General features: G+C 43.8%; 8 protein-coding genes across 13 annotated transcripts in view; 2 read left to right on the forward strand and 6 right to left on the reverse strand.

Annotated features, from left to right (window-relative positions):
* Positions 1-28,414: 28,414 nt before the first annotated feature.
* Positions 28,415-33,535, reverse strand: LOC114102037 (tubulin gamma-1 chain). Its single transcript, XM_027947292.2, has 11 exons — positions 33,405-33,535; positions 32,971-33,083; positions 32,606-32,773; positions 31,284-31,352; positions 30,933-31,012; positions 30,387-30,513; positions 30,052-30,138; positions 29,791-29,940; positions 29,230-29,382; positions 28,986-29,147; positions 28,415-28,809 (listed from the first exon to the last, which is right to left on the reverse strand). The coding sequence occupies exons 1-11, from the start codon at positions 33,451-33,453 to the stop codon at positions 28,612-28,614; spliced, it is 1,356 nt and encodes a 451-aa protein (XP_027803093.1). The 5' UTR covers positions 33,454-33,535; the 3' UTR covers positions 28,415-28,611.
* Positions 33,536-33,757: 222 nt separating this feature from the next.
* Retreg3 (reticulophagy regulator family member 3) lies at positions 33,758-56,037 on the forward strand. Its single transcript, XM_027947074.2, has 9 exons — positions 33,758-34,058; positions 45,489-45,595; positions 48,805-48,835; positions 49,771-49,897; positions 50,650-50,734; positions 51,854-51,991; positions 53,017-53,099; positions 53,735-53,867; positions 54,287-56,037. The coding sequence occupies exons 1-9, from the start codon at positions 33,820-33,822 to the stop codon at positions 54,742-54,744; spliced, it is 1,401 nt and encodes a 466-aa protein (XP_027802875.1). The 5' UTR covers positions 33,758-33,819; the 3' UTR covers positions 54,745-56,037.
* A 1,092-nt stretch (positions 56,038-57,129) lies between these two features.
* Positions 57,130-62,316, forward strand: Psmc3ip (PSMC3 interacting protein). The gene is made up of 9 exons (XM_027947078.3): positions 57,130-57,331; positions 57,512-57,778; positions 57,870-57,970; positions 58,125-58,214; positions 59,998-60,109; positions 60,831-60,976; positions 61,089-61,142; positions 61,507-61,566; positions 61,645-62,316. Exons 2-9 carry the CDS (start codon positions 57,745-57,747, stop codon positions 61,699-61,701), a joined length of 654 nt encoding a protein of 217 aa, XP_027802879.1. The 5' UTR covers positions 57,130-57,331; positions 57,512-57,744; the 3' UTR covers positions 61,702-62,316.
* Positions 61,952-66,573, reverse strand: Mlx (MAX dimerization protein MLX). 2 transcript variants are annotated; one of them, XM_027947076.3, is made up of 8 exons: positions 66,479-66,572; positions 66,091-66,127; positions 65,539-65,628; positions 65,155-65,261; positions 64,780-64,879; positions 64,501-64,600; positions 63,928-64,129; positions 61,952-63,015 (listed from the first exon to the last, which is right to left on the reverse strand). In XM_027947076.3, exons 1-8 carry the CDS (start codon positions 66,518-66,520, stop codon positions 62,959-62,961), a joined length of 735 nt encoding a protein of 244 aa, XP_027802877.1. In that variant the 5' UTR covers positions 66,521-66,572; the 3' UTR covers positions 61,952-62,958. The 2 variants fall into 2 exon arrangements, with proteins under 2 accessions (XP_027802877.1, XP_027802878.1); XM_027947077.3 differs by lacking the exon at positions 65,539-65,628 and having other exon boundaries at positions 66,479-66,573.
* Positions 66,574-67,409: 836 nt separating this feature from the next.
* Positions 67,410-71,550, reverse strand: Coasy (Coenzyme A synthase). Of its 3 annotated transcripts, none has more exons than XM_071602968.1 (10): positions 71,444-71,549; positions 70,734-71,114; positions 69,491-69,705; positions 69,124-69,255; positions 68,801-68,990; positions 68,652-68,716; positions 68,415-68,499; positions 68,145-68,242; positions 67,892-68,038; positions 67,410-67,794 (listed from the first exon to the last, which is right to left on the reverse strand). In XM_071602968.1, the coding sequence occupies exons 1-10, from the start codon at positions 71,532-71,534 to the stop codon at positions 67,732-67,734; spliced, it is 1,467 nt and encodes a 488-aa protein (XP_071459069.1). In that variant the 5' UTR covers positions 71,535-71,549; the 3' UTR covers positions 67,410-67,731. The 3 variants fall into 3 exon arrangements, with proteins under 3 accessions (XP_071459069.1, XP_027803073.2, XP_027803075.2); XM_027947272.2 differs by having other exon boundaries at positions 70,404-71,114; XM_027947274.2 differs by lacking the exons at positions 67,410-67,794; positions 68,145-68,242 and having other exon boundaries at positions 67,887-68,107; positions 70,404-71,114; positions 71,444-71,550.
* A 4,415-nt stretch (positions 71,551-75,965) lies between these two features.
* Positions 75,966-78,120, reverse strand: Hsd17b1 (hydroxysteroid 17-beta dehydrogenase 1). Of its 2 annotated transcripts, XM_027947276.3 has the most exons (6): positions 77,607-78,120; positions 77,358-77,525; positions 77,038-77,217; positions 76,853-76,946; positions 76,275-76,449; positions 75,966-76,204 (listed from the first exon to the last, which is right to left on the reverse strand). In XM_027947276.3, the coding sequence occupies exons 1-6, from the start codon at positions 77,701-77,703 to the stop codon at positions 75,986-75,988; spliced, it is 933 nt and encodes a 310-aa protein (XP_027803077.1). In that variant the 5' UTR covers positions 77,704-78,120; the 3' UTR covers positions 75,966-75,985. The 2 variants fall into 2 exon arrangements, with proteins under 2 accessions (XP_027803077.1, XP_027803076.1); XM_027947275.3 differs by having other exon boundaries at positions 77,358-78,120.
* A 98-nt stretch (positions 78,121-78,218) lies between these two features.
* Naglu (N-acetyl-alpha-glucosaminidase) lies at positions 78,219-84,845 on the reverse strand. Its single transcript, XM_027947271.3, has 6 exons — positions 84,421-84,845; positions 83,440-83,587; positions 82,695-82,841; positions 82,328-82,413; positions 81,090-81,346; positions 78,219-79,661 (listed from the first exon to the last, which is right to left on the reverse strand). The coding sequence occupies exons 1-6, from the start codon at positions 84,801-84,803 to the stop codon at positions 78,451-78,453; spliced, it is 2,232 nt and encodes a 743-aa protein (XP_027803072.2). The 5' UTR covers positions 84,804-84,845; the 3' UTR covers positions 78,219-78,450.
* A 9,807-nt stretch (positions 84,846-94,652) lies between these two features.
* The window catches only part of Atp6v0a1 (ATPase H+ transporting V0 subunit a1), a 57,966-nt gene continuing 12,659 nt past the window's right edge, over positions 94,653-139,959 (reverse strand). The window contains exons 4-21 of one of the 2 annotated variants that reach the window (XM_027947298.2): positions 139,424-139,521; positions 138,603-138,731; positions 132,211-132,293; positions 131,735-131,861; positions 129,106-129,188; positions 127,704-127,797; positions 124,786-124,998; positions 123,724-123,874; positions 121,645-121,784; positions 121,183-121,340; positions 120,652-120,742; positions 117,782-117,900; positions 116,083-116,299; positions 115,601-115,708; positions 110,370-110,477; positions 103,762-103,879; positions 103,226-103,397; positions 94,653-96,251 (exon numbers count right to left, since the gene is read on the reverse strand). In XM_027947298.2, the coding sequence (XP_027803099.1) occupies positions 96,158-96,251; positions 103,226-103,397; positions 103,762-103,879; positions 110,370-110,477; positions 115,601-115,708; positions 116,083-116,299; positions 117,782-117,900; positions 120,652-120,742; positions 121,183-121,340; positions 121,645-121,784; positions 123,724-123,874; positions 124,786-124,998; positions 127,704-127,797; positions 129,106-129,188; positions 131,735-131,861; positions 132,211-132,293; positions 138,603-138,731; positions 139,424-139,521 (2,303 nt within the window). In that variant the 3' untranslated portion in view covers positions 94,653-96,157. Of the gene's footprint in view, positions 96,252-103,225; positions 103,398-103,761; positions 103,880-110,369; positions 110,478-115,600; positions 115,709-116,082; positions 116,300-117,781; positions 117,901-120,651; positions 120,743-121,182; positions 121,341-121,644; positions 121,785-123,723; positions 123,875-124,785; positions 124,999-127,703; positions 127,798-129,105; positions 129,189-131,734; positions 131,862-132,210; positions 132,315-138,602; positions 138,732-139,423; positions 139,522-139,959 lie in introns of both variants that reach the window. The other variant, XM_027947297.2, reaches the window with a different exon arrangement.

Consider the following 139,959-nt stretch of genomic DNA (forward strand, 5'->3'; position numbering starts at 1 on the left):
GTCAGCCATTCTTTTCTTTTGAATGGGTTTGTGTGTGGCTCTAGGGGTTGAACTTAGGGCCTCATACATGCTAAACATGTGCTTTACCACTGAATTATATCCAGTCCTGCTTCATTCCTTTTAACTGTTTTATAGTATATTATTGGATGAGTGAAACCAATTTATTCTTCCATAAGCAAAGGAATTGTCTGTTAGTGAATGCCTCTACAGGGGATTGTGAGCTTCAGCTGTACTAGGCTTTGCACATTTTCTCCTAGGGGTTCTGATTAGCAATAGACTTCTGATTCCCTTTACTCGTATCTACATTTGGGTTACTAGATGACAATTTTTTTTTTTCAATTTCATGGATCTGGGTGGGATTTCATGGTTGAAATTTCCAGTTATGATCACAAGTAAAACTGATTCACTTTTCTTTTGTTACTGACTGGGGATTCTTCTGTGAATTACCTGTTGATATCCTTGGCTCAGGGCTGGGTGTCGCTCAATGGTAATGCCTGTGTTTAGTAAACCCAAGGCCCTGTATCCAATTCTTTGCATCAAAAAACAACAACCACCAAAAAAAACCCCACAAAAGCTCACATAATCTTTGCCCATTTTGGGGGGGTGGGGGGATGGGAGTAAGGGTTATTTATTTTAGACATTTTAAGATATTCTGCACTTATTTTCATTGTAGTCTATGGCTTGCCTTTACATGTTGCACATTGTGTTTTTCATCATAGACAAGATTTCAATTTTTTTTTTCCCCCCAGTGCTGGGGATCAAACCCAGGGCCTTGGACATGAAAAGCAAGTGCTCTGCCACCGAGGTATAGCCCCAGCACATGATTTTAATTTTAATATACATAAAGTTATCCATCTTTGCCTTTATGTTTTGCACATAAAGCTTCTCTAAAGAGCTCTTCCCCTCTCTCAATATTATACAGCTATCCTTCTATGTTTTCTTCCCAAATCTCCATAATAGCTTTGCTTGTTCCCTGTAGGTCTTTAGTTCATCTGGAATTTATTTGGAGGCCTGCTGTGAGATAGGGATCTACTTTATTTTTTCCATATGGATGGCCAATTGTCTCCCAACCAATTATTGAGGAGTCAGTGCAGCCTCCACCACCCCCAGGAACATTCCATGTCTCTGCTCCAACGTGGGCCGGCTTCTGGCCTCTCTTCTGCGCCCTCGGTCTGTCTGGCTGTCCTTGTCTGGCGAGCTTTCTCTGGGAGACGCTGCAGAACTGGCGAAAGCACTACGGCCAAGAGTCATGCTCAGACAAGGCTTTTTGTTTTCATTTCTTTCTCTTTTTAAAAGAGAACTCAGGCCGCCTTCCAGGCCCTGGTGCTCAGAATTGTCTAGGCTTCTTTAAAAGGCTCTCTGGCTCTCCCCACGGCTGTCCCCTCCCAGGCCTCAGCTTTTTGTCTCCTCTCACCCCACCTGGCCTCCAGGCTCCTCTTCCTGCTCTGACCAGGAAGATCTGAAGCATCCCCCAAGAGGTCCCTGTGGCGTGGCCTTTTCAGGGAGAGACTGGATGCTCCCTTTGAAGTTGAAGGGTGGGGTCAGAGCTCCTTCCTTAGCCTTGAGGCTCCCTTCCCCCATGGAGCTGCTCCCTAAGGGCAGCCTACCTTCAGAGGCTTTGCCAGGATCTCTCCTCTGCCCAGGTGACTTCCGAGATGAGAGTACACTGGTCTCCTCACCATGGGAGTCTCCTAGGGCTCATTTTACTGCCTGTAAAATAATAAGCTATAAGCAGTTTATAAAGGCTTGGGAACACTAGAGTTAAATTTCACCCTTTCTTGTGATTAACAACAGTTCCTTACTCCAACTTCTGGTCTGCCAGAAGTGGGAACATTTTCTGCAAATCCTCATTTATAGGGAAGCAGGTTAGAACGTGTGGACTTATCAGAGTTGGAGAAGTTTTAGTTTAAGTTTTCTCCAAGAAGCTACCTCTGGCAAGCTGGAGGCGCCTCTCCTCACAGCCTCATAGAAATGGGCTGAAAACTGAGAGGGTTATGTGCATTAGCAGAACTGACCGTAAAACCTCCCAATTATTAGCAGGATAAGCTTTCTCCATTTATTCTGAGAACTGACCAATCGATATCAGTTAAATGAGATGATGTATGAGCACTTAGCACATGTCCGACTCATAGTAAACCCTCAACAAACATTAGTTGCTGTTATTATTGTCACAAGACGCAATTAGAACTAAAGGATAGCTTGGTTGCTGCTACAGATGAAAGATCTTATTTGGGTAAAAATAAAATGGTTACTTTAAATAAATTTTATTTAAAATCCAGATATTTATGATCCTACAGACTTGGTTTCAGATCTAACGTCTATTGAGGTTGACCAGAAATCCCAGGTTCTTGGTCCTTTTCATGGGTTTTGGACCCAGAGTCTCAAGCTCATTTACCCATGGCTTGATTGTTGAGTGTTGACTTTAATTTACTTGGCTCCAAGTTTTCTGATCCAGGTTATGATAATGTACTGGAATGTGGTGTTCCTTTGTCTGAGGGCTTGGTCTACCTTTGATAATAAATGTAGCATTTGCAAACTAACAAGTGTATTACATGTCCGGAGGCTTTATTGGACATCTCAGGTTGACTAAAATATGTTTTTGGATGCACCTTAATTTCTGGCCTTTCCCAGACACCTGGCCTGCAATATGTCGGGAGCTCAGGTATCTTGCAGAGGTGAAGAAGTGAAGTTGTTTCTCAGGGATTGGGCGGAACTTGATAAGTGGTGTGCTTATCAAGCAAAAACAGCTAATTAAAGCTGCTGCTAGTTTTGAGACTGGGATCCTGTGACCCAGGGAGTTTAACTTCCAAAATTAAAGGAAAGGAAAAATTAAAACAATGGAGGCAAAGAGCCCAAGTTCTTTATGCAAATGGAGTTGTGCTAAATTCATATTTTAGTTAGGAAGTGAACAAAATAAGCTGTTTTTTTTTTTCTGCACTGTTTTTTCAAGGAATGAGGAAAAGGAAATAAGTTGAAAAGTAATCTTGTTTGTGGATCATTTGCTCAGTCTTTTTTTTTCTTTTTAATTGATGCATATTAATTATACAGAATGGTGAATTTCATTGTGGCAAATTCATACATGCTTATAATGTAGTTTGATCAAAGTCATTCCTGTTACCATCCCTTAACCTTCCATCTCTTTTCCCCTCTTTCATTCATTTATTATGCACCTATATTATGTGGGCCACACTATTTTGAGCTGGGAAAATAGAGATAGCAAACTAAAATGCTCATGGTCTCATGGAGGAAATAAATGTGCATTAAGGTTAGCACTAAGTGCAGAATAGGGGACTGAACTGGTGAGCTTGCCTTTCCTCTTGTGTTCCTGTTCCACCCAAGCATTCATGTTTGGGAGATCTTTCTGCAATGCAAGTCTGATTCTGGCCCAGCCCTGGAAGATCCTTCAGTGCCTTCTTATTCCAAGGAGCACATCTGGGACTGGTCCCTGCCAACTCCTCTAGTTCACTACTTGACACTTTCCATGTTCATCCTAAACTCAACATGCCATCTCCCACATTTAGCTTGCACACAGCTCCCCCAAAACATGATGCATACTTACACACCTTCTTTTCCACATGCAATCATGACATTATGCATATGGCTCTGTAACTTGTTTTTGTCCCCTACCATATGCTATGCCAGTGATAGCTCTACTTTTTCTTTCTTTTTCCCTTTCCCCTCCCCCCTCCCTCCCATTTTTTCCTGTTTGTTTCTTTCTCTTCTTTCTTTCTTTCTTTCCTTCCTTCTTTCTTTCTTTCTTCTTTCTTTCTTGTGCTGGGAATTGAACCCAGGGCCTTAAGCATGCTAGGCAAGTGTTCTAATATTTTTTAACAAATGGCTACTTTGATTTTCTTCATAGGGATGATGTGATATATTTGATTGCACCTTTACTAATGGGCACATAAACCTATAGGTTGTTTTTCACCATTATAAACACCAACTGCAGCAGATATCCTTGTGTGTGTATGTATATATATATATATATATATATATATATATATATATATATGCATGTCCTAGAATTTATGTAGGATAGATTCCTCAAAGTGGAATTGCTGGATCAAAACAAAAATTAAAAAGGTCTGGGGATACAGCTCAGTGGTAGAGAACCCCTGGGATCAATCCCCAGTACCACAAAAAAAGAAAAATAGTATACAGATGCAGCTTCTTTAGCACTGGAGATTATCAGTCTTTTAAATGTGTGTGTTCATCTTTTTGCCTTAAATTTGTATTTTTCTGATTAGTGAGACTGAACCTCTTTTTATATATATTTTTGCATTTATCATGACCTGTTTATTCCCTTTACCCATTTTTGTTCTGAGTGTTTTCTCCTTATTTCTGAGTGTTTTCTTCTTGTTGATTTGTATATTCCTCTGTTTTCTACACTTGGTGAACTCCTTTCAGGCCTTCCAGATCTGGGCAGGTGCCCCCTGCCTCCAAAAAATATCCTAAATCTTTGGCCTCTCCTTGTACCGTCTTTCCCCCCTTACCAAGTTCAGTCCCCTATTCTGCACTCAGTGCTAACCTTAATGCACATTTATTTCCTCCATGAGACCATGAGCATTTTAGTTTGTTATCTCTATTTTCCCAGCTCAAAATAGTGTGGCCCACATAATATAGGTGCATAATAAATGAATGAAAGAGGGGGAAAGAGATGGAAGGTTAAGGGATGGTAACAGGAATGACTTTGATCAAACTACATTATAAGCATGTATGAATTTGCCACAATGAAATTCACCATTCTGTATAATTAATATGCATCAATTAAAAAGAAAAAAAAAAAAGACTGAGCAAATGATCCACAAACAAGATTACTTTTCAACTTATTTCCTTTTCCTCATTCCTTGAAAAAACAGTGCAGAAAAAAAAAAACAGTTTATTTTGTTCACTTCCTAACTAAAATATGAAATGAAAAGGGCCCTTCCCCAGGACAAAGAGCATAAAGTGTCTACAATTACTGAATGAAAGAATCTACAGAGTTCAAGGTGGTTGACCAGGTAGTAGGAGTGGGGGAGAGGGGGAGTCTGAGCTGATTTCAATTTTGGTACACTGGGTGAAGGTAGGACCACTGACCGACACAGGGAATTTAGGAGGACAGTGTTTGCACAAGTTGACTTTGAAAGGCCTGAGACATGTCCAGTAGAGTTAGAAGGATCCAAATAGGCAACAGAGAACACACAATCCTCAGCTAAAGAATAAGATAAAGGCAGAGGCCCAGCACGGTGGCACATGCCTGTAATCCCAGCGGCTGGGGAGGCTGAGACAGAATGATCGGGAGTTCAAAGCCAGCCTCAGCAATGGTGAGGTGCTAGGCAACTCAGTGAGACCCTGTCTCTAAATAAAATACAATATAAGGCTGGGGATGTGGCTCAGTAGCAGAGTGTCCCTGAGTTCAATCCCCGGTACCAAAAAAAATATATAGGTAGAGAGCCATCTGCACCCAGGTTAAAGCCATAGGCATGAATAGAGTCTCCCAGGAAGAATGCATGGTGTGGGATGATCCTAGGTTGGAAGAGGACTGGAATAGAACCTGATATAATACTTAAGAGGAAAGAAATAAAACTATGCAAAAAATAAATAAATAAATAAATAAAGGAAGTTACAAAAAAGCAGGACACAGCGTGTATTAGTAATATTTGATTGCTTATCTTCTTCATGACTGACAGAGTCTTGTTTTGGTTTTTGTTTGTTTTTGTGTTTGTGTTTGTTTTTGTGGTACCAAGAACTGTACCCAGGGGCACTCTGCCACTGAGCTACATCCCCAGCCATTTTTATTTTTTTATTCTGAGACAGGATCTTGCTAAATTTCCTGGGCTAGCCTTGAACTTGTGATCCTCCTGCCTCAGCCTTCCAAGTTGCTGAGATTACAAATGTGGATCACCAGGCCAGGCAGAGCCCTGGTTTTGTTTTGCATTTCACACTTCATCCAAATTGTTCAGTGGTAAATCCTGATTAATGCAGGCCAATCATTATGGTATCACAATTTCCTTGTTAGGGACTGATTTGGGAAGGGACATATTATATAATTCAGGCCAGTGAGATGTGAAGAAAGACTTCTGGAGAAGAGCTCACTGGTTAAAAATAAAGATACTTCTGGGAAGAGACACAGTCTTCTTCAGCTGCTTGTTGTCATATTTGGATATGGCATCTTGAACTGCTTATATTTATCTTCTCCAGATAAAAAGAACCAATATGATACAGATATAGATGATATACATATAAGTGAGATAATATATAAATGTATACATATGAAAATAAATTTATAGAAATGAATTCACGGGTGACTTAGTTCATTTTCTGTTACTATAACAGAATACCTGAGACTGGATTATTTATAAAGAACACGGGTTTATTTGGGTTCACGTTCCAAAGGCTGGGAAGTCCAAGGGCATAGCAGCAAGGACATTATAACATGGTAGAAGGTGAAAGGGTCAGGGAGTACAAACCAAAAAGACAAAACATAAAGGACAACCTCACTTTATAACAACCCTTCCAATAAATCTATATTTATAATTTAGAAGGAGGACCATGAACTTTCTTTTTCTTTTTTTTTTTTTTTTTTTTTGAGAGAGAGAGAGAGAGAGAGAATTTTTTAATATTTATTTTTTAGTTTTCGGCAGACACAATATCTTTGTTTATATGTGATGCTGAGGTTCGAACCCGGGCCACACGCATGCCAGGCGAGCGTGCTACTGGTTGAGCCACATTCCCAGCCCAGGACCATGAACTTTCATGGTGGAAAAATATATCTTGTTTTTGTTTTTTTTTTTTTTACAGTACTGGGGATTGAACTCAGGAGTGCTCTACCACTGAGCTATATAACAAGTCTTTTTTTATTTATTTTGATTCTTGATTTTACTAAATTGCCCAGGCTGGACCAGGAAGTTTTATCTTCCTTCCTCTCAGCCTCCTCAGTAACTGGGATTACTGATGTGCATCATCACACCTGGCTACATCTTGATTTTTACTCCCCTCTTAACTAAAATTTAGCCTTTATTTTAGTTTTGAATGTAGGTATCACATTTTAGAAGTCTTAACCTTTATCTTTGTTACCTGTAGAAATTATAGTTATTTTAGTATATTACAGTTGATGTTGATGCTGCAAAATATTGCTTATAATTATTGCTACTTTGCAGATACAGGAATTATTAGATCCACTTCAAGATCTTGTACTGGGCTGGAGTTGTGGCTCAGTGGTAGAGCATTTGCCTAGCATGTGTGAGGCCCTGGGTTCGATTCTCAGCACCACATATAAATAAATGAATAAAATAAAGGTCCATCAACATCTAAAAAAATATTTTTTTTTAAATCTTGTACTTTTCTAGGCACTTTGGTGCACACCTGTGATCCCAGCATCTTGGAAAGCTGAGGCAGGAAGATAGAGAGTTCAAAGCCAGTCTCAGCAAGGACGAGGTGCTAAGCAACTCAGTGAGAACCTGTTTCTAAATAAAATACAAAATAAGACTGGAGATGTGGCTCAGTAGTTGAGTGCCTCTGAATTCAATCCCTGTCACAAAAAAAAAAAAAAATATTCCCACTTTTCTTTGGGGTGGGGATACTGAGGATTGAACCCAGGGAAGTTTTACCATCATTATACTTGGCATAAAATAAAATTTAAAAAGCACATTATCCACTAAACTGCCAAAGGTTATCTTTGGTTTGAAAAGGTTAAGAACCCATATTCTAAAGGAAAGGAGAGATGGGGGACTTGTACAGAAGAAATAGAAATATAGTGTCTGAAGAATCTGGCTTTTTAGAACATGGGAGAGGCTTCCATGTTGAAATACTACAGGGACGGAGAAGGGATTTGAGAGCTAAGGTTCCTGAGGAGGCTAGAACTATTGGGATGCAGGGCTCAGGTGGAGAGATTAACCACAGGAAGGAAACTTTTCCCACAATAAGAGGGAGGAAAGGATGAATGTGGATAAAAATAAATGTTTCAGTAGGGTAGGAATGGAGAGGGCAGGAAGTTGAGGGGGCTTCGGCCTGATGGCTTCTATTTTCACCGCCAAGTAGGAGTGAGTTATCTGCAGAGAGTGAGAAAGATAGGGGAGGTAGATGAAGGTAGGAAAGAGAAGAGAGAGCTGATAGGGATGGCCCAGAAAGTCTCCCAGTCCAGAGGGTGATGATGGTTAGAGACCACTGTGTTGTCATGGCCACTGTCTGCTTGGGCATGCACTGTATGGATGTGCGCTCAGCTGCCAAGTGTAGGAATGAGAGGGCAGAGAGTCAGCTAGAGCCAGGCCTGGGGTTTCACCAAGAGGATGAGGTGAAGATCAAAGAAATAAAGGAGGTATGGGTCAGGACATCCAGGCTGCATGGAGAAGAATGTAAAGCTAGGAAAGGGCTGAGAGCTTAGGAGAGTGAAATTGACATTGGAAAGAATAAAACAAAGAGAATAAGGAAATGAAGGTGTAGGAAGTGGTGGTACAAGAATGAGCCATCAAGGGGCTGGGGATGTAGCTCAGTCAGTAGAGTGCTTGCCTCACATGCCACAAGGTCCTTGGTTCAAACTCCAGCACCACAAAAATAAATAAATAAATAAATAAATAAATAAAAATAAATAAACCATCAAATATAAGGTTAAGGAGCAGTATGTGGAATGGTAAGTGCTGGGATCCAGCCATTGTGTGAGTAACTAAAGTAGAGAAGAGATAAAGGGTATTGACGGTGAGGTCAAGGAACAGCCTGTCCAGCCAGAACCATCCATATGGATATAGAAGCCCCTAGGATGAAGGCAAGACTTGGTGTGGAGAAGAAAGACAGGTGAATATGGAGGAATACAGGATATTTAGAAGTAGGTATATCATTGGAACAAGTAGTAGAGTGGTAGAGTTGGATAGCATGTGCTTCAAAGAGGGGGAGGGCTTTTCAACAAGGTAAAATAATAATGGTTTAAAAATAGCAATAAGGAAGCCAGGTGTGGTGACCCATACCTGTAATTCCAGTGACTCAGGTGCTAAGGTAGGAGGGTCCAAGTTCAGGGCAACTTAATGAGGCCCTAAGAAATTTAGAAAGACCCTATTTCAAAATAAAAAAGGCTGGGTATGTGGTTGAATAGTTAAGCTCCTGTGTTCAATCCCCAGTATGAGAGAGAGAGAGAGAGAGAGATGGAGAGAGAAACAGAGACAGAGAGACAGAGAGGGAAAGGGGAAGGGAGGCGGGAAGAGGAATAAAGAATGTCTACCACTCTGGGCTGAAGAGTGCAACCATATTCTTCTTGTATATCTAGGGCTTTAAAAAATAACTAGCCTTCCAAATGTTATTTGTTAATAATTTTAAGAGTTTTCAGTGCAAAGTAAGGGTGTTACAAGTGTATATGTATATAACTGTGTATTTATACAAGGGCATGCACAAGTGTTTCTGCTTTGTACATGTTTTCATTTATGTTCCTGCTTCTATTTGCACATGTATACCTATGCCTATGTGAGTAAAGCTATGTTTTCATGGAAGTGAACACATAAATATAAAGGTATCAATCAAAAAAAAAAAAAAAAAAAACTAGCCTTTATTTGAGAGGCCATAGAGAATTGCAGAATTTTGGATCTGAAATGATCTAGCATAGTGGTTTGCCACCCAAGAAAATAGTTCTTTCCATAACCCACCCCAATGAGAAGCCATTTGCAAACCAGCAGAGGCCTTTTGATTTTATCATGCTGATGAAGGTGGGTGGTACTGTCATTTGGTACTTAGAGGGTTGAGATGATAAAAGCCCTGTGTTACACAGGATGGCTCCACTCAGTGATGAATAAATAGTCTTACCCCAAATGCCAGTAGCACATGTCATACATTTTGTGGATAAGGAGACTGGGGTCTAAGAGACCTGAGATGTATACTTACTTTGGGGAGCTTCTGTTGTCTTGATAGTATATTAAAATTTACGTCTATGTCTGAGGTCACTGCGGCAGATGACATTGGTCAATCTAACCCCTTCTCCCTAGTCACCTCCAATGATTGGTCTACTATTGCCACAGTTCTAGCCAATGAGATATTAGGCAGAAATCATGGAGTGGTATTCCTGGATAAACACTTTCAAATAGGCAAGTGTAACGGAATGCTCCTTCCTTCTTTGATCTGCTCCCTTCTTTCTGTTTTGCACTTTCTTTAACAGCCATCATGTTCCCATGACTGACCACAAAAGTCACACTAGTAATGGTGGAGCAAAAGACAGAATGACCATATGTGAGTCAGCTTTCTGTCCCTATAAAAAATACTTGAGATAATTAACTTATTAAGTGAAAAGGCTTATTCTGGCTCACATTTTTTGGAATTCCAATCCTTGATCAATTGGCCCCATTGCTTTGGGCCTGTGGGAAGACAGCATTGGCAATAGTGGGTGGTAGAAGAAAACCACTCATGCCCAGGAAGCAAAACAAGAAGCTGCCAGGGTCCCATAATCCCTTTCAAAGACATGCAGCTAATTACCTTAGGACCTCCAACCAAGCCCCACTTCTTAAAGGCTCCACCATCTCATAACACTAAATAGAGTTTTAACACATGGGCTTAAACGCATGGACCTTTTCAGGGCATTCACGATTCAAACTATAGCAGACTCCATGTTCTTGCTGACTTCCTAAGAGGTACCTCAGCCTTGAACTACCTGTATCTGGACTTGTGAGGTAAGAAAAACAAACTACTGTGTGCTATTTGTTTAAGCTACTGTTAAGTGGATATTCTGTTCATTGCAGCTAAATGCGTTCCTACCTATTCAAGTCATAGGGCCAGTTAGTAACAGAGCTGAGACTAAATCCAGATTTTCACTCTCACAGCCTCACATGCTTTAAAAAAAAAGTTTATTTTTTAGTTATAGGTGGACACAAATCTTTATTTTTTTATGTGGTGCTGAGGATCGAATCCAGTGCCTCATGCATGCTAGGGGAGTGCTCTACCTCTGAGCCACAACCCCATCCCCAGGCATTTGTGTGTGTGTGTGTGTGTGTGTGTGTGTGTGTGTGTGTGGTGCTGGGGATTGAACCCACAACCTTGTACATGCAAGGCAAGCACTCTACCAACTGAACTATATTCCCAGCCCTCACATGCTTTTCTTGACAGTAGTGGTTCTCAAAGTGTGGCCCTAGGCAGGCAGCATAAGCCTCACTCGTTAGAAATGGAGAATTTCAGGGGCTGGGGTTGTAGCTTAGTGGTTGAGTGCATGCCTGGAATTCATGAGGCACTGGGTTCTATCCTCAGCACCACATAAAAAGTAAATAAGTTAAAAAAAAAAAAAAAGATATTGTGTCCACCTACAACTAAAAAGAAATTTAAAAAAAGAAAAATAGAAAGAAAGAGATGGAGAATTTCATACCTTACCCTAGACTTTTGAAATCAGGAAGGCCAGGGTGGAACCCAATAACCTGGTTTAAGGATACCCACAAGGGGCTGGGGATGTGGCTCAAGCGGTAGCACGCTTGCCTGGCATGCGTGCGGCCCGGGTTCGATCCTTAGCACCATATACAAACAAAGATGTTGTGTCTGCCGAAAACTGAAAAATAAATATTGAAATTAAAAAAAAAAAAAAAAAAAAAAGGATACCCACAAGTGATTCTCAAGCACCTGAAGATGAGAACCACTGTTCTATAGCCACCCTCCTCACTAGGGTTCTGGAGCACAGCAGTATCACCTGGGGGCTTATTGAAATTATCCCATTTTAGAGCCAGACACCATGGCACATATCCATAATCCTAGTGTCTCCAGAGACTGAGGTAGGAAGATCTCAAGTTTGAGGCCAATTTCAGCAATTTAGGAGACCTACTGCAATTTAGGGACACCCTGTCTCAAAAAAAAAAAAAAAAAAAAAAAATCCCATCTCAGGTCCCAACGCAGACCTACTGAATCTGAATCTGCATTTTTAGAAGATCCTTAGATTATTTGTGTGCACATTATAGTTAAAAGAAAAAGATTATTTAATATGCTTAACTGATTCTTTTTATTTCTCAGAATATGCTTGACTGAGTCTTTTATTTCTCTTATTGGAAGAAGAGTACTGGAAAGATAAAACTCACCAGGCTGAAATTATACATTCAGAATTCAGCTATGTATCTCACTCCCTATAGCAAAATCGAAACATTTTAAACTTAAAAAGATATAATCCTCATTGAACTTTCAAACATTCATTTTCTTTTTTTGGTACTGGGGATTGAACTCAGGAACGCTTTACCACTGAACCACATTCCCAGCCTTTTTAATTTTTTTATTTTGAGATAGGGTCTTGCTAAGTCACTTAGAGTCTCATTAAGTTGCTAAGGCTGGCTTCAAACTTATGATCCTCCTGCCTCAGCCTCCAGAGTTGCTGGGATTACAAGCATGCTCCACCAAGCCCAGAATAAAAAAATTTTTTTTTTAGAAAAGGTAACAAGAATAGTATAATTGTATCCTGTCTACTTCCCAACCGATGTTTAAATGAAAACCTTACCCCAAGTATAAATTTGAGAATATTCTTGGAAATAACTTGAATGCTAAGGTAAATTTGTATATGCCACCAGTGCCTTTGCAAAAGAAATAATTCTATATTTTTAAAATAAAGAAATTTAAATTCCCAGAGCCACACACAAAAATTGTGTTTTGATAGCTTTATATCCACTAGGGGTGCATTTAAGTTTTTTGAGCCCAGCTAGATTTGGTGGTACATGCCTGTAGTCTTAGCAATTTGGGAAGCTGAGACAGGAGAATTGCCGATTTGAGGCCAGCCTGTGCAAGTTAGGGAGACCCCGTCTCAAAATAAAAACTAAAAAAAGGCTGGGGAGGGCTGGGGTTGTGGCTCAGTGGTAGAGCACTTGCCTAGCACATGTGAGGCACTGAGTTCAATCCTCAGCACCACATTAAAAAATAAAATAAAATAGAGTTTAAAAAAAAAGAATTAGATAAAGGGCTGGGGACTGGGGACCTGACTCAGTGGTAGTAGAGCACCCTTGGGTTCAGTCCAATGTACTGGGGGAAAAAAAAAAAAAAAAAACTTTTGCCATGATTTTAGTTTCCTGTTCTTTGTTATTTGGTTTGTTAAATCAACTCCACAGAGTTCTAAGAATAGTTTTAGTAATTTAGCAATCTAACTGGAAATGGGAAGATTCGGCCTTTTTTTTTTAAGGGAGAGAGAGAGAGAGAGAGAAGAGAGAATTTTTTAATATTTATTTTTCAGTTTTCGGTGGACACAACATCTTTATTTTATTTTATGTGGTTCTGAGGATGAACCCAGTGCCCGCACATGCCAGGCAAGCACGTTACCGCTTGAGCCACATCCCCAGCCCCAAGATTCAGCCTTTTTAATACTTTTCAGGCCTCTGAAATCCTTTTAGCACTTTTTATTAATGCTTTTGGTTTGTTTGTTCTGGAACCTGGTTTCCCAGTCATGCCCTTCTTTGCCTCTCTAGCCTCTGACCTCTCTTGTCTAAGACTTTGGCTATTGACCTTGGAGCTCTACCAGGGTGTTTTGATAGCTTTATATCCACTAGAGAATAAATAGGGGTGCATTTTTCTGTGATTTTTCTGAAGATTCCCAAGTGAGAAGTATTAGGGTCCCCTCCTTTGCTTGTGTTCACCCCATCTGTAAATTAGTGATGAAACAAGCCAGCTAGTCAGTTTTCTGGGTCGACCAAGATTTAACAGGTTGAAACAATGCTCTGTGGTTGAATCACCCTGCACTCAAGAAGGAGCTGATAAATCAAAGAACCCTGGAAACAAACCTGTGTGCACTTTCCTGCTTCCTTTTGCCACTCTTCCTCCAAGGCTCAGGAGTGACACATGGCTTGGGGTGTTTTTCTCTTAGTCACATGTTAAAGCCAAGTGTTCTCAAGTGTTGGAATCAAAGTGATTTTAATCTTATCTTCTCTAATCTCAGTTGACATCTATGCAACATGGTCCCTCCTTCAGATCCTACTTAGAAGCGTTTGAAGGTAAAGAAAAAGCGTTTATACTCCGGTGGCCTTTGCTTTGCTAATGTAGAGATGAAGGAAGAAATAAAACTTGTTATTTATAAAATACATAATTGTTCACAGGAAATTCTAAGGCATATTTAAAAAGTTACAAAACTAATAAGTGAGTTTAGAAAGGTTATGGGATATAAGATCCACATGTATAAGTTAATTGCACTTTTTAATTTCTTGGTACTGGGGATTGAACCCAGAGGCACTTGACTACTGAGACATATCTCCAGGCCTTTCTATTATTATTTTTTTTTTTTATTTTAAGACAGGGCCTTGCTATGTGGCTTGGGGACTTGCTAATTTGCTGAGGTTGGCCTCAAACTTGCAATCCTCTTGCCTCAGCCTCCCAAGTTACTGTGATTACAATGTGTGCCACCACACCAGACTAAATTTTTTAATTTAAAAAGTGTAATGCCAGGAGCGGTGGCACACACCTGTAATCCCAGCAGTTCTGTAGGCTGAGACTAGGAGTATCTCGAGTTCAAAGCCAGCCTCAGCAACGGGGAGATGCAAAGCAACTTAGACCTTGTCTCTAAATAAAAATACAAAATAGGAATGGGGATGTGGTCAGTGGTCAAGTGCCCTTGAGTTCAATCCCTGGTACCCCCGCAAAAAATGTGTAATTGCTGGGTGCAGTGATGCATATCTATAATTCCAGCGATTTAGGAGCCGAAGGCAAGAGGATTGAAAGTTTGAGGCCAACCACAGCATTTAGTCGAACTGCATGTATACTTACATACAGTCACATTCAGATTGTGCTACCACTGAGGTTGTTTTTTTTTTTTTTGCACTGGCTCATTAGGTGGCTTAGGGCCTCATAAAGTTGCTGAGGCTGGCTTCGAACTCGCCATGCTCCTGCCTCAGCCTCCCAATTTTCTGAAATTACAGGTACATGCCCTAGCGACCCGCCATTGGATTATCTTCTAACACATAGAATTATATATTTTATATATATAAATACATACACACATATTTATGTACATATGTATGTACATATATATATAAATACATATATATATGTCATATATATAAAGACAAGAAAATGATTAGTGCTTTAATAGGGGAATATACATTTTATTTAGGTAAAATAATGACCTCTATCAAGTTTTAAATATTACAACATCAAAGTATATTTATTGTAATAAGTATAAAAAACATAAGTAAAAATATGTGGAAAAATGAAATAACAACTTGGGATGATTCATAGTGACCTTTAAGGAATTCATAACTGTGTTCCTGTCAGTACTTAAGGATTTAAATAGTATTAGTTTGTGCTTGAGTTAATCATAAACTACAGTTAGCAGACTTTAGTTCAATAGCATTTCAGGGTGAATATTGAGTTCCTGGCAATAACAGATAGATGAGACTGTATTTCTGGTTTTATTTTTTAAAAAAAACCCATGAGGGATTCATTTTGTGTGTCTGAGTTTGATCCTTCTCTACCCCCACTGCAAATGATGTGTTTGGCTTATCCATTGGTTAAGTATATGCATTGCTCAAGTTCATAATGTGTTTCTGACATTGAGTTTGAATTGGAAGAGATTTGGTTTTAACAAGTGTTATTTATGCTCCTTGGGGGATCATTAGAACTAGATAATGTAAAAAGTCTGAAAATCAGTCTCTGGCTTCTGTTCAACTTGAAAGAGAGGTGGTGATGCCTAATGGTACACTGCCAATGGTCAACTCCTCATCTGCACTTGTGGAGGGCTGGTGTTACACAGTTTTGCTGAAGCAGAATGTCCAAATGACCTCTGTGTCCTTTTGGAGTTCATCATGATTTTATAATGACAGACTCTTCTAGAAATTGCACCCTTTATTTTACAGACTTCATCCCCCTAATCAGGTGGAGTTGTTCCCCTCCCAGTTTTCCTCTAGTGTCTTGTCCAGCCTCCATCAGTGTCCTAATCACACAGGAACATGATGAGATATTTACATTAACACATAAACAACAGAGTGAGAAATTCTTCAGCTGGTCTGTATCTTGCTCATCTTTGTTGTCTTCAGCACTTAGCACTGTTCCTAGAACCTACTAGCTTCTCAATAAATATTTGTTGAGTGAAGGAATGATGAAACCAAAGCCCAGGGACAGGAAGTTATCTGCCCAAGATTCCAAGTCTAGTTAGTAACAACATTCTAGCCGAGCGCAGTGGTGCACACCTGTAATCACAGCAGCTCAAGAGGCTGAGGCAGGAGGATCTAGAGTTCAAAGCCAACATCAGCAAAAGCGAGGTGCTAAGCAACTCAGTGAGATCCTGTCTGTAAATAAAATTCAAAATCAGGGCTGGGGATGTGGTTCAGGGGTTGAGTGCCCCTGAGATCAATCCCCAGTACAACCAAAAAAAAAAAAAAAAAAAAACCCACAAAATTCTGAGAGGTAGGATATGACAACATTTTAATTAAATTGCATTCTTTGAAAATACATAGTTAAAGGGCTGGGGATGTGGCTCAAGCAGTAGCGCGCTCGCCTGGCATGCATGCGGCCCGGGTTCGATCCTCAGCACCACATACAAACAAAGATGTTGTGTCTGTCGAAAACTAAAAAATAAATATTAAAAAAAGAAAATACATAGTTAAGAGGCTAGAATTGGGGGCTGGTGTTCTGGCTCAGTGGTAGAGCATTTGCCTAGCATGTGTGAAGCACTAGGTTCAAGTCTCAGCACCACATATAAATAAATAAAATAAAGATCCATTGACAACTAAATAATATATTTTTTAAAAAAGAGACTAGAATTGGATTTGATCTTGGAATCAAATTTCTCTATCAGATTATTCATAGAATCAGAAATTTAAGTGATAGTCCACAACATCAAAAATAGACTATGGGGGGGCTGGGATTGTGGCTCAGTGGTAGAGCACTTGCCTAGCACTTGTGAGGCCCTGGGTTCAATCCTCAGCCCCACATAAAAATAAATTAATTAATTAAAAATAAAAATAGACTATGGGGTCTACCTTAAGAGTTTGAGGGGAGGGTTATTTGTTTCTTTGTTGTTTTCCCTTAGAGTTTTGCTTTTCTTGTTAATATTCTACTTGTAGGAATGGTAGGTAGGTTCATATTTGTGGGAGAAGTCACTTTGATTGGCTTTCCCATAGTTGGAAAAGCAAGAATGGAATAAGTCTCTATTCTAGGCAGAAAGATCTTTCCCCATCTCTGGAATCTATAGGCCCTTGCTTGTGTTCAAGGTAAATCTTTGTGAGAAATAACTACAGTAGATGCCACTTATCCATGGGAAATATCCTTCAAGAACCCCCCACAAATAGTACCAAACCCTAAATATACTATGTTTTTTTTTAGTATACATTACTTATAATAATTTAACTTATAAATTGAGTACAAAAGAGATTAACCACAATACCTAATCATAAAATAGAACAATTTGTTGGGGCTGGGGTTGTGGCTCAGCGGTAGAACGCTTGCCTAGCACGTGCAAAGCCCTGGGTTCCATCCTCAGCCCCACATAAACATAAATAAATAAAATAAAGGTATTGTGTCCAACTACAACTAAAAAATAAATATTAAAAAATAAGAAAATAGAAATTATAACAATAGACTGCAATAAAAGTTGTTTAAAATGAATGAATTGTTTATTTCTGGAATTTTCCACCCAATACTTTTGGACCACAGGTAACTGAAACACTGAAAGTGAATCCTCAGATAAAGAGGTACTGCTGTAATCCTTTTTGGCATAGGTTGGGGGAAGCTGGAGGTAACCCTCTGTGTGTGTAATGAGCCCTGAGGCTTGTGCCAGAATCAAGGCTGTTTTTCTTTTGCTGAGACAGAGAAGGTTGGAATAGGATATCAGCGTGAGAGAATACCTGTGGTTGTGGCCTTTGAGGAGGTCAGAGTGACCCAGGAAATGTAATCTGGCCAGTGGCCAGGTGGCAGTCATTACTGAGCTCCACAGTCTTCCCTGAAGATGTCTCCAGAAAATCCTATCCAGGAGTCCTTGAGATGCTTTTCTGTGGATAGCTGGAGTGTAAGAGACAGACACAGAGAAACAGATGAAAGGGAGAAGAAGAAAACACAAAAAAAGGTGTGGCCCAGCAGACCTAAAGGATATCCTTCACCTACTGTTTCAAGGTAACAAAATGAGCACCAGAGTCACCTACCTGGCTGGCACCAGTGGCCATAGGGAAAGGTGTGTAAGGTCTGGGCTAGCTGAATAGTGGGAGTGTACAGGTGCAGGTCAGCCTCAGAGTAGAGTCGTGATGAGCCTGCTACCTGAACTCAGTGGACATATGACAATGGCACCTGGCCTGGACCTCAGGGATTAGGTTGGCCAACATTTTTTTTCTCCCAGCCAGGGTCAAAACAATAACAACAACAAAAATTCTCTGCAGGCTTTATGCATATGGAGAGTAACTAAGGAAGAATTAGAATTAGGCTTTTAATCTTCTGTTACCAAGTGTTGCTTGGTTCGGTGGCACATGCGCTAAGGCAGGAGGATTGCAAGTTCAAAGACAACCTCAGCAACTTAGTGAGAACCTGTCTCAAAATAAGAAAGGCTGAGATGCAAAGCAGCTCTGGGTTCAATTCCAGGTACCAAAAAAAAAAGTGTCCTCATTTCCTACCAGCAGGAATTGTTACCATTGAGTTGGGATCTGAAGGAGAATGTTATAAGTCAAGAATGTCTTGAAATTGCTTGCAAATCCACGTGTATTTTTTTTCCCCCTGGGGAAAGGTCCATAGCAGAATCGTGATTCAGAAAAGGTCAAGAACTATTGGGGCCGTGTATGGTGGCACTTACTGTAACCCCAGCAGCTTGAGAGGCTGAGGCAGAAAGATGGAGAGTTCAAAGCCAGCCTCAGCAATTTAACAAGGCTTTCAGCAACTCAGTGAGACCCTGTCTCTAAATAAAAAATGAAAAGGGCTCAGTGGTTAAGTGCCCTGGGTTAATTCCCTGATACAAAAAAAAAAAAAAAAAAAGAACTATTGGGGTAAGGCAAGACAGAACACATGCATTTATAGAGATTTGTTGTTCAGATGACAGGACTTAAAATGAATGGAGTAAGGGAGTGTAATAATACTCAGCTGGTAGCCCAGGGACTGTGGATTAACAGCTGGTCACCCAATGACCGTGGTTACCTTAAGGCATACACACACATACGGATAATAGGTTGGGAAATTGCTGAATGAGTGAAATGCATACAGAGGAATAAACACCACATATCCAAAGGAACATAGTAGGAATAGAACAGTCACTGTACGGAGATCACTAAATACAATTGGATGCTAGGATGGACAGAGTATTCGATTATTCTCAGGCCTGATTCAGTAGATATTTCACAAGAGGGCTAGGTCTCAGGGATTTTCAGGGGCTATACTTGTCTTTAATTTAAGGTTGTCCCATTTCTGAGTGTGAGGCCCTCTTGAGTTGTATTGCCTATGGTAGTGCCTTAGAAACAAAAGCGTAGTCTTATTCTTCTTTGGTTCCTTGACCTAAACCTTATTTCATCCATCTCTGCTTCATCTTTTTCCTGACTCTTGGGGAACTGGTATTTTCTTATACTATCCTTATGACCAGTGCTCTGAAATTCATTCCCATCCTTGGGGTCCAAGCTAATGGGATGCTGGGGTAGAACGGTTTCCAGAACTGATTTTTTTTTTCTAGTACTGGAGATTGAACCCAGGGGTGCTTTACCACTGAGTGGCATTGCCAGCCCTTTTTATATTTTTTTAAGACAGGGTCTCACTAAGTTGTTTAGGGCCTCATTAAGTTTCTGAGGCTGGCCTTGAATTTGCAATCCTCCTGCTTCAGTCTCCTGAGTCACTGGGATTACAGGTGTGTGCCACTGCACCCAGTTCAGAAATGGAAATCTAAGTGGGCAAAAGAGAAAAGTTTCAGGACATTACTTTCTCAAAGTTCATAAATCTTAAAGAAGGAGAGACAGACAAGGAATGGGAGTTCTCAGGGAGAACTTTGAGTCAGAGGAAGGAAGACAGATCATTTTTAAGTCTTTAGTCAAGATCCACAGCTGTTTGATCCAATGTTTTCCTCACTGGTCCAGTTGTTAGTGGATAATCTGAGGACCTCTTTCCCTTCTTGCCCCCTTCTTCTGGCCTGCACTTGACCTTGGTTGTGTTCCTTTGCCATTGAAAAGTTGTCTTAGGGGGCTGGGGCTCAGTGGTAGGGTGCTCGCCTAGCACATGTGAGGCACTGGGTTCAAGCCTCAGCACCATGTAAAAATAAAATATTGTGTCTATCTACAACTAAAAAAAAAAAGAAAAGAAAAAGAAAAGTTGTCTTAGAGGAGCACATCAAGTTGGTGACTTTTATTCTGTGGGTGACTTTGCAGCTGTGCCAATTCTGACTGCCCTCTTTGCCCAACTGACTGCAGGTCATCATACCTTCCACTGATAATCTGCTTTGTGCAGCTGTCTACAGATCCAATTCGAGATCCATGACTATTATTTGATCTCATAGGAAGCAAAATACTTGTAGTCACTGGTTTATTTCTACTAGGGTAATAGCATCTTGTATAATGTATCCATTGGGAAAATTTCCAAAGAATCAAATATCAGAAATTCAACTACATCAAGACATTTGGTTCCTGAAACAATAAGCTATTCAGTGTAAGCATCTTGGGATATCTTTACTTATATCATTCACAGGAGGAATTTTTTTAAAAAATTCTAGTTGCAGAAATTACACATTTTTCCTCCTTTTCCAACTTCTCTCTGAAAACTGTCTAGTATTAAAGTCAGATTAAAGCTGGATGTACAGTTCAAGGCCTGAGTTTGATCCTTAGCAACACACATATACACACACACACACACACACACACACAAATCATAATATTCTTGAGCTATAGGTAAACATGATAAACATATGAATTTGTCCTGGGGGTATACATTTTTTTGATTGTGTGGCAAATCTTTTATTTTTTTTAAATTTTTTTGGTGGTAGATAGACACAATATCTTTATTTTATTTATTTATTTTTATGTGGTGCTGAGGATCAAACCCAGTGTCTCACACATGCTAGGCTAGCCCTCTACCACTGTGCCATAACCACAGCCCATTATGTGGCATCTCTAATGTTTTCTTTTTATGTGTGCCTATTTATTTATTTGTTTTATGGAATTGGCTTATGCAATTATGGAGTCAGGCAAGTCACAAGATCTGCAGAGTAATGTGGGAAGCTGTAAACCGGAAGAACTGATGGTATAATTCTAATCCAAATCAGAAGGCCTGAGGTCCAGGAAAGCCAATGGTATAATCCTCATTCAAAGATTGAAAAGCTCAAGACCAAGAAGAGCTGATATTTCAGTTCAAATTTGGGTTCACACTTTCAGAGATTTCAGTCCATGGTTGATTGTCTCTATGGCCAGATGAGAGAGAAGATCATGGCAGAAGTGTGTGGCGGAGGAAGCTGTGTGGCTCATGGCAACCAGCAAAGAGAGAGGGAGTAGAGGGAGAGAGCCTTTGAATGTTTTCTTGTTAAAGGAAAGGTGAGGAATAAAAAGTATGGCTTTGACATCATACTTCCATTTGTTCAACAAGTGTTTGTTGAATAGTTACAATGTACAGGTCCTGTGGTAGATACCAGTAAACAGAAATGAAAGACACTGTCACAGTCCATAAGAAACTCATAAACCAATGGGGAAATCCAGGAAGTGAATAATTTATTACAATATGGTGGGGGGGAGGGGTAATTGTCCTGAGAGTGGTCAACAGGTGCCAGTAGCCCTGAGAAGGTCACTGCTTCTTGCAGTGGAAAAGCAGTAGCCCTCATTTTTTTTTAATATTTATTTTTTAGTTGTAGTTGGACACAATACCTTTATTTTATTGATTTATATGTGGTGCTGAGGATCAAACCCAGGGTCTCCCATGTGCTAGGCGAGCGCTTTACTGCTAAGCCACAACCCCAGCCCAACCTTCATTGTTTTAGCCCTTCATTTTTATCAAGGAACAACAAAAAAAGATTTTCCACGTAGATAAGTCACTTGAAATGTTTTCCAGATAACTAGGCTTATCTGTCTAGGTCCCATGCTTTTAAACATTTAAGCATGATTTTCCCTGGGAATATTTGCAAAATGTCTTCTTGTCTCTTTTCTATTTCTTTTCCTCCCCTCTCAGTCTACCTCCCACCACCATGCACACACACTTTTGAGACAAGTTCTTGCTGTACTGTTCAGTCTGGTCTTGAACTCACAATCCTCCTGCCTTAGCCTCCTGAATACTTGGGATTATAGGCACATGCCACTACACCCAACTTTCCCCTTTTCTTAAATGCAAAATACTATATAAAATTAATTATTTTCCAATTGAATAAAGACATGTACCATGAACTCCAGCTCTTTTTTTTTTTTTTTTTTTTACTGGGCTGTACACAAGATCCTTTGAAGGCATGTTTGCCTCTAAACCAAATGGCCCTTATTGTTGTTTTCCAGTTTGGGAGGATTGAACCCAAGGCCTCACAGGTGCTGTGTAAGTGTTCTACCACTGAGCTACATCTCCAGCCCCACCACCTTATAGTTTTGTTTTGTTTTTTTTAATATTTACTTTTTAGGTTTAAGTGGACACAATATCTTTATTTTACATTTATGTGGTACTGAGGATCGAACCCAGTGCCTCATGCACACTATGCGAGCACTCTACCACTGAGCCACAACCCCATCCCCAACCTTATTGTTTTTTGTAATTTTTCTATCTCTTCTGTCCTCATCAGGATGAGAATGTTGATCTAACTGCTTTTTACTTTTAGGTCCTCTCCTTTCTCTTTTCAAATGTGTGTTGGTTTAGGAATTCATACATCTAAACAGGTTAGAATTTTGAGTAAGAAAAGGGTAAGTAGACTATGAATCAAAACTTGACAGGCACACACCTCTAATTCCAGCAGCTCTGAAGGTTAAAGCAGGAGAATCCAAAGTTCGAGGTCAGCCTCAGTAATTTAGTGAGGCTCTAAGTAATTTAGGGAAACCCTGTCTCTAAATAAATAAATAGAGCTCCTCAGCTCAGTGGAAAAATGCACCTGGATTCAATCCCCAGTACCAAATAAAACAAAACAAATTGCTGGGTGTGGTGGCCCTTGCCTCCAGGGCTGGGAGGCTGAGGCAGGAGAATCATAAATTCGAGGCTAGCCTCAGCAATTTAATGAGGCCCTAACTAACTTAATGAGATCCTAACTTAAAATAAAAAATAAAAAGGACTGGGGATGTAGCTCAGGGCCTCACTAAATTGCTGAGGCTGGCTTTGAACTGGGGATCCTCCTGCCTCAGCTTCCTGAGCTGCTGGGATTATAGGCATGCACCACTGCGCCCGGTTTTGGTATTAATATATAGTTCTAAAATTGAACCAAATATATCCATTTATTTTTTAATAACCTGAACTCTCATCTGTCATAGTTTGTAGATAAAGAGTAAAAATCTGTGTTAAATAAAAAAATGTATTGGTTTTCACCTCCAAGAAGTTAGGGTCCCTCTTCTTTTCTGTTATTGGCATATAGTTTTTATATCTTATTGTCATCATTCACTTGTGGGCTTTTATTTTATTATTTTTTTAACATGTGGTCTTACTATATTGCCCAGACTGACCTGGAATTCTTAGGCTCAAGGGATTCTCCAGTCTCAGCCTCTTGAGTATCTGGAACAAGAGGTATATGCCACTGTGCCAGGAGTTTGGTTTCCTTCCTTCCTTCCTTCCTTCCTTCCTTCCTTCCTTCCTTCCTTCCTTCCTCCCTCCCTCCCTCCCTCCCAAGGGCATTTACCAGTGAGCTACATCCTCTGGTTCTTTTTAAAAATTTTTATTTTATTTTATTGGTTTGTTTTAGTTACACACGACAATAGAATCCATTTTGACATAATTATACAAGCATGGAATATATCTTATTCTAATTCTGACCCCAGTACCTCTCTTTCCCCTAAAATTTCTTATTTTGAGACAGAGTCTCATTAAGTTGCCCAGACTGACCTTGAACTTGCAATCCTCCTCTCTAAACATCCTGAGTAGCTGGAAGGTGGCTCCTGGATCTCCATTTTAATAAATGCTTGCTCCATTCATGAACAAATGTCCACCAGGCCTTAATGCAACCCTGATCATTCAAACATACTGCTTTGAGATTTTCTTTCTTTTTTTTAATATTTATTTTTAAGTTTTAGGTGGACACAATATCTTTATTTTACATTTATGTGGTGCTGAGGATCAAACCCAGTGCCTCGTGCATGCTAGGTGAGCACTCTACCACTGAGCTAAAACCCCAGCCCCTGCTTTGAGATTTTCTAGTCATTCTCCGGGCTGTCCATTAATCTATGGTGACCAACTGTCTGAGTTCTCTTAGGATTGAAAGAATGTGGGAACTTTAGTTTTAAATTAAAGTTGGAGGGCTGGGGATGTGGCTCAAGCGGTAGCGCGCTCGCCCGGCATGTGGGCAGTCTGGGTTCGATCCTCAGCACCACATACAAACAAAGATGTTGTGTCTGCCGAAATCTAAAGAATAAATGTTAAAAAAAAAATAAATAAATAAATAAATAAATTAAAGTTGGAGAGGATTTTTGGGATTTTAAATTTTCAGTGCTAAACCAGGATGAGTTGGTCACCCTATTAATAATTCAGTGATGGATTTGAAGGTTGGAAGAAGTGTTGCCTACCTCTGGCTTCTGCAGCTATGGTCATGAATGTGATACTACCAGAATGAGATAGGAGGAGGGTATTTCCAGCTGGGTCTCTTGGAGGTATTAAGCCCTGACTGAGAAGGTCTGCAGCTTGCAAGAATCTTAAATCTATTCATGCAGCAGTAACCAGGCCCCAGGGAATCTAAAGTTTACAAGAGATGGATTAGTAAACCAGAGTGTCAGTTTAATATGTGTCTGTTACTTGTAGAAGTGGCTCCTTCCCTGTTTAAGATACTTGATAAAATGGAAAGGGAAAGTGTTGAAGCCAGGCATTACTGGAGGTTTGTATTGTATGTAGGATTTTAACTGACTTTCCATTGAGGACATCTAGAATAATTGCAATTGGTGGACACCATGGGTGAGGCCCAACAGACTCACCAACTATGTCCAGTGCCTGTGCCCACCATGAGCTCCCTGACACTGTGCTCATCTTTGCCTCATTTCAACACACTTTCCAGTTATGGTCCCTGAGTTTCAATTCATTTCACAACTATTTTGGGGTATGTACTTCCTGCTCTAGATCTCCATCTGATTCATGTTTGAGGGGACCCTGGGGTTATAGGACCCTGGAGTGTTTTGGGAACATTATCTTTAAAGTGGCTAATTTTCTCTTATTTGTTTAGTCAAAAAGATGTTCCTGTTCTAGGCTTTGGCATTCTGCTTTCTTTACAACATTTTCACAGTGGCTCTTGTCTCTAAACGGAGACAGTTACTTTTATGGTTTGCAAGCCCTCTGACCACAGGGACTTTTCACTACCAGCTCCACCTGCTGCCCTGATTCCCAGAGGCCTCCCTCCCTCTCCACCTGGCCTCCCTAATGCCCTCTGGTTGACATACTTTGGAGTTTGCTGCTGGCTAAGAACAGGGAGGGGCTGTCTTGGTGTGGGGTGATGGTGATCTGGAAATAGCCTTGGGGGAGGGGCTTGGCCTTGAGGCTGTGTTGAAGTGCTGTCTGTGCTCATAATACTTGGTACTCAGCAGCCAGAAAAAGAAGGCATCTTGGCAGACAGGCTGGCTTCTTGCTCTCAGGGTATTTATTTATCCACCTGAGCTAGTGACTGTACTGCTATCCAAAGGAAACGTTTTTACTCTGGGCTACCTAGGTGTTTCCTCCTGCCTTGGTCTCCACACTTGATTTAACTGGATCCTGCAAAGGAGGGCCCTGGGATTGCTTGTGGATTGGAGGTGAGCCAGCAGGCCACTCACTTACAGCAGCCTCGATACATTGGCAGGCACTCAGTATCAGCCACTTGTGCAGATGTTCCAAGTGAGGAAAGGTTGGTCATCAGGAGCAGAGGCAGTAAAAGGGTGGACTGAGGCAAGGCCCCCAGGAGTACCAGAAGTAGGAGGGGGAGCTGAGCAGGGACCAGGTATACTCTGATTTTCACTGAAGTTATCTTCCTTCCCACTGGGAGAGCAGGCAGCTGGTTAACACTGTCCAGTCTAGCTGTCCCTGAGTCATCCCCCTGAAAATCCTGACAACTGATAGTGACAGGCTGGCTGCTGCATAGTGGTGACAGGCTTGTGGCCTCCTTGCCTCTCATGAGACAGTCTGGATCATGGCTTCTGAATGCCTGTTCTTTCCCATCAGTCCTACATGGACCTCTTCATAGGGGTCTGGGTGATATATTGCTCTCCCACGCAGAGTTTTACTAAAGATAAACAGGTTTATGGGTAGAATGGTGTCACCAGGCCATAGCCCTGCTTCTCCTTTCCGCCCCCTACCCCTACTGTTTTTTCAGTACTGGGGATTAAACCCAGGGGCACTCTACCACTGAGCCCTTTTTGAGACAGAGTCTTGCTAAGTTGCTAAGGCCAGTGAATAAGCTTTCTAATATAAAAAAAGGAAAAAAAATCTTAATTTGCCCCAAGTTCCTTGGTTTTCTTCAGTCTTGAAAAATGGCAGAAAATGTACTGGGCCAGTGTTTCACTCTCATGCTATACTCTGCCAGCCCCCATCCTTCTGATCCCATAGGCCTACCCTCTAGCTTTGGCCCCAGACACCCTGAAGGCAGGTTCAGTTCACCAGTCTCCCTGCCCTGGGTGATGGACATTTTGCAATTAAAGTCTATATTCCCCACTTCAGAAATTAAACTTGCCCTCTCTGTACATGCATTCAAAGTCCTCACATCCTCTGACGACCATGGGCTTATTGAATGGCTTCAAAAGACCTGAGCTGGGTGTGGTGATGTATGCCTATAATATCAGTGACTACAGAGGCTGAGGCAGGAGAATCACAAGTTGAAGCCCAGCCTTAGTAACTTAGCAAGGCCCTAAGCAACTTGCTGAGACCCTATCTCAAAATTTTAAAAAAGGCAGTGAGGGGTGGCGGGGCAGGATGTGCCTATAGATGTGGATCAATGGTTAAGCACTCTTGGGTTCAATCCCCAGTACTGAAAAAAATTTAAAAAGATGTCAAGAGATTCTACAACAGCCTATAAGATACCACAAAAGGTAGCAGTGCAATGGTTAGAAACATAGATGCTAACTGGGCGTGGAGGCACATGCCTGTAACCCCAGTGACAGGAGACTAAGGCAGGAAGATTGCAAGTTCAAGGCCAGTCTTTACAACTTAGTGAGATTCTGTCTCAAAAAAAATTAAAAGGGCTGGGAATGTAGCTCAGTGGTAGAGCGCCCCTGTGTTCAGTCTTCAGTACTGCAATTAAAAAAAAAAAGATGCTGGTCAAACCAAGGTTTAAATCCAATTCTGCCATTTACTAGCTGGGTGACTTGAGAAATTGACCACTTTAGTTTCATTTTTATAAAATGAGATCAAGAATAATACCTAACACTTCATAGTGTTATGAGGATTAAACAAAATAATTACTTATGCTACATGTTCACTATTACTACAGTCCTCACCTGTGGGGTATATAAGAGTTAATGGGGGCTTAACAGTCCACCAAAAGTCTAGGGAGAACTGATTTTACCCTTTTGATTCTCATTTCCCTGCAATCTTCCACCAAAAGTGGAAGGCACTGGCCCTTTAAATAACTGGAGAAACCAGAAATTTGGGAGGCTGAGGCAGGAGAATCTCAAATTGGAGACCAGCCTCAGCAATTTAGCAAGGCCCCAAGCTACTCAGTGAAACAATGTCTCAAAATAAAAAATAAATCCCCAGTATGAAAAACAAAAAACAAAATTGGAAACAGCCTGAGAACAAAATTATGGAACTTACTTATGGAACCACTTTTGGTTCTACTTATAGTAGACACTTTGGATTTAGATTCTGGATTTTTTTGTTGTGGTACTGGGGTTGGAACCCTAGGATGCTCTACCACTGAGCTACTTCGCCAGTCCTTTCTTTTTTTTTAATTTTGGGATAGGATCTTGCTAGATTGTCTGCACTGGCCTCAAACTTGGGATACTCCTACTTCAGCCTTTTGAGTACCTAGGATTATAGTGCCACTGTGCCTGGCATGGACTTGATCTTTTGACTTTATGTTCCTGGGCTCCAGATGCCTAGACCAGTGGCTCTCCCAGACTGGCTCTGTGGCAATGCTTTGCTGGCAAGAAACAGAATGGCACTTAGGCTGACTCTTGCTTGCGTAGGGCCTAGTAGTAGGATGGTGGTCCCAGGCCTGTGGCTGTGATGATCTGAACACTCTGATGTGAGCATATAAACAAGGTGAAATATTCCACACTGGCTATAGTGGGAGGGAACTGCAACAAGTGTCAGGGAACCAGACCATATCTGTGGGTGTTCTTACCCTGGAAAGGAATTAAGTGGGTCAAACCCCACCTGTGCTCTCTAAAACTAGGATGAAGGAAAAGCCTGTTCTCTGAGTTGAAGATGCTAGAAGTGGGGGTAGGGGGGTGGGCTTCTCAGTGATGAACAGGCATCTCTCTTCCTCAGTGCTGAAGCCTTTGAAGAGACCAGTGACTTGATTTACATCCAGTGTTTTATTAAAGATAAATAGTCTCATAAGAGGAGAAGTAAACGTGTCCCCAGGCCAACAGAGAGTGCGTGTACTGTGTATATGGGATATTTATGAGGTCCCTGATCTGTGCTGAGGGGTGGTCAGTCAGGCAGGGCCTGGGCCAACCAGTAAGGCAGATGAGGGTCCCTGTCCTGGGGGACTCATTGTTCCTGGGTACCCCAGGAGATATAGTCTGGCCGTGTGGCTGCATGGTACTCATCGATGAGCTGCTGCACTATTTCTCTGGACGTGTCCATCTCATCAAAGTTGTCCTTGAAGATGTCCTCCTTGCGGAACTGCTCCATGAAGGCCTCCCGCTTCCGCAGTTTGTCAAACTGGCGACAGGTCCGCTCAAAGAGCTTGGGGCATGTAGAAAGCAGGAGTCACAAAGAAATTAAGGAGCATTATGGCCCAGAGAGCCAGGAAACCCAGGCTGAGTTATCCCCACAGCAAAATGCAGCAGCAGGGGGAGCAGGGATGCAGAGTGGAGAGGCACAGTCAGGAAACTGACTTGGAGAGAAATATGCAAACTCACCGAGGAGATACTGGTATGGTTGGCCATCATGAGCCCACTGACCCGGTGGGCTGAGGGCAGGTAGGGAGACTTCCTTGACAGGGCCACCTGGATGCTGGCTGGGCCCCAGGGGATGAAATTGGCCAACTTCCGTTCACGGATCCTCTGCAGGCTCTTGTGGACCTGCGGTGGGCATGGGAGCAGTGATGGTAGCCACTCCTCTACCCTGTGGGTTCAGGGGACAGGGTAAAGAGGCCTCACTTACCTGGGTGGGGTCCACCTCTCCCTGGATGATATTGAGGATGGCGATGTAGCAGTGGTTGGTCTGGCGGTCCCGGCCTGTGGACACCATCACGTTCTTGGGCTGCAGCAGCCGCCTCATGACATCCAGGACTGTGGTCTTCCTCACGCTGGCCACCTGAGGGGAAAGTGGGTCACAGGGACCAGGCTGGCACTTAAGACATAGTCCAAAAGAGGAGCCAACACATGTCCCCATCCAACTCAGGATACTGTGATATATCTGTGGACAATGTCTCTAGGTTCAGGTCTACCCCAAGACTCTGAGGCAGGAGTAGGCTCTTAGCAAACTCATGCCCCTGTGCATGAGCAGAAGCCAACCCCATTCATCCCCGTGCCTGCAGGAGCCAAGGCTGAGGGAAGGTGGACACAAGTCAGTAGGCAAGTGGCCTGCTTCCTGCCAGTCTCTGAGCAAGAGCCTTGTGGGGCTGCAAAGGATAGTTCTTGGGCAGAGGGGAGAAAATAAAGTCAAAGTCAGTGTCTCTGGGCCCAGGCCAACCATGCCCGGGACACTGAAGGCTGCTCTTACTGACTGGTCTGTAGTGAGGGGGGTATAACCGGTCATGAGGAAGTGGAGCCGTGGTGTGGGAATGAGCGAGGCGATGAGGCCGATGAGGTCGTTGTTCATGTAGCCGGGGTAGCGCAGGGTGGTGGTGCTGGCCGACATGATGGTGGACACCTGGGGATGGGGGTGTACATCATGGGTTTTGGCCCATGTGAGACCTCCCTTCCCAGATGGCCTTCCAGCAGTGAGGGTTTCTGGTCCAATGGAGTCTAGGATGGGGCTCACCAGCTGGTTGATCTGGGAGAAGGATGGGTTCTGGATGTGGAGGCGGTCTGTGGCAATCAGGTTCAAGGCTGTATTATCTAGCACCACCTGGGGGACAGAAGAGAGTGGCAGATTTTATGGAGGCAGGAATATAAGAAGCTCTGCCTGAGCCTAGGTTCTGAAGCTCTGAGTCTCATGGCTAGACTTTTCAAACTGGCGACAGGTGCTTTCTCACCCCAAAGGAACTTTCCCAGGCCTATGGTATAGGAGGGCCCTAAACAGACTTCCTGAATACATGAAAATGATTAAATAGACAGGGGCATCAGGAATGGGGACAGACAGAACCCCAGACTCACCACGCAGTCTGCGTTCTGGGTCAGCCTCTTGAGTGTGAGGAGTGAGTTGTATGGCTGGACCACTACATCACTCATTTCATCCTGATTGGGGAACACTGAGTATGTCTGCACCAGCTTCTTGGGGTACCTGGTAAGTTTGGGAGAAGAGGAAGAAAGCAACAGCTTAGAGGCTGGGTGAACATGGGCTTCCTCAGTTATTTGGAAACAGCTAAATCTAGATGGGGGAAATTATAGAGACCTGAGTTTTCAAAGTCCATATCCACAAAGGAGGAAGAGCCAATAGATATCCCAAAATCTAGGATTCCAACTCCAAACTTAGTGACATTCCCTGGACCTTCAATCAGAGGCCAGATTCTAGGCTCTGGTTCTGACCAATTGGAATGTGAAATGGTTCTCCATCACAACTTCACTTTCCCCATTATAGGAGGCAATAGAAGGGCTTTTTCCTTCTCATGTAAGTAGGGTGATATGTCTGCTGGGCCTCCCAGTCACTGAAGAAATCAACTTTAAGTTCATGTCTCTCCTAGCCCCCAAACAGAGACTTACCTGTCATTCAGTCGCTCTAAGAGGTAAGAGCCCAGGCCAGAGCCTGTCCCCCCAGCAATAGAGTGACAAAGCACAAAGCCCTGCATAAGAAATTGACAGTCAGTGTCTATGTATATAATAGCAGGATTTCAAACTAGACCCATCTCACAATTTTTTGGTCTCCTTGTCTTTCTTATGTTCTTCTTTCTCTTCCTGTCCCCTCACACATACAGCTTAGGAGACCCTACCTTGTCTTCAAAGATGCTAGTAGCAGTGCAAGGGGTAAATGGATTGATATCATGCCTAGATTCTACAGGGGTGTTGCCAAGTCTTCCACGTGTATAGCCCCACTAGCATTTCTGATATACTTACCTCTAGACTGTCACTGCCATCTGCCTCCCGGTCTATGATGTCAAAAATGTCCTCATGAATCTTCTCTCCCTGAACAGACATGGAGAGGATCAGTGTGGAACAAGACTATGAGACAAAAACTCTGAACTAAGAATACCTTTAATTTTCCTTATAGTACTGAAAGTCCTTTTGTGGAGCACAGCTGCTTTGCCTTTTATTTGCCGTGGTTATAAGCAAGCTTGGTACTAAGGATTGAACCTGGGGCCTCATGAATATTAGGCAAGTGTTCTATCATTGTATATTTAGTTCTATATATCTGAGTGACTCTGGACAGATTACTTAATCTTTTTATGCCTCAGTTTTCTCATCTGCATAATGAAGGTAATAACACACATCTATATTCCCTTATCTAAAATTCTTGGGGCCAGTTTTGTTTTGGAGCTCAAAAGAATTTAATTAATTGATACTGGGATTGAACCCAGAGGCATTTTATCACTGAGCTATATCCCCAGCCCTTTTTAATTAATTTTGTTTTGAGACAGGGTCTTGCTAAATTGCTCAGCCTAGCCTCAAACTTTCCCCCCCCCCTTTTTTTTTTTGCTACCAGGGATTGAACCCAGAGGTACTGAAACACTGAGTCATATCCCCAGCCCTTTTATATTTTATTTAGATATAGAGTTGCTTATGGCTTCACTAAGTTGCTGAGGCTAGCTTTGAACCCACTATCCTCCTGCTTAGCCTCCTAATAAACCACACCCGGCATGGCCTCAAACTTTCAATCTTCCTGCCTCAGGAAGACGGCAAGCCATCTGAGTAGCTGGGATTAACAGGAGTGTGCTCCTATGGCTGGCAACATATCAGATTTTAGGCAGTTTGAGACATATAATGTATATTAAATAAAACCTCATGGGGGTCTGAGGTGCATTAATCAAATACCTTAATATATCAGCAATGATAAGTTTGGGTAATGACATTAAGTTGGATATAAAATATAAAATATCCAGTCTCCACTGAAATTTGGTTTTACTGCTAAATACAACATGAAATGTTTTTTAGCTTCAGAACTTTTTGGAAGGGCAGGTAACAGATTGGTGACCTGTAGTATCTACCTCTAGGGTTGAGAGGTTTAAATAAGTTAAAATGTGTAAAGCACTTAGAATGGCCTGGTACACAACACTAGCTATTGTAGGTTCTTAACAATATTATAAATTTAACTCTAGGCAAGCACCACCTCTCGCTCTCCAGCATTCACATCACTGATCTGGTTTAATCTCTCTCTAGGAAGTCACAGGCCCTGTCCCCACACAGGGAGTTGTGGGCCCAGCCAGGGAATAGGAAATGACCTGGGAGAATCCACTCGCCCAGTTGTTGCCAGCTCCCCCTCCATGCTCCGATAGGTAGATGTTCTCTGGGTTGTAAAGCTTGGCATAGGAGGAGTTGAGGATGGAATGGATCACCCGGGGCTCCAGATCCAACAGCACTGCTCGCGGGATGTAATGTTCATCATCTGCCTATCAAGGGGAATCCAGGTTCAATCAGCTAGGTGGGCCAAGTCCTGAGTTCTCCCAATCACTGGCTCTGCTAATCCTCCCTCCTCAAGCCAGCCGCCCTGGCTATTCTGTCCACAGGGTTTCCCAGTACCAAGACACTGCCCTTCCCTTCAGGTCCCCTGGGCCACTGTTGGCGTTGACCAAGTCTCCAGGGGCACCTGGTAGAAAAAGACGTCCTTGCGGTCAGTGCCTTCGGTGGCGAACTCTTCCACGATGCCCTCAGGACTGATACCATGCTCGGCGCATAGTTGTTTCCAGAACTCGAACCCAACTGGGGGAGGAGGCAGGCGGGGTAAGAAAAAGGATATCTGGGTCTGGGCAAGATCCAATTAGCAGAAAGGGGACTGAGCTCGGGGGTTCAGGGATAAGAAGTGAAGGTTTAGGTCTCACTAGTGTGTGAGGAAAGGGCTGCATGCCAGTAACTGGGTAGGGGAGGGTCCCTTCGGGTTGGACAACTGGACACTGGGTCAGGGATGTCCCGCCTTTCGGACAACTACGATTCTAGGAAGGACCGATGGAGCCTAGGATCCCACAGTGAGATCCCATCGAATCTAAAGAACCTGGGTAGCCGAGGGGCCGGAGGTTCGCTCACTCTGATTGCCGCACTGGCCCAACTGTAGGGTGATGATTTCCCTCGGCATCGCTCCTCAGGCACCAGCGTTGCACCCGCTCCCGCCAGCAACGCCGCCGCTCGCCTGCCCGCTCGCCGCAAGACGCAGGCGCCAAACGACCCGCTCCACCCACGAACTTTCTCCTTTCCAATGAGAATTGAGTTCTGGAGATGGTATTTCCTTATTCATTTGGCTTCAGTGGTGTGGATTGCGCGTGCGTGGTTTCGGATCGGATTCGGCGCCTCGGCACAGGGGACGTACTTTGACGCATTCTTCGCCTTATTTTCTATGCGCATGCGCGCGGCGGCGAGAGGCTGGCTGATTACGCATCTGCGCAGTTGGTGTTATTGTGACTATCGAGCCGCGGCCCCGGATGTTGTGGCTGCCGGGGGGGAGATGGCGGAGGCTGAGGGGGTGGCCGCGACCCCAGGCCCAGTTTCAGGGTCGGCTTTCAGGGGTCGCCGAGCTATGTCAGACTCCTGGGAGCGCGACCAACAAGTTGAGGCGGCGCAGCGGGCCCTGGTGGAGGTCCTGGGGCCTTACGAGCCTCTGCTGAGCCGGGTGCAGGCAGCCCTGGTGTGGGAGCGGCCAGCCAGGAGCGCCCTGTGGTGCCTGGGGCTGAACGCGGCTTTCTGGTGAGAGAATTGGACCCTCAGAAATTCTCCAAGGCGCGAATTAGTCAGGTTTCTCTAGGGTTGTACCTCTCGCCTGCCCTATTTTCTTCGCTGCAATGGCTCCTTCCTGTACCTGCCTAATTTTGCCTCACCTCCTTCCACTCCATCTCGCCTCCAGGCTTTGGTACCCTAGTTCTTCCCAGGACCTTCTAGCTGTCTTCTCTGCTTTATATGCGCCTGCACTCGCCCCACACTTCTGGCAGGAGATCTTGAACCGCTCGCAGTGAGCGAGGGCTCTTCTTGTTAGCCAGGGAACGCTGTTTCTCTTTAACCTCTCTTCTCTTGCCTGCTCAAGTGTGGCTTGAAGATTCTCTCCAGAGATTTTCGTAGCTCTTATGAGAGTAGACGCTTAAGGTGTTAGCCATAGGTGTGATAAGAAAACAAGCTTGAGCGGTTAGCATGAATTAGCCTGTTACATATTCTCTCACCAGTGAAGAAGGTTGAAGTCTAAGCGTCAGTGTGAGTCTCCAAGAAAATTATAAGTTTTTAAGTAACAGTTATGAAATAGTGATTGTGAGATTTCAACCGTTTTAAAAGCACTTTGATTGCAACTCCTCCCTGTTCAAAAGAATTAGAAAGGCATCCTTAGCCACGGTTTATAAGCAAGGAAATTGACGTTGTCTAATAGTGTGAGTCTTCCTGAGCTTGACAAGTGACTCTATAAATATACTTTTAAGTGTGTGTATGTGTCATGCTCTGGCAAGATGGAATTGCTGCCCCTTTCCTAAATTGTCATAACCTAAAGTGGATTTAGGGCTTCATAGAATCTACCAAGCACACTTTGGGTTTATTATTAATTAGTGAAATATTATTGATGAAATTCCAAGGGAACTGACGTTTAGGGGGACTTCTACAGGGCTGAATGAAATAAAACTATCTTGTATGCCTCAAAACAATAACTTATGTTTAATTTTTTTTTGCTAGAAATATACTTCTTTTTAAAATTATTGGCTTTGAAATCAAAACATCCTCATCTGAAAAAGTTTTCAGTGAGCTGGAACAGAATAAATAGTTCCATTTTCTTTGGAAGCCTCAGTGTCCAACTACTAAGTCATTTCTTTCCAGTTTGAAGAGGACCTATGTTGAAGATGTCACAACAGTCTCTGGTATTTCTTGATTCCAGAGTCTTTAGTAAAGAAGGCAAAATTTTCCTACCACATACGTGACCCATTTTTGGTAATGCTTTTCTTTGACACCTAGGTACCAACTTTCTTCCCATTGCTCACTGTGAGAACCCTTAACCATAGCACCTCATTCAAGAGCATTTATCTAGTCAAAACTTCATTTCCCACAATAGGTTTAGTTCACCCTAGGAAGAAAGTTGGTCATCATTAAACCAGTTCATAGAATATGGGGGTGAGGTCTGTATATGAGGAGCTCCTTTAACCCAGACACATCTTTAAATGCCACAGTGAACTTAATTTGCTGGGCCCTAACAGTATTTACTTAAGTTTATTAAGATGCTATGCTTAGAATCTCAGTAAGAGCTCCTGTTTTGTACTCTGGGTCTCTTAAAGCTTTGTTGTATTTGGTCTTTATCTCTGGCATTTCCTGGTAGCTTGCCTTCTGTGTATCCAGAACAGTTACTCTTATTATATTCCCATCACACTCTAGGAAGGTGGGAGAAAGATATAGCAAAATGGAGGTGTGACTTGAGACTGAAAGAACAGTTGGGTATGCCATTTATAGTGAGTATGCATACATGTGAAGGATACACAGATAGTGTTAAGGTCCTAGAGACTACTGTAGCTGTCATAGAATTGTTTAGGGGAAATGAGCTTCCTTGGAAAGTATAGTTTGAAGTTTAAACTGAATGTTAGACTTTGCATACTAAAAAATAGTTTCATATTGAGTAAGAACGCTGACATTTCAGCTAGGAATGTGGAAAAGTGACTGTTTAGTTCTCAGACATTTTAAATGTTTAGGAAAAGAAGGAGGATCATTAACTTAGATCAGAAATACTTTGTTTTGTTCTGAATGATGGCACATCATTAACATTTTCTGCATTTTGAGGTATTAGGAAATTGGATAGGGGAACAAAATGTCATTAAAATTCAGGTAGATAGCTCTCAACTTTCAGTGTTCTGTATTCTCAGTTATGATTTTTCTGTACCTGTGACTATGCCTTTTTTTAATTAATTTTTTATTTGTTTTAATTAGTTATACATGACAGTAGAATGCACTTATATACTTTGATATATCATACATAGATAGGATATAATTTCTGAGTATATATATATATATATTGTAGAATCATATTGGTCATACAGTCACATATCTACATAAAGTCATAATGTCTCTTTCATTCTACTATCTTTCTTATCCCCACATCCCCTGCCTTCCTCGTGACTATGTCTTTTTACATCCTAAAAATAAATAGATTATTTTTTTTTTTTTGAGAGAGAGAGAATTTTAATATTTATTTTTTAGTTTTCGGCGGACACAACATGTTTATTTGTATGTGGTGTTGAGGATCGAACCCAGGCCGCACGCATGCCAGGCGAGCGTGCTACAGCTTGAGCCACATCCCCAGCCCAATAAATAGATTATTAAATAAAGTAAAACAGATTGATGTAGGTTCCTTGTTACCATAGTATTCTGAGGCTTTCAGTGTTTTTTTGTTTGTTTGTTATTTTTTTAGATTTCAGAACTGATATAGTGGCTGTATCAGAGATGTTCAATCCTAAATTACTTCTGGACACTGATCTGTTATCTATACAATAATAATAGAAATGTCAAGCCTTTCCCTCTAATAGCTTGTATTTTCGTTAGCCTCAGCTCCTTCTATTTCAAATGAGTGATATCAAATCAAATGAGTGATTTGAGGGAAGAATATGAGTATTTCCTGACAGCATCAAAAAAGAACAGGTTTAGGGGGCTGGGGATATAGCTCAGTCGGTAGAGTGCCTGCCTCACATGCACGAGGCTCTGGGTTCAATCCCCAGCACCACTACCAAAAAAAAAAAAAAAAGAATAGGTTAAAAACTTTTTGGTTTGCTTTTTAGGAGATAAGTGGGATGGTGGGTAAATAAGTACTGAAAATATATAGCAACTTCAAATCCCTCCTCTGACTTCCACAAAGAGCACACGGTTCGAGGAGGTCTGGATAACTGCAGACCTCCTTTCCAGTTTTTAACATTCTGTTAGAGTCTAGGTACTCTCTGAATTAGGGAGATTGATTAAGCTTAATCCACAAACTGTTTTCCTGTTGGGATTTGCTTTTGGTTTTTTGTCTGAGACAACCATATTATACTTGGGGGTCATTATGGAATCTCTTGTTTTCACAAATGAAAATAGATAAGTAGGGCTGGGTTTTTTATATATATATAAAATATTTTTATTTCATATAAAGTAAAAGTTAATGTTTGCCTTCTTCCCAAAACAATAAAAATATTTATGAGAAATGATTAAGAGTATAAAATAATTCTGATTTAAAAGGTTAGAATTTGAGTTAAAAATAATAGGATCAGGAAATGGAAGGGAGGGCCCATTTCAGTAGAGACATTTGTTATGTAGGGGGAAAAAATCTATTATCTAAACCAAATGTGGTGGTTGAGGCAAGAGGATTGAAATTTGAAGCTAGCTTAGGTAATTTGTCTTCTCCCAAAATAAATTTAAAAATTTTAAATGACCTGAGAAATGATGAAGAGTATAAAGCAATTATGATTTAAAAGGTTAAATAACCATGTGTGAGGCTCTTGAATTCTAGTCCTAGTACCATGAAAATAAATAAAATTTTCATGGGGCATGGTGGCACACACTAGTAATCCCATCTATTTTCAGCTACTTGGGAAACTGAGGCAGGAGCATCGAAGTTCCAGGCCAGCTTCTACAACTTACCAGGACCCTGTCTCAAAATAAAAAGTAGAAAAGGCTGAGGATGTAGCTCAGTGGAAGAGCACTTTCCTAGCATATGTAAGGCCCCAGATCTATCCTCAGTACTGCAGACAAAACAAAACGAAACAAAAAAGCTATTGAACTTTATATGAACTCAGTGCTTCTGGTGGTACTCTTTAGAGGGGGATTCTGTCTGCTTTTAGTAGCCAAGAGTCTCAAGAATGTTTTTGTTAACATTTCCTCTCTTCATTCAGTTTTTACATGTCCAAATTGTAACGTTGGGTGCTTTCTCTCCATTAATATATGGGTAGGTTATTGGCAGCTAGTTGGTTTCCTTTCTGTTTTTATGCAAGAAACAACTACCATTAGGTGACATAGATTAGATCATTTTTTTTCCTTTTAATTTTTCAGTGGCTGGCTCATAAACCAGACAGTCACAAGTGCTGTATACAAATGAGCTTACTGTCTCTATAGGATGGGATGCTTTGTTCTGAAGTGCCATTGAGACAAGCTTACTTTATAATAACAGAGAAACCTAGGAATAGTATCTTCTTTGGTTAAAAATAGTTGAGGGGCTGGGGTTGTGGCTCAGTGGTCTAGAGTGCTTGCGTAGTATGTGTGAAGCATTGGCTTGGATTCTTGGCACCGTAAATAAATAAATAAATAAATGTCTATCGACAACTAAAAAATGTTTAAAAAAGTAGTTGAGTAGTCATTATTTATTATTATAACAAAATTCTAACTTAACCTAATAATAAGGATCCACAGTTAATTGTTTATTTTTATAAATTTTTTAAGCTCTTTCTGGAGACCAGATTGCTATTCTAAGGGGCATTTTATTTAGACTGACAATTTAATTGGATTTTACCCCTGACAAAATGAAGGGACACAAAGGAAAAACTGTGAATAAAATTTCACTTTCATAGACATTAGAAAATTCAAATACAGTGACAATGAATTACTAATTTCTGCTTATTAAATTTTAAAAGAAGATAATATTTAATTCAGGGGAATATGTAGAAAAACAGATATATGACTAATAGCAACATAAATTGGAAAGCTTTTCTCTAAAGTAGTTTGGCAAGATATTTAAAATGTTCATACCTTTTCCAAAGGTGAGGGAAGTAGGAAATTATTGCTAATGGGCATGGATTTCTTTGGGGGCGAGGTAAATGCTCTAAAATTAGATAATGGTGATAGTTGCTCAGCTTTATGAAGATACTAAAAACCACGGAATCAGACAATTTGCAAGATTGAATTTTATGGTATACAAACCATATCTCAAAATAAGTTATTTTTAAAAATCGTTAATGCTAATGGGTATCGTGGCCCAGGCCTAAAATCCCAGTGATTTAGGAGGTTCAGGATGTTTCAAGTTTGAGGCCAGCCTGCGTAACTTAGTGAAACTGTCCCAAAATTAAAAATAATAATAATTTTAAAAGGGATTGTGCATGTAGCTCAGTGGTAAAACTCCTCTAAACCCAGTCACCTATTAGAGGAGGGGGAAGTTAATGCCTTTTGACCTAGTAGTCCACTTAAAATAGTTAATCATAAGTAAGGGCAGAGATTTATGTTTAGTGTTTGTACGGTTTAGTTTTTATTTATTACATCAAAATCGGGAATACTTTGATTAGAGAAAGGAGTTTTTTGTTTGTTTATATATATATTTTTTGAGATAGGGTCTTGCTAGTTGCCTAGGTTGGCCTCAAACTTGCAATCCTCCTGCCTCAGTTTCCCAGTTGCTGGGATTACAAGTATTTAGACAACATGTCTGGCTAATTAGAGAAAGTTTTAAAGGACTAATGGTGTATATGTATAATGTAATCATTTTAAAAGTTTTTGATATTTTTCTGGTGATATGGAAAAACCACGTCTATGTACTTCATTTATTTTTGGTAGTGCTGGGTCTATGTACCATTAAGTGAAAAAGAAGGTTGTTAAACCAAATATGTCATGTACTTTCATAGTATTTCAGTATTTTTTAAAAAATATTTTTTAGTTGTTGATGTACCTTTATTTTTTATTTATTTATATGTGGTGCTGAGGATCATGCTTCTCACATGCTAGGCAAGTGCTCTGCCACTGAGCCACAACACCAGCCCCTTCACAGTATTTTTATATGTGAATATAAAATACCAATTCTTTCTGTAAGTAATTTGTCCTGATTTCAACTTTTTTTATTCAATGGACTACACCCTAAACCTTAAAGCATTGGGAGCAATGGCAACTGTGCAGGTGCAAATCTCTCTAGATCAAAAAAGAATGGTTTCACATTGGTGTGTAACCATTGCCATGTGCTAAAAATCTTCCACATTAGTGGAAAAAAAATATTAAAATCAAGATTTCTCTTGGTTTCTAAAATAGATTTACATCTTTATTTCTAAAATAGATTTACATATTTTTTGAGAATAATCTTCATGTTTTATGGAATGTGTGGATGACAGATCATTTTGTAAACTTTTTTTTTTTTTGGCATGACTGGGAATTGAATCCAGAGCTTCCCACATGCTAGGCAGGCATTCTACCACTGAGCTACATTTCCAGTCCTTTTTATTTTATTTTGAGATAGTGTTTTGCTAAACTGCCCAAGCAGGCCTTGAACTTGTGATCCTCTTGTGTCAGTCTCCCTAGTAGCTGGGATTATAGGCTTGTGTCACTTCATCCAGCTTTAAAACTTTTATTAAGAATAATTTAAAACATATGTATAAGTAGACAGAATAATATATACCACCTTGTATTCAGCTTTAAGTTTTTTCAATTCATTGCCAATTTTGTATTTTTTTATTATAATTCTTTTCTACCTGTTTCTTTTTATTTTTTTATGTTTATTTACTTTTTATTTTATTTATTTCCTAGGGATTGATCCCAGGGTGCATTACCACTGAGCTACATCTCTAGCTCTTTTATTTTTTATTTTGAGATAGGATCTCACTAAGTTGCTTAGGCTTTCACTAAGATAACTGAGGCCAGTCCCAAACCAGTGATCCTCCTGTTTCAGCCTCTTGAATTGCTGGGTTTACTGTCATCTACCACCACACCTGGCTCCTCCTCATTGTTTTGAGGCAAATCCTGAATGTTATGTAATTAATCTTTAGATATTTCAGTATGTCTGAAAAATAGACTTAAAAAGTACCATTCATGTAAAATTCAGTCAGTGTTCAAATGACCAATTTTCTCATAAATGATACTTTGGCTTAAAAAAAACCAAAAAACACAACTTTCTGGGTTAAGAGTCACATGAAGTCCTCATATTGTGACTAGTCTTTGTTTTTTGTCATTTGCTGAAGAAGTCCTTTGGTCCTATAAAGTAAGAGACTAGATTTTACTGACTGCATCCCTGTGGCTTAACATGGCCCCTGTGTTCTATATTTCCTATAAAAAGGTAGTTGAATCTAGAGGCTTCATCAGATTCATGTTCACTTTTTTGGGGGGTGATGCTGGAGGGAAATTTTTTTTTTTTTTTGGTAAGACTATTTCATAGATAGGGATTTACTAATTTCATTTTTATTTTCTTTAATTACATTTTCTAAACTTTTCTCAATAAACATACTGTCTTTAGAAATAACACAAAACATGCCAGGTATAGTGGCAAACGCCTGTAATCCCAGTGGCTTGGATGGCTGAGGCAGGAGGATTGTGTGTTCAAAGCCAGCCTTGGCAAAAGCGAGGTGCTAAGCAACTCAGTGAGACCCTATCTCTAAATAAAGTACTTAATAGGGCGGGGGATATGGTTCCATGGTAGATTGCCCCTGAGTTCAATCCCCTGTTACCCAACCCCCAAAAAAAGAAATAACAAAAAATAAATACCATTAAGAAAAAATAGATTGTGAGCCCACAATGAGTGGAAGGAGTAACGGGGTATGACAGTCCCTAATTGAGTAATTCACACGTGAATACCCAGCATTGGCTATATTTATATTGTTAAGTTGGAAAGTATATTTACATTGTTTTTGCCAAGTTGGAAGGTTCTCCTGCTGATTAAAGTTGGACAGTATTTTGCATGTTGCCTTATCAAATTTCTGCACTGTTATATATGCTTGTGAATGATTGGCCTACAGAAATCAACATTGCAGGTCTAAACTAACCCAGAGGAACCCTCCCTTCTTTTACTACTTGAATCACTCTTTCTTCCCCCAACACTGGGGATTGACTCCAGGGCCTCACATATGCTAGGCAAGTATTCCTACCACTGAGTTAGGTCCCCAGTCCTTTTTCCTTCCTTCTTTTCATCCCTCCCACTTTACCTATTTCAGTCTCCTAAGTACCATATCTTCAGTTATGTCTTGCCCTTGTACATAGTTGCAGAATTGGTTGCTTTGAATTTTTACTTCTAACCTCCTAGTTTGCTTCTATAAAATTACAAGCATAATATGACCTCATTTTAACCCAATCCTGAGATATAATCAATCTGAGATTAATATTTTCTACATCTAGGAATTTTGCATTTAGGGCTGGAAGGAAAGAAAGAACAAACACTTATCCACAGGCCCCTGAGAGAATATTAATATTAATTATCTAGTTATCTTGGAAGGGTCAATTCTAGTTCTTTTTTTTTTTTTTTTTTTGGTAACAGGCATTGATCTCAGGGGCTCTTGACCACTGAGCCACAGGGTCTCACTGAGTTGCTTAGCACCTTGCTTTTTTCAGAGGCTGGCTTTGAACTTGGGATCCTCCTGTTTCAGTCTCCTGAGCCGCTGGGATTATAGGCATTCGCCACCACGCCGGGCCAATTCTATTTTGTGTGTGTGTGTGTGTGTGTGTGTGTGTGTGGTGGTGGTGCTGGGGATTGAACCCAGGGTCTGTGCTGTGAGGCAAGCACTCTACCAAGTGAGCTATATCCCCAGCCCCTAATTCTAGTTCTTTAAGGTAATCTTTTTATTGAATTTTGGTCTGTTTAAAAGAAGCTATTTTCCTAAGGAATGTTATTTTTTTAAACTTTTTTTAGTTATACATGGACACAATATCTTTATTTTCTTTATTCTATGTAGTGCCGGGAATTGAACCCAATGCCTCATGTGTGGAAGGCAAGTGCTCTGCCACTGAGCCAAAACCACAGCCCAGGAATATTATTTTATACCACACAGAAAAACTCTTCTTCCTCTGAAGTTCCTACAGTAGTTTGTTCAAGAAAAGGATATATCTAGGCCTAAAATTGACATTATGGACCAGGATTAATCTTGTTCAGGAAAATGCTCAATGCTCATAGCCTATGTGACCCAGAAAATACACCCTTTATGAGATTGGCTGTCACCTGTAGGATAAAACCCCAGTACACTTTGTCATAAAAGGCCCTTCATGACCTGACTCCTGCCTTTCCCCTTGTTCTGATCCCTACCCTCTGTGCTTTGTTCAGTCATACTGTTGGTAATTTCCTTAAATACATTTTGCTAGTTCAATCTTCTCCCATTCTGAATGTCCTTTCTTTCCCATATCATTTTGCCCTGTTTTCTTACCAGTCATCTTTTCCCAGCTTGGAAGCCAGGATGCAGTGGTGCACACCTATGATCCCAGCAACTTAGGGGCTGATGTAGAAGGATTAAAAGTTCAAAGTCAGGCGTAGCAACTTAATGAGACCATAAGCAACTTAGCAAGACCTGTCTCAAAATAAGAAGGGTTGAGAATGTAGCTAAGTAGTTAAGTACCCCTGGGTTCAATCCCCAGTCCTACCCCCTCACACCTCCACCCCCTGCAAAAAACATCCCAGCTTAGATATTGGTTCTTATTACCTTGTTATGTTATATTGTAAATACATGCAAATATACTTGAGAGTAAGGTTCAAGTTTTACTTTTCTTTAAGTGGACTGCTTACCACAAGGCCTTGGCAAATAGCACTCAATAAATGTTTGTTTAGTTGAATTGAAACATAGTTTATGTGACTAGTAAGTGGGGGCTATAACAGGCTACTAAAATAATTTAGATTGCTGGACATAGTGGCTTATGAGTATAATCTCAGCAACTCAGGAGGCTAAGGCCAATCTCGGCAATTTAGCAAGACCCTTAGCAAAAGGACTGGGGATGCAGTGCAGTGGTAAAGTACCCTTGGGTTCCATCCCCAACACCAAAGAATATAGTGTAGGTCTTAGAGACACAGTATTTTTATTGCTGTTATCTTTGGAAAAACCACCCTCTTTGGAAAAGTTTAGCATCTTTTCCTTATTCCAATTTCTATTTGTTAGTAATCATACTCAAGGAAGGGAAGATTGCAGACAGTCTGGATTGCCTTCCTGAAGAACTCCTTCAAGCAATCTGGAGAGAACAGTGGGTGCTAGAGTAAGAAATTCTAGAGCCTTTATCTTTGACCTTGTTAAATTTGCTTATTTGTTAGGATGATGCACTAGCTTTGGAGAGAAGAGTAATGCCTTCCGCAGTTCTAGAGGCTTATTTTTGCTAAGATGCTTTCATTTTATAATCTCATAGGTAATTACGGTACCATTTAAGTGGTGGGGTAGAAAAAATTGAAATAGGGTTGTCAATGGTGGCTAAATTCCTGGTTCTCCTTATTTCTTTTCTTCCCTCATTTTTGTATAATTTTAAATCCTTTTTTTTTTTTTTTGTACTGAGAATTGAACCCAGGGATGCTTAACCATTGAACTAAGTTCCTAACCCTTTTTTATTTTTATTTTGAGACAGGATCTCCTAAGTTGCTTAGGGTCTTGCCAAGTTGCTGAGGCTGGCCTCGAACTTGCCATCCTCCTACTTCAGCCTCCTGAATTGCTGGGATTACAGGTGTGTGCCACCATGCCTGGCTTAAATGCTGTTTTTTTTTTTTTTTAAGTATTTATTTTTTAGTTGTAGGTAGACCCAATACCTTTATTTTATTTTATGTGGTGCTTAGGATCAAACCCAGTGTGTCACGCATGCTGGGTGAGCGCCCTACCACTGAGCCACAACCCCAGCCCAAATGCTGTTTTTAAAGATTATTCAACTAACATGCTTTTATGTTTATTGAAAAAGAAAACCACAGGTGTTTATAGAGAAACAATTTAAAGTTCCTCTGCCAATCCCTGAATATTCACGTGTAATCATATATCCACTCAATCCCAGCAACTCAGGATGCTAAACCAGGAGGATTGCAAGTTCAAGGCCAGCCTCAGCCACTTAGCAAGACCCTGACTAAAAAAATACAAAGAATTGGGGATGTAATTTGCTGAAGTGCCCCTGGGTTCAAATGTCAGTACCAAAAAAGAAAAACCAAAAACCAACAACAAAAAAGAGGTTATTTGGGCTGGGGATATAGCTTAGTTGGTAGAGTGCTTGCCTCGCATGCACAAGACCATGGGTTTGATCCTCAGCACCACCACCAAAAAAAAAAAAAAAAGTTATTTGATTTACTCCTCTGCCTTTAGAGAAGCAAATTATATCTGTTCATAGGTAAGATAGCTGAGGTCCAGAATATTTTCCCAAGGTGTATAACTAGTTAGTGTCAGAACAGCAACAACAATAAAAACACTAGAACTCAAGGTCATTTACTACAAATCCTGTAGTGCATGTGTTTTATTTTCTGAAATTAATTTGTTAGTTAATGATCTTCCTCCTGTTTTTCCATCTCTGTAGGTTCTTTGCACTGACATCCCTACGTCTTGTATTTTTACTTGCATTTGGCTTGATGATCATTGTTTGTATTGATCAATGGAAGAACAAAATCTGGCCTGAGATAAAAGGTGAGTTTGGTAACATCTAGAAAAATCTCAACTGGAAATGGCCTTTTCTGTGATTTTTGCTTCTAGTTTTGGGTTTTTTTGAGGGGCATGTGGAGCTGAGGACCAACTTTTGAAGTCTGAATTATTGCTTTAGGAGACACTTGAAAGGCATGTTCCCCATCTATGGTTTCTTAAACCTGGGTTCTGCCTTTGCTGCTGTTATTAAGTTCAGGAAATACATATCTACCACCTGATATATTATTGTCTAAATAATTGGCCTGAGGAATAAGTAGTCTTTAAAGATTTAAAAAAATAAATCTCCTTATTGAATATACATCTTTACTGAGGCAGCATCAATTTATCCCTCAAGATTTCTTTTAAATTGCTTATTTGCAAGGCAATAAGATAGGAATTATGACTTACAGAAAGTACCTTACGATGGTTTGTTTTTTCAATAATTATACATAAACGTTATAATTATAGAATAATATCAAAGATGTCGCAATGCAGATTGATTGATATATTCATGTGTTTTTGCCCTAGCCAAGCCTTGAATGAAGAAAAACATTGGGCCAGCTGGAGAGAAAAGTGTGTTTCTAGACAGTCCAATAGCTTGGTTAATTTAGGAAACCGCAAGCTAGCCAGGCAAGGTGGCACATGCCTATAATCCCAGCAATTTGGGATGCTGAGGTGTGAGGTACTAGAATGGCAAATTAGAGGCCATCCTCTGCAATTTAGTGAGACCCTGTCTCAAAATAAAAAATGGGCTAGGGATATGTCTTAGTGGTAAAGCACCCCAGGTTCAATCCCCAGGACCAGGAAGCAGGGGGTGCAGGGGAGAATACGAAAACAAAATCATAAGCTGCAAAGTATGTCCTAAGAACAGAGAATTGAGCATTTGTCCCAGAGTGAAGAATGCATTAAAGGGAGTGCTAGGAGGTAAAATTCAAAGTACGCTGGAATTAGATTAGGATTTTTATTTTGGGGGTCATACTGGGGATTGAACCCATTGAAATACATCCCAGCCCTTTTTATTTTACTTTGAGACAGGGTCTCACTAAGTTGTCCAGGTTGACCTTGAACTTGAAATCTTCCTGCCTCAGCCACCATAGTTTCTGGGAATACAGGTGTGTGCCACCACCACACTTGGCTCCTCAGCCTTTTTTTTTTTGCAGGGCAGGGGTGGTACTGGGGATTGAACCCAGGGGTGCTTTATTACTGAGCTACATCCCCAGTCCCTTTTTTTTTTTTTTTGAGATAGAATTTTTAAATTTTTATTTTTCAGTTTTCAGTGATACAACATCTTTATTTTATTTTTATGTGGTGCTGAGAATCGAACCCAGCGCCCCGTGCATGCCAGGCGAGCACGTTACCGCTTGAGCCACATCCTCAACCCAAGTCCTTTTTATTTTTTATTTTGAGATAGGGTCTTTTAAGTTGTTTAGTTTCTTAATAACTTGTTGAGGCAGGCCTCAAACTTGTGTTCCTTTTGCCTCAGCCTCCCAAGTTGATAGAATTATAAGCTTGTATCACTGTACCCAACTCCTAGCCCTTTTAAAAATTATTTTGAGACAGTTTCTTATAAATTGCCCAGGCTGCTCTTGAATGTAATTGTCCTGTCTCAGCCTCTTGAGTAGGTGGGAGTCCAAGTTTGCACCACCATACCCAGTTAAGGATTAGATTATATAAGCCCTTAAAGTTAGGCTTAGAAGTTTAGATTTTATCCTATAGGTAGTGAGTGTCATTGAAGATTTTTTTGAGTTACAACTATATACTGAGGTGATAGTAAAGATTAATTTGATAGCATTTTAAAAGAGAGAAAAAGAAAGGAGAAGACCTATTAGGAGATTATAGCAGTGTCTTTGTGGGAAGTAGTCAGAAAGACGTCCATGAAAACAAATCATGGATGGCTTAGAGAGTTGTAAAGAAGGAAGATACATCAAGACTAATAAGTAGTCGGATATGGGTTAAAAGAGTAAGTGATAAACCGGGCGTGGTGATGCATGTCTGTAATCCCAGTGGTTTGGGAGGTTGAGGCAGGATTGCAAATTCAAGGCCAGACTCAGCAATTTAGTGAGGTTCTAAACAACTGGGTGAGACCCTGTCTCAAAAAATATAAAAAGGGCTGGAGATATGACTCAGTGATCCTGGGTTCAATCCCTAGTACCAAAAAGGAAATAGTGAGAAAAGCCAATTTTAGTGCCAGACATGGTGGCATACTCCTGTAATCCCAGGGAGGCTCAGGCAGGAGGATAGCAAGTTCAAGACCATCTTCTGCAACCTAGTGAGACTCTGTCTCAAAATTTAGAAAAAGGCCTGGGCATGTAGCTCAGAGGTAGAACACTCCTGGCTTCAATCCATAGTACCACCACCACCACAACAACAAATCCAACTTTGGCATTTTAAAAGTAGAAGAGTAGGAGAATGACACATTTGCAGATATTGCCAAAGGCATGCAGGGAAGTCTGTTTAGGTGGAGGTGTGAATGACGAAAATTGATAGTTTGGGGTTTTTTTGTTTTTTTCCCCTTCCCCTTAGCAAAGTTTATTGAAAAGAAAAAAGGGGAAGAAAATATCCTCAAGGGAGAGAGTGGATCTTCTCAGAGAGGAGAGTGACTTGATATAGGTTTTAGACATGTTAATGTTGAAGTGTTGGCAAGACATTCGAACTAAGTTATACAACTTTTAAATACATTCCCATCCTGTTTTATAGAGACTTTAAGGAATCGTGTAGTTTGTCTGCTGGTTTCATGACTAGTGAATGTCAAAAGACTTTACATCATTCGGGGTAAATAATGGGTGTCTCTTTGAAGAGAATAGATAGATTTCTAGGGTTGGAGTAGTTATAACATGCTTCTGTAGCCTGGCACACATTGATGTGTATGAGCAATCCAGACACACTCAAGATGGGATGGACCGTTTTTCTTGTGTAGGTAATTATAAAGGGTCTTTAGTGGTCCATTTGGACCATACTCCCTTTATCCCCACAAAATGAGCCAAGCATAAGCCTTATTTCCTTGTTTGAACAGGCATAGCAGTTACTCCCTTGTCCCACACTTGTTCTACAGCTCCCTAACTCTGGCAATATAACATGGTGTCTCCTTTTTATTGGTTATTACTGTTTTCTTTTCCCTGAACCCATTAAAACTTGAGCTGTCAGACCAACAGCCTAACATTTTCATGTTTAGTTTTCCCTACCAACTAATGCTGGTGTTTGTTTTAATATTGTAGTGCCAAGACCCGACGCATTAGACAATGAGAGGTATGGAACACTAATTAAATCCCTTTTTGTTGCTCTGATTTATTCTCTTGTAATATTCTGGTTACATGTTGTTAACCTCATGTTCTGGACACACAGTGTAACTGAGAAACCTAGTCTTTTCCAAATAATCATTTTAACAAATCCTAAAGTTTAGATAGCAATATGTTGAGATGGCCAATGTTTGCTGATCTTCATAAGAGAAGTTTCTGAAAAATCAGCATTACAGAGCCCCATAACCTAACATGCCAGGGAATTAGCTGTGATATGCAGCCCCAGTGTGAAAAATTAAAGGCAACTAACATCATTTGTCTCCTGGCTTTTATACCAGGTCATTTCGTGTTTTCTGTGACCTCTGGCTATTTAAAGTTCCTGGTCAGAAAACACATTGGTTCCTGGCATCAACAAGCCAATGCCAAAGATTCCTCTTGTGTCTTACAGCTCCTGCTTCATTTCTCAGTTCATCCACCCCATATGTTTTGTCCAAGGAATTTTCTCTGCTGTGGTTTATTTTGGTTTTGCTTTATTTATTTTGAGGGGCACGTCCACCATTGCCCTCCCTCTAGCAGCAGTGGTGTCAGTCAGACTGTGCTTTACTTGTGTCTCTGAATTGCAATCATAGTGAATTGCAATTATCTGAGTGTGGGGAAAAAAATGTTTCTAAGCACAAAGGGCCTTGGAGCTGGTGGCAGGTTTATACACGTGGATTGGGCCACTTGCTCATAGGGTGGAGTTGTCAGAACAAGTTTGCCCTCCTAGTCCCTAAATTCAAGTTTCAACCTGATGAGCCAAGAAGAAAGTCATGCTTCACCTCCAATGCACCTGGGACTAGCCACTCCCCATCCCCTGTTTAAACCGGAAGCACTGATTGCCTGCACAGCAAGATGGGGGGACCTTTAACACCCTCCTTTCACAGCTCCCCCTTCTCTCTCCCATAGCTGGGGCTTTGTGCACCCTCGGTTGCTCAGCGTGCCCGAGCTCTGCCACCATGTAGCTGAAGTCTGGGTTAGTGGGACCATTTTCATAAGGAATCTTTTGCTTTTCAAAAAGCAAAACCCAGGCAAGGTAAGATTCTCCCCTTTTTCACTTTCATCTGTAGCTTCTCAGTTCAATTTATGCTAAATTGAAACAGTTCCTTTACTGTATATCTTCATTCAATAAAGAAAAGACTGCTGTAGTTGTAGAAACAGGGAAGTTGTAGGATGGTACTTCTGACTGACATTAGGACTAAGGAAAGAGATTGATGACTTGGTTGGTGTGCTTGTCACCTAGAGTAGGCCATTTTCTTTTTTTTTTCTTTTTTTGCGGTGCTGGGGATCAAACCCCAGGCCTCATGCATGCTAGGCTAGGCAAGCACTTTACCACTGAGCTGCACTCCTAATCCCCATAGAGTAAGCTATTTTCTTGCCCTAAAACAGGAAAGAAAGCTTGCTTCTGTGCATTCTGTGTCATACTAAACATGTGGTAGGTTGTTGGGTTTTATTTATTTATTTATTTATTGTCTTCTGTTTTGTTATTTTGACTTAAAAATCCCACCCACCAGCACTTGCTTTCAGAGAGAATTTTTGGCTAAGTCCTATTCAAACCAGTTTCCCGGCATGAAAGGTATTGCTATATGGGGTTAGCCAAGTAAAAGGAGTTTGAATAGAAGGAAATATCCTTCTTTTCCTCCTGAACAGAATCATCTTTGGATGTAAGAGTAGCTACATCTTTTATTCTGACATGTCTATGTTTGGCTCTAGAACATAAAGCATCTTCAGTCACATTTCCTCTGTAATTCCCCATCCATACCGAATTTTATTTCTTAACCTTCCCAGTTCTGCTTGCTGAGCTGTGGGATACTGACATTTATGGCTGTCTTGGGTCGCTACATCCCTGGGCTTCTGCTATCCTACTTGATGCGTAAGTATGGTATATACCTCCCCTTTAAGCAGTACCTTGCTCATAGCTTTTGCAACCCACAGCTTACCCTGGATTGAGGGAGAGAGGTTTTATATCTTGGTTCTCTAGAAAGTGACCTTCCTGTATTTATATTGCCTGTTTAGTGTCATGAAAATGTCTTTTCACCTGTAGCAGGGTCTCCACATATAAAGTCATTTCATTTCTTTTCTTTGTGGTGCTGGGAATCAAACCCAGGGCCTCATACATTGCTGGGCAGGTGCTCTATCACTGAACTATAGCCTCAGCTCGTATCCATTTCTTACTAAGTCAGTTTTAGAAATTGATAAGGGTGTATGGATATGGTGGCATACTCCTATAATCTGAGTTACTCAGGAGGCTGAGGCAGGAGGATTGCAAGTTCAAGGCCAGTCTGGCAACTTAGCAAGACCCTGTCTCAAAATAAAAAGAGCAAGGCTCTACCACTGTAGCTCAATGGTAGAGTGCCCTTGGGTTCAACCCCCAGTATTGGGGGGAAAAAAATAATGAGGTTCCACTAACATATGTGAATATATGATACATCCTACTATAAAGGATTGTCTGTCCCTGTAAAGGAGGGAGTTTATAAAACATGATTCTTAGAGTTCCTCAATTAGGATCTGTTTACCCTGGACCACTCTTTTCCTCCTTAGAGTACATTTTATTTATATCAATTTAGTTGTTTCCTCTTGGTATGTATTCTGCTTAGAACTGAAAGAACTGAGTAGTTCCAGCTGTGGCTATTATACATCAGAACTTCACATGATTGATTATGTAGTTTCTGAGGCATTGTTACCATTTGGCCTTGTTTATGGCTCAGTAACACCCCTATGTAAGTGACCATACTACCAGGTTCTGTCCTTGGGCTGTCAGCAGTATACTGTGCTGTGCATAGCTCTGTACTAGACCTTGTGGGTGGCTACAGAAATCCCTGCCCTCAAACTTCCCACGGGAGACTCAAGAAGATGACCAGCAGAATTAAGCACATTTATTCCATACTAAATGTTCAAGCCCTAAGGACATAACAGACACAAAGAACAAGAGTTAGGATTTCTTCTAGTAGCCCTTTCTTCATTTTGCTACTGTTCCCACTCCTACTCTCAGTTGTCACTGTCATGATGTGGCCCCTTGCTGTGTACCATCGACTTTGGGATCGAGCCTATGTGCGGCTGAAGCCAGCTCTGCAGCGGCTGGATTTCAGTGTCCGTGGCTACATGATGTCCAAGCAGAGAGATAGACAATGTAAGTGTCATGGGGAGGTTTCTTTCCACTTGGGAAGTGTGGGGAAGAGAACGAAAAGCCCATAGGTCTGACATACGGGTTAGGTGGGAGAAGTGGGAGAAGCTAGAAATGGCTTGTGGGGGTGGAGAGTGGTAAATAAAATCAATATTCTATTCCAGGGAAATCTATGCAGGTTTGCCAGCTTTCCTCATTTGGAGTCCCAGACTTGCCCTTTAATCTGAGAAAAATTCTCACCAGTTGAATGAAAGAAATTTGAAGATGGCCCTAATATTATCTGCCATTTATGAAGCATTTCCCATGGCTATTCATGGCTCTTCATTCATCATTTTATTTAACCATTTACAACCTTGAGAAGTGGGTGTTCCATTTGAGGAAATTGAGGCTCACAGTTAGTAAATGTCAGTACAGGTCTTTCCAAATCAACCTGGCCTCTCATCACTACCAAAAGCTGCCTTTCAAATGAGATTAAAAACTGCCATCTTACAGGCTGGAGGTGTACCAGCTTGAGATCCATCCAAAACATTCGTGATAGAGTAGCAAACTTTTCATTCTCTTAGGTCTTGTCAGGTTGAGTGTTTCATTAAGCCCTGGCCTTCATAGAGCCCTACATGTGGTCATCAAGACCCAGCTTATCCTGGGCCAGCCAGTTGAATACTATCAGTCCTCAAAAGCCTAATTTAACCAAAGTTGGTATCTCCTTTTGCCCTCTATTATAGTGTCCACTTGCTACCTTAACATTAAGTCTGCCCTAGCTGATCCTGAGGTGTTTACCAGCCTTGTAGTAACTGACTAGAACAGAAACATGGGGGTTCGTAGAAGGAAGATGTTGGAAGAGAGATTTCTCTCCTGTGTTATCAACTCATCTTGCCACTTAGGCTCAGCAGCCTCACCCTCATTTACTGTTATATAGGCATAAGGGTCATATTCAGAGGATCTCTTTTATGTTCTGATTTTATGCCTTTTAAGTCCAAAGAGGGTTTTTTCCCCTCAAGTGAAGGCATCAAGGCTCTGCTCTTTCCACATAGTGCGTCGCAGAGCTCTATACCCAGAACGTACCATGGACAACCATAGTGACAGTGAAGAGGAGCTTGCTGCCTTCTGTCCTCAGGTAACTTGAATGTGGGAGTACTCCACTGGCCAGTTTTTTTTAGGTTCCCTTTTATACATCTGGCAGCTTACATTTAGGCAGTAACCAGATTTCAAGACCCCAGAATCCCCTTGCTCCTGAGAGCAGTGACAAGGAGTGAAATAAGTGTTACATTGGGACTTTGTATCCAGATTTCAACTTGGGCCTGGTGACCAGCACACTCCCTCCCACATCTCCTTTTGCCCTACCATCATGGAGAATTTCTGGAGCTGGTATGATCATTTTTTAAACACCTAGCCCACCTTTAGGTTCTGGCAGAATGTCTCTTCCCGGTCACCTGTGAAAAGTAATCTCATAGTCAGTTACATTTGTGTGTGTTGCGGGTGAGGGGGTGTCAGTTCTTAAGAATTTAAGTAGCTAATTGATTCCCAAGACTGCTTTTCTTTCTATGTTTAAGAGATGGACAATTAAGAGCATTTTCTTTGGGTGTGAATAACCTAAAAGGAGTCAAGATTTTGAATAAAGTCCCCATCTCTCCCTGGTTACACTGATGGCCTTGGGGGGTAGCCTCAAAATTAGTAGAGCTATAACTAGGAACTGCTTCTGATTCTAATGGCATTATCTCTTCAGATTTGTTGGTCTTTTCTTTTTCTAAGCTGGATGATTCTGCTGTTGCCAGGGAATTGGCTATCACTGACTCAGAACACTCAGATGCTGAGGTCTCCTGTACAGACAATGGCACATTCAATCTTTCCAGGGGCCAAACACCTCTAACAGAAGGTTCTGAAGGTGAGGAGAACCTCTGACCTGGGTTGATAGTGGCTCTGACTGTTGCTTCTCAGCTTCCCTGGACAGAGGGGATACAGGCACCCCCACACCACGCTTGTCTCCTATGCTGTGGCAGAGCAGCCTAAGGGGTGTGGGTGCATCCAGGATGGCACTGCTACTCTCATTGAAGCCCTCAGTCCCTTAGTAGACTTAGTCTCAACCTCATGGGCACAGGAGAGGAACAGGGGGCGGGAATTCTCTGGCTAGTAGCGATCATAACCATCTATGAGTAGAGAAGAGCTAACTAGTCCCATGGGTTTTGCTTCATCATGAGATACCCAGGGTGAGAAAAATATGGTTATGTGGCTTGACATTTTGTGAGTCTGGAGCACTGGAGGACCAGGTAGTTGCCGTGTCTAATATACCCTGTATTCTCTCAGACCTAGATGGTCATAGTGATCCAGAGGAATCCTTTGCCCGAGACCTTCCAGACTTCCCTTCCATTAATGTGGACCCTGCTGGCCTGGATGATGAGGATGATACCAGCATTGGGATGCCTAGCTTGATGTACCGTTCTGCACCAGGAGCTGAGGATCCCCAGGTTCTCCCTTCCAGCCGGGATGAGGCTGTACTGCCAGAGCTCCTGCTTGGTGCCCTGCCTGTAGGATCCAACCTCACCAGCAACCTTGCCAGCCTGGTCTCCCAGGGTATGATCCAGCTGGCCATGTCAGGAGCCTCCCAATCAGGCCCTTCTGGCCCACCTCCCCGGAGAGCAACAAGAGGCTTCCTCAGAGCCCCTAGTTCAGACCTGGACACTGATGCTGAGGGAGATGACTTTGAACTTCTGGACCAGTCAGAGCTGAATCAGCTGGACCCTGCCAGTTCTAGGAGCCAATGAGGAGACAGACTCCTTTTAGGGGGTCATTGTGGTTTAGGTTTTTTTTTTTTTTTCCCTCCACTTAGGGTGATGGGGCAGGGGAAGAACCCAGGTCCCATCTCCTGAATGATATTTGTATGCTGGGTGGCCTGACTGATGCTCAGAGGCCTGTTTAGAGAGGATACTCCTTCCCCTACTACCAGCTGGACATCCATTTCTGTGCTTAGGCATCGAACTAAGAGTGTGCTCTCCCAAAGGAGGCTTCTCTCCATCAGGATGGTACTTTGGGGAACAAAGTCAGGGATATTGATTCCTTTTTGAGAAGTGCTGCTGTTTGCTTTTAGGTCTGGGTGCTCAGGGGCCCTCAATGATAGAAGAGTCCCTTTCTTTCCTTCCCTTGCCTCCCTAAAACCCCCCCCAAAATCAGGCAGCAGCTGGAAGAGTTGTCATCTTCTGTCAGACCATGCTTTGATTTGTTTTTTCAAAGCACACTTGTCCTTTGGTTCTGCAAAGCAGACCTGTTCCCTCTTCCTTTAGCTTGTCCTCATTTCTTGAGGGCTGACTCCCAGTGTTCCAAAATAAGGCTTGTGAAATTTAAGAAATGTGAACATGATGTAGGGATGGGAGTCTTCTACATTACCTTGGGCCAATAGGGGTCAACTGGCTGGGAGGGTTTGTGAGCGCTTCTGTGTCTTGAGGTCTCACTGAATCTTCCGAAGCTATGTGGTTGTCTTTGGTGCTGCTAACCCCTGGCTCTATTTGACCAACAGTCTGAGCAGTGAGCAAAGCAATACCATACTCAATTATATGTTCTCTTCCTTCCTCTGCTCCTCCTCTGGAGAAGCAATAATTCCATGGGGGATGGCAAAGTAGCACTTTACAAATGGCTCTGTGGCATTCATCCTAGGAGTCACAGCTCTTCTTGCACCAGCTCCTTTACTGCTTTTATTTTCAATTGCTTTCCAATTTGGCAGGACTTTCTTTAAGGATGAGCCCAGATAGCAAGAATTATGTCCGTGCAGCAGAGACCCCTCTAAGGGTATCTGTTCTGCAACCCTTAGTAATATAATGCAAGACAAAAACCCAAAAATATTTGGTTCTAAACCTGTGCCAGCCTACTCCCTCTCTGCCTCCATAATCAGAGCTCAAGCCAAACTCTGCTATCCTCTTTCCCTCTTGTATTAATCCTTTGCCGATCCTCAGGGACTACTCCCCCGACACCCCCATTCTTGGGTGAGGATGTTGGACAGAGCCCATTTTCATGTGCTGCAGGTGGGAGTGTACTAACATGTTTGCTCTTGGTTGATGGACAAAGTACAGAGGCCAGGGAGTGAAAACGGTTAACAGTGAAAAGGGGAAGAGCTAGGTGCCTGTTTGATAGTCACTTATGTGTGAAGGTTAGGGGTAATGGCATTTCCTCACTTTAGGGTCTCAAACAATTTGGATGTCATTGCTCTTTCCAGAGTCCAGATGTCTTACAGATGAGCTCTGATGTGGAAAAAAAATGGGAGGTGTGGGAAAGGAGTGGGATTTTGTGGGTTTGCATGAGTGTGTAGCTTCAGGCCTTGGGAGTTGGCAAGAGGGAGGGAAGGAAGAAGAGCAAAACATTTGGAAAGTCTTTTACTGGGGGATCCTGCTCTGAATCTCCTTAAATCCTCCACTGTGAATTGAGGGAGGGTGGGTGGGTGGGTGAGTGCTGGGGAATAAATCTTGTATGAGAACAATCTCAGACTGATGTTGAGTGGTGTCCTTCCTTGATAGATTAGGTCTCCTCTTGCGAATCTGAGTTTTGGTTAATTTGAGGTGACAGCCTCAGAAGAGGAACCCCAGGTGTGAGGAACCCACCCATCCCTGTTTTTCCTTTGTGATGGCCAGAACAATCACCACAGTATGAGGCCACTTCCTCTCCTGGTAGAGCCCAGACATGAGTATAACTGACCTCCCGACTGGTATTTAGCTAGCAGTTCCATCATTTCTAATACCTAATTTTTGCCCCCTAAACATAGACAAGCACAAGTTTTAAATAAAGGCTAATAAAGTTTTGGGTAGAAAAAGGCTTCAAAAGTAGCATCATGCTCCTTTAGAATCTTTGAGCCTCAAGGACAGCTGCTCTTCGGCCTTCAGCTGACCTCAGAAACTAGAAAGACTTATTTCAGGCTCTGTCCTGCTGGCCACTGTGGTTCGGAGTGGAAAGCACCTGCCAGGTGTTGCCGTGAGACAGCTTGGGCTAACGCTTTTCTACAAGCTTTGTGGCTTAAGACTACTCCCCCACGCCCCCACCCAGGGCCCCTAGCCCTCCCTTTCCTCAGGTCTCAAACCATAGTAGGTGTCGAGCGCCCCCTGTGTGTGAAGCTCGGTAGCGAGCAAATAAGGAGTGTGGCTTGCTTTCTTTTAAAAAAAAAAAAAATTTATATTTATGTGGTGCTGAGGCTCGAACCCAGTGCTTCGTGCATGCTAGGTGAGCGCTCTACCACTGAACCCCAGCTCCAGCCCCCAGAGTGTGGTTTTTCAAAACTCCCCTCCTCCAAGTACCTATCGGTCTTATTTTTCAAGTGATAAAGCTGCCGAAAGTGCACTGGACCGTGGGATCAGAACACGTTCATTGAAGGTAACTAGCTCTGTGTGTGACCTTGAACTAGTCATTTGCCCAGTGCGGGAGTTGATCCCTGAAATTTCTTCCGGTTTCAACTCTGGGAACAGGAAGATCTCAAGGTCGCGAGTGCTCAGCTGCGGCTAGAAGTGGATCTCAAAAACTTGTAGGCGTTGTTTACTACAGCTTTCGTTTCAGGGTCGGGGGTGCCTGTCGCCGCCGCCTCACACCCGGGTCGTGGAAGGGTCAAGCTTTGGTGCGCAAGCTCCCGGCTGAACTGAACTACGGCGTCCGGGCTGGGCCGCGGAGTTCCGCGGAAATCCTTCCCCTTCAGCCAATCACTGCTTGAGGCCCTCCCGCGTTGCCGGAAAGAGCTGTAGCCCCGAGCAACTACGACGTCTGGCTTTCTGAATTTGGCGGCGGGAAAGGCCATGAGTAAAGCCCGGGCAGAAGCTGCGGCGGGAGGTAACGGAGGCGCTAGCACGATTCGGGAGGGGAGCGGGAGAGACCGGCCTAGTGACACGGTCTCGTCTCACCGTCTCGTCTCTCTCCGCAGCCCCTGGCCTCCTCCTGAAGTACCTGCAGGAGCAGAACCGGCCCTATAGCGCCCAGGATGTATTCGGGAACCTGCAGAAGGAACACGGTCTGGGCAAGGCGGTGAGGACCTTTGAGGATTCCCTCCCCGCGGAGCCCCTGTAATCAGGCTGGGTTCCTGACCTCCCGGGGCTTCCGCCCTCTCCCATTACTGGCTGAAATCTCCCCTGCCTGGGCCCAAAGACTCCTCTTATTGCCCTCCCTTCCCTTCTGCCAGGCGGTGGTGAAGGCGCTGGAGCAGCTGGCCCAACAAGGCAAGATCAAAGAGAAGATGTACGGCAAGCAGAAGATCTATTTTGCGGATCAGGTGAGGAGAGCCTGCGCACATTATGACCTATATCAGATGCCAACACTGAATCAACTAGTATCAACTCTTTGGCACCCCACCAGCGCTCTACCACTGAGTCACAACCCTGCCCTGGGATTTGTATTCTTTAGCCTAGACCTTCACTTGTATGTCTCTGACTTCAGTATCAGAATCAATCCTGCAAAAGAAGAATGCCTTCCTAACTGGCTCCTCCCTAGCATTCTTCTCCCTTAATGGAATCACTTTTCACCCAAACCAGAGACTTGAGAGTAATTCCTGACTTTTCCCCTGCAATGTCTAGTCCATCAAGTAGAGCTGATTTTTTTCTTCTTGAGTCCAATTTCCTTTCCCTCTGCTATCACTGCTCTAATCCAGGCCTTGTTGTCTACAAATGTCCCCCCAAAAGATCTCACCTCCTCGAACATATCTTGAACACTACAGCCAGAATCATCTATCTAAATGCAAATGTGATCACGTACCATCCCCTACATAAAACTCTTCAATGCCTCATGTGTGCTCCATAGAACAGGTAAAAGGCACCTGAAGACTTGCTGCAGCCAGCCTCTGGCTTCACCTGCCCTTATTATTTCTTCACCCATCAATACTAAACAATTTAGGTATGTTTTATTCCTCTGTCCCTTGCTTTTCCTCCTTCTGCCTCTGCCCACTTAAATCTTATTCAGTCCTTTGAAATTTCACTCAGTCCCCACTCTCTCCAGAAACCCAGAAATGATCTCCAGAAGGAGGAGCCAACTTCTCCTTTTTCAGGCTCTTATGCCTTTTGAGTCATGAGGTATATAATTTTCTTTCTACTTGTCTCCCTCACTAAACTAAGGTTCCTCTGGGCAGACCTCATTTTGTGTTCATCTTTGTTGACTCATTACCCCAGTATCTAACATCTAAAAGACATTACTCGTTTAATTGAAGTAAAGTATAACAAATTACTACTCTATTGAGAATTATCTAAAAGAGGGGTTGGCAAACTTCTGTAAAGGGCTTCACAGTATTTTAGCTTTGCAGGCCCTATGGTCTTTTTCAAAAACATGCAGAATTTAGTTTGCTGTTTGCAGGTCCCTGCTGTAAACATTTATCTTGCCTATGCATAAAGTCTAAACTGCCCAAGCTGGCATTCCCATCCTTGCTAGACTGGGTCCTATTCCCAGGTGATGTGACTCTCACTGATCTGCAATAGGTTTTGTTTTTTATGATGCTGAGGCCTGAACACAGGGCCTTACTATGCTTAGATAAATGCTCTACCAACTGAACTCCACCCTAGGGTAATCCTTTTCTAGCAGCCTCTCATGAGAGGGGCTCCTTAGACTTCCATTAGAATCCCTTATCTAAATAGAGCCTCTTGTGCTTCTTCACTTGTAAGATTCTTTGGGTTTCCCGACTCCCCCTACTCCCTCTAGGCAAGGATGAAACCCAGGACTTTGTATGTGCTAGGCAAGCACTTTGCCACTGAGCTACATCTCCAACTCCATTAGATTCTACCTATTGCTGAAACTCATGGTCTAGGTGTCCCCACCTTGGTAAGAATGTTTCTTTACTCCTTTAGCCCAGTGAGTAGGTTTTATCACTAATGGAAAGATGTTTCTGTCCTATTTATTATCCTGCCAACCTGGACGCTCTTTGAGGTTAGGCATTAGGTTTCAACTTTTTTTACACATTTTCTTTGGGACCAGTATTCAAATGAATGACTTGTTACTGCCTTCCTGATATTTTTTTTTCCTTTTTATGCCTCACATTAATTCATTTGTACTTTTTCTCTTGTCTCTGGCAGAACCAGTTTGAAATGGTGAGTGATGCTGACCTTCACAGCCTGGATGCCAAAATCGTGGCCCTCACTGCCAAGGTGCAGAGCTTGCAGCAGAGTTGCCGCCACATGGAGGCTGGTAGGACTGGGGAGCCCTTGCAAGGTGCCCATAGGGCCAAGTTCAGTGTGGAAGTCAGGAACTGCTAAGTGAATGGCTCACTGATTACAGTGTCTTGTTGCAGAGAAGACCACTTTGCTGGGCCGCCTCAGGCATTACATTAAAAGAAATGTAGAGCTAGGTGCAGTGGTGCACGCCTATAATTCCAGTGGCTTGGGAGGCTGAGACAGGAGGATCGCGAGTTCAGTGCCATCCTGAGCAAAAATCAAGGTGCTAAGCAACTCAGTGAGACCCTGTGTCTAAATAAAACACAAAATAGGTCTGGGCATGTGGCTCAGTGGTTAAGTGTCCCTGAGTTCAATCCCCCGTACCAAAAAAAAAGAAAGAAAGAAAAATGTAGAATCACTAATGGCTTTTGTGTACAAATGGGCAAGACATGCATTTGCTTCCTCTGCCGTGATCTTCAGCACACTGCCCCCCTGTTTTCCTCTATTCCTGCTTTAACTGGCTACACATTAGTCTGCTTAACCTCATAGCCCACTACTTGTAGCTGGAAGACAAAGAAAAATAGAATGAACTGGTGACTCTGTAAGCCTTATTTTCCTGAATGTGGGGTCTTATTCTAGTAGATCTCAGAGCAAGGTAGAATTCACATTCCTACTTCAAAGAGTACCCCCTGACTGGGAAAGACAGAACCTCTCTGTCAGGGGTGGCAAGTGACCTCAGGAGGATGTGGTTTCAGAGCTGAAGGAGTTAACTAGTGCCCTGACTACTCCGGAGATGCAGAAAGAGATTGAGGAGTTAAAGAAGGAATGTGCTGGCTACCTAGAGAGATTGAAGAACATCAAAGCTGCCACCAACCATGTCACTCCAGAGGAGAAAGAGCAGGTGAGCTGGGAGGAAGGCTAGAGTTGCTTGCGCAGGATTGAGGACAAGGGTTGATCCTCAACAGGTAACTGTGGGCCTGAGGGATTTAGAGTAACCTGTTTCTTCTTTCTAGGTTTACAGAGACAGGCAGAAATACTGTAAGGAGTGGAGGAAGCGGAAGAGAATGGTGAGTTGGAGCTCCAAGGGAGGCTCTGGGAGTGCTTTAAAAAAATGGCAGCCACAAAGAAATTGCTGCCCAATGTCATGGTCTGACAGTTAGTGCCCAGTGTTGCCCACCTAAAAAGGGGTGGTTTTGCCGGGCGTGGTGGCACATGCCTGTAATCCCAGTGACTCTCTGGAGGCTAAGGCCAGGAAGATTGTTGAGTTCAAAGTCAGCCCTCAGCAAAAGTGAGGTGCTAAGCAACTCAGTGAGACCCTGACTCTAAATATAAAATACAAAATAGTCCTGGAGATGTAGCTCAGTGGCTGAGTGCCCCTGAGTCCAATCCCCGGTACCCCAAAAATAAAAAAAGGTGGTTTTGTTTCATCAGGCAACAGAGCTATCCGATGCAATCCTTGAAGGCTACCCTAAGAGCAAGAAGCAATTCTTTGTAAGTGGCCCTCTCTCCCTTCCTCCCCTAGGGCCATCACCCTGGGATGTCTCATTCACTTCTGTCTCTGTCCTACAGGAGGAAGTTGGGATAGAGACGGATGAAGATTATAAAGTCACACTCCCAGATCCCTGAGGGGGCCCTCTGTGAAAACTGGAGGATGGAAACACAAGAGATGCTAGGACTGGCCACTTTTGTTTAGAATGGCTTTTTTTGTTGTTCCTGCTGCGCTTCACCTTGGAGAATAGTGAGAAGAGAGGCACTAGCCCAGTGCATTGGGAAGAGGGAGGGCTGGTGGCCAGGAAAGGATGGTCACACCCATTTCATTTTCCACATTTTAACAACTTGAACTTAACATGCACACTTAGAATGAAGCTAAAAGAAAGCATTTTATAATATTTATTGTGATATAATTTGATATAAAAATATTTAATGTCCTCTGAATATTCAAACCTCCCAGACATCAAACCTGAAGAAAGCAGCAGGGAGCTTGGGAAATAAAGTAGAGAGAGGCTGCTATACCTCAGCATTTGAGAAGCCTAAGACATCCCCCAGTACTTTCATCCCAGGACACATTTTGATTATTTTCTGTACCCTTTCCCCCCACTCCTAAGTCCTGGGAGAAGTGCAGACAGCACTGGGTGATGATAGAGAAACTGGACAGAAAGACTGAGGTGGTTTTTGAGGCCCAGAAACTGTACTGAAGTTGCATTGTTGATGTTTAGAAAAATAAAAAATTTCAAGTTTGTAGTGCTGTGTCTCATCTGCCTTTGCTGTGCAGGACTACTGCTGGAGAACAGGGCAAGGATGGATAGGGAGGAAGGAGGTGATGGAACATAAGGCAAAAATAGAAACCCAATAGCCCTGCCCTCAGCTGGCCAGAAAGCTCCAGTCTCATCTTAGACTAACCAGGCAGCCCTAGTCTAAGCCTTTCAACCTTCATGGCTGTGGGACTATTTCCTCTCACTCCTTTTCTCCCACCCAACTACTTCTAAAACATCCATGCTTGAGTCATGTTACCCAAGAAACCAAAACAGGCAGTTTCCATGTACACACAAATCATGAACAGAAATCCGAGGTTTAGAGAAAGAGCTGAAAGGCCAGGAGTTCTTTGGGATACTCAGAACAGACTCCGGTCCTGAGGACTTACAGGGAGAAGAAGACTGGGTAGGTTTGACTTTATGGTCAATATAATAAATTAATCAGAAGCTTTCACAAAACAAAACCCCCAACTCCACTGAAGATGAAGTGAAGCTGGGAAGACCAAACACCAAGTAGAAACCAGCTGACTGGTGTGAGGTGTCACAGTCCAATCTCAGGCCCAGCAGTCCCAAGACCAAATAGGAAACTCAAAAATCTCTTGCTGGCCATTCTGCATGTTTCCAAGAGCCATCAGTAAAGTTGATTTTTCAATTGATGCAGGACGCCAATCACGATCTCCCGCAGGGTCTGGTGAGGGCAGCAGAAAACAAAGCTCAGGAAGGTACAGAGCTACCTTTTGACATGCTCTTTAAGAAAAGTGCATTGAAGAGCTAGGGGTGTAGTTCAGTGGTAGAACACTTGCCTGGGGGATTCTATCCCCAGCATGGCAAAAAATAACAAAACTGCATGGAAAGAGGTATATGATAAAGCAAGTATAATAAAATGTTACTGGTAGAAGGCAGTTAACTTTTCTTAAATATTTTTTTTTGGTTGTAGGTGGACACAATGCCTTTATTTTTTATTTATTCATATATGGTGCTGAGGATTGAACCCAGCGCCCCATATGCACTAGGCAGGCATTCTACCGCTGAGCTACAACCCCAGTCCCAGCAGTTAATTATTCTAAAATTCAATGTTGCAGTATGTTTAAAGCATTTCACAATTATAATGTTGGGAAACAAATAAGTCTTGAATACAAGTTCAAGCCTTGAGAAAAAGCAGCCAGGCTTTAGAAGCAGAAGATAGTTCAATACCATTAATATATCTCTTCTTACAAATAAACAATCAAAAGCTCTTGGGGCAACTATTTTAATGGGCCTGGGAGTGAGGGCCTGAAATCTGCATGTTTCCAAAAACTGTAGGTAACTGCTGCAGGTGATCAGGGCTTCCACACAAGGCAGCCAAAGAATGATACATGAGGCAGCAATAGTGTAACATGGGTTAAACAAAAGCCAAGAGAGGGCTCTGGCATTGAGTGCTCACACCATACTTGCCAATGAGACCTTAATGTGAAAATCTCGGCTGGAAGCACGGAAGATAACAGAATACTGAAAGTTGAAAGACACTTAAAGTGGCTATCCTACTTTTCTGAACAAAAAGTGGCTTTGTTCACAATATCTGAGGGTAATGTTAGAACCCCAGATCATTTCTGTCCCATACCTGAGGCTTACAGTGCTCCTCAATCCAGCTGAAAACACAAGCTGATAGCTCTTGGAAGCTGGCCACAGAGATGGAGGCATTGAAGGACTCAAACAGGGAGTCCATGACACCTTGAAACACATTAAACTTGTCCTGGTCAGAGACCTGGTCCTCTCCCTCATGGGGGTTGTCCTGATGTGCCTTCACAATCTGCTCATAGTTTCTGAAAGCAAATAGGCATAGATGAGGTGCTACAGCAGCTCCCCACCACCCAGGAAAACAATGATGAGGTTGCTCTGTGTACTTGCCCACCACCCCTCCTTTCATTGGAGTTTTGGGGATGTATTCAATACTACTACCAGGTCAGAAATGGTGAGTCTCCAGCTGTCCTTCACTAACTGACAGGCGTTTTCTGAATGCCATATATAAGGTGCTATCTGGGATACAGTCTTGCTTCACAGTGGCTGACTCAGGTAGTGCGAATATTATCTACACATATTACCTGGTGTAGCCTTTGGACAAGGCAAAGGTGTGTGCAGCAGTCAGCCTCAGTCCCCTCAGAAGCTAATTTCCCCAGTTCAGCACCCCTCTTACACTTTCATTATCTTTAGGGCTGTGACATCCTTGCGTAGTGTAGACACCTCCTCTTCCTGCTTTTTCTTCTCCTTGTGTAAAAACTGGATGTAGTCGATGGCTGGGGTGGAAGCAGAGGAAATCTCAACCAGGAGAACAAAACTGAATTTGATTTCCCTCCTCCACACCCATTATCCCATTACAACCACCACACCAGGGCCAGGCCGGGGATGGGTATGTAGTGCTGCCCTCTTCACAGCCCCTGTTGGCTCCACCCCTCAGTTCTCTCCCCGTCCATACTCTTCTGTAGAACGATGGCTTTGCTGAGCTTTTGAGAGCCAATGGAGAAGTCCTGCTGCTGGCAGGTGGGGACGATGGTCTGAAGGTCATCATAGCCTCTCTGTGGAAACAACATGAGAAAGGGGATCCTTAACCCTGAGGGATTAAGTCAAGATGGCACAAAGCTTCCATGACACCAGTTCCATTCTCACAAACTGCGGGGGGGGTGGGGGTGGAAAGAAGATGTTCATGCCCAGGGACTAGATCATGCACAGCTCCTGGAAAGATGATGTTCACGCCCAGGGACTATATCAGCTCACCCGTAAGGCTATTTGGAGCTGTTTGAGGTGGTCTGGGCAGAGAAAATCTAAAATACATAGCGCCCCCCCCAATCACCTTGATGGCGTCCCTCCTCTTCTGCTCCGACTGGGTATGTGCTCGCCGCCGGCGGTCTTTGTAGGATTCCTTGTAGGACTCCTGGTGGTAATCACTGTCCTCATCATCTACGCTCAGAGTTGGGGGCAGGGAGAGGTCACCTTAGGGCCCAGTGGGGCCCAGCTAGCCCACCTTTCCCTGATGGGAAGAACCCAGTGCCCAGAGATGGCAGATGGGCAAAGAATCAGTCAAATATCCTGGATGAGGTAAAAGACACACCCTGTGTCTGGCACTCAAGACTCCAACACCCCCATGTGGTCAGCTGGAGCTTCCCTGTCTAGGAAAGATACTAAAATGATGGCATAACTGAGACCCCCAGGTGGGCAGGAGGGTGTTGCTGCCTACCTGTGTTGGGGACAGAAGAGGCACTGGTGGAACCGATGCTATTAGCTCTGGACACTACACTTCCCTTACGAGTGTTTTCTACAAAAAGCCCTGGAAAAGAGAGGTTCCAATCACTAAGGACTGGAATGGAGTGCATTGCCAGCCCTCATAGACAACTGTGGGCACAAAGGCTTCCTTAAATGACTGCCAGCCGTCCTGAGCCACCCACTTCCTGCCATATCATGCTGCAAAGCTCCTGTCTCCCATATCTACACTGCTCCATAGGCCTGCAGTCAAACCCTCTGGCTCACAAAGGGACATCTGAACATTTGAGAACCAGTGAACAGCTGTCACTATTTCCATCACTTCCTGGTCCAGAGCAGAGGAATCAGGTGTCACCCATGGTTGCTTCCTGCCCATTCTCCAGTTCCTTTTTCATGTCTCAAGCCAGGACCTTGGCTCAGAGACAGTGGACTGTGCTCAGGTGTGGCTAGCAAGGCCACAAGAATTTATACAGCTGAAACAGGAGAATCATTCCAAAAGCCCAAGACAATAGGGGAGGTACTCACTCACCAGGGTCCAGGCTGTTGTCACTGTAGGCATACTCCACCTGCAAGCACCAAGCAAGGGAGAAGCCCATCAGACACAAGTGTGCGGACAGCCGAAAGGTTCCCCGAACGCAAAGCTGGGATAGGCTGTGAGAGCGCCGCCCCTCTGCGTGATCCCTTCCGCCCCACTCATCCTCCGGCCCCCAGCCCCCTCGTTCCCTCGCGCTCGCGCGCACACGCCTCGCGCGCCTCGTTTGTCTCTACACCTTGGCAGCCGCGGGGTAAAAACTGTCTATCTGCAGCCCCGGGAGACTCTGGGAACAGGAAGGAAGCCCCTAATCTTCTCGAACCTCTGTGTGCACGAGCCCAGCCCGCCCTTCCCCGGAGCCGGCGCACGCGCCCACGGGGCTTGCCTTGACCCAGGGGTCCTCGGGAGAAGCGCCTGGCTCCGTCATCTTGGACCTATCGAACCGGAAACAACTAAGCGGGCGGGCCCCCTGCTGCGAGGAAGCGGAGAGGCGCGTCCACGTGACTAGAGTTCGCCAATCCACGACGGAGAGGCAGGGATGGGGCGAGAGCGCTGCGCACGCGCGTCTCAAGACTTTAAAACTGACCGGAGGTGGTTCTCCTTGGCGTTGGACCTACAACTGGTCGGTGATAGGGATCTGCTCCTCGCCTGTCCCTGCCTTTCTGCAGTTTAGGGTCTAGAATGGCGGCCACATGAAGCACCTTCTATGAAATGGGATCCCTTCAAAAGGCTTTTGTGAGGGCTGGGGATAGATAGATAGATATATATTTCGATGTAGAGCCAGTGCTTCTCATGTGAAGGACCATGGGTTCCATCCTCAGCACTACCCAAGGGGGAAAAAGTTTTCTAAATATTGTTGCAGATCCTGTGCGCATGTGCACTCACCTGCACCTGCAGACCTTGTCCCTAGGTTAGAAACTGGGCGGAGCACTCCTGCTTCACATCATCTGACCCCATCAAGCTGCAAGTTCTGAGGGCAGAGCCACTACCCAGCATTGATCTTCCAAAACCCAGCCCAGTAGCTGGCATGGTGCTTGTGGAATTAAATAATCCTTGCAAAAAGTTTGTTAGTTGTTTTGCTGTTTTATAGTGAGGAATTAGAAGTACCTAAAAAGTCTCTCACTCAAAAGTCTCTCTCACAGCTAGTAAGTGGGAAGAACGAGGATGACATCAGTCTGGCTAACTTCAAAGGCCATATACTTAACCACTGTAATCCTGATTTCTGGCTCAGGTCTGGGCCCTGAACTTGTGGCATAAGAGTCCAAAGACACTTTAGAGACGCTGGAGCAGGAAGCAGACACCATACAGGCAGCACCTGTAGACATTCACCTTTAATTCTGTTAGAAATTCCAGTGTTTGCCATGACCCCAGTCAGTGGTGGGCATCAGACATTTGTGGGCAAGAATAGGGATGGAACTCCACAGGGGCCTACTCCCCAATAAGCCACATCTTTACTGTTGATTAAACGTCAGCATGCTGCATAGGATTCCTGTGTCTATCAGGCCCAGCCATGTCCTGCACAGCTTAGCTTGAAGCCCCCTAGGCCTGAGACTGGAAGAGCATCAAGGTACCCATTCCTCCACAACACTGGATCTCATCTACTCCAGAGGCCACTGCGGTCCCACAGAGAATTCATTATCAGTCACGGGCCTGAGGAGTTTTGGATATGCGCTTCTGCAGGAGATTCCAGGCTTTTTCCACCTTCCGACAGTCCAGGATATTGGAAGAAAGGACAACGTCAGGCAAACACCCACTGGACATTCCCTCCCCACAACCCTTTCTTTCCCTGGGCATCAACCTGGAGTTGGGTGACATGCGGCTCCCACAAGGTGCTCAGCACCACGTGGCTCTGGTCCACAAGCTGCTGCCCACTCATCTGGCTCTGTAGCCTGCTTTGAGCGGCAGCTTCACTTAGGCCATCCCTCTCCACAATGCGTCGTACAGCCTGGGCACAGACGAGGCATTTGTCAGGAAGGATCCCAGCTCAGCCTGCTGGATCAGAGCAGGATACCATCTGCAGTAGGGATGGGGTAAGGGTGGGGTCCAGATACCTCTGTCTCAGGGATGACAACGGTCCACACCTCATGTACCATGTTCTGCCAGCCGGCTTCAAGCAGCATGGCGGCATCAATCACACACACATCCTTTCCTGTGGGGAGACCCCAGTCACTGTCAGCAGCACTCTAATGCTTACTATCAATCAGAGGCTCACAAAAACAAGTCCCAGGGAAAGTGGATAGCCATGCTGGGGGCAGGGAAGCTCTCGGGGAGAATCTGCTCAACTCTCCCCTTCAACTGTTCCCATCATCCCTCCCACTCACCCTCAGCCACAGCTAGATCCATCTCCTCTCGGGCCAGCTTTGCAATAACTGGCCACACAATGTCGGTGAGTATCTTCATCTGCTTCTGGGGAGGGGAAAGAGGAAGTAGGCAGAGGTTACTTTCCCTGAGTGATGGAGCCAGCCCAGGAGGTGGGAGTTGGGAACAAATGAGCAGAAATCCAAATTCTGGGTCAGAATTTAGGAGGAGCTAAAGAGCCCTGAGAGGTGTGTGTTTACCTTGTTTCCAAACACCCGGCTGCCTAGGATCTTCCTATTGATGATGCCATCTTTATGGAGAATATCTGAGTGACAGAGAAGGAGGACTAAGCAAAGAGACCAAGCCATCTCCTCACTTCAAGCCACCTCTAGCCCTCCCCAGTTGTTACCTGTTCCAAAGGCCTCCACCACAGGTTGGTATGCAGGGCCACTTGGGGCGTAGGCCCGATGGCCCAAGTGGTCACTGTCGATGACAAATGCCCCCAGGCCCTTCAGCCGCTGAGCTATTGAGCTCTTCCCAGAGCCACTGATGCCAGTCAGCCCAATCACGTAGAGACCTGAAGGGAGCTCTGGCCTCTTCTGGGGTAGATGAGAAGGAACCCCATAGTTACTAGGGCCCTTAGGTTCATGCTTGAGGCTGAACCCCTCAATTTTTACTCTCCAGCATTTCCAGCACGCCCAAACACAAGTGAAAGAGGAAAGGTAGGCTTACATTTGGAGGCCGAAGCAGCTTTCCCAGCAGTCTTTGGCGGGAGTTGGAGGAACTGACTTTCTCTTCTTCATGTTGCTCGTGGCTTTCGTCCTTCACCAGCTGGATCTGATACAAGGCAAGCTCCTCCAAGTCCTAGGGTAAAGGGGGAAGGATGAGAAAAGAGTGAGAGGAGGAAGGAAGAACCCAGATCCCCTTTATCCTCTTCTACCTACCCAAGGAAGGGAAGCTGGGAACCAGTTTCTTCTTGCTTCTTCCCACCACCCTGACCCCTCTCTTCCCTCCTCTGGAGCCATGGTACTTCCAACAGCACCCCATAAAGGTTTTCCCCCTTCCCATCCACACCCTCTGCCAGTCTCCCAGGGGTTACATTCTCAAGGCGGAAGCGGTTGGCGGCCATCCCCCCACGATAGGTCTCCTCGCTGACCACCAGGAACTCCAAGGAGGGGTCAGAGCCAGCAGGCCCATAGGGGTCCAGTAGGGGGATGACATCAAAAGTCAGGGAGGGCTTGATGTCCACCAGGAACTCACTCAGATGTTCCACACGTTCTGCATAAGGCTGGAGCAGCTCAGGGAGCAACTTGCCTGGGGAAGGAGCCCAGAAAAACAGTGAGGCTTTTTTACTGGGGAAGAAGAGTGTGGGCCTGTTTGGGGAAGAGTGTCCCTAGGCCCTGTATCTCCAGAGGAGGGTGACAGGAAGAAAGTATTAAACTGGGAGTCTGTTGCAGGGGAGGGACATGAAGGGGAGGAAATGGACGAGCACCATAGTCTCTGCAAGGGCTGGCATGAGTCCAGAGAACAAGCCACCGAGAGATTACTCCAGAGAACTAACAATGCTAATGGGCATCAGAGTTAGAGAATCCCAAGAGCCATGTCATCCTTGAGTTCATTCTTACTGTCTGTAGCACTACTACCTTACAATTCATTTGTCTATTTATTCCCAGTGTCTCAAATTTTACAGTTGATCACCTGGAGAATCTTAAAAGTAGATTCCTTAGTTCCACATTTGGGAGGTCTAACTGGTGATTGAACCACAAACTAAGAAAGCTTCCTCAATACAATGAATCAAAATGCATTGTTGTCATATATACCTAATTAAAATTAATTAATTAATTAACTTAAAAAAGAAAGCTTCCTCAGCACCAACTGTCAAGCATTGCGACATTTGGAATGGGTGTGAACTAATAGCCCTATCTTTCTTGATCTTGGCATTAACGGTGGTGGTTGGGAGAGGAAATTTGGGAAATCCTCCACTACCCTAATGCAGGGTCCCTCTCACTCACTCTTTAACAGATCTTTATCTGCTACTCCCACCACAAGCTGCTCCTGGGCCAGGATGCATGCAACACTGAGCAACACCTTGTGAGCATTGTGCAAGCGGTCAAACGTGCCACCCACAGCCCCACGGTGGTAGCCACGCACAGGCTGCTTTGGAGACCTAGCCACAGGGGAAGCTGGCCTAATGGTGGAGGATAAGGGTACATCCAGGGACTCCACAAGCAGCATTCCGGTCCCATAATCCGGGTACAGCAGCACTGAAGACAGTTGTGGACAACAGCTGTAACAGCTGGTGGCATATCGTTCTAGTTGTTGCTTAACTGGATTGTACTGACTTCCATCCAGGGTCTGGAAGTCAGTCAGCACTACTTCTGGCGGGTGGGCCAAATTCTGGACTGAGCTGGGCAGTGGAGGGAGAAAGGCGCTCTTGGTTTGGATGTTGGTCAGTAGAATTCTGACGTCCAGGTGCCTGTGGAGGTTGGCGCCAGCGTAAAGGTGCGCGATGAAATCGAGAACCTCAAACGTGGCCTGCACCGGGCTGGACTGGGGCTGGGCAGGGCCCTCCAGACTCATGCCCGGCTGCAGGTGTACATAGAGTGTGTGATTCACCAGGCGGGCAGCTGAGGTCAGGATAGGAGCGAGGCGAGGGGCCAGGGAGGCCAGTGGCGTCGTCAGCACCAGGAGGCCCGACTGGAATACAGCCATGCTGCCTAGGCCTAAGGACAGTCAGGGAGAGGAAATGAGGATGGCTAAGGGGCTATTGGTTGAAGCCGAGACCTGCACTGGGCCTTGGACCCAGAAGGAGACCTGGAGCCAGGAGAAGGCCTGGCCGATCGCGCAATGACTTCTCTGAAGTAAACCAAAATCCTGGGAAGGGGGAACTGGAGAGGAATCCCTGCGTCATAGGGCTGGGGATCCAGGAACTGGGCCCTCTTACTAAACTGCACTGGGTCTTCAAGAAATCGAAGGAGGGGCCTAAAGGGGGACGCTGACGTTTAGGTTGGTTCCCTACTAGCTGAACCCCCCAGGCTTTGGTTCCACTTACACCAGCCGCGGAGGCTTCCCGAGCGGCGGCCCGGAAGCACTGCCTTTGGAACCACAACTCCGAGGTATGGAAACCGAGAGAGGCCAAACATCTCAACTTCGGAACTCAAATCTCACGGAACTCTCGTGAGGTTTCTTGTGGAACGGAGCATGTACTGTTGATGAGGCGGAGCTGAGCGCGGAGGTTGTGAGACTGATTAAATCTTGGCTCCAGATCCATCCGGACTGGGCAGAAAAGGGCAAGGCAGGCTTGAAAGCCCAGATGGCGGATTCCCTTCAGCCCTGGAGAAGAGAGATTGGTTTCAACTAGGTTAAACAAAAGGCAACCAGAACTAATACCGGCTTTCCTCCTTAATTCCAGTGACAGAGGTAGGGGTCACAAAATTGCACTTGCACTAGGAGAGGCGTTCCTAGAGCCTCCTGGTCCTCCCGCTCCCAGCCCGAGGATTTTCATTTGATAGATTACTGGGCAACTTTACCCAAGTCCCATTTCGCACATGGGATGTATGGGACCCTGAATGTTCCAGGGGTACATAGAGACCGGTTCTCATGGCTTCTATAGGATGCTCGCCGCACCACGCACCTTAGTGCGCCTGCTTTCAAGAGAGGAGAAGGAGCTCTGCGTGTGAGCTCAGTAGAGCTACCAGGGTCTCTAAACAGGAGAAAAGTGGGCAAGGGCGTGGGACATAGTGGTAAAGATTTACCTCGAAGTTAATGAGGGCTGATTAGACTGGAGTTTGGAGCGGTGTGGGGAGAAAGCCAGGTTGCTATTAGAAGACTTTTCAGGTAAATTGTTCACGGAGATCTGAAAAGGGAAAGCAATCAATCCTCAAGATTCCAGTAATGAAGCCGGGCGCTGTGGCGCACACCTGTAATCCCAGCGGCTCAGGAGGCTGAGACAGGAGGATGGAGAGTTCAAAACCAGTCTCAGCAACGGCGAGGGACTAAGCAAATCAGTGAGACCGTCTCTAAACAAAATACAAAATAGGGATGGGGGATGTGACTAGGGGTTGAGTGCCCCTGAGTTCAATCCCCGGTACCCCCCCACACACACAAAAAAAAAAAAAGAGAGAGAGAGAGGCTTTAACCTTTATTTTATTTATTTGTTTTTATGTGGTGCTGAGGATTGAACCCATTACCTCACCCTTGGTAGGCAAACACTCCACCACTGAGCTACAGCCCTAGCCTGTCGTATTCTTAAAGCCTCTAAAAGTGTATAATCCCTCAGCCCCACAAATCTGCCTTTGTAGTCAAGGAATGCACAATTGTGAAGACACAAAGGCATTAAGGGACCAGGCTGCTTGCAAGTGACATCTTAAATTGGATTTTAAAGAGAAAAACTTCATTTGAAGAAGCAAAGACTGTCTGAGAATGTCCCAAAACATCTGGACAGTCTCATCTGGCACACAGAGTTACTCTTTTTCAGCAAGTGTGTTATTTAGCCCCTCCCATGTTCAGGTGGGGTTCTAAGCACAAGGGATAGAGCAGTGAGCAAAAATAACAAAGTCTCTGCTCTCCTGGAGTTTAGATTCCTGTGTGTCTTGGGATGGGGTGGTGAATTAAACAATTTAAAAAATTCTGTAATATATCTATTGGTGATGAGGGCTATGAAGAATAATAAAGCAGAGTAAGGGGACCGACCATACTGGAGGGAAAGGAATGCTGTTTTAGATAGGGTGTTCCAGGGAAACAGCAAACACCTGAGGGAAGAGAGAGAATGAGAGATCAGGGATAAAGCAAACCAGACAGAGGAGATGGCAAATGCAAAGATCCTGAGACAGGACCAGGGGGACCAAAGTGAATGGATATGAAGAGTGGTGGGAGATGAGATCAGAAGAACATAGGGGTCAGATCACAGCAGTTCTTGTAAACATTGGCTTTTACTGAAATGGAAAGCAACAGAAGGCATTTTTTAAAAAATATTTATTTTTTAGTTTTTTTCAGCGGACACATCTTTGTTTATATGTGGTGCTGGGGATCGAACCCGGGCCGCACGCATGCCAGGCGAGCACGCTCCCGCTTGAGCCACATCCCCAGCCCCCCAGAAGGCATTTTGATGAGAAGAATTTCATTTTTAAAAAAATCATTCTGACTGTACTGTGGAAAATTTTACTGTTGGAGGGCAAGAGCAAAATCAAGAAAACCACTTGGGAGGCTACTACATAGCCGAGAGAGATGATAGTGTGAGGAACAGGATGATTTCCCAATATGCTTTGAAGGTTGAAGATATAGGGTGGAGTTGTCAGTATTTGCTGAAAGATTGATTGAAAGATGAGGGGAGCTGGGTGTGGTGGCGAACACTTGTAATCCCAGCAGCTCAGAAGGCTGAGACAGTAGAACTGCAAGTGTAAAGCCAACCTCAGCAATTTAGCCAGACCCATCTCAAAATAAAAACTAGCTGGGCACGGTGGCGCACGTATTAATCACAGCAGCTCGGGAGGCTGAGGCAGGAGGATTACCAGTTCAAAACCAGCCTCAGCAAAAAGGCCCTAAGCAATTCAGTGAGACCCTGTCTCTAAATAAAATACAAGACAGAAGGGGTTGGAGATGTAGCCCAGTTGGTAGAGAGCTTGCCTCACATGCACAAGGCCATGGGTTCAATCTCCAGCACCAAAAAAAAAAAAAAGGGCTGGGGATGTGGCTTCCTTGGTAAGCACCTCTAGGTTCACTTCATGGTATTAAAAAAAAAATGGGGTTGGCTGCAATTAAGTAATAATTCAAGGTTTTTGGATTGAGCATCTGGACAAATGGAGTTGTCATCACCCACTGAAATGAGGAAGACTGAAGGAGGAGGAAGTATTCCCCAATCATTGAACACGTTATGATTACTAGACATCATGTGACACTGAGTAGGCAGCTGGAAATATAAACCTGGTGTTTGCAGGAAACGATGAGGTTGGAGATATGTACATTTTTGGGGTGTTGTGGGGGGCATTAATATCTAAATGGTATTTGAAATCATTCCACAACGTAGATTATTGAGAATGTGGATATATGAAATATAGAGGGGTCACACTTAGACTCTCTTACCACCTGTATGTTTGCTTGTTCGCTCTCACAGAAGTGCAAAGGAGAAGCCTGGGGTGGGGGCAGGCTGTAAGAGCAGATCCCATGCCTCAGAAATTCATACCACCTTGGCCCTCTGCCCTTCCGTGGACTTCCTGGATGCTGTAAGGACAGCAGATTCATCTGGGCCTGCAGAGCAGGGAGACCAACAGGGGTGGGGTAGCTGAGACTCCTTCCTCCAAGTTGCAGAGGCAACCAGCAGTCCAGTGGGCCAGAGAAAATCCTTATCTGGACGACAGGACAGAATGTACTGCCGCCTTCCCCTGATGTCCCACACAGAGGCCCAAGAACCACAGTAGGTTTCTCTACTGGTCCTTCACTTCCTCTGAGACATGACCCCCCAACCTAGTCCCTACCTCAGTACCACCCCCTTCTGGGACACTCCTGCCCCTTTCCCCTGCCTGTCATCCCCTCTCCTCACTTATACCTGTTCTCTCTTGGCTCCCTACCTCTGCCCATCCCCCATCAGACCTCTACAGAAGTTAGGAGATTGGCTCCTATGGTTCCTGCCATGGAGTGCCCCTCTGTAGGATCAGGAAGTATAGACCACTGAACACGCTAGCCAGGACTGAAGCCCCAGCTGTACCTCCTGGGAAGAGGCAGCCTTGTGGCTGATGGGGACCTCTCTGCTGAAGAGTTCAGTTTGAGGCAGGGGAACAAAGAGGTACTTAGTGGGGTGTCCCCTTTGCTTTATTTAGCATAGTGGGGGTCTAGCTCAGTAGTAGAGTGCTGGCCTAAGTCAGCACTGGGTTCCATCCCCAGCACTGCAAACAAAACCAAACCCTCCACACTAGCACTTTACAGGTATTATCTCACTTGGTCTTCAACCCATGAGAGAGGTGTTGAACTCATTTTACAGATAAGAACAGATTCAGGGCTGGAGTTGTGGCTCAGTGGCAGAGTGCTCACATGTGGGAGGCACGGGGTTTGATCCTCAGCATCACATAAAAATAAACAAAACAAAGATATTAAAAAAGAAAAAGGGGCTAGGATTGTGGCTCAGTGGTAGAGCACTTGCCTAGCAGGGGTGGGACCCAGGTTCCTCAGCACCACATAAAAATAAAGGCATTGTGTTGTGTCCATCTACACCTAAAATAAATATTTTTAAAAGAAAGAAAGAAAAGTAAACAGATTCAGGGTAGGTAAGGGCATTGCCTGGGGTCCCAAGAGTAATAAAGGCCAGGTCACAACCGGGCTTTCTCCAAACTTGAGTCCACCTAACTTCCACTGCTGCAGACTTCCCTTGGGCATCCAGACAGTTCTAGTATGCAGGCAGTCCCCTGGATTTGAGGCGTGACCCCGTGTTATCTCCCTCTGCTGGATATCTGTCTCCACATAGGTAGAACTGGGGCTCCGAGAATTGTCCTGATCATTCACCTGCTGCGCACCAGCGCAATGCAGCCGCCACCCCTGCGCTATCCCCTGCACATCCTGTGAAGCAAAGAAGGGCGCGAGGAGACAGTAGCAGACAAAGCCTTTATTTCGGGGCTGCAGGAGACGCAACGAGCTCAGGGTCCTCCGGTTCTCTGGTCCCAGCTGCCTCGGCGGGCTGGTCTGCGAACACAGCACGGTGCATGGCGGTCACGTAGCTGCAGCCACTGGGGTCCTCGAGGCGCAGCCGGGACAGGGGCAGGAAGCGCTCCGTGCTGTAGTAGCGCAGGGATGGCTTTGGGGCACGCAGCGCAGTGAGGAAGACCTGCGGGGCCGGAATAGAAGCGTGGGCTTGGATCATGGTGTGCCTCCCTCGAGTCCCTGAGAGCACTCACCTCTGTCACCTCCTCTGGGTCCTGCGCCTCACGGATGATCTGCTCGCAGTGGCGCTGGTAGAGTGAGAAGAGGTGGCGGGTCTGGGCATCTGTGTGGTTCAGCGCCCCTCCCGGGCCACCCTCTAACTTTTCATAGAAGGCGGTGTGCACTGGACCGCACTCGATGAGGCTCACGCTGCGGACAAGAGCGGCGAGTTGGCGGAAGCGGACATCAGGGCTGGCCTGGGTCCGCGGAGAGGAAAGCCGCTGCGCGCGCAGGCTGCTTTGCATAACCGAAATGTTTGCGAGGCGGCTGACTACCGGAGAAGTGCTCCCGTGTCCACCTGAGGCTTCGAGGGAGACTTTAGTCTGGGTGGGTAACTAGAACGGTGTGACCTCTGTGGACCTATGCTTTTCCATCACAATACCGACACCTTAGTCGGCAAGTGAATGAGATCATGTATGTCAAAGGCCCAGCACAGTGCCCGCCACACAACCATCGGAGTCTGGGAAGGAGGGCCAGGGACCCACTGGAGAGCGACCCCAACAAAAATCCCGGGCTTGGGTTTCCAAGGGTTCAGAAGTTTCAGGTGACTTACTGGACTCCAAAGGGCAGCAGCAGAACCGCCAGACTCTCGCACAAACCCTCAAGCGCGAACTTGCTGGCGCAGTACACTGCGTTGAAGGGAAGCCCTTGGAAGAGAGGTGAGGTCGCTGAGTTCTGCAGCTCAGATCTGCGTCCAGGCGGGGAGCGGCCTGGGGAGGCCCCGCCCCTTCTACTCACCCATCAGGCCTCCCACGCTCCCGGTCACCAATATGCGGCCTGAGCGGCGCCGCTTCATGTCCGGCAAGAAGGCCTGCAGTGTTCGCACCGTCCCAACCACATTCACGTCCAGCACCGAGCCCACGGCGCCCAGCCCGTGGGCCTCTAGGGGTCCAAGAAGACCCCGTCCCGCGTTGCACACTGTAAGAAGAGAGACCTGCCCTATGCGACCGACCAGTGACAGCCCCAGACTATCCCCTGGGGTTCCCTGTGCTTGGGGCATTCTGATTTGGGCTCTGGACAAGGATGGCTCTTGTACACATTTCGCGGGGGAGGCTCACCCAGCACATCCACACGGCCCTCGGTCACGCGTGCCCGGGCAGCAGCCACAGAATCTGAGTCCCTCACGTCCAATTCCAGCGTCTCTAGCGAGTCGGAAGGGCATCCCCGGGCCCGGGCTGCCTTCCACAGCTGGCCTTGAGCCCTCAGGTCCCTCAACGTGGCATACACTGAAGGTTTGGGAGAGGATGAAGATTTGAATGCCCTGCTTACCTCTAGGGGAAATCTATCCATGCTGGCCCCTCTTATACCTTTAAAGCTCCTAGACGGGTCCGAAGCCAGCCGAAGGGCCAGGTGCAGGCCGATGCCGGAGGAGCAGCCAGTGATGAGCACCACGGTGCGATCCATGGGGAGATTCTTGAGAAGCAGCTCAGGAGTAACAGGTCAGGAGCAGCAGAGTCCTAGGCGCAGGTCTCTGGGCTGGATATCACCTGCTTCACCCCGCCCCTGCCTGCAGTGCCCCCACCCCTTGTTGTGTCTCAGAGGCAATCTCAAGGCTGAGAACTCCCCTGACCGGCTCTCCCCACCCTGCTCTGGATCAAAGCAGAGAAAAGGCCACTGATTTAACACCAAATTTCCCTAGTTGCTGGTCAGAGGGAGGGCAAGCAGGAGGGCACTGAGCAGCACCATGGGTAGACTTCCTGGATATGTCTGTGTCCTAAGGGACAATTTTCGTTACCAAAGTTTGCTGCTTTGCTGTAAAAGTAAATGCTTGGGGGGGGGGGGGTGGCATTCTCAGTACAAAGGCCGGGGGTTAGTATTAAGCATAGGAGGCAAAAGGGAGGTGGGGAGAACTGGCCCCACACCAGGGTCCATGCTGTAGCCCAGACATCTTGGCAGTGACTTTTTCATTCTGACAGACCCAGGCTGATTCATGAGTTTATTATATTGACAGAAAACAGCACTTTAATCCCAATTTACGGATGATGGTAAAGGGCAGTTCACTTCCCTCCAAGCTACCCATACCTGCCCTCACAGCAGGCCTTGACTCCTCCAATGGCTGGGGCTATCTTGTGACACTATCTAGCTCCAGGCTCTAGAACCTGTCCCAGCCTGGAGTTTGGGAAGAACTGGGCCCCAGGGATGGTCAGTCTGTCACAAAGAGCCATTCACCACCCTGGGGTAATATTTGAGGAAGACCTTCTTGGTTAGGTCCACAGTATCACCTTGAGGCTGACTGGAATATCTCTTTTTGCTCAGAACAAAGGACTTCTCCAGCTGGAAGACATTTTTGTCAAACTCCTTCTGTTTAAAAGGAACACTCTGAGCCAAGCTGCCTGCCAGTGTCTCCAGGAAGAGGCGCCAACGTGGAGCATAGTAATCTTCTACCAGTCCCGCCAATTGTTTGTTAGCGTAATCTAGGATGTTGCCCTCTGGACCCCACAAGGTCAACTGATAGAGGCTATTCTGCTCATAGAATTGGGCCTCAGTCTCATTGACTGCCATTGCCCGGGCCTGCTCCAGCCAACTGCCCAGCAAGAAGCGTTTGTCAGTAGCTAGCACCTCATCCAGTACAGGCAGAAGTTCATAAGCTAGGATGCCTCCAGCCTGCAGTAGGAGAATCAGGTCCTTCTTCCTGTAGGAGATCTTCACCTCCTCATAGTACAAGCTGACCATCTCTTGGATTGCCTGGCGGGTGATGTCCACCAAGTCATAGCGGAAGGCCAAGCTGGTGGTTAGGTTGGGTGCTGCTTTCAACAACAGCCGCCAGGCCTCAAACACATCCGATCGGTTGTACCAGACAGTGGTATTTATCTTTAGGGAAGGCCGCTTGACCAGTGGGCTGCGATTGTGCCCAACACAGGCCTTACCAGAGCAGTTGTAGACACTTCTGAGCAGTAGCTTCCAGGCTTCCTTTGCATCTTCCTGAGACAACCCATACCGCCGGTCAGCAAAGCCGGTCACCCACGCCACCAAATCTGGTACTGGGTCCTTTCGCCAGCCCAGCTCAGTCATGAGGGTATAGACCACTTCATTCTGGCCAATGCCCTCAGGAGCTATGCCAGTGCCTACCATGGTGGAATTGGGGTAGAGGCGTGCAGCCTGAGGGCCTTGGTTCACAGCCTCCAGGGATCCAAATAGGCCATGGTTGCCCCCGAAATTATGCAGCATGCACCAGATGAAGGGCTGGCCATAGAAGGAGTCTGTGCGGCTATACACAGGCTGGTTCTCGGCAAACAGGTCCAGAACCAGGAGACGGCCCAGGGGCACAGCCCTCAGCACAGCCTTGACCTGGTCAGGCCCCCAGAACTTAGGCTGGTGCTGGAAAAGCCAGCCTTGGAGCAGCCACACGGCATCAGGATCCGCTGCAGTGGTGAGAGTGGGAAGGACAGACAAGAGGGGTGATAAGAGGAGAAGGCCAGGGGAGTGCTGAGCCCATTCTACAAATGATGAAAATGGAGGTCCAGAGAAGGCAAATGACCCTGTCACAGGGGACACCTTCCCCCTCTGGCTGCCCCATGGGGACATATATGGGGACACACCACTACATATTTCCTTCCTCATCCTACCTCCCCCCTAACTGGGAACTCCAGGATAGTGACGTCTTGCTTCACAGGCATTAAAATTGAGATGTTAAGACATGGACTCCTGGGCCCCAGCTTCTGAGCCTTGATTCAGAAGTTCTGGGTTGGGCCCTAAAAATGTGTATATCTGGGGCTGGGGCTGGGGCTGAGCAGCAGAGCACTCTCCTAGCACATGCAAGGCCCTGGTTTGATCCTCAGCACCACATAAAAACAAATAAAATAAAAGGTATTAAAAAAAATGTGGGTATCTGGGCTGAAGTTGTGGCTCAGGGGTAGAGCGCTTGCCTAACACGTGTGAGGCATTGGGTTTGATCCCTGGCACCACATAAACATAAGATAAGGGTACTATGTCCATCTACAACTAAAAAAAAAAAAATTGTTTTTAAATGTGTATATCTGATAGTGCTATGGTTTGGATATGTTTTGAGTATAACTCCCAAGGGTTCATGTGTTTAAAATTTTATCCCCATTACAAGGTATTAAGAAGGTGCAAACTTAATCCCATTATGGTGTCTGCAGATGAGGATTTGGGAGTAAGCCTTTGGGATTTCATTGCAGTAACTAAAAGTGGACCAATAAGATAGGCTCCAGGGTGGGGCTCATGCCACTGGTTCTAGACTACACTTGCAGCAGCTCTGTTCAAGGAAGACTGAGCCAACCTGCTCCCTTCCTGGCTAACATGTAGACCTCCATTAAGCCATTCCTGCCTTGGGCCCCTTCTACCCATCCTTACAAGTGGCAGGAAGGAGCCTGGGGTTCACATTTGTGAAGCAAGATGGATACCTACTAGTTTGGGGTATAAGCCCCAACTCTGGCCTGCATTACCTGCTTTAGCAATGAGGGAGAGATCAAATCAAATCTTTTCAGTAGTTAGCACTCAGTGATTCTTTACAGGCCAGGCATCATGTACCTATGAATTAGTCCCATTGTACAGATGAAACAACTGAGACACTGGGAATGAGGTAACTTGTAAGTTACCAGGGACTATTAGTGTCAGGGTTTGCGTCCTAGTTATCTGGCTCCAGAGCTCATCTCTCAACCACAATGGGATTAAATGAGATGGCATGTGTGCCTGGGAAACTGTAAAGGGCTGTGTATTACAGTGAGGGGTAGCCCCAGTCTCTCCTCCCATCCCTACTGACCTCTGCCATCCCCATCTACCTGAAGGTCCAGGGGGCTTCCCTTGCCCACCTCCCCAGGGCACCGTACCTGCGATCATGGCCTCATAGACAGCAGTGGTGATTGCAGCAAGGTAGGAGGGCTGTGAAGAGGGAGGTTGCATCTCATTGAAAGTGTCAGCCCCGTAGATGTGGTTGGTACCAAACTCTTTGCTCAGCTCCCATAGGAAGAGGCTCCCAATAAGGGGGAACATGGGGTCTTCTGGAGCCAGAAGGTAGGGGCAGGAGTAGGAGCAGTTGAAATGTCCCCAACTGCTCAATCGGGTGACATTCATCTGTGGGAACACCCTAGTGGAGAGCAAAAGCTCAGAGAATTACTGGAGGCTGACATAGCATTCCTCTTGGCCCATAATTCCTTCCTTACCAGTCTAATTATCTCTAGTTCCTGGAGTGCATCTTGGTTTCTTGTGCTTCTTCACACACACTGCCCCCTGCCTGGGCATCTTTTCCTCTTCCCTCCTTGCTTATCCTCTTGGTTCTTCCCCACTATCCTTTAAGTTTTACCTGTCTGGAAAGCTTTTGCTATCCCTCCACCTCCACTGGCTGAAATTTTAAACACATTCCTTGTTCAAGATAAGGCTCAGTACTGCTTCTGCCCTGAGCCCTTTCTGGCCCTCTTCCACAAGAGCCAGTGTACATTCCTGCCCTTATCACTGGGTCATATCCCTCTGCTAGCTTATCTCTCCTCAGAGACAGTGCCCGGGGCACCTTCACCACTGCATCCCTAGGGCCCAGCAGACAGCAGTATCTGGCAGACCTGCACAGCTGGACAAACATCACAAAAGGAATGAGGTTCCTGCTATCACTCACAGTGCAAGGGAGGCTAGCAGTGTGAGTGGTGGGAACCAGGTGTTTGTGGGCACGAAGGAGGCCCCTGGGGGTGTTGGCAAGGCTTCCTGAATGAGGGGATGTTTCAGTTCGGCCTTGAAGACTTTTCTAGCCACAGGAGAGGAGTGTATAGTACAGAGAAGAGGAAAAGAGACCAGTGTATCCCCTACTACCACTAATTAGAGCAGCTGCTAGCAAACACTCTGCCAGGTCATATTCACACCCAAACCCTGATGGTAAAGGTGGTAAGGATCCCATTTACAAGTGATGAAAATAAGGCACAGGGGAGTCATGGTAATCCATCCAAGGTCACACAGTTCGTTGGTAGCAGAGGCAGGAATCAAACCCAGGCCTGCATCCATAGCTTCAGTATTTAAGTCATGTTTTAACAGAAGAAAAAACTCCATTGTTGAGCTGCACAGGGAGAAGGGAAAGCCTCACCTGGTGAGAGCCTTGGGGATGTGCCCTGCGAATGCAGGTAACACGGGGATCATGCCAAACGAGCGCATCCGGTCCAGGATCCGATGCTGGGAGAAACAGGAGGGGGGCTGGTGAGCATGACCTCTGCAGCCCCATGGGGGTCCCTTACTCACTCAGGACACAGTCACTGTGATCTGGTCAAGAGCCCTGAGTCTGGTCAAAAACCACACCCTCCCTAGGTCTGTGACCTCAGCACCAATTCTGCCCCTTCCATTTCCCATTCTTTTTTTTTTGGTGGTGCTGGGGATTGAACCTAGGGCCTGCTACATGCAAGTCAAGCACTCTACCAACTGAGCTATGTCCCCAGCCCCCTTTCCCATTCTTTTACCTGTAAATAAATCTGCTTGAGGTGCCAGAAGCGGGACAGGGGGCCACCCCAGGTGTGCAGATTGCCCATGCGCCCCCAGGCCAGGAAGGCAGGACCAGTGAAGTATTCATTGATTTCTGACTCTGTCAGGCCCAAGGCCAGGTACACCTGGGGAAGAGGGAGATCCCTTCACATATAAATATATTCATTGACATTTGCCAACTGATTCATTCAACAAACATTCACTCATTGCTTCTCTGTGCTGGAAGCTACAGTACTAAGACAAAATTGGATCACAATCTAGGGAAAACAGATCTGAGTTCACTAAGCTGTCATCTTTGATGTATGGGTGAGGAGATGGGACACAAAGGGGTTTTCCCAAAAACCAGGAAGAAGTCTTAGAAGGTTTCATGGAGCAAAGTTCACCAGATGGAAGGGAAAAGAGCCAGAGCACTTGGAGTTTCCCTTGGAGGCAGATCGAGACTGCTAATATGGGAGAATCTACAGGATCAGGAGACTGGTCTGGGGCGGCGGGTGGTAGGGGAGAGAAGCCCTGGGTTCATCAACTGTTTTAGCATGATGCTGGGGTCTAGCTCATCTCAGGAATGGAAGCCTCAATTTCTGAGGTCTGGATCCATTGTGCACTCCACAAACACTTCTGGAGCCCTTATTCTCTGTATGCCTGACACTGATGACCAGGGGCAGATGGAGAAGTGGGGGACATGTGGTGGACAGTAGAGTGTGGAGGGGCTAGGTGGGCACGCACCCGCTGCCAGATGGCCTCCTGACCATTCCAGGCCAGTGCCAGGTTGATGCCATTCAGTGCCATCCAGTCAATCTCTTTCTCCCAGCGGGCCCAGTCCCACCACACGAAGGAGTAGCTTTGTGTGCACACATTCTGGTAATAGCGGTACCTGCAGGTGGAGGCAGGAGTTGAGTAGGTTACTGGGGGCAGAGAAGATATTTCCTATCCCTGAGTGTCCATCACCTGGAAGAGCTCAGAGATAGTCTGGCTCTGGAATAACTCCCCTGGCACCCAGTGGAATTGGGGAAAAGTTCCAAATGTGGGCCCTCTTCTGTTTCTTTCTAGGATCCACCCCAGGTGGAGCTGAGGCTTGAGTAGTTGAGTTTCTGAGGTGCCTGCCCACTAGTTCCCAATACTCTAGCCTGGCAGATATTTGTGGGAACATATTTCATTCCCATTCAACACTTTCAGAGCCCCAGCTATAGTGTCTATATGGCAAAGTTGGTCCTTGACTAGGAAGTGGAGGGTCCCAGTTCAGGAAGGGGGCTCCCTGCCCCACAATCTGAGGGGGAGGCAGATGTGAACATATCACCTTCATGCAGTGTAGCAAGTGCTAGAATAGAGGTCTGTGAGCAGGGTGGACGTCATTCCTCAGTCAGCATCTTCAAATAGAGTGTAGGGAAGGAATGAAATAAAACTTGCCCATCACAATTATGCACCATCATCGTGCAAACCCTCACAATCAACACTGCTGGGGGACATCACTGTTTGCATTTTTCAGATGGGCCAGCTGAGGCTCTGGGAGGCTGACATAAGAACGCATGGCTGTTAAAGGTGAAGCTAGGATTTGAAAGCAGAGCTATTGGACTCGAAGGCCACCAATTCCTTCTCAGGCTTTCAGTTTTCTGCAGCTCCAGCCCATTGTTGGAGTGAGGCGAAGGGTAGGCGTCCCCAGGGCTGGAGGCTGGAGGCAGCTGCCCCGGAGGCGGTCGGGACCCATACCTGTGGGGCGTGGTCTCAGCCAGCTCTTCCGGCACCACAGGCAGCGGCTGTGGTAGGTGCAGCTGAGAACCCGACCAGACCACCTGGCAGCCACAGAAGTCGCGCAGGTAGCGGTGCAGCCCGGCGGCGGCCGCCACACCCGTGGAGCCGCGCACCTGCACGCGCGCTCCGCCGCCGCCGCTCAGGCGGTAGGTGTCCAAGCCCGACTCGGTCGCCAGGGCGCGCTCCACAGACACCGAGAAATCGGCCGCCGGCCCGGGCCCCAGCAGCCGGACCACCAGCGCCCGCACGACCGACTCCTCCCGGGCCTCCTCGACCGAAGAGCCCCCAACCCCTGCCAGAAGCAGGAACCCCAGAGCTGCGGCCACCGTAGCGGCCTCCATGGTCTCATCATGGCGGCGCCCAGCCAACAACCAATCCGGGCTCGGGACCAGGATAGCGGAACAGCGGGTGTCCAATCAGCTGTGGGCCTCCGGCCACGTGGAACTTAGGCTGGAACTCCGGTTTGCTGCCGGGAGACTCTGCTTCCGGGCCCAGACCCACCCCCTGAGAGTGTCTTCTGACTACTTGCGCGTGACCCCATCAAACTCCCAGGGCCGCTCGGGGCGCGCTGCCCTTCCGTCCAGCCACCCACCCTTTAAAAGAAAAAATGGGGGTGGGGGACGTGTTCCGTGGCGCACTCCTGTAGTCCCAGCCACTGGAGAGGCAGAAGCAGGAGGATCGCAAGTTTAAGGCCAACCTGGGCAGTTTAGACCAAGTCTCAAAATAGATGAGAAAACTGGGGGCGGGGTAGAGTTGGGGAATGAATCTAGGGCTTCACGCTTGCTGGCACGCAGGCGCTATTCCATTGAGATACATACCCAGTTCCCCTCCTACCCAATAAATATGAATTTGGAGATTATTTTTTCTTTTTTAAAATTTATTTATACATTACCAGGGATAAATAAAACTCAGGGCGCTTAACCACTGATCCACGTCCCCAGCCCGTTTTTAAATTTTTTTGTTTTGAGACAAGGTTTCGCTAAATTGCTGAGACTGACTTTGAACTTGCAATCCTTCTCCTTCATCCTTCCGAGCCGCTGGGATTATAGGCTTGCGCCACCATGCCCAGCTGAAATTTATTTTGTATTTGGCACTGCCATAGCTACTAGGTACTAGCAAAATAATAATAGATGCTCCCCACCTTCCTTACCTGGGGAGACCTGGATACAATATTTATGTTGGAATTTCCTTCATGGTTGCTATGCTGTAAAGAAGTGCAGGGGAACCTAACCTAAGGCTTCCAAAAGGCAGCCACGTTTAATCTGAAACCCAAGCATGAGTAGAACTTGTCTAGGAGAAGAGGTAAAGAGGAATGCATAGAGAAAGCACCAGGGAGTTAAAGAACATGGTGATTTTTAAGGAACTGAAAGGTCAGGTGGTTAAAGGTGGGCATAGGAGGGCACTCTATAGGGCCCTCAAAGGGCAGCAACAGCAGACACAGTGGCACACATCTGTAATCCCAGCTACTCCGGTGGCTGAGGCAGGAGAGTTGCAATTTAGTGAGTCCCTGTCTCAAAACATTAGAAGGGCTAGGAATGTAGCTCTGTGGAAGTCACCCTTGGGTTTGATCCCCAGGACTGGAAAAAAAAATTAGAAGGTGGCAGCAGCACAGACTTGCCTTCTTCATACAGATGGGAAACTGAGGGCCAGAGGAAGTGACTTGGGCAAGATCCATAAGCAGTAGTAACAGGGAACAGACAGACATGAGTTGTGGGAACATGAGGTTAAGGGAATAGTTTTTAAAATGGGCCCCATCAGCCAGGCATGGTGGTGCACAGTGATTTGGAAGACAGAGGCAGGAGGATCACAAGTTCAAAACCAGCCTCAGCAACTTAGCGAGACCCTGTTTCAAAATAAAAAGGGCTGGGGCTGGGGCTCAGTGGTTAAGTGCCCCTGGATTCAGTCTCTGGTTCAGGGTAGAGGGGGGGAAAGGCGAACTGTGCTGACCTCCAAGTGATTTCACTTTTAAAAAACAATTTAGGGGGCTGGGGATGTGGCTCAAGCGGTAGCGTGCTCGCCTGGCCTGCGTGCAGCCTGGGTTCGATCCTCAGCACCACATACAAACAAAGATGTTGTGTCTGCTAAAAAAAAAAAAACTAAAAATAAATAAATAAATATTAAAATATTCTCTCTCTCTCTCTCTCTTAAAAAAAGAAAATTAGCTGGGTGTGGTACTACCTGTAATCTGCAGGAGAAATGTAAGCCCAAAATAATGCTGTTAAGAGGAACAAAAGTAACCCTCAAGTGGGGGACTTTTGTGACTTACACATATAGGATTCCAGAATTTAGGGAGATAAGGATAATTCCCTCAACCATAGAATGTGTTACGAACAGGTTCCAATTAGAATTTGTCAGCATGGGCCAAAGTGGCCTAGAGTTGTCTTGGCAGTGGGGACTTGAAAGTCAAGAGGTAGCCAGGTGCAGTGGTACATGCCTGTAATCCCAGCAGCTGGGGAGGCTGAGGCAGGAGGATCACAAATTCAAAGCAAGTTCAGCAAAGGTGAGATGCTAAGCAATTCACTGAGACCCTGTCTCTAAATAAAATACAAAATAGGGCTGGGGATGTGGCTCAGTGGCCAAGTGCCCTTGGGTTCAATCCATAGTACCCCCGCCCTCCAGAAAAAAAAAAAAGAGGTGTATCGAAACCTGGTGTGGTGGACCATGCCTGTAATCCCAGCATCTCTGGAGGCTGAGGCAGGAGGATCACAAATTCAAGGCCAGCCTCAGCAATTTAGCAAGGCCCTAAGCAACTTAGACCCTATCTCAAAATAAAAATAAAAAGGGCTGGGGATATGGCTCGTGATAAAGCCCCTCTGGGTTCAATCCCCAGTACCAAAAAAAAGTGTGTCTAGGCAGGAGTCTCTTGAAACTTTCCTGGGGCCCCAAAAAAACTAGAGGGAGGAGGAACACCCTATCCCTCTCCTCTCTGAGAGGACCCACTCTCTCCCTTGAGAGTGTCCCCTTTTCCCCTTTCCTGTTCCTTCTAATGAATTCATGCCTGTTACTCTGAATGACATATCTGAAAACTTTCTGAACTGATTGCAAGAATCAGGGTTTGAAGAGGGGGGGTCTCTGCTGCCTCAGTTTCCCAGCAGACCCCAGCCCTGTAACAGTAGCAGAACAGCTCTGGGACTAGAATTATTTGGAATTCCTGGTTCCTTGAGCAGGGTTCTGGCCACTACTCCCCAGACAGTGCCACTTCTCAGACTGCCTGTCTGGACAGGGAGGGTTTAATGGCTGTGTGAGGCAGAGCGTGGTGGGCTCTTGGGAAAGACATCTGAGTCCTTTGGAGGCATAGTTGATTTTGGGGGATTGTCATCATAGGAGTGGAGGAGTTTAGGGACAGGGAAGGGGTTTGAGCGTGGTTATATAGTGCAGAGGAACCTGAAAGAGGACATAAGAGCCCACTGAGTGTGTCTACTCCTCGCTGCAAACAAAGCTGCAATGCCCTACTCAGTCTGGCTCAGCAAGCAGCTGAGGTGTGGCCCCTCCTCCTATTCAGTTGCCAGAATATGGAAGTTTCTCAGTCTTCCCCAGGAAGAAGTTCCAAGACTACCCCTGAGCCTTCTCCCTGGGCCACCTTCTATTCCCCCCTCAAACCCCCCTTGGCTCCAGGTGAGATCTGTTAGACTCTCCTCCTTCGGGTTCTGTTTCACCAGCATTTCTGGATCTTAGGGAACATGTAGATGGTGGGGTGAGGATTGGGCTGCTGGTCTCCTGTCAGACTAGTGCCTCTGTGTCAGGTCTGGATTCAGCCAGGTGGTAGGGGGTTGGCTGGCAGGGACAGCAAATTGGGACCACCATCCAGGGGGCCTAAGTCCATGGTTGCTGGATCAGGAGTGCCTCTTGTCACACCCCCACCACCACCAGAATGACACACACACATTCTTAGAGGCTGGGAACTCTTGTTTTAGTAGAGGGCTGACTTCATAGATTAAGATACATCTCCAGGATAAAATATTAAGCATTCTCTTGAAAAAAAAGGAATATGTTGCTGAGTCTCAGAAAATGATACCCCCAAATATGCTGCTTTGGCGCACTGAGTGCTTTGATCTAAAGAACATTGGAAGGGCCTCAGAAGCACAGGCTCTTTTTCTTGTCTGTTTTTGCAGTGCACAAAGTCTTTTTTCCTGATCTTCTGCCCTTCTCTCTCCTCCCCTTTCTCCACCAAGGCAGGGGAAACTCTTCCCCAAGGTGGGTTATAGAAACCGATACCCATTGCCCCGGAAGCCAGCCATAAAACCTGGAACTATTACTCTTTCCCCTGACTTAATTTTTTCTTTCTTCCTTTTTTTTTTTTTTTGTGGTACTAGGGATTGAACCCAGGGGCACGTTATCATTGAGCTACATCCAACCCTTTTTTTAAAAAAATTGAGACAGGTTCTTGGTAAGTTGCTCAGGCTGACCTCAAACTTGTGATCCTCCTGCCTCAACTTTCAGAATCCGTGGGATTACAGGCAGGCCCACCATACCTGGTGGTCTTCCCTTGTTTTTCTTTATAAGAGCTAGCCATAGAAAAATTATCTACATACAATGTCTGTTAATAAGTCATAAGACTCTTCTTCCAGAACGGGTGTTGCTCCGTACTATAGGAGAAAGGAATGCTACACGGAGGCCAAGAAACTAGACAGATCTTGCTGGGTTTTCCTTTCCAGTCTTACCATTAGGTCAGACTCTTTTGTTCAGTCACATTTCTACTTGGTCATCCACTCTTCATCAAATCTAAGCATAAAAATGAGCCACTTATTTCTGAAGACTCCTATGTCACATAAACAACTTTTTTTTTTTTGGTACTGGGGATTGAACTCAGGGGCACTTGACCACTGAGCCACACCCCCAGCCCTATTTTATATTATTTAGAGAGGATCTCACTGAGTTTTTAGCCCCTCGTTTTTGCTGAGGCACGATCCTCTGCTTCAGCCTCCCAAGCCACTGGGATTACAGGCATGCACCACCATGCCCAGCTTGTCACACAAAACTAAATCAAAAATAAAAGAAAAGCATAAATCAATTATGCTTTTCTTTTATTAATTAGTCTTTTGTTATAGATAGGACTGTTGGCTATGCTTTTTTTTTTTTTTGTGCGTGTGTGTATGTGTGTGTGTGGTGCTGGGGATTGAACCCAGGGCCTTGTGCATGCAAGGCAAGCACTTTACCAGCTGAGCTATACCCCCAGCCCTTGGCTATGATCTTTCTGATGGGCAAGGAAAGATATCACATCTTTCTTCCCCTACAACATGTGCTAGTTCAGAATGTTCTACAGAATATATTTTTAAAAGGTTGGGTGTGGTGACCCACATCTGTAATTCTAGCAACTTGGGAGCAGGATCACAAGTTCCAGGCCAGTTTTAGCCATTTAGCCAGACCCTGTCTCAAAATTAAAAAAAATTAAAAGGACTAGGGATATAGCTCAGTGATAAAGCACCCCTGGGTTCAAACCCTAGTACCAAATATATAAATGAATGTGTGTGTGTGTGTGTGTGTGTATACATATTAATTCAAGCTGGGTGTGGTGCACCCCTATAGTCACATCTACTTGGGAGGCAGAGGCAGGAGGATTCCTTGAGCCCAGGAGTCCCAGACCTGGGTATCAGTGAGATGCACCCCCGCTCAAGAAAAAAATAAAAACAAAAAATATCAAGCTAATGAGTATAGTACACTACAATTGTGTTACAAATAAACAAACAAGGGCTGGGGCTGTAGCTTTGCAGCAGAGCACTTGCCCACGTGAGACACTGGGTTTGATCCTCAGCACCATATAAAAATAAACAAAGGCGGGCTAGGGATGTGGCTCAAGCGGTAGCGCGCTCGCCTGGCATGCGTGCAGCCCGGGTTCAATCCTCAGCACCACATACAAACAAAGATGTTGTGTCCGCAGAAAACTAAAAAATAAATTAAAATAAACAAAGGCAATCTGTCCATCTACAACTCTAAAAAACAAACAAACAAACAAGCTGGGCACAGTGGCACATGCCTGTAATCCCAGCAGCTCGGGAGGTTGAGGCAGAAGGATCATGAATTTAAAGCCAATCTCAGCAAACACGAGACAGTAAGCCACTCAGTGAGACCCTGTCTCTAAATAAAATACAAAATAGGGTTAGGGATGTGGCTCAGTGGTTGAGTGCCCCTGAGTTCAATCCAGGTGCCAAAATACATAAATAAACAAAAAACTACTGTGAAAGTGCTGGAGTACTTGATCACTGAGAGTGGAAGACTTGCTTATTTATAATAGGGCCCTTTTTACTGTTTGATTCTTTTACCATGTGACACATTTTATTACTCTTTCAGTTAATGTGTGAAACAAGCTGCCTGGGGGCCCTGCTTGCTCTCCATCTCATCTGTCTTTTGTCCCTGGCCAGCCTGTTGCTCTGCCCACACACCCCAGAATAGTCTCAGGAGTGCTTCTTCCTCTGCCCTACCAATCCAGTTACTTGCCCATCAAGTCCAGCTAGGAACCCAGCCCACTTGGCCTGAAGAATGAGTTCTCCCCTGTCTGGCCATTAGGGGGCAGCCTAAACCTAGGACCTGCCTTGTGGTCGCTGGAAGCTGTTGGGGGAGCAGGGGGCACTCCCTGAATTGAAGGGCAGAGACTGCCAGAAAGCTTTGCATACCCATGCCATATGCCTTATACCCAGAGCTCCTGGAAAGTAAAATGTGCAGTCCCATCCAATGAAGGTGGTGATGGAATTGTCCCTTATCTATGATGGCTGGGACTCCCCAAGACCAGGAGGCCCATGTGACCCTACCCTACACTGATTCTAAGGCCTCAGATGGGGGGTATTTCCTGAACAAAAGTACAGACCAACTCATACGTTTGGGGTTCGGGGATTCTACAGGAAAAGGTGTTATCCTTAAAAACAGGAGCAGTGGGGGCTGGGTTTAGTGGTTGAGGGCTTGCCTAGCATCCATGAAGCCCTGGGTTCAGTCCCCAGTACCACAAAAAAATTCAGGAGCAATAGAACCATCCTGTTCCTTACCCCCACCCAGTATTCCGGGACTTTCTGCAGACTCCAGCTCAGCCCATGGTCAGTCCATCTTTAGCTGGCCGTGCTGCAAACAGTCCAAGGCCACTATATTCTGAGAACTCATACCAAGGACCAATGGGGTATGCTTCCCCTAAGTTCTTATCAGCCAGACAAGAGAGGAATTTCTTTCCAGGGAAACGCTGGGCCTCTTTATCTTCCACTTTGTTGAGATTACATGCAAAAAACTTTACCAATTTAAAATATACAGTGAAGTGGTTTTAGAATTGTGCAACCATCATCTTTTTTTTTTTTTTTTTTTAGTTGTAGTTGGACCAACACCTTTATTTCACTTATTTATTTTTATGTGGTGCTGAGGATCGAACCCTGGGTCTCTCACGTGGGAGGCGGGCGCTCTACCGCTGAGCCACAACCCCAGCCCGCAACCGTCATCTTAAGGCTAACTATATTTTTCTCATCCCCCAGAAGAGACTCCTCCCTCAACTGCAGTCTCCCCAACGCTTTTTTTTTTTTTTTTTTTTTTTGGGTGGCACTAGGGATTGCACGATGCGTGTTCTACCATTGAGTTATATCCATGGTCCTTTATTTTTTTATTATTAATTTTTTAGTTGTAGATGGACACAATACCTTTATTAATTTTTATGAGGTGCTGAGGATCCAACTTAGTGCCTCACACATGCTAGGCAGTGCTTTACCACTGAGCTACAACCCAGCTCTCGTTCCTTTATTTTCTAAGACAGGATCTTGCTAAATTGCCCAAGCAATTCTCCTGCCTCATCCTCCAGAGTTGCTGGGATTACAGGTGTATGCTACAGGTCTGTTTAGCATTTAACTGCCAGACTGCTTTCCAAAGTAGCTGTTCCATTCAGCAGTGAGCTAGGGTTTCAACTTCTCACAAACACTTGGAATTGTCTCTCTTCAGTGGATGTGCTATGGTATCTCATTTTGATTTGCAATAAACCTGTGAAAAGATGTTGAGCATCTTTTGACCATTGAAACAACTTATTTCGGGGGCTGGGGATGTGGCTCAAGTGGTAGCATGCTCACTTAGCACTTGGTTCGATTCTCAGCACCACATAAATGTAAAATAAAGATAGTGTCCACCTTAAAAAAAAACTAAAAAAAATATTTAAAAAATGAAACAGCTTATTTGAAGAAATGTCTAATGCTTTGCCTGTTTTAAAAAATTGTCTTTAAACTGAGCACAGTGGCACATGATTGTAATCCCATCTAATTGAGTGGGTGAGACAGGAAGATCACCAAGTTTGAGATTTGAGGCCAGCCTGGGCATGACCCTGTCTCAAAAATAAATAAGGGCTGGGGTTGTAGTTCAGAAGCAGAGCACTTGCGTGAGGCATGTGTGAGGCATTGGGTTCAATCCTCAGCACCACATAAAAGTAAATAAATAAAATAAAGGTATCGTGCCCATCTACAACTAAAAAAAAATTTTTTTAAATAAGTAGAGAAAACTTTAAAAAGTAATAAAAAGGGCTGAGGATATAGCTCAGTTGGTAGACTGTTGGCTCACATGCACAAGGGCCTGGGTTCATCCCCCAGCACCACAAAAAATAAAAAAGTAAAAAGGGGTAGAGATGTAACTCAGTGGTAAAGCTCCTTTGGGTTCAATCCCCCTACAGCCAGGGAGGGAAAAGTCTTTATTCTTGGTTTGGAGAGTTATTTATCTTTCTTTATTTTTATGTGGTGCTGAGGATTGAGGAAGAGTTATTTATATATTCTAAGTCCCTTACCATATGTATGATTTGCTGCAAATACTTTATTCTTTTCTCATACAAGTGGTTGAACCCAGGCCCTTGCACATGCTAGGTGAGTGTTCTACCACAATGCCCCCTCCCTATCCCCTTTTTAAAAAGTGTGTCTTTATTTTTGAGACAGGTTTTTGCTAAACTGCCGAGGCTGGCCTCAAACTTGGAATCCTGCCTCAGCCTCCTGGAATTATTAGAGGTGTTTACCACCATACCCAGTGTTCTTTCCATTTTTCTTGATTTCTGACCTTTAAAGCACATCTTATCTACATTTTTATCTTGTTACTTGTGCTTTGGGTGTCATATCTAAAAATCAGTGCCTAACTCAGGGTCACCAAGATGTGCTCCTATGATTTCCTCTCAGGGCATTTTGGTTTTAACTCTTACATTTAACTGTATTTTGAGTTTATTTTTGTACAGTATGAGGTAGCAGTGCAATTTGTTCCTTTGTATGTGGATACCCAGTATTAGGACCATTTGTTAAAAAAAAAAAAAAAAAAAGTTTGTTCTTCACCAAAATACCTCGGTCCCTCTGTCAAGTCACCGGAACATAAACGCTGAGATTTATTCCTGGACTCTAGATTCTATTTCATTGATTTTAAATATCTATTCTGATTAGGCCTTTTTGAGGCAGTAACAGAGCACAGGCGAAAAGAGCTCATTGACCAGAATTTTCATCCTAACCCTTTTATCTGAGGAGCCTGGGGTGGGCGTACTTCAGAGGCAGATGCACTGCTATTGGGGAGTAAAGGTTGAGGCTAGAGTGAGATAAGGACCAAAAAGTGAACAGTGTGTCCTGGTTCCTCCCACCGATCCCTGAGCAGCAGATGTCAGATTGCACTTTTTGTGCGGCCCCAGCCCTGGAGGAATGAGGAGGGAGAATGTGTAAACCTCACAGGACAAGTTAGGAGGGGAGAAGGGCCCTTCTTGTGCAGCGGGGTTCCCTGCAAGGTCCTGCTGGCTCTTTGGCCTGCTGCCTGCCTACCTCAGCATTTCACATTCCTCAGCTTCCCTGAGAAACCCACGTAGAACCTCCACTTACACCATGACCAATTACTCCAGGGCTCAAAACAGCCAGGCCTCTGAGCCCAGAGACCACACTTGGAGAAGGGAGAGGTCAGATGCCCAAACCCCCTCCTCCCCATCCTGTTAGAATATACAGTGAGGGAAGAAAAATTGAAGCCGGGCTTCCCTGTCCCCTTCATGCCACTTGCAGTGTTTGCAAAGCTGCCTTGGCTCATCTGAGCGAGCAGCCACCTGGGAAACTTGAGATAAGGTCAAAATTTCACAAACTGCCCAGTCAGGGCCATGGCAGCTGTGGCCTCTGATCGGAAATAAAAGCAGAAAAGCTGGCAGGATGCAGAGTGTGTGGGGCACCAAATGGACTCAAGGGCTGAACCCAGAGCGACACAGGGGCTGTGAGCACAGACACAGGCAGCCTCACTGGAGAGTCAAACACATTTTATTCAGCACAGGAATGTCTAAAGAGAGGGGCCTTGGGTAGGGTTCCTGACCAAGAACTCTGCTTCAAATCCCACTGTACACAGAATAAAGATCACCACGTGAACCAGGGCACAAGAGGTGTGGGGCTTTGTACAAGATCTGTGTCAGGTCAGAATAGGCCAGCACACAGTGAAGCAGGGGCAGGGTGGTCCATGTCCAGGGCCAGCCCAGCCTAGAAGAGTGTGTGAACAGCTCTCTGTAGCTCACTCAGAAACACCAGGGTGGGAGGAGGGCATGGGTATGGCTGCTTCAGGGTATTACCTCCACCTCGAAGGTTGTGGGGATGAATTTAGCTAGAGCAGCTCGGGATGCTGCGCCAGCACATGATTTGAAGGCCCCAGCCCAAGGGCGTGCAGGGGTGATGGGTGTGGTTCCTTGGCAGGGCTGTGCAACTCTTACTGGAAGCTCTGCCAGTCACCTCCAATCAGCAAACCTTAAATAATGCTGACCTTCCCTGCCTAGGCCTCCCCTCCTGAGACCAGAGGTCAGTGTGGAAGTGGGAGAGAGCACTACTGGACAGAGCAAAGTGGCCTGCAGGCAGAACCAGCCTTGATGACTGGTCCTGTACTCAAGACATCACGATCAAGGGGTAGGGAAGGTCTCAGGTTCTCCACCAGGAAAGAGCTTGAATCTGAGCTCTCTGCCCTGAGGGTGTGCTACGGGCAGGGCCTGAGCAAGGCCTGGGCAGTAGCCAATCCAAGGGAGGGAAGCCTGTTGGTGCGCCAACCAGGACCTCTGTTCTGTGCACTCCCAGCTGTCCTATGTTGTACTGGGTGCAAATGGGGGTGGGGTGGGGTGGGAGTGTAGCATGGAGGTTAGGAAGATGCTGCTGGGTATCTTGAGACCCTTGAGGATAACAAAGAGAAGTCACTCAAAATGGCCAGTTAGGTCTAGCTGAATTCCTGATTAAAAAGCATTGGAGGGGGGGAGGCAAAGAACAACACATTTTCCTGGATCCATCCCTGCTAATCTGAGTAGGTCTTCTTAGAGCATTCCCCCTGGAAGAGAGCTCCCCTCCAGTACCCAGCCAGTAACTCCAGTAGCAGGAGTGGAGGACTCAAAAGTGTAGATGCCAGTGGCATGGTTGCTCCTTCCATCAGGAAGCCCAGGGCTCAGAGCATGGCATGCCTGCACAAATCAATTCACCACCAGGGGGCGAGGAGAGACATCTCTGGCTGGATGGAGGCTGGGAGGTAAATGCTGGTGCCCAGTTGGTGTAAGTGCCAGCCAGAGCCCAACTTCTCTAAAACATTCATACCCGACACACAAAGCTGGATGGTGAGAGACCCAGGGAAGCCAGCTCCTAATGATTTGGCTGGAGAAGGGGGTGTGGGTGACACAAATGCCCTGGTGTCCAGGAATCACAACCAACAGGCAAAAGGAACACAGCTAATCAGTGTGGAAGGAGGCAGGGAGGGGACCTGGGTGCATGGTCCCACCAGGGGCTTACTCATCAAACTTCCCTTCCCGAATGTGTTCAAAGGAGAAGGGTAGGAACTTGAAACCGGTCCCACTGTAGAATTTATTCTGGAATTCGACCCTGGAAAGAGGGAAAAGAACAGATGTCATCCCACAGAAACTTCTGTTTGTTTTTGAGAAAATATCTTGCTATAGTGCCCAGGTTGGCCTCCAGCTCCTGGGCTCAAGCAATCCTTTTACCTCAGCCTCCCCAGTAACTGGGATAACAGGGATACGTCACAATGCCTGGCCCATAGAAACCTCTTGAAGCTTTTTGGGACTTCCCAGTAGACCCAAAAAGATGTGCTGTGCCTACCTTCCCCCAGGCCTCACATTCCTGGGTGCACTTGTGAAAACTCTGTTCTCAGTCCACTTCCCATAGTGTGGAAACCACTTTTAAAGCCCAGATCTGCCCTCATCAAGAACTCAATATAGGATGAGTGGACAGGGAGTTCCTCAGTTCCTGTTCTTGCGTTTTCCAGAGGGTGTTTATGCAGAACTCTTTGTAGAGAGCCACATGCAAAAAGCATCAAGTTGGCTTGAGTCTCTAACGGCAATGAAGTTCATGAAGAAGGGTCCCCCATGGGCCTTCCTGGAAAGGGCTCACATAAACCACCTCTAAGGGAAGCCCCTTCAAGGGTCCCTGGGCCAACACCACTGTTCTTGTTTGTTCCTTTTCTTCGGAGGAGGAAGGAGAAGGGGGGCTTGCGAGTGAATGCTGAAGGCTTTCAGTTTGAGGGCGGAAATTCCTAGGAAAGGGGGGAAGTTAGGAGGGGAAGTCTTCTCAAAGCAATGGCAAAAATATTCTCCAACCACAAAAACATCTGAGAAAAAATTCTTCTCTGGGGACCAAAAGGAAAGACAGGGTCTTAACTCCCTTCCCAGGCAGTGAGGCGACCATTCCTGCAGCTCTCCTTGGGGCCCTTTCTAACTCAGAGGGGCAGGAAGAAGCGGGAGCAGGGCTGCCTGGATCGCTTCCTCCCCCACTCGCCCTGGAGGGCTGCCCAGCAGCCAAAGCACCACCAAATATGGGCAGAAAAATGCATGATTCAGATGATAAAAAAGCCAAGGAGAGCTGCCCTGAGGCACAGTTTCCACTTGGTACTTTGTGACACCACAACCCTGCAAGAACAGGCAGGCGTGGGGACTATGAGGAGACAGGTGACGGGAGGGTGCAGGGCAAAGGCTTCAGGAAACTTTTAGGCTTCAAGAATCCTTTAGTTCCCTTGCTTATCCTCTGGCCTCAGCCACCGCTTGCCCTCCAAGCCAAGGCGGCAAGATTTAAACAGGGAGTGGGAAATGGCCAGTGACACTGGGGGTTCCCAGAGGTCCTTTGGCCTTGGGTTACTGACTGAGGACACCAAGTGGCAGCTGTCAGCTCCACCCCCTGGGAGAAGAATGAAGCAGGATTTTCTGTGTGGGAGTGAGAGCACTGCTTTGTCCCTCCACTCCCACATTCCGCAGGAGCTGGGCCAAGGTCCCAAAGCCTCCCTGGCCCTGGACACTTCCCATTTGAGATAGCCCACTCCTCCTGGGAAACAGGATTCAGGAGGGAATGGAATGGTCCTTCAAAGTGAAGTCAGTCACAGGGTTGCTCCAAGAGCAGTTCCAAACCAGGACCTGGGTCACCCCACATTCAATGCCCTAAAAATTCCTCCTTCAGGTTCCAGCTACTGAGGCTGCCTCCGCAGCCACATGGTGGGGAACAGGGGTAGCTTCTGCTTCTCACTTCTGTTGGGTCTAAATGCTGTGTGTGTGTGTGTGTTGCTAGGAATGGAACCCAGGGGTTCCTCACCTCTGAACTACATCCCCTGCACTTTTTAATTTATTTTGAGCTGGGCGCAGTGGCGCACACCTATAATTTCAGCAGCTGGGGAGGCTGAGGCAGGAGGAACACGAGTTCAAAGCCAGCCTCAGCAAAAGCTAGGTGCTAAGCAACTCAGTGAGACCCTGTCTCTAAATAAAATACAAAATAGGGCTGGGGATGTGGCTCAGTGGTAGAGTCCCAGAGTTCAATCCCCAGTACCCCCCAAAAAAGAAAAAAATTTCTTTTGCGACAGTCTGGTCTCAAACTTGCCACCCTCCTGCCTCAGTCTCCAGAGTCACTGACTTAGCAACAGATTTATATATACTCTCTTCATTCTACAATTGATAGCCAGTGAACAAGCCATACTACAGGGTCCAGCTCAAGACCTAGGGGGAACTGTCCACATTGGTGGGGTATATTGCCCCTGAATTCTAGTGAGGCAGTCAGAATTTTGACCCCCTGGCTGGCTAATCACACAATACTAATTTCCAAACAAGGCAAATGGAGTAGGTGCTATGCTTTCAGATGGCCATGGGGGTACCACCCTTCTCTTGGTTCCCTTCTGCTTACCATGTGGGCCCACTGGGGTCTAGAAGGGGACACATATCTGGGATGAGGCAATAAATTCTGCTGTGTGGGCAGACAGAAGATCCCTTTCACACCACCCGAGACTGCCCCTCCCACCAGCTAGTACTTGAGGCTGGAGACTTAGGGTGGCCACAACCACAGACATCTTTTGTTTTTTCCATGTTGCTGGGGATCAAACACAAGGCCCCACACATGCTAGCTAAGCAGTCAACCACTGAACTACATTCTCAGCTCAACATCTTATGCCTACCTAGGTTTATCTGACTTAACCTGTCTCCCCAGTCAGTGGTCCTTACCCCAAGCTCCCAGCACAAAACTGGAAAGCAATTTCCCTATCAGTCTCCCCACCCTCCTCCCCTGAACCAAGGAAACATGCACTTCCTGAAAAAGTATAGACATAAAAGTCCTCTGTGCTGGGACAAGAACGGCCTCCTGGACACTCTGAAAGCTCTTTTTCTTTATGGGTCACTGCACTGCTCTGCTCAGGGAGTCTCCCTGGCTCTGCCATGCCCAAGCCACTAAAATGCACCTCTAGAATCCAAACTGATATGAGAAGAACCTTGTGAAGGATGACAGGTTTCTCTATCATGGCTTCCAGGTCCCACAGGTGGCAAAGGACACCCAGTGACCCATAGAGACTAAATGGGAGACCAAAAGAGATCACTCCTACCATGGACAGAAAACCATTTTTCTTGACTGGGTGAAGAAGGAAGGGGTTCTGGGACCCCTTCCTTTTCTGGAGAGGTGTGACTGAGGCAGTTTTGGAAACTCAGTCTGGATTGAACTGCTTTTCTGGCTCTTTCTTCTCTCTCTGAGCAGTTCTGATGTCCTATCTGATGGTCCAAATGTCAGTCAATGATGTCAGCCTAGAGCCACATTCCAGGGGTTCTTATTTCTCCTGGGGCTGCCTTATCTCAAACACTCCATGTTGTCAGACTGTGGCAACACTGCATTCCTTATGACAAAGTGCTTCCCATTTATGCCCAATTAACCATCAACAAATTTGTGATTGCACCAGTGTGCACATTCAGATACATGTAGAATCTGTTAGATAAGAAGGAATCAGGTTCCTTGGAAGGGAGGCCACAGGCAACAGTCTTTCTGCAAAAACATCAGCTGTAACTACAATCAGATCCCTGCCTTATTCCTTCTCTGAGGAAGAAATATCTAACTATGGTGGGCAAGAAAACCAAGCATACAATGCATGGTAGGCAGGAGGAAAAGAGAGATACAACTCAGAAGACAGACAGACTTGGCAGATTAGTACTTAACCTGTTATGTTTTAAAATATGTCACCCACCTTCTTATAACAAGTCATGATCTTAGACTATTTCTGTATATGTTATCAAGTCAAATATTTTTTCCTCTCGTTCTCACTGAAGAGACTTGAGAACTTTGTGCAATGGAGTGGTCCTGGAATCGGGAAACACCACGGATGAAATAAGAAGCATGAGGATGCCTATGTTGGATGCCTGGACAACCAGCAGGGATATCCCTGTGGCCATCTTCCACGGGACCAGCTGTTCCTACTTCTGAGCAGTGACCACAACTCTGAACTCCTCCTGCTACTCTGGACAACTGTTAAGACCCAAGAACTCTTGGCGCACATGCACATTCAGCCAGGAGAGGGCGCATAAGCACCAATTTCATTCACTTTTTTGGAGTGGCCCCAGAAGTGCCATTGGTGACACCCCTCCAAAGAAGGGATTCTGAAAGTTCAGAAAGGAGTTTTTCACTGTTTTTTTTTATCTTCTGCCAATATTAACTAGTAAACAGAAATAAAACTATGACGTGCAGCAGGCGTATTCCTTGCAAACTGTATCTAAGAGCATTCAGATGGTATCTCATGCTTCCTTTTGGGATCTCTCCTTTCCAAAGAGGCCAAAAGCAGTTTCTTTATGAGATACCCTAGCCAGATGCCCTCTCTCCCAGGCATCCCACTATTCAGCAGGATAGCCACAATCTATACCTGAACACCTGTTTAAAGGATATGCCAGAGCACTGTGACGGACACTTGGTGTGTGCGTTATTTCCTGTTTGTTCCCAGTGACCTTATCACATGGATATTGTCCTCTCTCTCCATGTGAGAGAAAGGCAGGTTCAGAGAGCTGGTGCTCTGCTCAGGGCCACCTGCTCAGTATAGTAGGGTCGAGATCCAAACTCAAGTCAGCCTGACTCGAAAGCCTGTTCTCCTGTCACTCACCCACCTCCTCAGACTCCTTCGGGAGAACATGGGAAGACACTTTCACTCAAAGGCCATGTGAGCCTGAGGAAGAAGTAATTCTTTTTTTGGTACTGGTGACTGAACCCAGGGGTTTTCTACTACTGAGCTAAAACCCAAGTCCTTTTTAATTTTTATTTTGAGACACGGTCTTACTAACTTGCCTAAGCTGACCTCAAACTTGTAATCCCCCTGCCTCTACCTCCAGAGTCACTTGGATTATAGGCATGTGCCATCACACCTTGCAAGAAGTAATTCTCCTAGCAATGAAGCATGGCATCACTCCAGAGATGAGGCCCAAGTGTAGGCAGCCTTCCTCATGACCCAGCCTGCCTGCCTTGGCCATCTTTTCAACAGCTCTGTTCCAGCGCCTTGATGGCTCCTCACCCTGCCTAGGGAGGAGGTAATGAGCCTTCATGTGGGCTGGAATCAAGGTGGGGTAGTCACTGTTCCCTCAGCTCAGGGCTCAGGAGACAGAGACATTAACAAGAAAGAAAGGAGGCCAAGAGGGCAGGCAAGAAAAAGTGAGTCATCACAGGCTGGTTACGCAGACGCTCCCTCACCGGGAGTGGCTGAGGAAGTGTGGTGGGGAGGTTCACTGATAAGCTGAGAACAGGGAGCCAAGCCAGCGGTCTGAAACAGGCAGACTCCTAACCTCCCAGCTCCAAGTAAACAAGGCACTGGGTAGGGAGGAGGCAGCCAGGAGGGGAAGGGCCAAGCCAGAGAAAGCATCTACTGACATGGCAGCAGTCTCCCAGAGCAGCTTTTGAGGGAAGAGTAGTCCCAGCCAAAGCTTTGCTGCTTCCCCCATAACTGAGCATAACCAACTGTGAGGAGGTTGGGCTGTAATCCAGTCAGGAGAAAAGTCAAAGAAAAAGGACAGCGAGAAGAGCTTGCCCCTCAGCAAGTGCTGCTAGATTTCCTCAGGTCTGGAAAACATGACAGACATTCAAAATCCTCTTCTGGCCTTAAGACCACCAAGACATCACTGAGGCAGGTTCAGTGAGTTTATGACCCCTCACCACTTGTAACAGTGGGGGTGAGGGGTGAGTGTTCCTCTGGGGACAGGATCCAGGGCTTCCAGAAACTCTGGATTTTGAGACTCCAAAAAGGAGGGAGAATCATAACATAAAGAAGGAAATGGAGCCCAGTGTGGTGGCGCCTGTAATCCCAGCAACTCAGGAGGCTGAGGCAGGAGGATCATGAGTTCAAAGCCAGCCTCAGCAACTAAGCAACTCAGTGAGACCCTGTCTCTAAATAAAATACAAAATAGGGCTGGGGATGTGGCTCAGGGGTGAGTACCCCTGAGTTCAATACTAGTACCCCCCATCAACCCCCCCAAAAGAAGGAAATAGAGACCTAAAGGGTTGCCCAGTTTTTAGTATTAGTATGTCCCATGCACATTGAGAAATACTCATACTAAAAATTATTCACTGTTTAAAATTCAAATTTAACTCAGTGTCCTATTTTTTTATTTGCTAAATCTGACAACTCTCATTGAGGTCACCCGTCACAACCAAGTTTTCCCACTCCTGAGCTCACTCTCTCCAGGCAGAGCCATTAAGAGTCACACAGTACCTTAAAGAGAACAAGCAAGCAAACAAGAAAACCCAAAGTTGTCTTTCCGAAGCAGCTGCTTTAGTATACCCGGCTGTATGATGTAGCCAGGAACCCCCGGTCACAACGAAGCCGTTAAGCTACTATCCTGCCCAAACAGCACTGGCACAGGGATAAAAGGATAAAGCTGGGATGCAGTGTGCTCTAGCCCTTTCCTGGACCAAGACTCTATAGTGCTTTTACTGCTCTAAAGATATGAGAGAAAAAAACAAGAACAAAATAATCTCAAACAGAGAACACCAACTCCAGCAATGTGTGTTTTTTATTGGGGTGGGGGTGAGCAGGTGGTGGTACTGGGGTTTTAACCCACGGGCACTTTACCACTGAGCTATATCCCCAGCCCTTTTTATTTTCATATAGATAGGGTTTTGCTAAATTGCTGAGGTTGGGGGTGTAGCTCAGGCCTAGCTGCAAGAGGCCTTGGGTTCAATCCCCAGTATTGCCACAAACTAACAAAACAATAAATTGCTGAGGCTGCTCTCAAACTTGTGATCCTTCTACCTCAGCCTCCCAAGTCACTGGGATTACAATTAAGTGCCACCACCTAGCTTCAAGAGAATTAGAGAACGCTAAAGGCAGGGGATGAGAACCTGATGACACTTACCAGGGAACCCTCCCTGAAACCCATGAAAAGATAAGCTAGGCTTTTCTGTGGTCTGTTTCCAAAGCTCAGTGCCAACACAGGCACTAGGGTAATGCCATGAGAGCCAGCAAAGGGATAGCTCCCACCTCCTAGAAGACAGACCCTTAATTTTATGCAGAAGGAGAGCCGCGCACTCCCTGCAGGCAAGGAGGTGTCCCACCCCTGTCTCCTGCTCCTCACCAGTGTAATCGCAGTGCGTGAAGGAAGGCTGAGAGGCCCTCCATGATCAGCAGGATGGCCACGGTCAGTGTGGCAAAAGCGGCAAAGATGAAAAACAGCGCCAGTCCTCCAGCTAAGCTCTTCACACTCAGGCCGATGTGGATCACCATGGTCCAAAGCACCTCGGAGAGTTCTGGGAAATGGGGAGACACAAAGTCTGATTCAGTCTAACAAGAGGTGGCTGTGGACCTTGTATTTATCTCTGGCATCCTTCCCTGGAGGGTTCCTTGCCCTGTGGATTCCCACAGTTAGGTGGGTTCACCATGCACAGCTAAACTAGCATAAGTGGTAATCAAAGAAAAAGGATAGCGAGAAGAGGCCCCTCAGCAACTGCTGCTGGATTTCCTCAGGTCTGGAGAACATGTACTCATTCTGCTTGGATTCAGGTGCCAGAATAATTCTAGAACCTTCACATGCTGGATAAACCTTCACGCAATTGAGGGTGTGCCCAGAGAAAGGAAAACCCACGACTCTGAGTGGGAGGGAAACATACTCACGTGCATGAGCAAGGCTGAGCGCCCAGAGCCGCAGGTAGGAGGCGGTGTTGGAGATGCAGCCCAGGCAGTACTCAATGGTGTGGATGGCCTGGTGGACCATGGTGTCCCCAAAGTCAAACTGTTGTGGGAGGTAATCAGAGAGATGGTATCAGGCCAGTAGGGAGTGCAGGAGTACTGAGTTGTTTCCTAGTACTTTTGAGCCCAGGCCAGTTCAGGGGACTACACTTCTTAAGTCTGGCACCTCACCTTTGGAAGGGCTGGGAACACCCAGTGCTGTACTCAGGTACTTAGTACAGAGATGCCTTCTCCAGAAATCCTGCCTGGCTTGGCTCCCAACTGGGAAACCCTACCCCTTCAATATACTACACTGCATCGATTTCCCCGCAAGTATTGGAGAGTGAACCAGGGGTGCTTTACGACTTTACTCCTGTTTATTATGACACAGGGTCTAAGTTGTTCAGGTTGACACTGAACTTGTGATCTTCCTGCCTCAGCCTCCCCTCCTAAGTGGCTGGTTAATGAGATTCTTCTCAACATGTTTGTTTTCTCTCCTTGCTGGGCTTTGAACTCAAGTCAGGTATGTGCTGTGTCTGGCACTCAGTTGGGAGGAAGACTGGGCTTGGGATCATAAGGACTAGTCAGTGGACTGAGCCCAGCTGATTCCGACCTTCTGCTGATGCCCACCAGGGAGCCCTGCTGGGAATCTGGCAGCTCTCTCAAGCCTGCAGAAGACTAAGCCTCTATGACATCTTTTTTTTTTTTTTTTTAATTTAGAAGTAGCATGTTCTTTTTTTTTTTTTTTTTTTTTTTTAAGAGAGAGAGAGAATTTCAATCTTTATTTTTGGCAGACACAACATCTTTGTTTTGTATGTGGTGCTAAGGATCGAACCCGGGCCGCACGCATGCCAGGCGAGCGCGCTACCACTTGAGCCAAATCCCCAGCCCCTCTATGACATCTTTACTTATTCTTTTATAGCCTTTTGGGATCAAAATCACCTTTTTCTTCTGTGACTTCTGAAAACATTACCAGGAAAATTTTGACAGTCTTACCAATTCCCACATGGATAGCTGCTTAAGGCCAAACAGCTTGCCTTGGGTTTTTGTTTTCCTCATGCTCCCTTTCTTCCAGCTTTCCTTTCAACATCAAGAATTATTTCTAAAAGAAAGAGGTGGGCTAGAACAGGCTCTGAGGAGTCCACTTTAAGGACTGCTCCAAGAACAACTGGGGGAAATACAGGTTTTTGAGTAGTATATTCTAGAAGCCCCAGGTGGAGTAATCAATAGCCCATAAAAGACCACAGGACATTCCCCTTCTTGGGTCTCCTCCCTAGAGCCGAGCCTAGGAGCCTCATGGACCTCAGGACTCCTGTGGCTCAGCCACTGCCTGGCCCTCAGGTCAGTGTCTATTTTTCACCCCAGTTTCTAAACTGTATTTAGGGACTAGGCTGGTAAAGCCAAAATGCAGTGGGACCAGTTCCAGCATGCCACCTTTCACGAATGCCTCACTTTGTTTCACCTCTGACTATGCCCTGCCTTATTTCTGGACTTTTCTCATGGAACAGGGGTCTTTGAATCTCTTACCTACCCTGAAAACACAGTAACCCTAGTTTTCCTGAGGTACCTTAACCCTAGCAACGCTGTGAGCAGCTTTTCCCCACTACTGCTGTCTGTGCTGAGGGGAAGTCAAGTCCACAGCTCTAAGACGCCCAGGGGCTCCCTGAGAAGCTGCCCTTTTTAGCATTTTTATTCCCCTCAGGATTCTCCCATTGAAACAGGAAAGGGAGAGGGGGAAGCTACCCTTCCAGGCATTATCCTCACTTTCTCCTCTCTTTCACTCCCATCTTCCTGCTTGGTCATAGTTTCTGAGGTGATATGAGAAGTGAAAAATCTAGCCCAGCATTTGGAAGCAATGTCACTCAGCACTGGCCCCACAGAAGTCAACTTGGACGGAACCATGAGTCAAGGAGCACTCCCCATCTGCAGGCTTATCTCAGCTTCCCCTGGCTCCATTCATTCCATACCTTGGCTTCTGCCTTCTTCTAAGGACGGTGGCCACCTTACCTCCCCATACTATGTCCTTGACTGTGTTTCTGTAGTGTCTGCCACTTCCTCCTTCTTGAGACACTTGTTTTCCCTTGGACTTTATTATTCTAACTTTCTGAACATTCTTTATTCATCTCCACCACAGTTCTTCCTTAAACACTGAGGTTCCCTGGAGTTCCAACCTCAGCCCTTTAGGTCTTTCCTGTGGGACTGCCACTCAGGGCCTCAACAGTCCCAAATGAACATCTCCATCTCCCTGTTGCCTATTCTCAATTAGCTGTGCTATGTGTTGCTGTGCTGTACTTTCTGGTACACCACAGGCCTTGATTCAACACCACCTGAACAAAATTAATTAGCTGCTCCCCTCTGCCTCCAAAAAGACCTATTTCCATTCCATGTCCAATCCTGGCAGTCTATCTTACTCGCACCCTCTATATTCACCAAGGCACTGGGACCTTAGCTTTTGAAGCCAGGGGTGCTTCACCACAGCACTATATCCCCAACCCTTTTTATTTTTATTTATTTATTTTTTGGGTCCCAGGGATTGAACACAGGGGCACTCAACCATTGCGCCACATCCCCAGCCCTATTTTGTATTTTATTTAGAGACAAGGTCTCACTGAGTTTCTTAGTACCTCGCCATTGCTGAGGCTGGCTTTGAATTAATGATCCTCCTGTCTCAGCCTCCTGAGCTGCTGGGATTACAGGTGCCTTTTTATTTTTTGAGACAGGATCTCACTAAGTTGCTGAGGCTGGCCTTCAACTTCTGATCCTCCTGCGTCAGCTTTCCAAGTTGCTTGGATTATAGGTGTGCCCTAGCTTCAGCAGCTTTTACTTTGGTTTTTTTTTGGTTTATTTGATTTACTTTTAGTTGTAGTTGGACACAATACCCTTATTTTATTTATTTATTTTTATGTGGTGCTGAGGATCGAACCCAGGGCCTCGTACATGCTAGGTGAGCAGTCTACTGCTGAGCCACGACCCCAGCTCAGCTTTTACTTTCTTAATGTCTCATATTGGCCCCTTCATTTCCAACTCCTCCTATAAATGCCTTACTTCACTTCAGGCTGCCCAATTCTTTCCTGAATCACATCAGACTAGATGGTGTCCCTGTCTTCAGACTGTGCCCCTCCCCCACCCAACAACCCCTACAACTCTAACCCTGGAGCTAGTTCAGCAATGCACATGTGCCTGTGTTGCTCCAGCTTTTCCACTCTCTGATGGCTCCTGTTGCCCCAAGGAGGCAACAACTACTATGGCATGTTTCTGCCAAACCTCTCGTCTCATCTCCCACCAGTCCTCCAACTCCTGACTCTGCTCCAGCCAAGCTGAACACCTGCTCATCTCCACCCCCAGAAACCCCTGCTTGGCCAGGCTATGCTCAGGAATAAGTCCCTGAGGGAATCCTTTTCTGAATTCTTCCCAACCTCATCCCAGTGTTTCTCAAGGCCTTATCTGTGCTCCCACGGCATCCTGAGCAGTGCCCATCATGGCATCCGCCACCCAGACTGTCTCCCCACTTTGGGAGATGCTTAAAGGCAAGAACTATGGGCTTTTTTCCCTTGGTCTCTACAGCACTAAACATATGGCTTGACACACAGAAGGTGAATGAATGACTAGATGGGTTGGTGAGTGTTTGGACAGGTGGGTGAGTGTGGGGATGAGTTGGTGAATCACCTCATGAGAAGCCAGTGGGGAGGGGGCTGCTGACCCTTGCTGAGTGGTTACAACTTTTTAAAAAAATATATATTTATTTATTTTTAGTTGTAATTGGACACAATACCTCTATTTCACTTATTTACTTTTATGTGGTGCTGAGGATCAAACCCAGGGTCTCGCATGTGCGGGGTGCGCTCTCTACCGCTGAGCCACAACCCCCGCCCCTAGTTACAACTTTTGAGACTATCAAGTGTCCTGGTCCTTATTTGCAACAAAAATGAGTGCCTCCCAGGGAGAGAACAATGTCCTACAGGGAACACACAAGGGTTTGCATCCAAGCAAAATGGGGAAATTCTAGAAGCAGGCTGGACTTTTTAAGGGAATTTTCTTTGTTTAGTATCATTATGTAACTGATATAGTTACCTAAATTTTGGCTGAAGAGTATCAGTGCCTGATAAAGATACAATGTTATGACTATTAAGGAAGCACAGTGAACTAAATCTCTTGAGTTGGGTGGCCAAAGACTGGGAAGGCTGAATTAGAGTCTATCTTCTTTGACTGTCCAACCCAAAGGACATGGCTACAAACAAGGACATTGATAAAAGATGGCTGGCTGAACCATTCTGACTAAGACCATGCATTCTGTACTCGATGAGGACAACATTTAGAATGCAATATTGTGGGAGGTGGTGATACCGGGAGAAGGTTGGGTTCCTTGCTAACGTGGAACATTGTCTCCCCAATCATGCCAGGCAGCTCAGCCAATGACTGCAGAGAACAAAGAAAATCCTTGATGCCAGCAAAGGAGCCTCTCCAAATGTCAGGAAGACAAGCACTGCCTGTTTTACACAGGTCAGTGAGGTTTTCCATTCCCATTCCACTGCCCTTAGACAGAGGACCAGGAGAGCCAGGAAAGGAAGGGTCTAGGCATTTTAAAGAAGTTTTGTTTTGTTTTTCGGGGGTGGGGGGTAGGAGAAAGATGTAAACAGTGCAGCAAGGCCTTTTAAACACCCAATTCAGAACATGTGTTGCCAAATGAAATATTGCTGAGCTAGAAGGCCTTCCACTCTAGATGTGGCCTGCATATTTAGCCAAACTTCTTTTCATTCTGTTGCTCTTAACATTTGTCTGATATATAAATTCTTCACCAGACAGATTACTCTTCCTGGGATGCATCCGAGAGGCAAAGCCTCCTAAAAGTTGTCTCCCTCTCCACTGGGTCACATGGAGGTAGAGCTGACCCCAAGCAAGGGTCTAGTGGTTCTAAGGGGAAGCATCAAGCTGATGAGGGCAGCAGGATGTGGCTGGCTGCATCTCAGACAGGGAGGAAGGGTAAGCTATGCTCATAGGTACTCAGAGGAGCAGGGCGCACAGCTACTCCCAGTGGGAGAGCAACGACATCACAGGAGAGGAACATGAAGACCCAATGGGACTTAGCCCCCAAGGGAAGTCACTTCAAGAATGCCAGTGCAGACATTACTTGCAGCTCCTTCAAAGCCACTCTTAGAGGTATTAGATCTGCAAAGTCAATGACACAAAGACAGAGGTGATCAACATGAGATGCAGTTAATGGAGATGAGCTTTTTCAGAACACAGGCTCACAAACTGGTTAGAAATGGCCAGTGAGATGCAGGATGCACAGTGTCATGTGTGTAGCCCCAGGGTGTTGCAGGGTCAGAGTGATCACAAGGATGGGAAAAGAGAAGCCCCCAAATAAACATGAAGGCTTTTGTCTTACCACTTCGTCCTCGGTAGGCTTGAAAACACAAATTTACACTTAGTGGGAATGCACGCCACACACAGGGTCATAGGTTATGAGCACATACTACTGCCTGCTTCTTGGGGAGGACTGGCAACGAACATTACATGGACTAATAAATTAGTCTACACACGCAAAATGAGAATAGCAGGAACTGAGAGCAGTAAGATAAATATTTTTAAAGGCACCCCAATGCTTGTAATTAAAAAAAAAAATCATATACACGGTTGAAAGCGGTCAGACAGACTGAAAAGTTCAATCTAGGTCCTCTACTCATTTATAGTTTAAAAATGAATATTTTGCCAAGGGAAGAGGAGCCCAAGTTCGGGACCAGACTGGGAAATATAGCAAAACTCTGTCTCAAAAAACCAAAAGCACACAAAACAATGGGGGGAAAAAAACCCAAAACAAACAAAAAAAAAGAACATTCTGTTTTAATAAATAAAACGAATAGTTAATATTTAATAGTTCAATTCAGAGACTTTATGCTATGAATGGTCAGGTAATGACCTATAAAAAAAAAAGAGGCAAATAAAAATTAATAATAAAGGGGCTGGGGCTCAGAGCTAGAGCGCTTGCCTAGCACGTGCAAGGCCCTGGGTTCGATCCTCAGCACCTAATAAAAATAAATAAATAAAATAAAGATATTGTGTCCAACTACAACTAAAAAAATATTTAAATAATAATAACAAAAACAAAATATCTACAACAAGAACACATCAGTAGCATAGGACTTAAAAAGTACCACTGATTGATTATACTCGGTTAACAATGTAAACAGAACAACCGTCAGAAGGATCAAGGGACAAAGAAGCCATCCTGAATAGTCTGTTTCAGGTAACAAGAACTGGGATGCTGGGTGCTGCTTGGGCTGAGGAGAGCAGTTAGCAGCTGAGACTGTGTGCACAGTACTGCATGCACCATGGAATTCAAGAAGAGCAGAGCAAAGCTGCTGTGGGCTCTATAGGCAACACTGGAGTTAGAGCAAGGGCCCACAGAAAAAGCTGTGGTACCCTAAGCAGCCCAGAGGGCAAGCTGATTGTTAGTATTTTTACTTTTCAAGAAAACTGGAGTAAGCTTCTTAGGAAAACAAGACTAGGACTGACCCAAGGTGGAAGGAGAGGAAGCCCACACCACTGGATCTTACCTCTTCTGCGTCCTCTGAATGGGTGGAGAGCTGGTCATGCTGAATAATCTCAGCATCCTCCTCTGTCGGTCCGTTGCCCACCCTGATCCCACCAAAGTTGAGAGTTCCCTACACAGATGAACAGAAAGAGTAGAATTTGCCTGGGCTTTAATGTGACATTCTGTGAGGTGAGGAAGGGCGATGGTTAGTACATACAAACCTCAGAAGAGCATATATCCTAACAACAAGGGCAAAACTCACTAATTGAACAGCTAAGTAAAAATGAACAACTGTTCCCACCCCAACCACCACTGCCCCAGACCCTACAGGTGGTAACCTGAATTTACCACCTCAGCCAGCTGTACCAAGAGGCATCAACCTAGCCTTGATCGATGCCGAGAACCCTGCTTGAATGAAAACTGAATACAAACACATTCTCTTAACAACTGCACCTTTATCAGTAAAGGCTGCAAGGGCTTAAATTTGTTGGAAATAAAGATTAGGCTTTCTAAGAGGGAGAGAAGCCAAGAGACATAGTGAGTGCATGCTAGTCTGATAAGCTTTCAACAGGAGCCCAGGAGTTCCAGCAATCTCTCCCAGAAATGTGCAGGATCTCTGCCCAGGACCAAAGGAGTGCCTAGGTTAGGGAAGTAAAAAAAATTAATGTACATTCACTTAATGTACATTTATTTGTGGCTAGAGAATACTGAGTTAAAAAATAACAACAGATCAAAGAGGTGCTTTGGAGAGTTTTGGAGTGTTAAAATGACTGTTACAGGGCAGAAACTGACTTGGCGTTTGTTCCTTCTGTCTTCACAAGTACAGTCTTCAGCAGAAGGGTGTACAAGTTTGGATAGAATTTTAAAGTCAACTTGAGAAGCAGCCCTAGAACCACTTCATAAGTCTCTCTCCAGGAAAGAGGTGGAGGGCTATCCTCCTGCAAAATGGCCTATGGGGCAGCAGCACAATGTGCAAGAAGGTTTGGCCAACTACCCTGTGGTTCTTCTCCTTAGCTTCACCTTTTGGGGTACCCCTTTTACCACAGTTCACTGGCTAGCTCAGACCCCAATGTCTGCACAGATTCTCCCTTTTTCTTCTTCTGAGTGGGGGTACTTGGGATTAAACTCAAGTATTTAAACCGTGTTCAAATACTTAGGCCTTACCCCTAAGCCATATCCCTAGCTCTCTTTTTTATTTTGAAATGGGTCCTTGCTAAGTTACTGAGACTGGCCTCAAACTCACAATCCTCCTGCCTTAGCCTCCCAAGTTGTTGAGATTATAGGCATGTGGTTCCATACTCAGAGTCTCCCTCTTTTTCTAACAGTGGTCCTCATATGCTGGTCAAAAAATCAGCAGCATTATAATCATCTTAAAGCTATACTTTTAAAAAAACTTTCAAATACTATCTCCAGAAATTATAAATATGGTAGGTCTAGGGTGGGGCACAGTAAATCCATATTTAAAAACTATTCCCCCACGTAGAAATTACCTAATCATTGTGAAGAGTCTATTAAAAATGTATAACACATGTACCATTTGGGATAGAGCAATCCCATTGTGTGACATGCTTGCAAAACTTTAATAAGCTATACAAAGATATTCCCCAAATTGTTTATAATGGCAAAGAATTGGGAATAACCAACACATCCATCAATGAAAAAGTGATTGTGTAATTTTGGCATATCCAACAATATTCTCTGGAATGCCAGGCTACCTAGAGAGTAGGCATCACTGTGAAATAACTAATAATACACATTCAATCTTAAATAAATAAATAAATAATAAATAAGGGGCAGAAGAGCCACAGTTTAAAACCCAACTCTTAATGTGTTTCCCCGCACCCACATACACACACACACACACACACACACACACACACACATTGTATCCAAAGATGACAGATACATGCTAGAGGCAAAGCCCCTCCCTATTAATAATACCCTGGAGGTGGAGGAAAACTGCAGTGGGAACCGATGTTTTCTTCTTAGTTATTACTATGCACACTCTCCAGCCAAGTCTATCTACTATTTTATTTTTCAAAGTGTCAACAGGGGATTGTCTGGATCATGGATCACTTTTATTTCTTCTTCCATTTATCTATTTTGTTTTAATACTCTAAGAAACCAACCCAAAGTTTAGGGGTGATTCTGATATGTAGTCATATTTGGGAACCACTGAAACCTGTGTACCAAAAAAAAAAAGCACAAAAGCTGGGAGCAGTGGTACAGCCCTGTAATCTCAGTGACTGGGAGACTCAGGTAGGAGAATTGCAAACTTGAGGCCAGCCTCCACAAATTAGTGTGACCCTGTCTCAAAATTAAAAATAGGCATAGTGGTGCATGCCTGTAATCCCAGTGGCTCCTAAGGCTGAGGCAGGAGGATCGCAAGTTCCAAGCCAGCCTCAGCAACTTGGCAAGGCGCTAAGCAATTCAGTGAGTCCCTGTCTCTAAATAAAAATACAAACAGGGCTGGGGATATGGCTTAGTGGTCAAGTGCCCCCGAGTTCAATCCCCAATACCCCCCCCACAAAAAAATAATAATAACAACAACAAAAGGCTGGGTATGTCTGTAGCTCAGTGATAGAGCATCCCTGGGTTATATCCTCAGTGCCCCCTCCCAAAATAGGGGCACAAGAGGGAACTCCAGTGTGTCCTGAGCTGGGTTATAGGCTTCAGGATGGTTTCAGGATTCAAAGCTACCAAAGCAAAAGGCTTTTCTGTTTTTCCAACCAGCAGATAAAGTGAGGGCAGACAGGTTAAACCTCCCAGCCAGACAATAACAAGTACCTCTTCAGAATGCAGAGAATAAGAGTTATGGATAGGGGGATGAAAGACACACATCAGCACAAAAACTGAAATTAAAACTGTGATACACCACTCACAGACAACTAAGAGGACAAAAACCAAATCCGTGTTCAAATACTCAGCCCTCTGGCATTAAGAATCTAGAGCCCTTCTTGTAGAGTGGTCATCCTGAAGCCATTGAATGGGCTGCTCCCCAGAAGCAGATGTTTGGTTAAAGAACCACTGAGATAAGAAGACACTAAGAATGTGAAGGGCTCCAGACTGGGATTTTTGACTTGGAATTTATCGTAGAAGTCACTGCCAGGTTTAAAAGCATCAAGACCTTCTCAGAAGTACTTTATGATGCTAAGACTAGCAGAAATAAAAGTGCACGGAAAGAACATTAATAATGGGCTATATGTGTTTTAAGGGTTTTATTTCTTACAGGAAAAAGAAAGTAAGCCCCTACAATTGATTAAAATTTCTTTTGACCCAAAATACCAGCCCCTTTAGAGTAGTTCTAGTAGGAGGGCTAAGCATTTTTCCAAAAGGATCAGGAACACCTACTGGAGGAAATGGTTATCCATCTAAGTACTTCATTTTCTTTAAAGGAGTATATGCTACTAGAACATGGAAGTACATGAATAATCACCATAATCACCACTAGGGAGATTCTTTTTTAAATCTTGTAGATTCATAATCTAGAATATACTGAGCTAATTTGATATTAGTGCATTATGAGATTGTGGTTAAAAGATGTTTTTTAAGGACAAATACTCAAATGCTAACATTCAAAGTGTTATTACTGAATCACAACTTAGTATCAGAAGAGGGGAAAATCAAGACAGAAGATGACTTTGGTTACTACACTGGATATACAGTAGGCACAAGACACATGGGAAAGTGGAGGTCTCACTGAAACAGCTGAGGACATAAGGGTTTCTGAGTCTTTCACAAAAAGGAAATATGTACACATTCTCACTTTAAAGAGCATTAAATAATTTTGCTAAAAAGGACCCAAAGTCTAAGAATCATTCTGAAGCAGAACTCTAAAGTACAAGAAAACCAATTTAAGAATCACAGAGATGTTTTTGCCTCCCTGTTGAAAAATCATCCAATACATGGTCACAAAATACAGACACAAAAGTAGATGAGTCCAAGAGCTGCCGTTTTGGTTTAAGATGATGGGACTCGGAGAGGGTACAACAGCCACTTCACTCCCATGGATAGAACTGTACTTACATATTTGAATAGAAACTTAGTAGATCAAGTAAAGATGATACCAGAATCTATTCTTAAGAGATGGAAAGCTCTTCTGTCATCATCTCAATGAGGAACAAGGACATACTTCCCAAGAGTGCACATGTCCCATGCTCTCAACCGTGTTAAAAAAAAAAATTCTGCTGCACTGTTTGCCACCTCCTTAACAAAATGTTTGGTTTGCTGGATTTAATTCACTCACTGTTGCAGCCGCTGCTGCCTCTAGTCCCTGTTGGCTCGGGGTTGGGCTGACTGGGGCCTCCACAGGTTGCCCTTCCTGATAGTGAATGGAAGAAAAGAAGAAGGGAGAAGAAAACAAAAGAGGGAGAAAGGGAAAGGGGAGACGAATGGAGGGTACATGGAAGGATGAAGATGGTCAGAAAAGGGAGAAGGGTCTTGTAATTCAACTGCTCTCCAATAGGAGGGAAAATCTCACAGCTACATGAGAGTCATGCAACAAGATCTTTTGGGTTTTCTCAGGCAGTGCAATATGTAAGCATTACTGGATAGCCAGAAATTACACACAACACTGAATGTTTGGCAATTCTAACTTTGTGTGTGTGTGTGTGTGTGTGTAATTCATATGCACATATACATTAAGCAAACATACATATATGTTGCTTTGGGGGGAAAAAACATGCTGTAAACCAAACCTTTTGCCCAGATGTGTTGGTTGGTTGAAGTATAATTAAAAAAAAAAAAAAAAAAGTCTCAGTGTCATTCCTGTGGTCACCCAGGCAAATCACATGAGTGGGTTCACCTGTCTGTAGCTTTTGCAACCTTGTTTTGGCTGATGCTGCATCTAGACAGGTTCAGGCCTGGATTCTGATGAGCACAGCATGAATAAAGCATGACCAGGAAAGGTAAAAACTTGTGATTTGTTCTAACCCAGCTACTAAAGCTGAATCCATATGTCTGAGCAGCAAGTATATAATACTGACTTTGGCAGGCCTAGTTCTCATGCTGGGATATAACATGAATGTGTTTTAAGAGTGTACAGATTTGTGCACAGCTAATTATATCATCTGAGAAATCATCTTGTTATTTACTTATTATTTGTTTATTTCTTTTTGCAGTACTGGGGATTGGACTTATGGCCTCACATATGCTAGGCAAGTACTCTAAAACTGAGCTACATCCCCAGTCTTATTACCTAGATCTTAAAAAAAAAAAAAGTCTAGTAATTTTTAATAGTAGATATACACTTACCAAATGCTTCCTCCTCAAATATTGATGGCGAAGAACCAGTGGCTTAAACAGTAGCATCCAAGGTACACACAGTAGAGCAACCACTACCAGGAAACACTGAATTCCTTTCTGCAAAATAAGGATAGGGCACGTCACTTTAAAGTACATTAATCAGATGTACAGTTTCTAAATCCAGCACAAATTTCCTCCAAACAGTTCTTTCTTACTGATATATTAATAACACTGTCTAGTGTCTCATATTACTTAACAGATGCTGTGGCAAACTTGAGAACTGTTCCATAAGAGGATAGTTCTAAATTTTATCTTTTCTGGATATAGAAATGACAGTGAACCCTCCAAGATAAGACAAATGGTCTCAATTTATATCTGGGTGTATGGGCCTAAAACTAAATATTACAGAAAGGTATTTTAGGTTTTTTTAGGGTCAGAGAAACATGTGGCTTCCTGACGACCAATGAGAGCCACCCTCTGGGTTGACACACCTGTCCAGAATACAGCATTGAAATACCAGAATCCGGATAGGAAAAGAGGAACATGTTGATGAAATGGATCAGAAGGCTAGGTGCGTTCTCAGAAGAATAAGCATCATAGGCTGTCCATTTGTAAAAAATTAGGATAACCAAGTAGCCAAACAAAGAGGACATGAAGATCACTTCAGGAATAAATCCAAAGTAGATATTCAGGGGCTTCTTGAAATAGCTAAAAAGGGAAAGAGGAAAAAAATGAATATTATGGCTCAATAGACCAGGGCCACTCCTTCACTGAATATAATATTCACTACATTTTTCACCCAGGAGCACTTTTATGTTATGGGGGACTGAACCCAGCGCTTCCCTCATGCCAGGCAAGCAATGTTACTTCCCTGACCCTTTTTGAGAGAGGGTCTTGCTAAGTGGCCCAGTCCGGCTCCCTCAATTCTGTCTGTATCACTTTAAACAACAGCAGCACCCAGAAGCACTGGATGCAACAGAGACAATGCAGAATTAACTACCACTTTCAAATTTCTGGGTCTTGAATGGCTTCAGAACCATGCCCACCATTCTCTCCATGAGAAAGAGACTAAAAAATTTAGTGTACTTTGGGACTACAGTTTATAACTTTAAGTGAGTTTCACATTAAGGAAGAAAAATAATTCACTCAATTTGATGAAAATTGCCTACTAATTTGCTTTCAAAGATTTTTACTGCTGGGCTGGGGTTGTGGCTCAGTGGTAGAGCTCTTGCCTAGCATGTGTGAGACACTGGGTTCGATTCTCAGCACTGCATATAAATAAAGCCCATTAACAACTAAAAAACCTAAAAAAAAAAAAAAAAAAAATTTACTGCTGCTGCAAACTGCTAAGGGACTACAATTTAGCTTCATTTAACACCATAAGATTTTTGAAAAATTACTTCTATAATACAGTCAGGTTCTGAGTTATTAATGCCTCCCCAAATATGATACGATGTCTTTAGGCAAAAGCATTATCTGAATAATTCATTCTTTTTTTTTTTTTTTGGTACTGGGGATGGAATCCAGGGGTGCTTAACCAATAAGCCACATACCCAGCACTTTTTATTTTGAGACAGGGTCTCGCTAAGTTGCTTAGAGCCTTGCTAAGTTGCTAAAGCTGGTTTTAAACTTGTAATCCTGGGCTGGGGATATGGCTCAAGCGGTAGCGCACTCGCCTGGCATGCGTGCCGCCCGGGTTCGATCCTCAGCACCACATACAAACAAAAGATGTTGTGTCCGCCGAGAACTAAAAAATAAATATTAAAAATAAATTCTCTTTCTCTTTCTCTCTCTCTCTCCTCTCTCTTTAAAAAAAAAAACAAAACAAACTTGTAATCCTTGGATAGGTGCAGTGGCAAATGCCTGTAATCCCAGGAGCTCAGGAGGCTGAGACAGGAGGATCTCAAGTTCAAAGCCAACCTCAGCAATGGCAAGGCACTAAGCAACTCAGTGAGACCCTGTCTTAAGTAAAATACAAAAAAAAAAAATAGGGCTCAGGATGTGGCTCAATGGTTGAGTGGCCCTGAATTCAATTCTCAGTAAACCACCCCCCTCCCCCCCCAACCCCCCCCCAAAAAAGATTTGCAATCCTCCTGCCTTGGCTTCCCAAATCTCTGTGATTACAGGTGTGTGTCACCACATCCCAGCGACTATGTACACTCTTATGAATATAGGAACAGAGCAACTCACATATGGTTGAAAAGGCTCAGACTGACTCCAAACATCATATGGATGATACCAAGAATAACAGACATCTTCATCTTAAAGGAGTTGAGGAAGGTCAGCTTATTGGTAGCAATGTTCCAAATCTGTCACGACCCAATAAAACAAAAAGGTATTACACAAAGAATTCTCAAATGGGAAAATATTATTCAACTGATTAAAACATTTTTTTGTTTGTTTTGTTTATTGAACCCGGGGCTTTCCTCATGTTAGGCAAGCAATGGACTACATCCCCAGCCCTTTATATATTTTTACTTTGAGATAGAATCTTGGTAAATTGCCCAGTCTGGCTTTGAATTTGCAAGACTACTGATTTAGCTTCCTAAGAATCTGGGATTATAAGCATGTATTACCATATTCAGCTAAGGGTTTTTTGTTTGTTTTTTAAATGGAACATTCTAAACCTATATTTAAACAGAATAATAAACTGCTGTATCAGTCAACTTCAACAATTCTATCAATTTATGGATTCATACCAATATATTTCATCATGCCCACTTCCCACTTTTATATTATTTTGAAGCAAAGTCTAGATATCAGATCATTTTACCTGTAAATATTTTAGTATGGATCTCTAAAAGGTAAGAAGTTTTGTGTGTGCTGGTGACCTCACACATGCTAGGGAAGTAAGCTACATCCCCATCCCTTTAAATTTTGATACTTGGAATTGAATCTGGAGGTGCTTTATCATTGAGTCATATCACCAGTGCTTTTTTGTTTTTGTTTTTGATAGTAGGAATTGAACCCAGAGTACTTTATCACTAAGCTATATCCCTCATCCTTTTTATGTTTTTATTTTAAGGCAGGGTCTCACTAAGTTGCTTAGGGCCTCATTAAATTGCTGAAACTGACTTTTAACTTGTAATCCTCCTGCCTCAGCCTCCCGAATCACTGGGATTACAAGCGTGTTCCACTGTACCCAGCCCTAGTCCTTTTAATTTTTTCAGAAAAGGTCTTGCTAAGTTGCCAAAGCTGGCCTCAAACATGTACCCTCTTGCCTCAGCCACTCTACTTGTTGGTTGGGATCATAGGCATATGCCACCATGCCCAGATAAGGATTCCTTTTTAAAAATATATCCATAATACAGTCACCACACCAAAAAGCATTATCCTTTTTTTGTGTGTGTGTGCTGGGGATTGAACTCAGGGCTCTGCTAAGCATATGTTCTATCAATGAGCTAGAACCCAACCCTAATAATGATTCTTTAATATCATAAAATATTCAACATTCAAATTTCTCTGATTTTGTCCAGACTATTTTTTGGAGTTAATTTATTTAACGCAAAGTCCAGTTAAGGTCTTACACTGTGATAGCTAATTTAGTTTTTAAGTCTCTTATCTATAGGTTCTCCTTCTATTTTTCCTTTTTTGTTCCCTACAAAATATAATTTTTTTTTAAGAAACTGGGTTATTTATCTTGCAGATTACCCCACACCTGTTTTGCTGATCATATTCCTTGATGATGTTGTTCCATCTATCTGTGTGTGCATGTGCATACAGTGTTGGAGACAGAACACAGGCCTGGAACATTTTAGGCAAGTACTGTACGACTGAGCTACACCCCCAGATCTCATATATCTTTTTTTTTCTTCAGTAATGAGGATTGAATCCAGAGGTGCTCTACCACTGAATTATTCTCCCCTTTTTATTTATTTTTAAATTTTGAAACAGGTTCTTTCCAAATTGCCTCAATTGGCCTTGAACTTGCAATTCTCCTGCTTCAGCCTCCCAAGTAGCTAGAATTACAGGTTGTAGAAGTGGGTGCTATCATGCCCAGCCTCCTTTATCTTTCACTATCAACTTCTGTAGTTCCTATTACCTAAGGCTTGAATGCTTGTTAGTACTGTCTGACAGTTTCATCTGCCTCCATTGGGCCATCTGTTCACGCTGCCTAAACCATGGCTCTCATCTAATCATCCTCCTGTGCCAAAACCTTCCCTGAATCCCCACGGTCATCTTAAGGTGAAAGTGCAAGCTCTGTAGCCTAAGACGCTTGTACCTCCTAGCTCAGCATCTTTTCTATTTGAACTGTCCTGTCCAAAAAGAGTTCATCTGCCGGGTGCGGTGGTACATTCCTGTAATACTAGCAGCTCAGAGGTTGAGGCAGGATGATTGCAAATTCAAAGCCAGCCTCAGCAAAAGTGAGACACTAAGCAATTCAGTGAGACCCTGCCTCTAAATAAAATACAAAATAGGGCTGGGGATGTGGCTCAGTGGTTGAGTGCCCCTGAGTTCAATCTCTGGTACCTGCCCCCCCCAAAATTGATTGATCATATTTTATTTGCCAAAGTATTTGGAAAAAAAAACTCTAAGATAATTTTTTTTTTAAGTTTGCAACTTTAGCAAAGAAAAAAAAAGTCTGAAATCCATAGGAAAGAAGTATTTCAGCTTTGTTAAACCTTCTGCTAAAAATACTGGGAAGAGATCTTGAAAAATCAGCCTTCCCAGAGTCAATATTAGCCACCTCAGAAATAAGTAATGCTGGGCATGGTAGCATACTCCTGTAATTTCAGTGACTTGGGAGGCTGAGGCAGGAGGATTGCAAGTTTGAGGCCAGGCTCAGTAACTTAGCAAGAACCTGTCTCAAAATAAAAAAAATAAAAAGAACTGGGGATATAACTCCATTGTTAAGTGCCCCTGGGTTAAATAACCAGTACCACAAAAAAGAAAAGAAATAAACAAGAAGTGTGAGTCTCTCCTGACTTTGAAGTACTCTGAACAAATAAATCAAGGTTTTCTAAAAATGTGTCAACTAAAAAGCAAGTAACTATCTTCACTTTAATTCTCTCATTTCAGGGTTACAAGTGAAAATAGCATATGAGAAAGAATACTCTTACCGGATCAATACCAAAAGGGTATGGCCCACCAAAAACTCCAGGGACAGTTGGGTTCAGCTGGAGAACAGGGTTTCCCCGAAGAGTCTCCTCCCTATTGTGTTAGGAGAAAAACCTATTTATTTTTGATCAAGAAGGGAAACTACTAGGGTTCATAAAATAACCCCAAAAGAAACTACTACAGCAATCTTGTCTCTTTAATAAAAGATGGACTAGTAGTCAAGAATAACACACACAAAAATTAAAAACATATATATATATAAGTAAGTAGGGAATTTGAGGAATCTGCTTTTTAATTCTGCCTCCACCCCCTCAAAATGCAGTTAATTTATAGTCTTGGTTCCTTGATACATGGAGAACAAATCATAAAGCGCTTCACAAGTTGGAGTATAAACAAGACAAAATACTGCATTCTTCTGAAATAGGGATATCGTCAACCACTTCCTAACAGGGATTAGTTTATTCCTTGTCTTACAAATCAGAGCTGAACATGAAAGGATTATGTTTTGACTTTTAGCTTCTTCCGTAACTTACGTCCAATTATATTTGGTGAACATTGGTCGCACACTCCAGGATGACCCAAAGATATTAAGAGACTTGGAAAAGCAGTCATTGTAGATGAGGCCAGTATAAATGGAGAAAACTCCCATCAACAGAATAATGTATCGACCACTGAACACAGTGCTAAACATCTGGGAATCAGAAGAAAGAAGTAATGAGAATGCACTCACTGCAGCTCATGCAGTGACACTGTTATTTAGAATACACTAGCTTCTGGTGCTACTTTACTCCATCCTGGTTCAGAGAGCTTGAAGTATAGATCAAATACAATGTTAAGAGAAATTTGCTTGTACAGCACATGGTCTCTTTAGTAAAAAATGAACTTATTCTATCCCCTTTTGATAAATTTATGCATAAAAGACTTTTTGACCATAATTTCATAATGAATGCCTAAGAAATCATAAACACTTCAGTCAAATACAGATATAACATTACCTCATTCTCATTCTTCTGGGAGAGGATCCGGCTCTCCCTTAACACCATCCACACAGCAAAAAGGGTCATCAAAATGCCATGGCCAAAATCTCCAAACATCACAGCAAATAGAAAAGGGAAAGTGATGATGGTATATGGAGCTACAAAAAAACCAAAGAAAGAAAATCACCAAGTACACTAAAGAAAGCACATGCTGGGCATGGTAGTGCCTGCCTATTGTTCCAGCAGTTTGGGAGGTTGAGGAAGGAAGATCACTCATTCAAAGCCAGCCTCAGCAACTTAGTGAGACCCTAAGCAACTCAGTGAGACCCTGTCTCTAAATACAAAAGAAGGACCGGAGACATGGCTCAGTGGTTGAGTGCCCCTGGGTTCAATCCCTAGCACCATAAATAAATAAATAAATAAATAATAAAAGAAAGCACAATTCCCAAAATATCACATTCTTCTCCATGTTTTAATTAACATCAGTATAAGGTGGCTTATTCCCAGGTTGTTGAACAGATGAACTCTCAGGGAAAATCTTTCATGGCAGGAACTCTACACCCTCACAAAGCAGCTAATGAAATAATGTGCTACTGTTAACATTTTAAACTAAGAACACAGGAAATGAAAAGGAAGCTTTGGTAGCACTGTGGTTTGTCCCATTACCTTCTTTCAACCCCTAGGACACTGTTCCTAGAACATGCCAGCTGTCTTCTCTTCGTAAGCAACCAATTTCTAAGCAGAATGAAGCTACCTACCATCTAAGCAATGAGGAAAGAGCCTAGAAGCAAAACAAATATCCTGCAGAAGGCTACATCTGAAACAAATCCTCAAACTTTTTTTTTTTTTAGCAGTGCTGAAGATTGAATCTGGGGCCTCATATATGCTAGAAAAGCACTTTGAGCCACATCCCCTGCCCCTCAGACTCTTGATTAATAATTACCTCTCCAAACAGAGGAGAGAAATGATTTTTGCTAATAATGGTCAATAACTGCTATATTTTGTTTTTCTAACCTTGGAAAAGGGAAGACAGGAGGAAGCCATTTTTGAATATAAGACATCTTAGAGAAATATTTTTCTTTTGTGTGTATGTCTTTTTTTTTCTGTACTGGAAATTGAACCCAGGGTGCTTTATCACCAAGTTACAACCCCAGTCCTTTTTAAATTTTTTTGAGGAAAAAGTCTCACTAAGTTGTCCTTTAACTTGCAATCTTCCTGCCTCAGCCTCCAAAGTCACTGGGATTATAGGCATGTGCCACCATGCCCGGCTAGGAAAAAACATTTTTCTTAAGGCAGCTGCTATAAATGGGTATTTTATGGCTGTGAAGGCACGTGCAAGAGTCCAATCCAAGCTGGGCATGGTGGCACATGCCTATAATTCCAGTGGCTTAGGAGGCTTAGGCAGGAAGATCACAAGTTCAAAGCCCACCTCAGCAACTAAGCGAGGTTCTAAGCCACTTAAGTGAGACTTTCAAAATAAAACATAAAAAGGGCTGGAGGGCTGGGGATGTGGCTCAGTGGTTGATCAACCCTAGGTTCAATCCTGGTTCAAAAAAAAAAAAAAATTCAATCCAATAAGCTCTTAAAGAAGTATCACCTGGCTGGGCACATTGATGCATTCCTGTAATCTCATCGAGGCAGGAGGATCACAAGTTCAAAGCCAGTCTTAGCAAGGTCCTAGGGAACTGAGATCCTGTCTCAAAATAAAAAGGGCTGGGGATGTGGCTCATTGGTTAAGTGCCCCTGGGTTCAATCCCTTGTACCAAAATAACAACAACAAAAAAAAACCCAACAAAACAATAAAAAAGATCCATGAGATGATAAAAGATGTCTTATATTTAAAATGGCTTCCTTCTGTCTTCCCTTTTCCAAGGTTAGAAAAAGAAAATATAGCAGTTATTGACCATTATCAGCACAAACTGCTTATGTTAAATGGGCACCCCTTCACAGGTATTACACACGAGCTGAGGTCTTAACAGCATCTTTAGTTTTAAGCCAGTTGTTCAAAAGTGTTTAAAATGAAGTGTTAAAAGACTCAAACAGACAAAAACTTCTAGAGGAAAATGATTCAGACATTTTACCTTTCAGACATTTTACCTGGGTTTATCTCTCGGTAAGTCCCAATTCCATAAGCATCTACTATGTTTTGAAAGCCGTATGTGAACTTGTTGGTTTTGTTGTAGGTTGGAGGAGTCTGGTTTGTCTGCATCCTGTTCAGAATGGAGGGCACAGTGGAACCACTGTGTTCCTGGGAAACATCAGCACAGGAATCAAAATTAGATTATACGCCTACTTGTGGTGGCTATATGGGTGTGTATATATATATATCAAAACTCAAGTTGTACGCATAAAATCTATGTATTATCTCTTGTGTAAATTATATATCAATGAAACTAATGAATAAATAAGACTATAGGCTATTTTTCCCAATCCTTGGAGAAACAGAACTAAGTGTAAATTTATAATTAAAGTTCAACTAAGTATGGGGATGTATATCCTTCTTGTGAAAAAAAATTTTAACTTTAAGCAGAATACAATGGCATGTATCTGTAGTCTCAGCGTTTGGTAAGCTGAGGCAGGTGGAACACTTGAACACAGAAGTTGAGACTGGCATGGGCAACACAGATGAACATAAATAAACTCTAAAATGTGTAACCAATGAGAACACGGAACCTCCTTCACATCCGCCTTTCTATGAATACTGCTGTTTTCTCCTCCTTCTCTGAAGAAAGCAATGCATTCTGCCTCTCGTCCACTACCTTCTCCTCCCTCCCTTACCCCTGCAGTCTGGCCCAGCAGGCTCCTTCAAGGTGCCTGGCTCATCAGCAGATGCAAAGGCCCTCTCTGCCATGTGCAGGCCCAACACTGAAACTCTTCCTCTTCTCTCCAGTACAAAGTTCTTTTCCTTAGCAGTCCCCTCCTGCTCACTAACCACTACTCCCTTCTTTGCTGGCTTTCTCACTTCACTTTACTTACTGACCTGCAATTTCCACATTTGTAAGACAATAGTATTCTAGGCTACATATAACATGTATTGTCAGGATCCAAAAAGAATATGTTAAAGAACTCTGAAAGTTAAAATGCCATAAAAATGAAATCAGTTAGTGTTACTACCCTCTCTTCCTGGGTGCAAGCTTCATGCTAGCTTTGGGAACTCACCGTGCCCCTTCTAAGTGCAAACTGGATGGAATCGAGGTCAGTGACTGGGCACCAGACCTCTGCAATCAGGCACTTCTGGGTCACATCTATGTTGCACAGGTTTAGGGTATGGTAGATGGCCTTCATCTTCCGCACTTTGATGAACCAGACCCGGATATTCTTAGCAGCTGCCTGCAGAACCCTCTGCCGATGATCCTCTGTTTGATTCAGAACCTTTTAGCAGAGACAGAAACAGAAGAGGGATCCTTCATACACCAGCCTTAGATCTCAGGATATGAATGGCAAAGAAGCACAGTCTCCAAAAACAGGTTTCCAGGAACTATTTTATTCTTCCTCTAACTAATTTTTTTGGTGGGGGAAGGGTAGGGGGAGAGGTAATCAAATTATAAAAAATATTAGTTGTAGTTACTAATATTCATTTTCACTTAGCATAAAGCTGAAGAGATACCTGAGGAAATGTCGGATAGCTTTTCTCTCAATATTCAATCTTACCACCAGTCCAGGGCATAATAAACACAGGTCTCTGGCCTTGACTCATTTTTGCATGTTAAAGAACAGTGACTTTCCACATAAAGCCTGAACTCAAAGTGGGCAGCACAGGTACAGGAGTTTACAAATTAAAAACCAGACATTTAACAACAGCAAGCTGCAGACTGCCCTGCACATGCAACAGCATCAGGGAACATGGGAAAGAGGCAGTGCGGACCACGTGCCTATGTTGGAAATGTTAGCCAGGAGGCACTGTAACATCAGGAGCACCCACAGTCCCCAGATGGGTTTGGGCTGCCATATACCACTGCCATTGAGGGGCCACTGCCATCAAGGGGCTAAGAGGCTTTATTTATCTTTTAGATAGGATTCTGGGAGGAAAATAGTTTCTGTGTTGATCCTTTAGAAACTAGTAGATTTCTCTCAGAGGAAAATGCAGGGACATTTTAAATTCCATTGCCTTCAAATATTTAAGATTTCAGTAGCAGGAGAGAGTCTAAGCCCACTGCTCCTACTAGAAGGAACTGAGTAAACAATCCACTCTCCACACTTCTGTATGAGAATCCATGTTAAGTCTCCACATTTCTTTGAAGAGGGAATAGCTCCATACAAACCATGTTAAGGTTCTTCAAATTAATTCAGAACAAAGCAGCAACTATTCCTTGAAAAACTATCTTGCACAGAGGAAGGTGACTTCCACAGAGAGGTTTCAAAAAAAAGAACAACCACATATGCTCAGGAAACTTATGTCACTTTAGGATAGTCACTATCTTTCCTTGTTGTTGACTATTTCACAAATACTACTCAAACTTCTGAAAGGATACTAAATAAACTTACAACCAATGTTCTATTGACTTTTTTTTCCTCATCCTACTCCTTGGTGTTCAATTTCTTTCCAAGGTTTCAGTTCCTACAGCTGGATGTTTTTTTGAGGGGGCAGGGGTATACAGCATTAAACATAGGAGCTCTTCACCACTGAGCCACATCCCCATCCCTTTTTATTTTTTATTTAGAGACAGGGTCTCACTAAGTTGCTGAGGCTGGCTTTGAATTTATAATCCTTTTGCCTCAGCCTTCCAAGTTATTGGGATTTCAGGAATGTGCCACCATACCTGGCTACAACTAAATTTTTTAAAAATCAAATTTTAGGGCTAGAAATGTAGCTAAGTTGTAGAAAATTTGTCTGGCATTTTTCAAAGCCCTGGGTTTAACCCCTAGTATGGGGGAAAAAAAAAAGTCAAATTCTAATAATTTAGGGAAGGGAACAGTGGCTCATACCTGTAATCCCAGCAGCTGGGGAGGCTGAGACAGGAGGATTGGCAAGTTCAAAGCAAAGCCAGCCTCAGCAAAAGCAAGGTGCTAAGCAACTCAGTGAGATTTTGTCTCTAAATAAAATACAAAATGGGGCTGGGATGTGGCTCAGTGGCCAAGTGCCCCTGAGTTCAATCCCTGGTACAAAAAAAAAAAATTCTAGTAATTTATAATAACTACTGTACATGCTCTTAATTTACCTATAAACCTTGAAAGAGATAAAAAAAAAAAAAAGCCCCAGAATGTGTTAACACTATCATCAACCAGCAGTTCTAAAAACACTGTTCCTCTAGTTGAACAGACAAGTTTATCTCAAAAGAGCTCATTAATGCTAAGTTACTGTCAAGATGGTGGGTCATATAAAATGGGGTTGAAGGGGAAGATCCGAAAGGGAATTATTATATATCTTTGATAATTTTGTCATTGCTAAAAGGAACTGCCTTTGGGATTAGACACGAGTCAAAGGAAGCAATCATCACATTTCTTCTTTCAAGAGGGAAGCCCCAGTGCTTGCTCTTTCCTTCTATAAACTACTATACATAAACTGCTCCCTTGGAGCACTGTAGTGACCGTGATGTCCATAAACCACCCACACTGTGATTTGGTAAAAATCTAACTCAATCACTTCTTGGTTCAAGAGGCACACTAGGGGTCTTTAGATGGATGGACTGTGTAATTAGATTAAAGTTGACCAGAGGATAGCCATGCTGTTCAGAGTAGCTGCCAAGGGAGTAGAGAGTGAGGGCAAAACTGGCTTTATGTGTACTTCTGGAGCACTGCATGTTTTTGTTTTTTTTTTTCTTAAGTAAGCATACTTTTTATTACAAAAAAAAAAAAAAAAAAATCTCAGACTCATGAGGGAGAAAGGAATTGAATAAGTAATAAGGATTCCAGATGTACAGCATTCCTGTCTTGTTTGCAGATGACTAATGCTATTTTTAACAGTCATTCCCAGAGACTTTTCCCAGCCCCCAAAGGGATTAGTACCCAAAGACATTTCTTTTTTTGGTATCCAGAACTGCTATAGGTATCTAATAAACTGTCAGTTTTGAAGAAAGAGAATGGTCCTCTACTGAAGTTAATTCATATGAACAAATTCCCTCTGACCCTCTGTGTACCATTTGGAGATCGTCAATCCTGGTATTGACTCCAGAAGCCATTTCTTTCCTTTCCTGTGGCGTCTCAGGACAGGGATAGAGTGAGGCTCGGAATCTGGAATGTACAGACACAGCCTTAGAAACACCAAATTTCTAAACATATTCAGTTTAAATAATCTCAGAAAGTAATCCTAAATTACTAGTAGGCTCAACACAGGATTAAAGCAGACTGATGAGTTAACCAACACTAATAATTTCTATTAAGTGGCCAGTAGGTAGAACAATATCATTTGAACTCTTTGTGTGTGGTGAGGATGGGGCAGGTACAGGGGATTCAACCCAAGGGTACCCTATCATTTTGGCACATCCCTGGCCCTTTTTTTCCCCCTTTCTTTGAGACTGGGTCTTGCTAAATTTCCCAGTCTGGCCTCAAACGTGATCCTCCTGCCTTAGCCTCATGTAGCTGGGATTACAGGTGTGTACCACCATACCCAGCAACATATGAATTATTTTGACATTCTCTGCAGCTATGAAATTTCCCTGAGACTTAAAAAAAAAAAAATTAAATACTATATTGTAAATCATTGGAGAAAAATGGAATGGAAAAAAATTCTGCTTATAAGGCAAAATTTTAGAAAACCTAAGGGCACAAGTGTCTGTAGTACTATAGAGGTTTGTAGATCCACTGTCCCCTCAAAAAAGAAAACTGGTTTTTGTTTTGTGGTGCTGGGGATTAAACCCAAGGCCTTGTGCTTGCACTCTACATTCTACCACTGAGCCATACACCCAAGGAAATTGTGCGGTTTTGTTAAGTACTGGGGATTGTACCCAGAGATATTTTATCACTAAGCTGTATCCCCAGCCCTATTTATTTTGAGACAGGATCTTTGCTAAGTTGCTACGGCTAGTCCCCAGCTTGCAATCCTGTGGCCTCAGCCTCCCAAACTGCTGGGCTCACAGGCATGTACCACTGTACCCAGCTGAAATTGTGGTTTTGGTGGTACTTCAATAAATTTAAGCTTTTTTTTTTTTTTTGGCAATTCTAGGGATTAAACCCAGGGTCTTGCACATAGCTATACAACTATCAGCTCTTTTTTTGTGTGTGTGGTGCTGGGGATTGAACCCAGGCCTTGTGCATGCAAGGCAAACTCTCTACCAACTGAGCTATATCCCCAGCCCACAATTGATCAGCTCTTTTTATTTTGAGACAAGTATTACTAAACTACTAAGGCTGGCCTCAAATTTGTGATCCTCCCACCTCAGCTTCCTGAGCAGGTAGGATTACAGGCATGAACCACCTCTCCCAGTTTGGAGTACTCCTAATGGTTTAAAATACAATCCGCACTTCACTACTTTGAATATTAAGACTCAACAGTTAAGTAACACAGCTGTGCCATCTTGGGTGGAGGCAAGTATTTCTTACCCTTCACAGATTTTCTTGACTCTGTTTTTCAGCTGATCGCCTTGGAAGAAAATGATAAACACAGACTTGTGCACGTAGTCACCCTAAGCTCCAGAAGCAAAAGCCAAGAGTTCAGACCTCTAAATCTAGATGAAAATATTTTAAACAGTAACTTTCTATATGACAAAGGAACAATAGGGGACTAGGGATGTGGCTCAAGCGGTAGCACGCTCGCCTAGCATGCATGCGATCCGGGTTCGATCCTCAGCACCACATACAAACAAAGATGTTGTGTCCGCCGATAACTAAAAGAATAAATATTAAAATTCTCTGTCTCTCTCTTTAAAAAATAAATAAATAAATAAAGGAACAATAGGAATCCTTTAAGGATGTGATCAGCCTGTATTTTAACCAATACCCTCACTCCTTTCTTAAGCTTCATTAAGAGAACAGCTGTCTTATAATCTCTTAATTCACAAAAATCTTCTTTATTTGTTTTTAAACATAACCAGAAACTTGATAGAAAAGCTAAGGTGATATTTCTCTTAGTACAACTTAGTTTATTTTCCAATGCAACTTTAAATCTTATATGGCCTGAATGACAAAAGTATAGAGGCAAGGAAAGAGAAGGAAGCCAGAGATGTTTGGGGGCTTATCTGTTCTGGGGCTTGGAAAGGGAGCTGAATAACTATAAGGAACTGAGTCACCGGGGAAAATGTTGATGAAGAATCTCATGATTGATTCATGTTAATTTATACCTAGTGGGAAAGGGAGATAAGCAATCAATTCCAAATACCAAGTTTACACCTAGAATATGATGCAAGGACTAGAAGGAAAGATTAGAAAAAATAAAGTATACAGGACTGTCTAGTTGGCTCTAGTTTCTCATACTCAGAGTATGTACTGCTTTTACAATAACAAAACTTTAGAAGGATAAAAGAAAAACCAAAGAAAGGCTCAAGAGCCTTAAATTCAGGGTTGGGGATATAGCTCAGGGGTACACTTCCCTAGCATGCGTGAGGCCTTGGGTTCAATTCCTAGCACTGTAGAAGAAAAAAAGTCTTATTCTCCAGGCTACACTGGGGTCAATTCTTTGTGCAGCTGCTCTATTATACATATTAGCCCTCCCCTTTCCTGAATTTGTTGATAATATAATCTTTCTATTGCCAAGAGGAAACTTGACTGAATACTGCAGAGAACAATTCCATATCAGTTATGACTGCAGACTATAATGTTTCCACAAGAGTCTTTAGTAAGACTCAAACCTTACCCCAAGGTAAAGTGATTCACTTTAAATATCACCACATTCCTACTTAGTATGGAGGATAAAAGTCACAATATAGCTGTACCATCAACCCAATCTGAGAAGATTCACAATTCAGTCTCTCTTCTTAGAATAAAGAATACTAATTTAAGAAATTCCTAAGATAATCTAGAACAGAAAAACCAACTCTAGACTTCTGAATAAAATGAAATAAAATTTTTGCAATAAATTTAGCCTTTGCTTGTAATCCCTGAAATCAGGACCCATGTGCTCATATAGATTTAGGTTATGAACTCTGTCCCGTATGTCAAAATGCCAAGATGTTAGGCTGTTCCTACTTTCCAAAGCACTAGATGGGGAAGATCATCCTACCTTATACTATATAGATATTTACACATATGTATATGTGTGTGTGTGTAATTTTTTTAGAGACAGGTCTCCCTAAATTGCTTAGAACCTCACTAAGTTGCTGAGATTGGCTTTGAACTTGCAATCCTCCTGCCTCAGCCTCCCTAGCTGCTGGGATTACAAGTGTGTGCCACCATGCCAGGCCATTATATATATATATAATGTAAGTATGTATGTGTGTGTATATGTATGTGTGTGTATATGTATGTGTGTGTATGTATATATATATATATACACACACACACACACACACACACACACACACACATATACATATATATGTATATGTATATATTTTTTTTCAGTACTGGGGATTGAACTCAGGGGCACTCAACCACTGGGCCACATCCCCAGTCCTTTTTTGAATTTTATTTAGAGGCAGGGTCTCATTGAATTGTTTATTGCCTCGACATTGCAGAGGCTAGCTTTGAACTTGCAATCCTCCTGCCTCAGCCTACCCGAGTCGCTGGGATTACAGACATGCGCGCCCAGCTATAATAAATATTTTTGAACTAAGTTTCTGATTTTCCTAACAAACAATAATAAAATCGTACCAAATAAAATTTCATAAGATTTACAAAGATCATATTTATGCATAAATATGACCAAATTTGTAACCAGATGACTTGCTTTAATTTTAATATAAGGCAAATTTTCTTTCAGTCCCAGACCAGTAACAGGAAATATGTAAAACTAAAGTTTAAAGTGATTGGAAAAAAGCATATTTCCAATCAAAATAATACCTATGTGGGTAAAGGTTGAAAATAATGTGTATGTCATGTGTATATCAGATACACACATGGTGAGAGTTACATCAGAGGAAAGGAGCAGTCCTTCAAGTTCTCAGATCAAAGCAGGGGTAAACATAAGGGATGCTCTGTGGAAAGGTGGGATTCAGATGACAGACACAATGTTATACTACGGTTCTGGGTGCCCTTTACAAGACCTATTCCACAGGATGCAATTTCCTTGTCTTACAGTCACAGGATCCTCCAGGGGGTTCTCGATTTCAGCCTGTCTCAGGAACACATTCCCTCGGCATACTCGCCAAAGCATGCGTTCAAAAGTAGGGATACGCTCTCGGTTAATCACACCAGCCACAAATCTGTGGGCAGAAAAAAAAAAAAAAACAGATTAGGAATTCTGTTTCATGTCAAGGGATGGAAGGTTTTAAGACAAAGAAGGAAAGTGGGAGAAAGGCAAAGGTTTAACACAGGAGACTATCTTTTGTCATGTCAAATGGGCTGCCAGAGTCTTATTCCTGGCTACTTCCAGCACCAGAAGAGGTTTGACAGACAACTCAGGAACTGAATCCAAAAACACTCAGAACACCTCTGAACAGGATCAGGAGAGAACACACCCTTGTAGCAAATGAATCCCCAGCCTCACTGCTCTTTTGAACAGCAAAGATGAACATGATCCCACTGAGAGAGTAAGGCTGAAGTGGTACTTACCCAAGTCTTAAAGGCGTGCCTCTTCCCATCTCACTTGGCTCCAACAGGGATGAAGACTCTTCCAACAGGTCTGGATCCGCCATCTGCTGATGATGCAATTCAGCCTGAATTCACAAATCAATTAATATCTAATGAAAATAGTTAGTGGCATGCAGGGAAGAGGAACCAGGAGACTTTTAGAAAATAAAGATGGGAGAAGGGACACCAAAGATAAGACACACCCAAAAAAAAAAAAAAAGAGAGAACAAGGGAAGAAAATAAACATGAGGTAAAGAAAGCATAATTGCCCCAGGAAAGCATCCGGGCAAATGGTTTCAGAAATAAGGAATAAAAGAAAAACATTAAGTGATGGTGACACGTATAAATCTGTTACTTGGTGGAAACCATTTTCTCTCTGATGTTTCCCTGAATGAACCATGAAAGTGCCAGGAAATAGCTTTACATGTAGACAAAAAGCTGAGATCTCTCTCCTTTTTGAACAAAAGTGTGGCACACATTACTAAATATTTAATTTCTAGGCAGCTACAAATTAGAATTTGCTCCATGTGACAAAGTGGAAGGTGAAGAGTCTCTTTCCAAGTGAGAAACAAGGTACTGTCACTGTCTTGAATATGGTGCGATCTGGAGAAAGAAAGAAGGAGCATCTCCAAGACGTCTAAGCTTTCCAGACTCTTAGAAATTCAGAATATGAAAACTTTCAGCACAGCCACATGTGGAATGCCCCAAAGTATGGGACTTAAACCCGGGCAGGCCTGTGCCTTCATTGCATATTTCAAGGTCCTGTTTTCTGACTAGGAATCCAGCAATATTTTTAAGGTTCATATAGGCTTTACAGTGGAATGATTCTTGGAGAACATAACTCAAGAATCAAGTGAAATGATGGCACACACCTGTAAACCCAACTACTCAGGAGGCTGAGGCAGAAGGATCACAAGTTCCAGCCTAGCTTTGGCAACTCAGCAAGACCATGTTTCAAAAATAAAAAGGGGTGGGGATGCAGCTCAGTGGTAGAGCAACCCTGGGTTCAATCACCAGTACCATTAAAAAAATAAAAAAGTAAAGTGCAGAAAAAGTAACAGGTAATAACCTAATCTAGAGCTCCTGGGCTGGTTTAATTAGTTAGATTTAAAATGAGTTCCACCATGACAGTTTATACAATGCAATGAAAGAGGAGAAGGATCTTCCCACACGGAGGTCTCTATCTCCTTACCTCTCTATTCACCTCATCCTGACAGCCCCTTTACTCCCATCAGAAAGAAGCTGCCCTCAAAAATAAAGTCCAATCAACTTCTCCACTGCTTAATCTCCCCAACTTTAACTTCCATATTGCTTGACCAAAGGACTAAAGTAGCCAGAACAATCTTTCAAAAGCAAAACAAAACAAAAAGGAAAATTTTTCTCTATCATTTTAATTCCAAATTTCAATTTGACTCTAATCCTTCAACATTATCAAAAAATGTCATATGCCACTTTATCACTTGATAAAGTCATATGACCACAAATACAACAAGGAGGGAGGAATACTAAATATAAACCAGATAAGACTAAAAGTCTGAAAAAGTGAAAGCAACTGTTTTGGGAAGTAAGGATCAAGGCTAATCCATAAAAAAGAAAAAAAAAAAAAAAGAAGAAGAAGAAGGAAAAAAAAAAAAAGGTGGACACCAGAGATTAGAAACTAAGATGAGATAGTAGGAACAACTGGTTCCATCACAAGGAAGTAGAGGGGATTCTTTTGTTTCTATTCCAAATAGGCTGACTACAGCTTTTTTAAAGGATCAGATGACAACATTTCAACTTGTTCTTGGTCTATCCTTTGGCAAAAAACAGTGAAACAGACTGCAACTCACAAGACTCCCTCCTATGTGCCTGTGTGGTTCACAGGACCTGGTTTAAGTAAACCCTAAACATCAGACACAGTAAAACACATGTAACCCTAAAGACAAATGACGGAACAGCAAATAGCATTTAGCAGCCAGACTACTCCAAAGACTATATCTGAGGCTCCAAGAATAAAAACAACAGAATTAAAATTAAGCAGAAACTTCAATATTCTAAACACTAATTTCACTACTTCATATTTAAGAATTCCGAGTCTCAGAAAGTTTAAAATTCATAAATAAAATTATGCCTGATGGGAAACTAGGATAATGAGACCACTAACTAAGGGCATTTTAAATAATATCTGAAAGCATGTTGTTAGGCATCCAAAACTTAAATCATAGAGAACCTAATGACAATAATAATATTACCAATGTTTCTCTAAATTATTTGCTATGTTCTACTGAGTAACTCTTTCCCCATTTAGAATGCTGAAAACCATGTCTTAAAACAAGTAGCAGAACAAACTTTAGTTCTGTTTCTATAGCATTTATGCATAAGCAGCACATCCAGGCAAGCTACATCAATTACTAAGAGCAAACACTTTTACCTTCCATCTACATTAAGAAAGAAATTACATTTCATCACTTAAGGTATTCACCCAAGCCCCAAAGGAGATGGCAGATGGTTAAGGAAAATAAAGAAAGCAGATGGATGGAAAACTCAGAAGGAAAGGAAGACGGGGATCTGCATGCCATTAACCATTACTTTTCCAGTCTTCTTTACGTTCTCATATGTTATGGTGCTTATGGTAAAAGATGCAGAGAAATCTCTCCAGCTCTTACAGCTCTTCATAAGCAAGAAGACTGAGAAAAGGATAATCATTAACAAGTCATTTTAAATGCTCTGGATAAGAAATGGCTAAGTTGAATTTGTAATCAACTTAAATAATAAGACTATTCAATATATATTTACTTTTCCTTTCTAAACACCTTGCCAATTATAACCCATATGTCTAAATATGAAAAGAATCACTCTGATTTAGCCATTTTCTGCTAACTCAATATGGTAAATTATTAATTCCACATTCACCAAATTATAAAAAAGAAGAGGAGTATATAATTAGTAGTGTTTTAGGCCATTTGCAAACACTGCAATTTCAGGCACGGAAGAAAATCTCATGAAATCTCAGTTTTCAATATTTGAGGATCCCAAGTTTGCTCACCTTTTGCATTATTTAATGTGCACTTGCATGCACAGATGTAACACCATGTGAGGCCTGGCAGCAGCAGGGCAAAGTCTATGGAAAGGGATCTGACTGAGGCTGCAAAATAGTAGCAAGAATGGGCAAGGTGCTGACGGTGCACTGGGAGAGAAAAGGCAGATTTTTGCCAAAAGCCTTCCTGCATTGCTTCGAGGGTGCTCGGAATGAAAGGGGAACCGATGGCAAAGGTAGGGGAGAAGCTCTCATGGCCAAGGCCTTGGGCTCAAAGTATTTTCAGAGATGGGAGGGAAAGAATTTTGTATATACAGGAAAGAGAAACAAACTCACCATGGAAAGGAAAGGTCAAGAAGGTCATGAGGGTCAATAAATCTGCTTTCTCAGGATGGGCATTTAACGTTCAGATTTAGTAAGCACAAAATAAATTCCTAAACCCCTAACTTAGAATTTTTAAATTGTGTGTCATCTTTCCTAGTGGTTCTCTTGGTTTATTTTTATTTATTTAAAAAATGAGTCATTTAGCCAGGTATGACACACATTTGTAATCTCAGCTATTCCAAAGGCTAGGGCAGGAGGATCACAAGTTCAAGCCAGCCTCAGCAACTTCGTGAGACCCTGTCTCAAAATTAAAAAATAAAAAGGGCTGAGGATGTGACACAGTGGTTAAGCACCCTTGGGTTCAATTCCTGGCCCCAAAAAATAAATAATTAAGTTAAATTAAAAAAAAGAAAAAAGGCTGGGGATGTAACTCAGTGCTACAGTGCTTGTCTAGAATGTGTGAGGCCCTGGGTTCAATTCCCAGTAGTGAAAAAAAATTAATAGTTTAAATAACTACTTCCCTTAAGGGAGCTCATTTGTCCAGTTGTGAGTTTTTATTCAGAATTTCTCTCAAAATGAACCAGAATGAGCTGGGGATATAGCTCAGTTGGTAGAGTGCTTGCCTCACATGCACAAGCCCCTGGGTTCAATCCTCAGCACCACAAAAAATTAAAAAACTAAAAAAAAAAGAAAAAAAAAAAAAAACCAGAATAAGAAGCTTCCTTCAATCCTTAAACTCTGGAGATCATGAAAGATATTTTCATATATCACAACAATATCCCAAAAGTGAAGTAAAGGTCCTACAAGAAGGGGTAAATAACCTGAAGGTAAAAGAAATAAGCTCAAAATGATGCTAAAAGTAGTTGAGGTTTGACCACGAGGCCAGATATACACTGGATTTGTGGACAGCCACTTGGACATGTTTAGAAAAGCACCCATCTGTGAGCATAGTGAGCACTAGCTCAGGGATGTTTCATAAAATGACTAATTATACTTCACAAAGATTAATTAAGTGCTCATTATAGGCTCAGAGATTTAATGAATAAGAATATAATAATGTTTAGGTGGTGAGCATACTGGAATTCCACATAATTTGTTCATTAATACACATGCCTGTTGCAAAAGATCTTAAACACTTGAAAAGAGTAAATCACACAGTCCCACACCCTCTAATGCAATGATATTGGGGACACTAGGGGAAGACATTACACGAGTCTCAAAATTCTCAACATGGTGAGCAGTCTGAAAATTCTCACAAAACCTCTATTGATATATAGCCAGATTCTGATTCTTGAAGGACCAGGCAATTAAATTCACATGAGCTTTTCCACCATTCTTTGCCTCCACAGATCTTTTCAATTAGAATAGCTTCTCTGAGTCAAATCCTTGGTTACTGAGGAATGTATCACATCCTTGGCATATTTGCTCTAAACTAATGGTTTTCAAACTAGTATGCTTCAGAATCACCTTATTAAAAGGGATGGCTAGGCCCCACCCCAAGGTTTTTAACTCTACAGGTCTGGGTTTGACTGATCATTTATGTTTTTGTTTTCTTTCTTTCTTTTGTACTGGGATTTAACCAGAAGCACTTTACCATGAGCTACATCTTCCCAGCCCATTTTATTTTTTGAGACAGAGCCTTGCTAAATTGCTGAGGTTGGTCTTGAATCTGCAATTGTCCTGCCTCAGCCACCTGCGTTGCTGGGATTACAGTGTATTTCTGGCAAAATCCCAGGTAAGGCTATTACTGCTGGTTGGAGAACCCTTGCTTCAATCTAGAGAACTACAGAGAATTGTCCCTTCTCAAAAGACAGAAATTAAAAATAAAGCTGAGCACTTTGGTGCACACCTATAATCCCAGCTACTCAAGAGTCTGGGGCATGAGGATCCAAGTTTGAGGCCAGCCTTGGCAATTTAAGAGACCCTGTCTGAATATTAAAAATAAAAATGGTTGAGGATGTAACTTAGTATTACAAAACTCCTGTGTTCAATCCCCTGTAAAAAAAAAAATTTAAAGTAAAGCTGAGGGGCTGGAGTTGTGGCTCAGTGGTAAGAGCACTTGCCTAGCATGTGTGAGGCCCTGGGTTCAATTCTCAGCACTGCATATAAATAAATGAATAAAATAAAGGTCCATCAACATCTAATAATCTTATGGCAAAGACACTTGTCAAAAAGAGAGTTACCAATATTTTAGTCTATCAAAAAAAAACATATTCAGGTTGAGAGCAACTAAGACTCCTCCCTAGGTTTAATTGAAGAAGGAAACTTTCTACAAGCCTGACTTCAAGTCCTTTCATGGGAGTCCCCTTGTCAAGCTGTCATCTGACAATTTAGTCATTTACATATTTTTTTTAAATTTTTTTTTTAGTTGTAGCTGGACACAATACCTTTATTTACTTATTTTTATGTGGTGTGGAGGATCGAACCCAGTGCCTCAAACATGCTAAGCAGGTGCTCTCTCTATTGCTGAGCTACAACCCCAGACCTGTCATCTACATATTTAACCCAGGAACTTATTTTTTTTTCCTCATAATGAAATTGCATTTATATGAAAAGCCAAACAAGCATCCTACCAATATTTTCATATATCACATGAAAAATTTGAAAAGTCAGTGTGACATGTTACCTAAAGCACTAAAAACCTGTGCCAAAAGATTTAGAGATTAAACTTTTGTTATCATTTTGTCTGTAACCAAATATTTATTTCTTCAAGTTAAATCTTAAGCATATACTTACCTTATGATATATAAATATAATACCAAATTTCAATTATGTGTATACATGATTTTAGAGTTCCTTTCCCCATCTTGAAGATGAAAAATTGCAAAAATATGAAAATATACAAAATCATGGTTGGCTGTGTACTGCATGAAAAATGGAACATAATCTGACATTTCTTCAACTAAAACAGGATGCAAAAATGATATTGCTTCCAAACTAGCAAATTAAAATAATTATTGGAATAAAAATATGGCCCACTTGTGCAGGTATATAATATCAGCTTCTCAAATACTAAAAGAAACAATAGTCTGACCTCATCAAAAAACTGCTGAGTTTTGCGAAGTATAAATTTTAATTCAGTCAGTTCCAGGAAGTTTCTCTTCAGAGCTTCCTGGTTTGTGTTGATTTCCTTTAGCTCATTTTCAATCTTCTCAAAATTGGCCTAGAGGGAAAAAAGAAAACTATTAACCCAAACTAAGTTTAATATACTACTCTAAAAGACATTAAATGAATTTATCTCAAAGAACTATTGCCACACCAATAGGTCAAAGATACATTATACTGGACTGGGATTGTGGCTCAGTGGTAGAGCGCTTGCCTAGCATTGTGCAAGGCCCTGGGTTTGATCCTCAGCACTACATAAAAATAAATAAGATAAAGGTATTGTGTCCAATTACAACTAAAAAATAAATATTTTTTAAAAAAGATGTATTATACTTATCAAGCAAATGCTGACTTACATTTTCTTTTTGCAAATTTTTGCTTACAAGTCTTTCTTTATCTATATAGTCTATGGTACACTCAGTAAATTTCTTGGTTAATTGAGATGGATAATATATTACAAAAAAAACCCAGTGGCAATTCATTTAGTCTATGAGGTTAATAAGCGACAAGACAAGTTGCCATTAATCCAATAAGTGTTCAAGAAACCAATGAACATTTCATTAGTAGCATATGATGCTGCCTGAAATACTATTTGATACCATAAAAAAGAGAATTCACTTCAATCCCATCTTCAGGAAACTTAAAATCCATAGACAATGCTCACAAGGTTAGCAAGAATTACCAACTCAGGAAATTAATTTTGGCATTTAAGTAGAAAGAAACTTATCTGGCTTTCTTAGAATTGTTTACCTCTAAGTCAATCATGTCCCGGGGAAAGGGCACTTCTGGATTTTCGCCAGTGTCCATAATTGGGATGTTAGCTTTTCTTATCTCTTTCTCAACAAATCCTAAAATGATAGAGTAAAAAAAAAATTCATGTCCAGCTGCATGCCTGGAATTGCCACTACTTGGGGTGGGAGGGCCAAAACTTGATTACAAAGAATTTCATTCTAAGAAGAAGGAACCTTCATATAAAGAAGCACCTTTTTTCTCCATACCCCTCTCTTGTACTTCACATTCTCCAACACCACCCCAAAAAGGATGGTTAGTTCACAACTGCTTTCTTTCCCCCTTTGAATCTTAAAAACTGGAATTAACCAACTTTGACTCTCCACACTATACAACTGTATCTCCAAGTATGGTGGTTCTGTTTCAGATACTATAATAGGCCAAGGAGAGCCCCAGAAGAAGAGTACAACTAAGTATTTGATAACACACTACAGTGAAATAACTCTAGATCAAAAGGGTTTTTTAAAGGGCTGGGGCTGTAGTTCAAAGGTGGAGCA

The sequence above is a fragment of the Marmota flaviventris genome, chromosome 17 (assembly GCF_047511675.1).
Source record: "Marmota flaviventris isolate mMarFla1 chromosome 17, mMarFla1.hap1, whole genome shotgun sequence".
Classification (NCBI taxonomy): Eukaryota; Metazoa; Chordata; class Mammalia; order Rodentia; family Sciuridae; genus Marmota; species Marmota flaviventris.

Excerpts from the sequence above, each read along its gene's own strand:
- LOC114102037 (XM_027947292.2), bottom strand. The coding sequence starts at position 33,453 with ATGCCGAGGGAAATCATCACCCTACAGTTGGGCCAGTGCGGCAATCAG. Across the intron at positions 31,013-31,283 it reads ATGGCAGTGACAGTCTAGAG|GGCTTTGTGCTTTGTCACTC; the intron begins GTAAGTATATCA and ends TTTCTTATGCAG. Across the intron at positions 29,383-29,790 it reads CCCTCACTACAGACCAGTCA|GTGGCCAGCGTGAGGAAGAC; the intron begins GTAAGAGCAGCC and ends CTTTCCCCTCAG.
- Naglu (XM_027947271.3), bottom strand. The coding sequence starts at position 84,803 with ATGGAGGCCGCTACGGTGGCCGCAGCTCTGGGGTTCCTGCTTCTGGCA. Across the intron at positions 82,842-83,439 it reads AGGAGGCCATCTGGCAGCGG|GTGTACCTGGCCTTGGGCCT; the intron begins GTGCGTGCCCAC and ends CCTCTTCCCCAG. Across the intron at positions 81,347-82,327 it reads ATCCCCAAGGCTCTCACCAG|GGTGTTCCCACAGATGAATG; the intron begins GTGAGGCTTTCC and ends GCTCTCCACTAG.
- Mlx (XM_027947076.3), bottom strand. The coding sequence starts at position 66,520 with ATGACGGAGCCAGGCGCTTCTCCCGAGGACCCCTGGGTCAAG. Across the intron at positions 64,130-64,500 it reads GCCCTAAAGATAATGAAAGT|AAACTATGAGCAGATTGTGA; the intron begins GTAAGAGGGGTG and ends ATTTGCTTTCAG. Across the intron at positions 63,016-63,927 it reads AGGAGCACTGTAAGCCTCAG|ACCCTGCGGGAGATCGTGAT; the intron begins GTATGGGACAGA and ends TGCCCTCACCAG.
- Hsd17b1 (XM_027947275.3), bottom strand. The coding sequence starts at position 77,703 with ATGGATCGCACCGTGGTGCTCATCACTGGCTGCTCCTCCGGCATCGGC. Across the intron at positions 76,947-77,037 it reads GAGCGTGGGAGGCCTGATGG|GGCTTCCCTTCAACGCAGTG; the intron begins GTGAGTAGAAGG and ends CTCTCTTCCAAG. Across the intron at positions 76,450-76,852 it reads CTGCTGCCCTTTGGAGTCCA|CGTGAGCCTCATCGAGTGCG; the intron begins GTAAGTCACCTG and ends TCTTGTCCGCAG.
- Retreg3 (XM_027947074.2), top strand. The coding sequence starts at position 33,820 with ATGGCGGAGGCTGAGGGGGTGGCCGCGACCCCAGGCCCAGTTTCAGGG. Across the intron at positions 34,059-45,488 it reads GGGCTGAACGCGGCTTTCTG|GTTCTTTGCACTGACATCCC; the intron begins GTGAGAGAATTG and ends CCATCTCTGTAG. Across the intron at positions 48,836-49,770 it reads GACGCATTAGACAATGAGAG|CTGGGGCTTTGTGCACCCTC; the intron begins GTATGGAACACT and ends TCTCTCCCATAG.
- Psmc3ip (XM_027947078.3), top strand. The coding sequence starts at position 57,745 with ATGAGTAAAGCCCGGGCAGAAGCTGCGGCGGGAG. Across the intron at positions 57,779-57,869 it reads GGCAGAAGCTGCGGCGGGAG|CCCCTGGCCTCCTCCTGAAG; the intron begins GTAACGGAGGCG and ends CTCTCTCCGCAG. Across the intron at positions 60,110-60,830 it reads TTGCCGCCACATGGAGGCTG|AGCTGAAGGAGTTAACTAGT; the intron begins GTAGGACTGGGG and ends ATGTGGTTTCAG.
- Coasy (XM_027947272.2), bottom strand. The coding sequence starts at position 71,534 with ATGTTTGGCCTCTCTCGGTTTCCATACCTCGGAGTTGTGGTTCCAAAG. Across the intron at positions 71,115-71,443 it reads GGGAAGCCTCCGCGGCTGGT|GCCTAGGCAGCATGGCTGTA; the intron begins GTAAGTGGAACC and ends GACTGTCCTTAG. Across the intron at positions 68,039-68,144 it reads TTGTCATCCCTGAGACAGAG|GCTGTACGACGCATTGTGGA; the intron begins GTATCTGGACCC and ends GTCTGTGCCCAG.